Source organism: Rhamphochromis sp. 'chilingali' (assembly GCF_963969265.1).
Source record: "Rhamphochromis sp. 'chilingali' genome assembly, chromosome: 10".
Taxonomy (NCBI): Eukaryota; Metazoa; Chordata; class Actinopteri; order Cichliformes; family Cichlidae; genus Rhamphochromis; species Rhamphochromis sp. 'chilingali'.
The window spans coordinates 7,265,288-7,409,466 of NC_137937.1; the positions used below are offsets into that span (position 1 = coordinate 7,265,288).

At 40.7% G+C, this 144,179-nt stretch overlaps 4 protein-coding genes and 1 long non-coding RNA gene across 6 annotated transcripts in view; 1 reads left to right on the plus strand and 4 right to left on the minus strand.

Moving 5' to 3' along the window:
* Positions 1 to 247: 247 nt before the first annotated feature.
* Positions 248 to 23,566, plus strand: bicdl1 (BICD family like cargo adaptor 1). Of its 2 annotated transcripts, XR_013973000.1 has the most exons (11): positions 248 to 1,070; positions 1,924 to 2,139; positions 10,030 to 10,146; positions 13,336 to 13,482; positions 13,928 to 14,107; positions 14,225 to 14,443; positions 15,581 to 15,724; positions 16,198 to 16,328; positions 17,215 to 17,335; positions 18,560 to 18,677; positions 19,627 to 19,764. XR_013973000.1 is itself a non-coding variant. In XM_080893689.1 (10 exons), the coding sequence occupies exons 1-10, from the start codon at positions 678 to 680 to the stop codon at positions 19,801 to 19,803; spliced, it is 1,845 nt and encodes a 614-aa protein (XP_080749815.1). In that variant the 5' UTR covers positions 248 to 677; the 3' UTR covers positions 19,804 to 23,566. The 2 variants fall into 2 exon arrangements, 1 of the variants encoding a protein (XP_080749815.1); XM_080893689.1 differs by lacking the exon at positions 18,560 to 18,677 and having other exon boundaries at positions 19,627 to 23,566.
* Positions 23,567 to 24,891: 1,325 nt separating this feature from the next.
* On the minus strand, positions 24,892 to 35,559 carry rab35b (RAB35, member RAS oncogene family b). The gene is made up of 6 exons (XM_080893537.1): positions 35,317 to 35,559; positions 32,954 to 33,004; positions 32,724 to 32,847; positions 28,038 to 28,162; positions 27,748 to 27,872; positions 24,892 to 27,088 (listed from the first exon to the last, which is right to left on the minus strand). Exons 1-6 carry the CDS (start codon positions 35,366 to 35,368, stop codon positions 26,960 to 26,962), a joined length of 606 nt encoding a protein of 201 aa, XP_080749663.1. The 5' UTR covers positions 35,369 to 35,559; the 3' UTR covers positions 24,892 to 26,959.
* Positions 35,560 to 37,707: 2,148 nt separating this feature from the next.
* Positions 37,708 to 67,110, minus strand: gcn1 (GCN1 activator of EIF2AK4). Its single transcript, XM_080893617.1, has 57 exons — positions 67,054 to 67,110; positions 66,402 to 66,504; positions 66,250 to 66,313; positions 66,021 to 66,152; positions 64,960 to 65,068; positions 63,272 to 63,370; positions 62,305 to 62,439; positions 62,044 to 62,221; positions 61,869 to 61,943; positions 61,633 to 61,761; positions 61,503 to 61,553; positions 61,316 to 61,414; positions 61,042 to 61,215; positions 60,802 to 60,954; positions 60,620 to 60,712; positions 60,451 to 60,526; positions 59,425 to 59,584; positions 59,136 to 59,325; positions 58,908 to 59,032; positions 58,383 to 58,561; positions 58,194 to 58,287; positions 57,995 to 58,108; positions 57,702 to 57,900; positions 57,462 to 57,614; positions 56,450 to 56,631; positions 54,648 to 54,728; positions 54,337 to 54,480; positions 53,789 to 53,913; positions 53,342 to 53,531; positions 53,180 to 53,250; positions 52,837 to 53,002; positions 52,550 to 52,744; positions 52,209 to 52,455; positions 51,971 to 52,092; positions 51,761 to 51,875; positions 51,350 to 51,529; positions 48,595 to 48,815; positions 48,412 to 48,480; positions 48,108 to 48,246; positions 47,826 to 48,022; positions 47,514 to 47,656; positions 47,304 to 47,421; positions 46,988 to 47,203; positions 46,707 to 46,871; positions 46,348 to 46,509; positions 46,160 to 46,252; positions 45,925 to 46,068; positions 44,958 to 45,227; positions 44,697 to 44,810; positions 43,953 to 44,183; positions 43,663 to 43,856; positions 42,087 to 42,201; positions 41,683 to 41,779; positions 41,214 to 41,362; positions 39,212 to 39,322; positions 38,420 to 38,641; positions 37,708 to 38,330 (listed from the first exon to the last, which is right to left on the minus strand). Exons 1-57 carry the CDS (start codon positions 67,069 to 67,071, stop codon positions 38,205 to 38,207), a joined length of 8,016 nt encoding a protein of 2,671 aa, XP_080749743.1. The 5' UTR covers positions 67,072 to 67,110; the 3' UTR covers positions 37,708 to 38,204.
* A 2,836-nt stretch (positions 67,111 to 69,946) lies between these two features.
* Positions 69,947 to 74,733, minus strand: vamp5 (vesicle-associated membrane protein 5). The gene is made up of 3 exons (XM_080894736.1): positions 74,465 to 74,733; positions 72,024 to 72,167; positions 69,947 to 70,741 (listed from the first exon to the last, which is right to left on the minus strand). The coding sequence occupies exons 1-3, from the start codon at positions 74,471 to 74,473 to the stop codon at positions 70,580 to 70,582; spliced, it is 315 nt and encodes a 104-aa protein (XP_080750862.1). The 5' UTR covers positions 74,474 to 74,733; the 3' UTR covers positions 69,947 to 70,579.
* Positions 74,734 to 83,386: 8,653 nt separating this feature from the next.
* LOC308404817 overlaps positions 83,387 to 144,179 on the minus strand; it is a 61,083-nt gene continuing 290 nt past the window's right edge. The window contains exons 1-3 of the long non-coding RNA XR_013973211.1: positions 144,016 to 144,179; positions 131,139 to 131,364; positions 83,387 to 83,720 (exon numbers count right to left, since the gene is read on the minus strand). The exon at positions 144,016 to 144,179 is cut by the window's right edge and continues 290 nt beyond it. This is a non-coding gene — a long non-coding RNA (uncharacterized lncRNA). The remainder of the gene's footprint in view (positions 83,721 to 131,138; positions 131,365 to 144,015) is intronic.

Here is a 144,179-nt window from a genome sequence, read left to right on the forward strand (position 1 = left end):
AAGTGCCCGCTTATGTGTGTAGGTTTTAGGCTCCTGCACTACTAAAGGCAGCACAGTGTTTTCATTTTATCCCTTCACGTGTTCATTTACTGGATGTCACAGATGTGTGTGTGAAGCACCAAAATATGGCGCTATCATTTTCATCCAATCGGCTGCTCGTTTGTAACAGGTTTCAGCTGGCGTCACGGCCGTGGCGGGAACGCGCATTAGGAAAGGAAGGAGGTTGAGAGGCATCGTGATCGCGCTTATCATGTTTGGCTGCTAAGTTCCTCCGGTGTGGAGGCCGATCATTATGGGGGATCCAGGACCCCGAGACGGGATGGACCCTGACCGACCGACAGCTGCAAAGAATTCACTGAGGCGGTTCATACCGGGATAAAAATATTTTGTTGTGAGCAATCATAAACAAGCAGTCAGTGAGCTGCAGAGGAGGCGGTGTTTGCTGGGATTCAATCAGAGCCACCGTTGCGGCTGGTAGGTTAACGAGGAGAGGGGGACGTGAGGAAATTGGGAAGGCAGCACTTTTTAAACACCACGGGATCCGAAGAGCGACGATAATGGATGAATTGTTGATTAGAAGCCGGCCCGGTCAGCCCAACACAGTCGGAGCAGGGTGGGTTTATCCGGTGTGAAATCAGTCGGCTGTAATCTGTTGGCCTCTCCTCCGCCGGGCGGCGATGTCCGCGTTCTGCCTAGACCTGCAGACGTCTGCCGTGGTTTCAGCACCACTGGAGCTGGACAGCGACTGCATGGAGTCCCGGGGTAGCCCCACCGCTCAGGAGCCCGGCGGCTTTCAGGGTCATCCGCTGCGGCACGCCGGTTCCGGAGGCCTCGGGATGGCCTTGGAGGAGGAACTGGCCATGCTTACCGGGGAGCGGGGAGGTGAGGAGCAGCTGTCAGACCCAGACACGCCTGCGGTGGGGCATAACGCAGACTTGCTGTCGCTCTTTCGCCAAAAGGAAAAAGACTTGGTTTTAGCTGCTAAACTCGGCAAAGCGTTGCTGGAGAGAAACCAAGACTTGACCAAGCAATATGAGAAAATGCACAAAGATCTCAACGAGAAATTGGAGGTAATCTAAAGAAAGTACGCCTGACAAGTTTTAATTCAAGTATCGTTTTGGTTTGTGTCAAGTTTAGGCCTTGTTTGGAAACAAACTCAGCAACAAATGCTGCCTGCAGACTTGCAAGTTATGTGCTCCAAGCCTAGTTATAGTATACAGTGTAGATAGGCATGCTGCTCAGTCCAGTCTATGGCTAGAGTGACCAGCACAGCATTCACTATAAACTCATCATGTTTACAACGAAGGCTTCACAGCTGATCTTTAGTTCTTGTTGTTTTCCAAATGTTTCGAACAACCAGGCACATGGGCCGAGAAAAAACAAATCACATGAAAAAACACAGGGACTAATCCTGGCCTAGTGTATCTGCTGTACATCTGTTCATCCCTTTGATCCATATTTATCCTCAGAGAAGCTGAGCCCTAACATCTCCTTATTATTGATGTTGTTTCATTTTTTTTGGCAGTGCTTGATGTTGTTTTGTTTTGAGTCTATGTGATACCTCTTTTTTGTGATTGCTTGATCCTAGGACCATAACAGCTGGCAGCTGCTGGTGGTGCAATGCACATCTGTCCACTGCTAACTGCAGAAAAAAGAAGCATCTTATTATCTGAACTGTCACTCCAATAGCTAGGGTCATATCTGTTCAGTGGATTCAACTGGTGTTTCCAGTCTCAACTTTTTTTTGTTTGCTTTTTAACCACCAATACTCTAATGTGTTTGCCCAAGACAGATTTACTTTCTCAGTCCATAGAACCACCAGTATTTGTCATTGTCAAACCCCCAATAGTCTTTTTTGGTACTTGTGTTTAAAGTTAAGGGTTTTAAACATGATGACCTCTTCTTCTTGTCAACATAATGCAGCACCTGGAGCAAGAGAAGCATGAGCTGCGACGGCGTCTGGAAAGCCGGGAGGGGGAATGGGAAGGCCGGGTGGCCGAGCTGGAGACGGATGTCCAGCAGCTGCAGGGCGAGCTGGAGCGACAGCAAGTCCAGCTGAAAGAAGCTGACAGGGACAAGACCAAGGCCATCAGCGAGCTCTCAGAACAGAACCACAGACTGCTGGAGCAACTCAGTAGGGTGAGGAATGCTTCAGCCTGTGTGCTTGTGTGCATGTTTGTGCTTCAAATGTGTTGCTTCAGGCTCCCTGGGCCACCCTCAAGGAAGATTTAGTCTGGGCTTTGACTCATCAAATCACATGGTCTTAAAGCCGCTGTAAATGCCCTTCCACCCCACCTAGAAACACGACTCACAGAAATGCCAGTATGTGCATCTGTGTATCTGAATAAGTGTTTCTCTCTGGCCTGGCTTCAGGGCCAGTGAGGCCACAACTCAGTTTGCCTGGCTGGTATGACATAAGGTGCTCAGCCAAGTGAGGATTCATCACCCCTCAGGGTGGATCTATCTTTATTCAGCCCATCTCTCTCTGACTTCACCTGAATTATGCTAACTCATCAATATAAAAGTGTAGCTTCCAGGTCTTAAGCGGAATAATTTAGAACGATTGGACTGCACACTTATGCAATAGCACTCTGCATATTGACAGGTAATTTGAGTGCAGTTATTATGACTGGCACAGTAGAAAAGGTCTCATAGCAGATCTCCTGACAGACACATTACAGTAGATGAGCACGCAGATGTATAATATAGCAGCGATCGGGGTCACCATGAAAGCTTCAGGCTCTATCCTTGTTGGATATACTGGAAACACATTAGGGTAAACTGAGTCTGACAGCAGGTGGAGACTGACAGAAGTGAGAATGCTAATGTTTGTAGCCAGAGCTGATTAAGCCTTCCTAAGGAGCTCAGTACAACACCTCAATCTGTTCAATCAACATCAAAACAAGCAGCCTCTATTCAGACCGAGTGCACACTTAATTGCTCTATTAGAGTGTCCTTTTATTCACACTGTTCACCTCTGTGATAATTGCACCGTCACTTAATAAACAACGGTTTAATATTATTTATGTTCTGCTTGGTGGTTAAAGGTCATCGTATTTAATAACTGATGTCATAGGAATGCTGTGCTTTCACAGACCAGAATGCTGCTTGTGTTTGTGGCTAGATTTGGTGGCTTGTGGTGTGCCCTGTTCCTTTGCACATGAAATTTGATTGCCCCCTCCCAGAATTGAATTGTCATATCAGTGTAACCGTTGGTGGAGATCATGGGGGGACGGTGGAGGCCAGATCCCCCTTTCTTTGTGTCGTCTACCTTAATGCATTATCTTAAGTATGATATTTAGCAATGTAACAATATGCCCTGAAGTCCTTTTGTGCTAATTATAGCCGATGAACAACTATATATTCTACATGTTGAAAAAATCGACTCCCCCTCATATGCCTAACAGTGGTTTGGTCCACTTTCTGTCTCCTTTATAACTTCTTTGCTTTTTAAAAGTGACCTTTAAACAAAGGACCTGTGAAGCATCATTCGTTTCATAGATCCAGTACCTCGCTGTTGAATCAGTGTCGCTGCCATCACTTCTTACAGGCCAGCTGTGTGTTAGAGTTCATGTTTATGGAGGCTGGAAATCTGTCAAGTGGTAGGGTTTTATATTTATTTCAGACAGAATTTTATGATTTTTTTTTTTTTACTCTTGAAACGCCCCTGATCCTGCTCGTCTCGCACATGAGAGAAACATACAGCACCTGTCAGGCTAGTGTTACAAAATGAAGGCTGTAAACAGAGGCATCATTGTACTGACTGGTGTCATGTAGATTTACAGTGGGTGCTGAAGCTACAATTAAAGGTGCCCCAAGGCCCCTGTACAGAACAACTGACAGGCCTGTACAGGTGCTTCGATAATGCCGTCACTACTGCCTCTGATGACGCTCAGGATTGTGCTTGTTTCCCCTCCTGGGAGAAGATATGATCTGCTCCCAGGCACATGGGAAAGGCCCAGTGCAGTTGATTTTTAACCCACAGTTTTCCCCCTCATCTTCATCAGGTTAAATCGGCTTCCTGAGCTGTTTTGCTCCAACACCACGATCGCATTGCAATCAAAGGGCGATGCTGGACAAGTCAGTTACTGTGGATTGCAGCAAAAGTAGGCACTTAGAATAATTAAACTGGATTTAATTTCACTGAAATCCTGGCATGGGAAACTTTGAAGATATTCCCAGAAGTGGTCTGTGTTGTGTTTTGAGGAGGACAGCAGATCTTGTGGTCTCAGGGAAATTCACGAGAACAAATTGACTGCATCGATCCAGATCTCATGATTCAGGGTGCTGGGCAGACAGAGGAAGACCTACTGGTTAGTAAAAATAATGAGGTCAGCCACAGTGCTCCCACCATCTCACTTTCTTCTTTCTTCTTTGCGTCTTTCTTCTTTTTCTTTCTCTTTCTGTCTGGGCTCATTACTAAGCAATGGCCTGTGACTAAGTAATATTAGCTGTTTACATGTCTGGATGAATGGAGGGAATGTAAGGCTACCCCGAGGAAACTGTGCAGTAGTAAAGCCACAGAAGGCCTTTCATTTTCATCTGACCTGTTTCTTGTAATGGTTAAATTTGCTAGTGAAACAGATTCATAATAAAAGTAGATCTATATGTTGTCCTATTAACCCTGTTAAATAAGTTGGCTAAGTGATAACTAGCTTGTCACTGTTGCGTAAGCCATGCCTCCTAAAAATCACAATGAAGCACGTCTACTAATTGTTTTCAATCACGTTGCTGATTACTAAAAAAAAAAAAAAATTTGGGATGCTGTGCAATCATCATTCATTTTTAATTGAAGACATGCCAGATGTTGCAACTGAGAAATTAGATTATATTTCAAAATTTTTCACTTCATTCTGACATAACGTTTGAAAATAGTTGGGACAGTGACACATTTCACTGTGTTGCATCACTTGTTTTACTAAGGTACAGTTGGAAAACTGAAAAGTTGGATTTTGGAAACAAATGCAAAAGTCTAGCGTGCAGGTGGGCGGGCACAGCTCACAAACTATTATTTTTGTTTAGTTTTCATTGTGGAGCCATGTGATTGGATGATGTGCACAATGGTTAATGTGTGGATGGCAGATGTCTCTCTAAACCCTGTGTATAATAAACAGCACTTATGGTGTCTTTGCAAACATGCAAGCCACCTGTGACATCGAGCACAGTAACTAATGGACTCTTCTACTGGAATTGATGGTGGGATTTGATCACTGTGCTGGTGACAAGCAAGACAGTTCCTTAATAGGCCTAAATGGGCCTGCGTGTTTTTGGTTTTTTGTAGTGCTTTAAATTGCATTTGTGAGCTGTTACTTTACTTATTGCACTATTTGTTATGATGAGACAGAGTTTTTCCTCAGAAATATACTGTGCAGTATTGTGGTCACTTAATGTCAAAGAGAAAGTTACATGTTACAGCAGGGCTGGTCATCCAGTTCTAAAGGTCTAATAACACACACAGGTTCAGTACATACTTCTTATAAGGAAGCACAGTATGTCTCTTGACTATCAGTAAGCTGCAAACTGTCCTTGTGACTTATCATAGAGCTGAAATTTCCAGTACCATCAGTAGATAGTCAGGTCATAGTATTCCCAAAGCCTCCACCCAAACAGTGAGATCTCACCAAATACCCCCCCCCCTCCCGAACAAACAAACAAACAAACAAACAACAAACAAACAAATAAAAATCCAAGATATAATATTTTCCTAGTCGTCAATGCACTAAATGCGTTATATTATCAAAATGTCTGAGTTTCTATATTTGATAAGCTATATTTGAACTGGCCATTCTTGTTTACATTTTACATAGCCTTGCACCTTTTCTTGCAAAAGTGTTATACATCACTGCACAAACAAGTGGACCAGACACAACGCCACGGAAAATCCAGCCTTGTCTCTAATTTAATCACAGAGATCAAAATCAGACCTGTTTGCCAATAAAGCATATATATATGGATTTACAAAATGTAGAAGCAACAAAAAAAGTAATAGAGAAATCATTAGCATTAATTATATTTGCAGGTTTATTTTAGCTTTTATTTCTCTGGTGAATCACATTAAGGTCAATTTGTGAATTGATCTCAGCTTTTTTAGAGTTATTTTCTTTAAATGCTAAATATTTCATGATTTATGCTTTTATTTATACATTTGCCCATTAAAAAGTCTGTTTATGTAAAATGGCCAGCTTTTCAGAGGAAGTAAAACCTACAGGCAAATACAAGAAAACAGTGTTGTGCTCTTTTAACAACACAGGGATCAGCTCTTAACAGGCTCTTTTCATTTGGCTCCAGTGAGATGACCTTGACAACCCAGGGCACTTCATAGGAAGTGATGTAAGTCATGGGGTAAGATACGGTCCTGAAGGGATTAGCTATAATCCAAGCTAATAGCCTTGCTATATGCATTAAGTCAGGAACCAAAACAACTTCAATCCATACTCTACTTAATTAATAACAGCAGCAGGTAACGCTGGTATTTGAGCAAAGAAGATCATAAAAATAGTCCCCTCCTTCATGGTTTTCTTCTGTCTGGCCACTATATTTGTGTGTATGTGTTTTGAATGAGTCCAGATCTGACTATTAATGCTATATGTTATTTCAGTGCACTCAGAGAAAATAGGCTGTCATTGATTCAGGAGGTGTGTGCTTGTTTCCGTGGGTCTGGAGTGTCAGGGCAGCCAATCTCATCGGGCTTAATCTGATCAGAGCGAACAAGCAGGAAAAGGGACCTTTCTGTAATTACATTACCACACAGGCTGGGAGAAAGCAGAGGGTGCCCTGACTCTGTCAAAAAAAAGTGTCACGCTTTATGTTTGGGGTCACTTCTACTTCCCTCAACGTTCAGAGTTCACTTATGAAACATGGACTCACCCATGAATGTTGTGTTTGATTCATTTGAGGCTGTACAGGAGGAGTCAGTGCAATTTTTTTCCTCATCACTTGCTTAAATTTACCTGTCAGGTTAGTTCAAACCTTACATTTATAAACTCCAGCCAGTGCTGCTCATCTGTCCATTCGTTTGCTGACACCATATGGAGCAGTTGCTGGAGCACCTATAAGATCTGCTGTCGCACTCACGTATTGTCACGTGGGATTTGTTATGCAACTGTTTAAGACGGAGGGTTCCTCCTTCCATGCAAGGAACGGCGCTCTGAGAAAGAGAATGCGGAAAATACCACAAGTACTGAGACCCCAAGTCGCAGCTCCGCCAATCCCACTTCTCTGCGGTTGCTATGACAACCAGAGTGACATGCAAATTGAAACCCTCTGTGTTGTTACCATGGGAATGTGCTCTACAGAATGGTACAAGGATACAGATAGTTTGATGCCAGCTTGTGTCACCCAAGACCCTTGATGCACCTGAATCGGGTCCTGCACAGAAAGCCCCAAACAGAATCAGCAGCAGTGACTCTCCTCCTCTTCCTCCTGCCACCTTTGGAAAAGCGAATGTCACGTATTTACCGGAAGTGATGTCCAGAGTAAAGAGGCTTTACAGTAACACGTCTCTCTGTTCAGCCCTACTTTGGTGCCCTGGATTCAGTCGCAGCAGTCTGATTTCTTTTCCCCCCAGTTTGTCCTGTCATGTTGATAATACTTGATCTGGAATCTGAGGAGTTTATGCACAGATTAAGTGACTGTTTGGAACTTCACGGTCGATTCTGCGGTTTGCCCAAAACGATTTCAATCTGTCAGCTTGTTGGGCCAGTGGGTCAGATGTCACATTGGCCTGCTTGTCACACTGGCTCCTGCTACCTGCCCCTGTTTTCCACTCAAAGGCAACGGCACTATGTAGTGTTCATCCAGATAAGTACATCTGGGCTTTTTGACTGAACTAAACTGATCAGACTGTCAAGTATTTGTATGTTTTCCTTTTTCCCAGCAAGTTTTTTGGAATGACATATCCCATACCTGCATTTACATTGTTTGAAAAAGGTGTCCTTTTGTGTTATTTCAGAAAACATGACTGTAGTTTGTCAACAGGTTTACAAAGAGTCAACTACATTGACTACCCAACCAACAAACACTTGTTGAACAAAATGTTAAAAGGACAATTATTACAGTCTAATTAATGACAAACTATGACAAAAAATTCTCTAGTTGAAAGAACGTGTAGATTAGAGGTATCACACATAAAGAAACACACACACACCTGAGCAGCCCTGAAATATGAATGAAACCACTCAGTTCAGGAAAGAGAAACAAGTGTTACGAGGGGGAAAAACTCCATGGAAATCACATTTAGCCGACAAAACATCCATGAATCTTTGGTGTTTGGGATATAACTTGGAGTTTTTTATCCCTCTGCTTTCCCAAGTTATATACATCCACCGTTGGTTCTTGTAAAAAGTAAAAAGAAGGTTTCCCACACCATATTTTTTTGATTCATAAAAGCTCATTCGGCTCCTTTATTACAGCATGGCACACAAAGCATGCTTGTTTTCAATTCTGTGTTCAAGTACCAGGTGCAAAGCTGACACATGAATAATTAGACCTATAAAAACTAAAGTTATTGCTCAGCCATCACTTAGTCATCACTGCTCTGCCAAGTAGTTCATGCGATTGGTTCAGTTTATCTACTTGTTGGTAGGATTACTCAAAAAGTTAAGAGATGGTGCTTGTTCAGCTTAGAAGTGATTAAACCTTTAGAGTTAGTCGGGACCTGAATCATGTTTGCAAATATATCACAAACTTATCTGGATCCAGAGATTATTCTAGACCATCAGTACCACAATGTTTTCTGAAGGAAAGCTTAACTTTCACTTTTCAACTTATTTTTACTTTTTGCCCTTCTGATGTAAACATTATTGACTTGTTCTAAAAGAATAACATATAGCAACCCCCATTTTCATTATTTAATCCAGGTCATATGCATGCAGGGAAGGATTTGATTGTCCATGAGGCGCTAAGTTCTGTAAATCAGGATTTTTCTGTGTGCTTTTGGAATTCATGATGGATTGAAGTGGATGATAAACTGATTTATTTAAAGGTAAATAGGCCTTTGCAGGTAAGCAGTAGAAACATGAGTAGTCATGGTGCTTACACTGTGTTGTTAGGTGTTGTTCAGAGTGGAGCCTCAGAAATGGTCATAATGGCAGCCTGTCCTTAGAGACTTTCCCAAAGAACACTGACACCACAAACAGTGCTGCTTTACAAACAGAAGTGAACTAAAATGGCCTGATGCATGTACAGCCCAGCTGTTGAGCCCTTTCATCTCTCTGTGAGCGCCTCAAAAAGCTGCAGCAGCGTGTAGTGCCATCTAGAGGCTTTTATTGATATCGATGCAATAAGTCATCCTCACTTTCATTCAACACTCGGTGATTAAAAGACAACAAAAATAAGGAAATATAAACTGACTTCCTGCTTCTAGTTTTTCTTTTGTTAGTCCATTTACTCAATTTTCAGTATCTCCTGAGAGAGATAAAGTATGCTTTTTAGGATTTTGCTGTTGCCATGGCAGTGATGATAATGCAAAATGTAGCTTCCTGAGTGCAGCTTTATGCTAATGATGCACAGCCTGGCTCTGTGTGGTCTGATCCCACCTGTCCAATAAGCTCTAGTGATGCACTAAGGCTGCTGCTGCTGCTTCACTGGATTGCACAAATAGCGAGCAGATCATTTCTGTTGTTTGAGGCTTTTAGCAAGGGCCATGACTTGTGGGTGAATTTGTGCTTTTAGAGAACCAGCTATTAAATGCACCATTTACCAAAACAGACTGGGGAGGGCTGATTTACAGCACGTCAGTGTCACTAACACAGTGTGAGTGCAATCTGAACAGCAATGTGTTTGAGTGTCTGCATGTGTTAGCCTCCAATGAGTCACCATGGGGGAGAAAAGACAAAAGAGTTGCAGTGCCAGTATTCTAATTTAAGTTATCAAGTTCTGCAACACGTTAACATTGATTTTTAATGCCAGTATTACCACGAACAACGCTTACATGAGCAACATTTTACAGTGCTAAATTGTATTCTTTCAAACTAAAAGCAGGCCTCTTTTAAGCTCAGTTTCTGTCCTTCCCTTTCTGTCTTTGTCCAGGCTGCAGAGGTGGAGAGGCAGCTGTCCACTCAGGTCCATTCATTACGGGATGACTTCAGGGAGAAGAGTGTGTCCACACGCCAGCACATGACACGACTAGAGACTCTACAGGCTGAGGTCAGCCTTGTGTGCATCCCGTCTACTGTATACATAACTTCATAACAAGTACAGTTGATTGAACATGCACAAAGTGAGAAAACTCCCCCTAAAGCTGACTAGAACTTCTAACAGGAACATTTATCTTAGGTACTTAAGAGTTAAAAAATCATGGTGCCTATAGTAGAAGCAATTTAAGTCATTTCTAAGAACTGTAGGGTGTCGTCAGAACTCAAGGGAAGTTAAAGCAAGACTGTACAATTTTTTGAATAAGCTGGTCTGTTCAGATACTTCATTTTGTCCACAACCATGTAGTACACTGTTTTTGACAGGCCCAAGTCAAGTAAGGCAAGTTATACACTTACCAGAAATGTTGGATTTTGCATTTACATTTAAAACGTGTTATGCCAGTCACCACTTATCTAAAAAAAAATTTATACTGAAGATGGCGCTTTAATACGCACCAGCGCCAAACTGTGCCACATGCATGTCACATTAACATCAGTGGTTGATTTAAAAAGGAAAGAAAATCCGCATGGCTAGGCTAAGATTGCTAATCTAGACAGCTAAACTAAAATAGCTAATCTAGCTAAAATAGCTAAATAGCTAGTGTGGACATTGCCCTTGGATGCTGACGATATTCTGCTGGCTGGAAACTATCGCAAACATACACGCAGCTATTTAAATATTTCATATTTTCACTATTTCTTTACTTACAGTGCACTGCATGAAGTCATTCTTGTCAGAGATACACTCACAGGGCACTTCATTAGGTACAACTTGCTAGTTCCCTTTTGATTCAGAGCTGCTTCAATTCTTTGTGGCACAGATTCAAAATGATGCTGGGACCATTCCTCAGAGAATTTGGTCCATATTGACATCATAGCGTCACACAGTTGCAGCAGGTTTCTCAACTGCACATTCATAATGAAAATCCTGTTCCACTGCAATCCCAATTTACTCTATTGGATTGTGATTTGGTGACAGCAAAGGTCATTTAAGTACAGCCAACCAATTTGAGATCATTTGAGTTTTGTGACATACTCTGACCTTTAATGGATGGACGTGGTCAGGAACAATACTCAAGCTTTGGCATATAATTAATACTCCATGTGTAATAGGAGTAATTCATAAAAGGGGCTAAAATGTGCCAAGAAAATATCCCCACACCATTAAACCACCAATACCAGCCTGACCTGCTGATTCATGACAGGATGGATCCATACCTTCATGTTATTTACTCTAAATTCCAACCCTACCATCCGAACGTTGCAGCAGAAATCAGGACTCATCAGACAACACTTTTCCAGTCTTGTCCAATTTTGGTGAGCCAGTGTGAATTGTAGCCTCACTTTCCTATTTTTAGTTAACAAAAGAGATACCTGGTGTGGTCTTCTGTTGCTGTAACTCATCTGCTTCAAGGTTTGACAAGCTGTAAGTCAGCGATGCCCTCATCCTTCCCTTAGCCTCAGCCTAAAGCAGCTTTCCACTGACATGGGATATCAGCAAGAAATTGCTCATTTATTGGGATTTTCCCAGTAGGGTTTTTGAAATATTTAGACCATGTAGACCAGGGAGTGTATATAAGAAAACAGCCTCTAAAGTGAAACCACTGCATGTCTCACCTGAGGCTTTACCTAGGGCTTTGTTATGAGTTACAGCACAGTCTATGGTCCATCTTTTATTTAGTTAGTATAGCGAGTTCAAACATTTAAGTGGGAGACTCGAGATGCATCATTAGTTTTAATTGTAATCGATCGCGAGGTAGGTAAGTATAAATGTTGCTGTTTATCTGACATCCGGTCCCCTCACTTTGCTTGCCTAATGATGATGACTTTAAAGAGTCAGTATGCCATTATCTTGCAATTACCACCTGTAGCCACAGTGTCCACTTGTTCAATAAAAGTCACAGTCATGCTTTAAAGTCTCCACTAATGATAAAAAGAAAAAGAAAAGTCTTTCTTCCCTTAATAAATTATTTTTTTCTCAGGGGATGATCATCACTTTGAACTCGAGGCACTTGTGTGATTTCTTTCCTTTCTTCTTTATCTTTTTCGCCTTTCTCACCATTTCCCATTCCCCTCACCCTCCTTCCTTCTTGGTTGGAGCAGCAAGGGCTAGAAGTGAGTGGTTCCCCTGCACCGTCTCTCAGCCTGACTGCATGCTGCATGTGACACACTGTAAAACAGCAGGAACAGCGAAGGCGCTGATATTTGTTTTGATTTTTGCAATTGCCTGTCATGTGTCTTGATGATGGGGCAAAGTGCTGACTCTTTTCACCTTTATAGTATGTAATATGTTATGTGTGCAGCATTTTTGCCGATCCCTGTTTCCGAGGCCAAGCTTGGATACTTTTTTTTTTGTTTTTATCAGAGCATGAGCTGTGTTGTGATGTCAGTTGTGCCATATCTGAATGGATATGTCCTCTACGTCAGTGCTGTAAGAGTTCAGGTTGTTCCGCAGCTTCTCTTCAAAGCCAGGGAGAAAACACCCAGACTGCAGAGCTTGTGCTATAATTGGGAGAAAAGGCTCCTGCTCTATATTTAGAGATACTGCAATGTCTGGGTGCTCCCCCTATTCCAATGCTTTGCCTTTATATGACATGTTCTTGATGACTAATGGCTTTTTGGCCTGTTAGGGTGAAAGCAGAGACTACCCAAAATATCCAGAACCTGATCACGTAGATGCACATGTGCCAGTAAAAACAACTGTTCTGCATGAAAGCTCCCTGTGCTGCGAAGTAGGTTATCAGATGTAGGTCAGAAGCAGGAGGGATAAAAAATGAGCAGAGCTGATGTTTGTTTAATGGGCAAAGCTGCTCAGGCAGCTGCAAGGGAAGACAATTCATGAAGTCTATCTTGTGTCTTCAATATAAGGCCATTACACAGGCACGGTAAGCAGTACACTGCTAGGAAACTTTGTGTAGATGCTAAAGCATCACCAAAACATTCCTGAAGACGAGGGTGGCGACCAATGCAGACACCCATGCTAGGCAACGAACATTCTTTAGGCCAGTGGGAGTGCTTTTAATCTTGTGTAAGAGCCCAGCTTCCCTCACAGGCAGGGAAAAAACAATATGCAGCCTTTAATCAGGTCCATAGCTGCCCATTTGTTTGCGATCGACCAGGAAATCTGAGCAATCCTTGGATTCTAAATGTAACGCCTGCTTCCCACAGCGCAGGGTCTAACTGTCACTGTTTGAAATGCTAGATTAAGATGCTGTCAGAACGGAAGATGGAGTCGGAGCACCGAGTGCACGCCATGCTCGAGGAGAACGAGTTGCTGCAGAATACTGTGGATGAGCTCCGGGAGAGGACGCTGGTGCTGGAGAAGCAGTGTCACGAGAAGGACCTCCAGGTACGGACACATAAATGAAGCTTCGGGGAATAATTGCTACCTTAGTAGATAGTGTACATTATTCCTATTATCATTATTACAAATGATTAGAGTGGTTTTAGATTATTTTACTTTCCCTTATTTTCATTCATATCTAGCTATTACAGTAGTGGTATTGTATATACACTATTACATCAGTGTATAAACAAGTAATCCCTGTGAGTTTTTATGTGCATAGCCAACCCGAAAAAAGTTACTTAAAAGAAGGAGAAAGGGAGGTAAAACTTGTTTCAGACAGTGGAGGCGCTGATGAACTCCACTAAGGTTCAGTATTGCATAAATAACAATGATTTTGAACTATCTATCATCCAGAGCTACTCTAATATAGCCCAAGTATAAACATATAGAGTTGGAAATGAGATGAATGCCACTGTTAAGTCTTAGTTAACTCCTTTCTCGTGTCCAGTTGCGGCAGAGCCAGCTGGAGCTGCTGGAGGTTCAGGTGTCCCACAGGCAGCTGGCCGCTAGGTTGGAGGAGCTGACGGAGGAGCACAGCCTCCAAACTCTTACCCCCCATCCTTCCAGCCTGCTGTGTGAGATAGAGCAAAGTATGGAGCAGGAGGAGCAGGAGCAGGAGAGGGAGCAGGTAGCGATGTTTATGACTGCCTGATCGTATCCACAGTCAGTTTGTTTAAACTCGCTGTGAGCATCAGGAGTGTTGGTGACTAATAATCTAAACTATCTTGTCTTGTTGATCAATCAGCTACGTCTTCAGCTATGGGAGGCCTACTGTGAAGTTCGCTCACTTTGCTCTCATCTGCGGGGAAACGATGTCACGGATTCAGCGCTGTCCACTGACTCCTCCATGGACGAGTCCTCTGAGACTTCCTCAGCCAAGGATGTGCCTACTGGGAGCCTCCACACCAGCTTGCTAGAGCTACGGAGGCTCACTCAGAATCTGCTGGATGGCAATGAGTCTACGGTAATGAGCAACACGCTGGCAGTCAGCATTGTTGCTGTTAGACTAATATTAGGTGTTACCTGAAAAAGTGAGATAATGACTAATTTTGGACTACTAGTAATTTTTGGCGATTGAATTATTTCAAAAGAAGAACTATTTATGTAGTACTGTACACAGCAATACAGCAGCTTATTTTCTGTGTGACAAAAGTCTTGAGCCACTGCTTGTTCTCATCAATAGTTCTCCAGGCTTTTCAGAGGAATACTTCTTTTGTTTGCTAAGCCACCTAACACTGACCTGTGAATCATTCAAGCATAAGAAAGGTACACAAGGAAGGAACAACAGACAAAGAAATCCATTTTAAATTTTATCTTTAGGCCCTTTGGTGCTAGCAGTCTGTCACAGAAACATTTGTTATAACTATTAGATGAAACTTGGCACTTGGTGTGCAGTGTGTCCTAAAAAAATCTGAGGAAACTGGATAAGTGGAAGTGGTGGGCCTAAGCCAGCTGTGTCCAACTCCAGGCCTCAAGGGCCGGTGTCCTGCAGGTTTTAGATAGCACCCTGGGTCAACACACCTGAATCAAATGATTAGTTCATTACCAGGAGAACTTCAAAACATGTTGAGGAGGTAATTTAGCCATTTAAATCAGCTGTGTTGGATCAAGGACACATCTAAAACCTGCAGGACACCGGGCCTTGAGGCCTGGAGTTGGACACCCCTGGCCTAAGCTATCTGCAGAAGTTGGGCAGTATCCCAGAGTCACATCCTTCAGAAACAGGAAAGACCTGACACAGGACCTGAGAAGCCCCATCAGAAATGGTCTCAGTTGAAGGGTAGCTGTCAGGAAGCCATACTTAGGGACGGGAAACAGTCTTATGGAGTCATGAATCTAAATTTGAAGTATTTGGTTCAAATTATCATCAGTATGTATGGAGGAGGCCAGGAGACAGGTACACTGAATGTCTACAGACTTTCCCACTACTCTGTTTTTATTTTAAACAGGCAATGCTCACCTCACTTTGTCTTTACAATATGTAATGCATATTTTTAGCATTAAAGAAATCATCGTCACTTTACACATGAGTTCCTTTCTCATAAAGCCGATACTGTCCACGGTAAGTCTTTGTTGTAACGTGTGTGCTTTGTGTGCAAAGGGCTCACGGCGTAGTGATGAGGAGGCTCTGGAGGAGCAGGTGAGGAAACTGGGAGAAGAGTTGCGGGAAGTCAGAGAGCTGTATGAGACGGAGCAGGACAAAACACGCGGCAATGAAGAGGAGCTGCTGCAGCTGCACAACCAGGTAAAACAACCATGTGTGTGCATCATGTATGTGCATGTCAGTCAGAGATTTAGATAATAAATGTAGCTGAAGTCAAGATCCTTTCCTGTCTTTCTGGGGTAATAACGCTGCATTAAGGAGTTTCTCATGTCTAACACTGTGATGACGTATTGCAGCAGATGTAGTCCTCACCCTGTCGCGCATCAGTTTGAATTTGATGCATGCTTTTTCTAATGTGGGACATTGCTTCAACCTTGTTCAACCTTCTCTCTGCCAGGACAGCTCACGCTCTCCTGTGGGTTTAAAATGCCGTCTTGCATGATTTAAATGACACAAGCTGCTCACGCACTCCATCCTCTGCCGAACTAGGTCAAACAAATATCTCGCCCATGAGCACCATGTTGTCTAACTTTGCCATTAAACCGTGCACCCTGAATACATGGCCTCAATCTCACAGGGATGTTTCATTCGCATTCACTCTGCATGATCCACAGGTGGCGCTGCTCTCTGTAGAGATGCGCTCTCTCCGAGAAGAGAACGAGCGAATGAGGACAATGGCTGATGTTCGAGAACCCAGCGAGCAGCTCCAGAGTGCGATCAGAGACCGAGACGATGCCATAGCTAAGTAAGACTGCGCGATTTCACAACTAGCTTAGTCCTTTATCACTACTTCAACAGGTGTATGCACGGGTTTAGTAAGTTCATTTTGCTGTTGAAAAGATTACAAGTTTTATCTTTTTACTGTATTTACATTAAATTTATGCCTCAGTTCATCAAACAGTGCGACAGCGCTTGAATTTTTTTCAAGTTATAATATAATGAAATATTTTCAGCCATCATTTCAGATCTTAATCATATGTTTGATAACTGAATTATCAAGTCTGTTAATCCCTAACCCTAAACCTTATTATTCTAGAGTCTAGATAGATGGAAAAAACAGTTCTAGAGCAGCTGTCCCCAATCCCCGGGCCACAGATCGGTACCGGTCCGTGAGTCGTTTGGTACCGGGCCGCGAGAGTTGAGGCTCAGGTGTGAAATTTATGGTTTTCAGGGTTTTTAATCTTCTTTTTTTTTAATCGTTAACTCAGTTTTCCTGGGTCTTTTCCATGTATTATAAATAAATCTTCTTTTTTTTTTTTATACCTACTGGTGCCGTGTTTTTGTTTTTTTTCCCACAACACCTTAAAGGCAGGTCTGTGAAAATATTGTTGGACATAAACCGGCCCGTGGCGCAAAAAATGTTGGGGACCGCTGTTCTAGACCATAATGTCATGATCTAGAACTGTGACATACATGCTGACAAAGTGCTCTTATCCATCTAAAATCTGCTGCTTGTGCAAGTACAAATTGATACAGCATATATTCAACATAACTGTGAGGTTTGCTGCAAGAAGTCAACTTATTCTGTCACTGAGTAATGACTGATTTGTGTGGCAAAGTGCCAGAGCTGACTTTGTGCATGGCCTTCATTCATATTGTTGTGTGTGTGTGTCTGTGTGTGTGTCTTGCAGGAAGAAAGCAGTAGAAATGGAGCTGGCCAAATGTAAAATAGACATCATGTCTCTGAACAGCCAGCTGTTGGACGCCATCCAGCAGAAGCTCAATTTGTCGCAGCAGCTGGAGGCTTGGCAGGTGGGTCAAAGGCTATATTCAGCATTTATTTATTTTTTTTGGAACAGCTCATTTTAAAAACATAAGTTACGTAAATGCCAACGCAATAAAAGATGAAGTGCGACTAAATTAGGTTTGGACAACTTTAAATACACTTATACATGAATAAAATGCATCTAGCTGCTAGAACAGTTTGTCCTTCCCCCCTGTTTTCGCTGTAGCTTGTGTCAGTCTGTTACCTTAAAGCCACTCACAGCATCTGTGTATTCAAACTGAGCTACTCACTTTACTGCGGAGGGAGAGTGTCAGTTTCTCGTCTGTGATGGACAAAAGTAAAGGAACATTACAGTGCTGTGTAAAAGTCTTGAGCCAATATTTATTTATTTTTTGCTTCTAAGGAGCCAGAATTTCTGGTAATTTTTTAAAGTGGTCTCAAGGAAAAGTTCTCCAGGATTTCTGAGTCTTTTAAAGGTTTTAACACTCAGCCATGAAACAGTCAAGCATAAAAAAAAGCACCTTACTCAAGGGAGGAACCAGTGATATCTTCAAATAACAGACAACCTGGTGAAGACTGAATTTTAAATGTTATCTTTAGGAACTTTGCAACTTGCAGTCTGTTGCAACCCTCCTTTAAACTTCAGGCTATCAGAAAGTCATGTCCTTAAGATATCAGAAAAACATCCAGCAAAGACCTGACACAGAACCTGAGGGATCCGGCATCTGGCCCTTCAGTTGAGTCATCTACTGTTTGATGAAGTGTTGTATGGGTGGAGGGTGGCTGTCAAGAAACCATTCTTACAGAAGGGAAACAGGGAGAAAAGACTCTGGTAAATTACACAAGAACTGGACTGAAAATAAGTGGCAACAGGTCTTATTGAGTGATGAATCCAAATTTGAAATTTTTGGTCCAATTCATTATCAATAGACAACTTAAAGAAATTGGAAGATTTAGATTTTGTGTGACATTTTGAACAGTTCAAGTTGTGTTGAAGAAAAAAGTCAGTGATAACAAATATTGACTTTCAAGATTGTGTTTCAATAAATTTCTACCCCCACCCACAAGGGGTGACTCAACACTTTTACACAGTACTGTATTAGACTTTTTGCTTGAACATATTGTGTGTGTGTGTGTGTGTGTGTGTGTGTGTGTGTGTGTGTGTGTGTGTGTGTGTGTGTGTGTGTTCCCTCCCCATCCCCTTTATCTGTAACAAGCTGCTCTTTCCTCTCTCTCCTCCCTACCCACAGTTTGCCTCCTCAGGGCTCTTTACTGTTTGGCTCTTGTGGTTTCTGATCTAGTGGCCTTTCTCAGCTTCTGTACCACCCCTTCTCCCCTGTGGTACCCACCCCCCCTCCTGCCTTAGAGGTGAGCCCGGGCAGTGCCATCTCGCCGTTTTACCTCGCACCAACTAAACCAGCCACCGCTGAGCCATTCCATGCCAAGAGAAATGCCCATTTCAGCTCTTTTTTTCCCTCCCCATCTGAAACCATTAGCCAGCACAGAGAACCATCTAAACCCACCACCTCCTCTCTTACCACCTGTTTGTGTCCTCTCTGCTTTCACTTGCATATGCCGGTCCACTGGTCAGCTTACCTGTTGAGAGAACACCCCTTTCAGAAGTGCAGATCACTTCATCAATTCACATATTTGAATTGTGTATGGTTATATTTATGCTACTGTATGTCGGTGACATTAGCAGATAAATTATATTATGGTTGTTGTTTTTTCCAGGTACCGAGTGTAAGTCTCAGTCTGACATCACAATTGGTTCCCACTTTATTAAACAGCTTGTTACTGCCCTCTGGTGGCTTTATACCTCAACAACAACAACAACAACCAAGAATGAATCTGGCATCAGATTCAAAGTGTTTGGTGCAGTTCAGAACAGTGGACTCTTACACAATGTGCCAAAATTATGCTTGTTTTATTCTTTTTTTTTTTCAATCCTTTACTTTGTTTAGTGAATTACTGAATAATTTTAAACTCCCATGCCTCTCAAAAATGATTTAAATAATGTATTCTGAGGGGAAACTATAATAATGCAATAGAATAATCCTTTAATTGTCCCACAAGGGGAACTTTGGTTGTATCAGCAGCAAAACAAAAAACACACATATACAAAAAAGAACAGGACACAGAACAGAAACATCTACCACAGGTGAAAGGTAATGGTGGTGTTTCTATAATTACTATCCAACAGGTAACTTGTTCAGTGGGTCCAATGTTTCCAGAAGTGCTTGTAACATCTCACCGCACGCCCTCTCCGCATGACCTTTCCTTCTTGTCATTCACTCATTTACCTTTCTGCTTTTAGGATGATATGCACAGAGTGATTGACCAGCAGCTGATGGACAAGCACCAGGACGAGTGGCGCGCAGCCCCTACATCTCTGTCGGGGTCGTCCGTAACCCACAGGGGTCAGTCCTCAAGAAGAGCTCAGCGTATCTCCGACCGGGACAAGAGACTTTTCTCTTTTTTCAAAAAGAACTGAACCCTATCATGCTGGCCCTGAGCACAGCCGACAGACGCAGACGGACGAGGTGCAGGACAAGGAGGGTAGTGACATCACAATACAGGGGGTAAAAACACAGCCAAAGACAGGCAGTGGCACATGCACACTGAGGTTTTTTTATTTTATTTGGGGGGTGGGGGTGGGGGGTGTCATTTTGCACTTTATCTGTCCCATTATTATTCCCCTAGTGATTAATTGGTGACTGCTGACAGTGAGTGAAATGTTGAGAACTTCCCCAGAGGCTTTGGCTTAAGGCCCCTCAAATAGAAAGCTATTGATCTTACAGAGCATGAACAGGGTCATCAAATGTACCTCCAGAAGGGGAGGTTTCCTTGTAGTGCCTAAAACTATCTCTACTACCCCACTGCCAACTCTGTAGAGAAAGAAGACTATTTATTAACTCTTACTGTATGCATCCCAGTTAGCAGGCCAAGGAGTCTGGGGAAAGACGGGCAGATACGTGGGACCAAGCAGGATCACGAAGAAAAGATGAGGATAGTTGGAGAAAGCTATAAGTCTATAATACTATAAGACATGACAGAATATGATTGCTATCCTCTAGGTACAGAGCAACAATGCTCCAGTCAGCCCATGTGATCTCTCAGGTTTATTCATTTGTTCAGGGGAACATGAGGCTTGATGTATCAGGAATATAGAGTGTTGTTTACTTGGCTTAAGTGAGTGGGGGGGGGGGGGAGCCCCATCATTTATAGCCCCACATCCAAACACTCAGAGTAAGAAAAGATATCTCTACAGGGGTATCACAAATATATACATACACTATTAAAGCTGCACTAAGCAATATTTTTATAGAAACAAATAGCTTAACGTTTGTTTGCTTTTTCTCATTAAATCCACCAAGACATCACTATCTTTGTTCCATTATTTTGATTCCAACTTTTTTGGCCCTGAAATTTATTTGGCACAAAGAAACGTATTTTTAAAACGACTGCTAATGCTACAGCCCATTGCCCAATGGATCAGTGAACAATAGACTTTATAGAAAATTCTGGACTCTATAGTTTTGAAACTTCAATTTAAGCATTTTGGCCACTGCATGTTGTGTTTTTGGAGCCAGAGCTTGGACCAGAGGCTGGAGTGCTAAGTCATGCTAGCATGATTAGCAAACTGCATCGATAAGCTAATTAGTGCTAAGGAGCATTAAGAACATACCAGAAATTCATTAACCAAAACTCCAGCAGATGTTCTGTATGGCACAGCTGCCGTATATATTTTCAGAAGATTCTACTTAAAAAAGTTCAAAAAGAAAAGAAACCACATATATGGTGTTTAGCTCAATTTAGCAGAGGTGAAGCCTAGTAGCTATACAGCTTCTAGCTAGCTGTTAGCACACCTGCTAGTCAAAAAGTCTACACCCAAGTTTTGCCTTGGGTTTATACCCTAATGGAAGAGTTAATTATAAGGCTGTAAACATGGATTTTAACATCCATGTTAACATGAGACTTTAGAGGAATCACTCACTTTTGGAGCCATCGTTAAGTGACTGCTGCAGGTAGTTTTTGGAACTGCTTTTTCAGCTCTGGGGATGTGGTCATGTTGCCAAACAATTTTAATAAAATGTGACATTATGTGTTTTTGAAGTATTTGCAGATAGTTCCATTTGCAACAGTTGGTTTAGTTTTAAAGAAATTATTTTTCCATTGAAATCAGGAGAAGAAACTCAAGTTGGTTTTTTTTTGTATAATTTTTTGTATAACACAACCAACACTCTCCGACAGTGTAATTTTCTAGCTTCCTAACCCAAAAAGAAAAGGATCATAATATTTGTATTATATTAAGAGAATATCTGAATTGCGTGAATGTGTAATGATCTGTGTTATGAACACAGTCAGGCCTCCATGTTCACCTCTGACACCTGAATAAACCTTTGGGTAGCTCAAGTAATTTACAAAGTCTGTCCAGCTGTTATTTTTCTACATTTAATGTTATATTTAAGATTTAAAAATGTATAATTTTTTTTAAATGATAATCTACTGTTGAATGTTGTCCCCATGATGTCAATCATCTTCCTAGTTGACCAAAATTTCCAATATGTTTACATCAGCTTGAGAAGAAGGCAGAACTGCTGTATGTAGAGTGCCCATCAGCTCTCCGTGTCAACGTGTTGAATTTCGCATTGTTAAAAGGCATGTCAGTGTACAGTAACTCCACAAAACGTCCTCCACAGTGGTCAGCATTTGCTGCTATGCTTTGCGTTTACCACTATCAGAGAAGTTCTACCTCCATTCTCATTGCTTCAGTACTTCACGGGCACTTTGATTTCTCGGCCGCGGGCTTCCGTTCTTTCCGTAGGTGACGTCTGTCGTCGAAAAGCAGGCGTTGACCTGAAAATGCATGGACGACTCCCAGTGTGGTGCAGCGATGTCTCTCATGTATGTCTGTGTTTGAACTCACGTCTAACGCAGCTGCGCAAACCTATGCAGATGTCTTTGTGTTGTCTCAGCTGGTTGTAGGGGGAGGATCAACCCAAAGAGTGATTTTTATATATATAAAAAAAGGAATAGGTTTGGATGAAATTGATATATTTATATGACAAAAAATGTGTACCTTTTGAATGAAAGTCTTTTTGTAGACAGAAGAACACCTGTATAATGTTGTTTGTAGACTGTATTTTATTTTCTTCTGTTTTTGTTGTTCTGGTGTGGCATGCAGTTGAGATTATAGTCCCAGTCAAGTCAATCCCAGGAGATCAAACAACCTAAACTTTGCATCATATCTACAGTAAACCCTTAAAAACATCACCTCACTTCAGTTTATCTGACACGTTCTCATACAACTTTTTGACAAGGCATCCCATATAAATAGTCCATAAAATATCAGGAGTAGTTTAACTACCACTAAATTGCTTACTAATGCTTTAGGGATTAGTTATGAGCATTGGTTGAGATTTTAAGTTTGATTGAGAAATATTAAACTGCTAATACCAACTTCCTGTTGGTAGCTCTTTGTTTAGATGTGACTATGTGTCTGAGTGCAAATATGACATTTATGACATATTCCTTTAGAAGTCCTGTGTAAATGAATCAACAGGCCACTTGCTCATAACACAGAAATAGGTGACTTATTTTAAAGATCCCAATAAGAGTCTGCATAAGGTATTACCAATAATCAGTGATAGTTTTTTGACCTTTAATGCAGCCTTTGAAAAATCCCTCCATTTAGGGGTGTCTTATCACAAAGTTCTTTCCTGCTTTGTTTGATGTGTTGTGATCAGAAACGTGTTCCCCCTTCTAGCAGAAATAAGCAGGAAGAGTGATGGCATATGGATTTAAAAACTGGACCTTCAGATTTTTGACTGGATGACCGGTGTGAGAAAGCTGTGACTCAACACCAGTGGCTCCTGCCCATCACCAGACTTCAGTTTGTTTGTTTTTTCATGTAGAGAAATCATACTGTGTACCATATTCAGATCTGTCAGCATCGTGTTCTTTTCCTCGGTCGACTGTATCCTCTCCTTCATTTTCTGACTGAAAGCATTTTTAAAACTCTGTGTGCTGTGTCTCTGTGGTAAACATCACGCTGCTGCCACCGTGGATCGAGTGTGTGTCCAGGGGCAGACAGACATGCCATTGAATGTTTGCTTGTGTCTCCTTGGGCGGATGTTGTTTAGAAATTTAGAGCTTTTGTTGGGCCCATTGTGCTCCATGTGAGTGCTTCCATTCACCCATGACTAACGGCACTGTTTCAGTTAGAAAATGCTTCAAACTATTCAAAATATTAATCATGCAATTTTCTTAAGACTTTTTTTTGGTTTGTTTTTGTACGAATAAATACTTTACAATCAACTTGTCTCTTCTGACTTGGATTTGAAAACTGGGACACTTTCTGCCTGTGGTTCTCAGAGCCACATATATTTTAAGCAGGAAAAAGCAGTTTTACAAAAGTTGTATTTTATATATGGCCCAGGAATCCAGGAAGTGACACATCCATGTCATGTTTGGGATCTGATGTGATTCGCAAACAGATGAATTTCATTCGAGCTTAGATAATGCATTAACTTCATCAAGTCTTCATTTGTCATATTCTTTAGTTTATGACCACAAACCTACAAAAGTAATAACACTGCCATTGCTCAGACAACTTTAGCACTGGACTCCCAGCCAACCAACCAACAAAGCAAACTGGTACTTATTTAGCACTACGGGTTCAGCCCAGGAATCGTTAACATGCAAATGTGATAAGCAGGGATCAAACCACTGACATTCCAATTGGTAGAAAACCCTGCTTATCTTCTGAGATCAGACATAATTGGGCATGGTATGCATGTATAACTTACACGATAAACTGTAACATATAACTTGGAATACATTATGTTAAATTTAAGTTAAAATAAGTTATAGATGAAAATTTTTTTTACTTCTCAAAACACTGTAGATGCACAATTTCATCTTAAAATCACAAAAAGTGTTGCTTTTATCACGAGCACGTTCCACATGAAGCTTCTTTTAATTACGGTATTTTTAGTTTTTATGATTTCCATCAGTAAAACTGTTTATAAATATGAAAATCATAAATCATATTTTTCCTCTGTGCAGAAATTTTAGGTTCAACCCAAAAGATACAAAAGCCATAATAATAATAATAATTTTGAAAAAGTTAAATGATTCAATTATTCAAGCATTCAGAAATTGAAAAAAACAAAAACACTCAATGACTGACTGACCAGTTGGCTTATTTTCTCACAGTATTACAAACTAGTCATATAAAACATTTTAGTAAACAATTCGAAGGATATGAGTAATTTATCAAATCCTTCTCATTACTTCACAGTTGCACTGACCATGTAAAATCAGGCAGGTATGAGAGTACTAATGATGTTTAGTATAAGATGAGGGTATCTACTCCACTTGGTGCTCCTTAAGTGGTCATAAACCTCCTTTAAATGAATATGAACAACCCACATAAGAGTTAAGTAGCCACAGGTTTTCCAAAGACCATAAAACACTCTCAGAAAACGGCAAAAATAAAACGGACACAGGTTTAAACTCAAGTTGGGACTGAGCCTCCGACCACTGACAAATGAGATCAGTCATTATGTGTCAAATATTTATTCTTTTAAAACGTTTATTACTGATTAAATTCATGTAGGGAAAAATGAATAGTACATCTTTGTCTCCAGTGTACAGCAAACCACAGCTGACAAGTGTCTTTCAACCACAGCACACGGCCCATGTTTAACACATGTGCAGTTGGTGTGCTAATCATGTGTGTATGTTCTATATTGAATATAAACACACAAATATATTTATATATACATACACATAATGAAGAGAAATCATAAAGTGTGAGATCTGATATCATTTCGACGCCCTTGAGGTCGCGGTGACCTCTTGACACGTATCGGGATCCCAAACCAGCTGCCGGAGCCTGCCCAGAGGAGGAAAACAAAGTGTTTTCGACAGAAGCTTGTGCAACATCAAGCTCGCTCCCAATTCCAGAGACAGAAAAAAAATTAATAATAATGTCAGTAAGACATTGTACAACGCTTCGGCCTCTGTGGCAAATCCGGGCGGGGAGGGAGCGGATCCAGTGCTGCAGTTCATCCCCATTTGTTCTTATATTAACAGTCCCACTGTGCGCCACACTCTCAATGTGGAGGGTCGCCAAAAAACACTGTCCTGTAACACTTCAATTTGGGCAGGTAGTGCAGATCATGACCATGAAAAGCAAAGCGATAAACCTTAATGCTTTAGTCGACTGTTTAGAATATTCTGCAGGAGAAAACGCAGGAAATCCACAAGAGGTTGAATGCTAAAATGCATGGTATCTTTTTTTTTTTTCCTAAACACACCCAATCAAACAGTGTTACATGCTCAAAAACACAAGATTGAAAACCACAGTCTGCAATGTATTTGGGAGGTTTGGGTGGTTGCACAGGTGTCTTGGCGAAGAGCTTCCATGCACCGTCGCTGGACCAAATGCAGGAGTCCATCACTGAGAGGGGTGCTGATATGTGGGCATCAGGGGAGAGAAGGCTGGTTGCTGCAGGAAAAAAGAAGTAAAAGAGGGAGAGGGATGGAGGGAGCGCCTGAGGACTCAATTCACCAAACGTCTTGGCCAGCCACTGGCCACTATGGCAACAGTCCAATGAGAGGCGCTGCAGCTCCTAATATTTCTTTTTTAATATATATAATATTGGCAGTATCACGGTTTAAAAAAAAATAAAAATAAAAAAAAAGGGAAAAAAATATTTTGGGGAAAGGTTTTAAAGCAAACTCTGAAGCATAGTAAGACTGCAGTGAAAGGTGCACGAGGAGCTTGACGTCCCAGAGCTCCGAGAGTGGTTCAACTGCTCCGCTGCACTCAAAAAAAAAAAAAAAAAAAAAAAAAAATCTATTATGGATGGCTCAGCACTACTGGAAGTTAGAAAGGAAACAAGGGAAAACTTGGCAAAATACAGACAAAAAAGAAGAAAAAAAGTCACCAGTTCTGTCCATCAGATTAGTTGCTAAAGATTGACTACCAATGATCCTTCTCCTCCTCCAAGTGATTTTTCCCCCCAACAAGTCAAATAAAAGAAAACCTAGAAGTTCATGATCTGTTGGCGTGAAGCCATCGTAACACAGAAACGTTCAATGGAGATGTTCAGTGGAGAGACACCTGTTCCAAAAACTGCCCCCCTCCCTCCCCCCGCCCCAGAAAACAAACCCAAATAAATCCAGGAAAGGTGAGCCCTCCTCCTCCTCAGACGCAGAGTCCAACCCGACTCTGAATGTCCCGTGTGCAGTGGAATGAGAAGGAGAGATGAGATACTGATGTGAGAGAAACAGGGTTGTGGAAGTGGATACAAATCGGAGCATTATAGCTGTCAGTTGCAGATCCTTGAACAAAAAATTAGGACCTCAGGTCAATAGTGCCCATCTGCTGAATTCCAAATAAAACTTGATCTGATGTCTAATAAAATCTGTACAATTTTTTTTTATTAAAGTCTTCATGATTAGTTTGTCCAAAGGGGACATTTTTGCCGTCATTTTTTTTTTTTTTTTAAATCTTTCACCATATATTTATTAAATCTTTATCTGCTCTTTAATTTAGATGCTCTGAGTCCCATTGTGTATGTGTGTATATGCATGTGAAGACGCCGCCCGCTTTTCTGTGGATGGCTTCGAGTTTGTTAGCAGCACTTTTTCTTTCGTTTACTGTTCCGGGTGAGTTTGACCACGTCGTTTTGTTGCTGCTGCTGCTGCTTGGCTAGCACTTCCTTCTTGGCTTTTAGCACTAGCTCCGTGATGCAGTTGAACATCTGCCGAGAGAGGCACAAACCAAAAAGCATGAACAGATTAGAGCGGTCAGATTTGTGTGTCATAATGGTGACAAAGGAACAGTTCAAAGCCTCACTTGAGTCTTATTTCTAAATATGAAGATGCAGCCTGGATAACTGAAATTAAGAATCAGGCAACAAAAATCCACCCACAGCTGTTCACAATGGTGGAAAACCTCTGATGATGAGTTTCCACATAGATGTTGTTATTTTGTTTTGATTAGCGAGTCTTGGGGTGGATTTGTTTACCTATGTACACAAGCAGGCTAGCAAACTCGACACCATTCTCATTGCTATTCCTATAAATCTGAAGCCAATCTAACACTGCAATAAAGCAGAAGAGCACATTAACAGCCTTTGGTTAAAAAGTAATAAAATCCACTCTTAGCTTTTCAAAAATAAGGACACTATTCTTTGTGCTGTGTGATTGTGAACCGTTTTAAACAATAGCACTCACTTGAATTAACTGAGTAAACGATTAGTAGATTGTTTTGTCGGGGCAAAAACAGTAACTTTCAGCGATGCTTTGTGCAGTGACAAGCTGATCAGCAGTTATCACAGAGCTTCTGTGCATGCCTGGCGAACAGCTCCAGACCAGCTTATCAGTCTGAGGCTACAAGTAACACAAAACAACTAATTACCTCTTCAACATTTATGTTCTCTTTTGCACTCGTCTCGAAAAGGCTGATTCCCATCTGCTCTGCAAACTTCTGCGCGTCAGTTGTCTCGACCACCTTAGAGTTTGGGTCGTCGTTCTTGTTTCCCACTAAAAATAGAAAACAGCTCAGTGTAAAATAATGGAGCAAGAAATTATTCCCATACTGCCAGCAAATACAAGAGGTGTGCACTGGAGTGAAGGGCAGAGTCTATTTTTAAGCTAAAGAAGACGAGGCGAGAACAGTGCCAAGGTGTTTCTTTGGAGCGCACTCACCTAATATTCGGCACACGTCGTCACAGTTCTGGTTGATTTCATGTAACCATCGTTTTACATTGACAAAGGACTCCGCACTCGTGACGTCATATACCACTATGACCCCATGTGTTCCCCTGTAATATCTAAAGACAGAAGAAAGGGGAAACAGTCAGCTTACAGTTTGCGAAAAAGATCAATTGAATTCATTTTAATTTTATTCATATAATGCTAAATCACAACAACAGTCGCCTCAAGGCGCTTTAAATTGTGGGGTTAAGACCCTACAATAATACAGAAAAAATCCCTAACAGTCATATAACACCCTTTGAGCAAGAACTTGGTGACATTGGAAGAAACCGCCAACAGAACCAGGCTCAGTGAGGGGCCTCCGTCTGCTGTGACTAGTTAGATAAAATATTTCTAATTAGCTGAACAGTTATAACGACTTCTACTTTTACTACAGAGAAATGGTAGTATAGCAGCAAGACTAGAGAACGCTAAAACTGTTGGCCGAAGAGTATGAACAACAGTATAACTGATTACCTAAAGATAAAGGATAACAGACAGGGTAAAACATGGACGTAGCTTCGGTGGCGGAAAAAAACCCTTTGACCTGCATTTTTTCTGAACACCACATTATGGTGATGGAAAGTAACCGACAAATTTAAAAATAAATCTAAAAGTAATGCCTCAATAGAAACTGTTAGACAGGATTAATGAATAAACAGCAGAGATAGTTTGGTAAAGGTAATAACAAATAAAAGGAATTATTAAAGCTAAAGTTGGCAAATAAATATGTAAAAAATAATTTGTTAAAGTTAATAGATGAAAATAAAACACACAGCAGAAATGGCTAACACACAAAACAGACTGGAAAATTTAAAAAAAAGAAAAAGAAAAAAAAAGGCCAACAGGATTGATGTGTGAAGAGTTTTTGATACCACTACACCGTGTAACAGTTTAAGTATGCTATGGCCTGACCTTCGGTATAATTTTAATTTCAAGTCATCCCTAACTTTCTGAGCGAATAACTAATGTTATCCAGCAAAGGGAAAGACACTTGAAGGGGCACAACTTAATAAATACATTCATCAGGACAGAGTGTATGACTGTGTGAAGGAAAAAGCAACAGCACCACATTTATACCGCACAGACAAATGAACTGGCTTCAAAAACAGAGGCCAGATCTGAGAGAGTGCATCCCCAGTACCAATGCACTACGCCAAACAAACACAAAGAAACTTTTGTCAGGGATTCTCTGTGTGTGTGTGTGTGTGTGTGTGTGTGTGTGTGTGGTGACAGTTTGGGGATACAGCTTGTTTTGATAGGGTTTGGTGGCATCAAGGATTTACATCACACTATGTTATTAATGTAAATTAACATTATTGGGCATGATTTTCAATACCATAAAAAACTATTCTTACTACTGAAACTGATACAAGGGTGATCTGATGAGATGTTTTGTACTGCAAAGACTGCCAATACAAGAGTAAAGTGTAAAGCCAACACAGACCAAGCTTGGTTCTCCTCATTTATGGAAGGAGAGCGCTTCTTATTATACATACATGCTAGGGCTGGGCCATATTATACCGTTCACGGTAATACCGGTATAATGTTAGGCAACGATAGGAAAATGAAATATCGCGATAGAATATGAGTAAAACGCGCATGCGCAGTGCCTTTGTTTTCATACGCACATGGCCGATTGTTGTGTGAAACAGATGAACCAGAATTGGTTTGTAAAAATGGTGAAACTTCAGTGATGTGGAACTGGTTTGGTGTTTGTCCGTCAGATACACGACAAAGCACATTTTTTTGCAGAACAATGCAAGCGGCCGTCGTTATTGTCGTATTTGTCGGACTAAGGTGCTCTTAAATCTGGGAGTAATCTGGGTCCTAAACTCTGTATTCACCTGGTCAAACGAACACTGCAGCATCACTGAGAGTTAAAAACTGTCTAAATTCTTTCATCTTTAATAAAACGATCAGCATTGCTGCTTTACCAGGTGTAACTATGAAGTTTAACTTCCAGACATCCATGAAAACAAAATGTATTACATTTAACGGAGTTAGAAGTTAGCAGGAAGCTAGCGGAAGTTAGCTCGCTAATTTCGCTAGTTACCTAAGCATGATATTGCATGTTCTGACTGAGATTTCTGAAAAAAAAAATCAAACGTACAGCTCTGCTATCACTTCCAACATAAATGAAGACAGGAAACTAAACAGCAGTGACGTTTGTAGGGTTACTGAACACTGCAGTTTAATGTTGCAAAGCACCTCTTTTTAACTTCAGTGGATATTATACATGGTTATGCTCAGGATATGTCAGCCCATTTCTACTGGAAATGCCTTTTGGTTAAACTTTCAGCAAGGAATTTGCAATTGCACTGTTACATTTTTATAAATATTTTTGGCCATATCGCCCTGCTCTAATACATGCTACAATTAGTGAAGTTTGTAGAGTCTAATTTTCTGGCTAAACAAATCAGACTGCCTTACTTTACTGACCATTGTTCTGCACTGCTCCTGCTAGCAGACTGGTATTAATAGTGCTGACTAGTATGGGTGGAAACATCTAATTGTTTAATTAAAACTACAATGACAAAACCAAACAAACACCACAACACACACAATACTACTGTATCCTCAGTAAAAAGATACCACCCAAGCCTATTGTCTGGGTTTGTCCCCAAAGTCCTTCAATGATGGACAGACACACAGCAGCGGTGTGTGGCTGTGCGTTTATGTCTGCTCAGTGCACATGAATAAAGAACCTTAAACTGCCAAACACACAAACAGCCTCACAGCCCAACCTGATGTACCCTTTTCTGTAAAGGGTTAGCATACTGAACTCACTGAAAGAATCATCATTCAGGTGGACCGCTGCTGGCGCTTGAACATGGGACCTAGATGCCCTCGGTAGGAGTCCACCTGCGGACTTTTTACTATTGTTAATCTCATTATGTGCTCTTTTATTTACAATGCAAAACAGTAAATAATTATGAGAAAAACAACAGCATAAAAGTCTCTAAAAGAGAAAAAGATAAAGTTAAAGTGATATTATGCTGTGACTGAAGCCTGAGGCTGAAAACACAGCTGCTCACTGACATATGGCTACCACCTCAGGTTAGTCTGCCTGAGTAGACTCAGCAGGTCACTGCCCATGATCCATCTCCACAGAAACATTCATTTAGGATCTAATGAGGCACCATGCCACTCTAGTTCGGCACAGGGAACAATCACCCTTAATAGGCAGCCTGCTCGCTGGAGGGATTCCTGCAGAACAAGTCGCAACAATCCTTCCAAACTAGGACAGCTATGCTCCACAGGGGCTAAAGCGTTAAGGATTTCACGCTTTCTGGGTGATTTTAGCATTCTGATTGGCCTCCCTGCAACAGTGCTAGTACATAAGAGTAAAACATGCCCTCCTGGTCCCATTCAAGACGAAACTCGGGAGGCAAATGACGCTCCAATATCTCCCAAGCGCAGTCTGTGTCTGCTTCAGTCAAAGTCAAAAAGGGGTGAGCATGTGAGATGACTGCAGTTTAAGCTGTAGGTCACATCAATGATGTTCCTATCGGTGCTGCTCAGAGCACTGAGTGACTGACTATTTGTCATGAATATAGAAACCTATGAATGCAGACTATTTCTCTTGATACAATGGCAAAGATTACTGAAATTTATTTTTAGGAGTCTAAAAACGTGTTATCCATAATAAAAGCAATCGTTATAGTTTGATAGTTTGAAGCAACATTAGTGGGCGTGGTAATAGTCATGAGCACTAAATGCTGAAATTGCTTTACTTTTTCATTAGTTTGGGATCATATTCATTTGCATCAAGGGTTTTTTTGCCCACTAACCCACCATCTGTCACCTGGAGGTCTACTACTGCTGCATCATCCAACCTTAAAACAAAATGTAATAGACTCCAGACTTCCACTCGTGGTATTGCGAGCTATGTGGGTTGACGTAAATGATGGGACGTCTTCTGAAAGCTTAGAGAGCATCTTTCTGTAGGCTGCCATCAAACCACAAGACCAAACTGAAGTGATAATATTTCTATTTAAAAAAAAAAAAAAAAAAAAGCCTGCACAGACCAAAACCAAATTTATGCTGTTAACAACTGTTATCTCTATATCCTGACAGACTTCATGTTTATTTGTCGTAAAAGTCGACCAACGCTTAAAAGCTCTCAAAAACAGAAATTTAAATTTGCAAGAGTAGCAGCAGCACTTTTTGTGTTTTTACAGGCTTTCTGAACAGCAGTGAACTTCTGGGACAGACAGCAGTCTGTGTTCTTGGTCTATTCAGGTAAACTGTGGAGAAAAGAAAAATTTAGGCCAACGTTCCTTCTTAAAGCGTGGGAGTGCCGATCATTGTGAACCCTCAGGGCACATGGACAGCAGTGTGAAACACGCTGCAAGTGTAAGAGGGTAATGACGTACACTCGGCACCGTCATGGAGCACTACAGCACACAACAAGGAGCCTCCCTCTCACATCTGTAATTAGGATGTGTGGGGAATTCCACCCAGTTTCATAGAACAGCAATGACTTATTCTACTGCTTCCTCATATAAAACCTAATGTCAGGACCGCAAAGAGCCTTTCATGGTTTCAGACTTAATTGTTAAAACATAAACAAAAAGTTTCACCTGAAAACTCCAAGCAAAGGAGGGGGACGTGTGTGTGAATGGATCCACTTACGTTGAGGTGATGGTGCGAAAACGTTCCTGCCCTGCTGTGTCCCAGATCTGTAGCTTCACCTTCTCCCCATTGATCTCCACTGTCCGGATCTTGAAGTCCACACCGATCGTGGTGATATAGCTACCTGCGAGTGGGCACGCGAACACAAAATCGAATTTATTATGAAAACATGGAAACTGAAACGGAGATGAGTCCTGATTATACATCGCTGCTTTGGTCGACCCCCGCACCTGAAAATGTGTTGTCTGCAAATCGCAGGAGGAGACTGCTCTTCCCCACTCCTGAGGAGGAAACACAAGCACAGGAAGAGGTTTAATGTACAGCGGCACAACAACAAAAAACATATACACTATAACAGCTCTGCATTTTTGATACTGGCAAGTCTGAAAACACTTTTTTTTGCACCACAACAGAGCAAGAGTTTTGGTTTCGCATATTATATCCTAGCTAACCAAGAGCAGCAGCACGTGATGACGGCACGCACACGCACACAAAAAAAAAGAAAAGTGGGGGATGTCAAGCTGAATCGTTCCTCTAATCTTTGTGTAAATACAGATTTAGTTCTTCAAGACATAAACACGGATCTAACCTGCTGCACAGTGTACAAGCTGAAGGCTTCGGGTAAGCAAGACTACACCCTACATACTCATTCTGATGACGAAGGTAGCTCTAGAATCTTAATCGATTTAACCTCAGTGAGGCAGACACAGGGAGGCTTCTTAAAAAATTCAGATATGAAACAGTGGAATTCAGAAAGAAAGAAAGAGTAATAAAAGATGACAGGAGAGGACAAAGAAAAAAAGAGAAAGGGACTGAAAATGAGGTTAGTTTATAAGTGTGAGGAAGAGTGATTGTGAGGTTACAACTGAAAGTTAGGAAGTCACTCTTTTGGCCTGAGGTGGGACTGAACCTGCAGCCCAGTTACACAGGTTATCTATTGTGTTATTGTCATTTCATGTTTGATTTGTCCTCACATAAAAAGCTATCAGGTTCCTGTGATCTCAGCACTACAGAGTTTTGTTCAAACATACAATGACCAAAGCTTCAAAGCAGAAGAGCATTCATCAGCTTTAACATGTAGTGTGGGCCTTTAGCTTGGCAACCCCCCCCCCCCAAAAAAACAAAAAACTGTCAGGTGTAAAAATATCCAGGACACCTCTGTTGTCAGCCTGTAATTATATCTCTACATCAATGGAGCATAAATTAACCACAGACCATGGAAAAAAAGGTAATACATATCTGATACAGAAATGTTGCTCAAATTTCCATTTAGAGAATGATGTTCATGTGTACTGTGAAATTTTGTATGTCCTCTAACTTGTCATAGGTTAGAGGGTGTTCACGTTCAACTAGGGATTCAGTGAGTGGAGAATCTGATTCCCAGCAGCAGGTCTGACAACAGAACAAGGGCACAAGGTCAGAGCCCCCCAAATAAATAAATAAAAATCTCTGTGCAGCACTGCAAACAGTAGTGCTTCCATGCTGCAGCTGAGGGCACACTGGCCCCTGTGTGTGACATGCAGTGAAGGGCTTGCTGTACTGCCTTGTCTCTCCACTGTGAGAAGCCAGCTGATGGGGCAGTGCCAGGACCGGAGCTGTCAATGAATCCAAAGACCATTGCTCACAAAAGAAGTTCAGCGGGATGAGGCTCTAGCTGCTGAGGGTGGAATACTTTTTTATTTTCCCGCTTTTCTTAAAGCATGTTTTCCACTTAAAAACAAGAGGGGCAAACATTTTTTTTTCATATATACACAGATCTTAGTTATGCATCTACCTGTGGCTGTTTGTTCTAATTATTAACATGATAAAAAGGTGCTAAACATAAAGAAGCTGTCAGAGTCTTTGTGCTGTTATACCTTATACACCAAAGGGCACTTTGGTTGACACTAACCGCGGTGTCAGTCTCACTTCACTGTAGTCTGACTAACTAGATGCAAACATGTCTTTGCAGTGCAGCATTCCTCCACTCTCAACCTCCTAGGTCTCACAAGCTAACTAGCTAAATAAATAAATAACAAAACCCATTGCAACATCTTAACCGGACTTAGTTGAATTTACATCTGTGCCGGCAACTTCTTAGCATTTAACCTTCCCGGTGCAGCAAATGATAACTAACAGTTATCAACATATAACCAGGCAAGGACTTGTCATGTTAGCCTAGCTCATAGCTAGCCAACACAACCTAGCTAACTGTAGATACAAACAAAAGGCCATAACTACATCCTACTACCACAGGAACGGTATAGGTCACAGTACGTGTTGTGTTACGGCGGTAAAACAATTGTCTAAACCGATATAAGAACAATTTAGGACATTTTCAAGAGATAAATCCTTAGTGTCTGGAGGCGGTATCCGGCCTCATCGGCTGACATGCCCAGCCCGGACACACAACCTCCGCCCTGTAGCTGACACGAAAATATGGCGGATGTGTACGTTTAACACGTAATTTCAGTGCCTAAAAGACAAAATAATACACTGCAAAAGCGCCCGGATGGTACATAGCCGGGTTAAAATAGTACTTCTGCTTCCCCCATTGTAAAAAAAAAACAAGACAAGGCCCACTTCCCGTCCTGCATCCCCGGCGTCGGCTTACCGCTGTCACCGATGATGAGCAGCTTGAAGAGGTAATCGTAGTCCCTGGCCATGCCGGTAGCTGGTGGCTCACCCCCGCCGTGTACCGCTTCTTTGCTCGGTTAGCTGTCGGACTCCCTCGGTGCGTAAAGAAAATCACCAGACCCCAGATCCCCCCGGTATAAAACACCACCACCACTAAGGATATCACAAACTGTTAGCCCCCCGAGCCGGCGGCGTTTTTTCTCGGGGTTTCGCGGCGTCAGCAATCCTCACTCTCCGCTGCAAACAGCCGGAAACTCCGCTTCCTCCTCTGGTGGAGCTGCACCCAACTGTGACCCAGTCTCACTGCGCAGACTCGAGCTACAGCACAGCGGTCCCATCCCATTGATGAACACAAGAATCATGCCAGGAGAAACGCTGGAGAGTCCCGAGGATTCATGCTTCTTTTTAATGCACTGAAAACAACTTAAACCACACAATACTGAGAAGCATGTGTTGTTAAACTCGTAGTTTAACTCCACATTGCAGTAGTTTACAGGAAGTTCAACTAAATTCGTATTTGCATAGAGAGGAAATTCAGTTTGTCGGTTTTGTGTAATCAACTAGAAATAATTTGGAGCCTTAAAAGGGGGAAGACTTATTTTATTTCGCTGTTGTCTCATGGTTTTTATATATTATTTGTATTACAGTAGCTGAATTACCTTTCTCCAGTCTGCTCCACCTTTTATTTCATCCGGATTGTTGCGCAGACACACCAGGCTTCAGAGACTGGGGTACCTGTTACTTCATTTAAATATGTCCAAAACTAGAAATTATCCGATATCACTTATAATTTGATGCATTTCCAGCTCTATAGTAGCAGATATGGGCAATTTAATCTTTTACATAATTCATCTTACACTTATCCTTGGCGTTTCCCCTCAGTGCATCCTGTCTGAAATGGACTGTTTTAGCTGCCAACTTAAAGCTGTGTGCCTGAGATAAAGGGTATCTGCTCTCAGTGAGATCACACAGAGCCAAACATAGAAAAAAAAAGCCTTAAACGGAATTTAGAGTAGTTTAAGGACAAACACCAACCTCATTAACTGAAACTAGCCTCATTTAATAAGTCTCCACTGCTGTAAGAGCATACATATGGCAGAAAAAATGAAAGGCATAATAGTTCCCCTTCCTCCTCTTAATATACAAGTGGAAAACCAATCCTGAAACCTTTTTCTTCAGACATTTAAGGCCACTCGATAATATTTCAGATGTGAATGTACTCCTGCATCTCCTCTAGGCTCTGTGTTCCTGGTTTGGAAAACCTAGACCATGAAGGAAGACTTCAGACCTTGTACTCTGGGGCCTCTGGATATCTGGGGCCTGGATCTCCTCCATACCTGCTTCATACCCTGGTGGACGGGGCTATGGCTCCCCACACTCCCTAGCAGATCGTTACATGGAGAAACCTTTGGAATACAAGCATGCTGATCCACACAGGTATGCTCACAGGTGTACACACGGGTGTTCACAGACACGGACTACACCTTTCTTGGCTGCTGCCTCAAAGCACATTGTGCGCTGTCTATCTTGCGTGCTGCACAATAGCGTTTATTATTTAGTATCTACTGTTATCTACTGCTAACTAGTTTATTGTGATGGTGCGGTTTTGTTTTGTTTTTTTTATTATGTTGCTCTTTGTTGTTTGCCTTCTCTTCTGTTTTTTTTCTCCATACAGGTGATCCAGGTGGGGGTTTTTTTTTTTTCTTTCTTCCCCCCTTCTCACCGTCTCTTCTCCCCTTTGGTTTTCTTTCTCTCCCTCTCTTTCTTTCATTCTTTCTCCCTGTCCTATCCCACAGTCATGTCTGTCCCGTTTGTAGCAACCGAAAATAAAATAAATTCATAATTATAATAAAGGTCAATCAAATGGACCAATATGGCAAGGCCATGATGATCCACTTGGTAAAATAAATCCGCTTGGCATCTTTCTTGGCCTTAAGACAACAATTCTGATGGCTAAAGATCCAAACGGGACACAAAAAAATAAAAATAAATAAATAAAAATATACAAGTGGAAAACCAATCCTGAAACCTTTTTCTTCAGACATTTAAGGCCACTTGATAATATTTCAGATGTGAATGTACTCCTGCATCTCCTCTAGGCTCTGTGTTCCTGGTTTGGAAAACCTAAACCATGAAGGGAGACTTCAGACCAAATCACCAGAGTAGAAAAGCGAGATGAGGCCACATAGAAAGCAAGAGAGTGGCGAGGTTTTAACTGGAAGCCAAAAGTTTTTGTCTGCTGAAGCTTCAAGAGTAAAATCCAGCAATTGGTGAATCAGAGAACTTGGTGGAATTCAAGTGAGGTGTGACAAAGTCTGAGAGACGCCAACCTGAGAAAAACCAAGCATCCAATATTTAACACACTACATTATGAAATCCAGAACCTTTTATTATGTATTGCCTTTTTACAACTGCATCGCTGACATAAGAATGATTTGTGTTTTTATAAGAAGTTGCTTTCCCCAAACAACCGTCACACTCAAAGTTCAAATAAAAGGTAAAGAAAGGGGGGCTCTGTTTCATTAACAGTGGCAATAATTGAAATCATTTTGGTAAAATAAGTAGCAAAACACTGAAATATCAAAACAGATTTGGCATCGTGTCTTCTATTGTTGCTCGGTACAAGAGAACAACCTGTGCATCATATGATAAAATAAATTGGGCTTAAAGGCCGCTAAAACAAGGATTTAAAGTGGGGGGGGGGAAGAAAAACGCCAAAAACAAAATTTTCTGGGGAATACAGCCAAAACACTACTCATCTCAGGCTCCCCAGTGTGTCTGAGGTTCTCATACACGGATTTGTTTAATATGTCAGTAAATCTTCTGCTGCTTTCTGCAGATCAGAGCACTTCGTTGTTTAGTCCATCATGTTAGGATTGTGTCATCGATCTCTTCATTGGAGTCTGGCTGGCTGGCGATTTTTTTCAAAGACCGGCGGTGACACTCTGACAGTAGGTCATTGCTTGCAGAGTCCAGAATGGCAGTAATAGTCTGAAATGCAAAGAGAGGAGCGTGTAAAAATGTTTTGCTCTACAGATTACATCTGTGTGCAGATTACAGTAGGGAGTTGATAGTCGCACCTGCATGGTTTCCTCCCCCTGACGAAGCCGTAGCAGGTTGACGATTGTGTGTTCGCTCTGGGCCCGGACGCTCGTGTTCTTGTCCTTGGTGTTGTCCAGCAGAGTTTTCAGCAGAGGTTTGATGAGATTCACGTCCACGGAGGGCAGTGATGGTTCTTTGAATACCCACCACAGCACCCGCTCTGACACCAGTCTGACATCACTAGACTGGTTCTGAAGACACTGCAGGGTCACGCAGACAACAGATATAATGGCACAATACACACTGTTCAAAGAGGTACTCAAAGGAATCATCTTCTTATAAATACACAGGCTTCACAGCAAACACCTGATCAGACTGATATCAGCTTTCATGCTGTGCTTTTAGTGTGGAAATGTACACACTAATCACTCACACACAAAAATAAATGTTTTCTACACTCCTCATTTACAGATGCTGAATATCCTGTTGAGCACACTGCTTAGTTTCTTCCTGGCCCTCACTACTGTGCTGGTACTTTCTCTTAGTGTTCAGTTTTCTACCTAAAGACTAAGAAGAGCTGTGAGCCTAAATAAAACAATGAGCGTGAGCTATAAAACCAAAAAAGATAATACTAAAGCATAACTCTACTACAAGCAACTATATTTGTATTACACATAATTTTACTGTGAGAAGTATTAATTTAAACAGCTACACCTTTTTCCAACATTACAGTGGGCACGAGCCCATTTTTGGCAACTTGACTGCTCCCACTTCCTCACCTGTACAAATATAGAAATGGGAAGTGGACAGGGTTTGATTCTCTGCTTTACCTTAACAAATTGTGTAATCATCTGCTGGGAAACACCACTGCTCCCCTCTGTTCTCAAATGATGCTTCATCAGGTATCCCATACCTCTGATCCCACTGGTAGCAATGGGAATCTGGAAGAGGAACAAAATGCCACGCATGAGGACAAAAAGACTCTAAGATAAGGCTAGAAGATCGATCAGTGCAGCTGAAATTGCTACAAGGATGACTGACAAGCTGATAAGACAGAGTAACATATTATATGAACAAAGAAACTTAACAAGTAAATTCAATTAAAAAGATATGAAAGATAAAATGAAAATGCAAATAATTACATTAGGAATACATCAATGAGATTAAGAACACACAAAAAAAGATAATCGCACGGTGCATTAAAAGGACAAAACATCAAAATATACAATATTGAAAATAGACCAATCAATAATGGATTGGATTTATATAGCGCTTTTCAAGGCACCCAAAGCGCTTTACAATGCCACTATTCATTCACTCTCGCATTCACACACTGGTGGAGGCAGCTACAGTTGTAGCCACAGCTGCCCTGGGGCAGACTGACAGAATCGAGGCTGCCATATCGCGCCATCGGCCCCTCTGGCCAACACCAGTAGGCGGAAGAGTAAAGTGTCTTGCCCAAGGACACAACGACCAGGACAGAGAGGAGGGGATCGAAATGGCGACCTTCCGGTTACAGATGCGCTTCCCAACCCCCTGAGCCACGGTCGCCCCCTCAACAGTAATGAGACAATCTAGAGCAATAGATTGTAAGGTTGTTAGAGCGAGACAATGCTGTGTTTGCAGCCAGTCCTCAGTACTCTGTATCCATTTGCATATCAGTCATGATGAAAATGACTGTGTGGCTCATTGCTATGCAGTAGCACTGATTGTTACATAACTGTACAGTTTATGAGGTTGGGGAACCTACAGTCAGCTGAAACTGGATGTGATGAAATATTTTTCCCGCTGAAAATGCTGTATCCAGATGAAGTGACTAACTTTCACTTACTTTTGGTGCTTCGCTATTTGATAGCCTGCAACCAAATATTGATATTTTTTATTAAAACAACAGGTGCTCTCCACTAATCTGACTAACCACAGACACCATCTCATTAATGGAAATAAAACTATGGTGATGAAGAAGAAACACATAGGTTTAAAATAGTGTCATGCACAGGAAAATAAATCAGTGAGCTCATTAATTCAAGTGGAACATTATTAAAATGTAATAACAGCAGGTCCATAGTGCTTCACACACTGGGGTTGCACTGGGAAGCACACCCGGTGTCAAAATCTGCCAAATCAAATGACCCCTTGCTACTAAGGGAGCCAAAAGTAGCTTCTATAAAAAGTTAGTAGTCAAACACACACTGACACCACCACAGTGCAGCAAACAGATACCCGATTCCTCCTTTTAGAGTGTGCGGGGATATTTTTTTCCTTCTTATGTTACTTAATATCTGGACGTACAGAGTATCACAGAATCACTGTATTATGATGTATGGTAATAGTGAATGAACCGGTTCATATACAGCGCTTTTCTACTCTACTCCAGCACTCAGAGTGTTTTATACAAAAGTATTTCTATACTGAAGGCATGCATGACAATGGTTATATGGGGCCGCTGAACAGTGACAATGACATGAATGTGAAAACACCTATGGAGGATTCCTGTGGAGGAAAGGGGTCCAACTTTTCAGAGTTCAAACCTGGAGAATCAGAGTGGAAGCTGTACTGGTGACACCTTACTGCGAGGCATTACGGTGATTTTTCCATTACCGCCTGTCACATCTCAGTTGTTTAATCCTTATAGTAAAAGAGTACATTGGTTTATTAACAGTGGTTTGAAATATATTTTTTGATCTGGTGTTTTTCAGAAGTGACTGTGTTACCTTGATGTTTCCAAGAGACATTACCACAACAAAATCACAACACACTTCCCAAAATGGCAACTATTTCTACTGTTTTCCAATCTCCCTGTGGGTATCTATGAGTAAACTCTCTGCTCACCCTATCAGCGGTGGCATTGGCCAAGATGGTCTCTGTCACAGTGTCACAGTACTCGTTCCCACACAGCTTCCCGGGAGCAGATTTGACGGCGATGGCCAGGGCCAAGCTGCGACCGTGACGCACCATCCAGTCCACACCAGACACGTCGGCTAAAGAGAGGCAGACCGTTCATGAGCTCGTGGCATCACTGCTCGGCTAACGCACAAAATAATGCAGCACACAGCAGCAGACAATAACAAGCTGAAGCTTTTTTTTGATGCAGATACACTGGACAAACATACATTAAATGTTTTTATAAAAGGATTTTTTAAATTTCAAATTTCTTAGCGCTATAATTATTTCACTCTATAACTCACAATGAGCAGGAAAAAGGACATCTGATGATGGTCACAATGACAAAGCAACCCTACACACACTTACAATGAGATCCTGAGAGAGGTGTAAAATAACTTTGCACACAAATACCAACCTAAGACATGCTGAAGTAACACACTCTTCAGCTCCTCCTCTGACAGGAAGGCACACAGCTCACCAACACAGCCGGCTGAGGCCATACGAGTTGCATCCTGCAAGTGCACACACAGACACACACACCAATAAGACAGCCAGACAGAGACAGGTTGTGTGTCATTTATTCTCAAACTGACACGAAGACTAAAACCACCTTTTTAGAAAACCACATCCTCTTTGTCTGACTTCCGTTTTTCTACTGAGATCACAGAGGAAACTCTACTTGTGAATAACTCTGAAATCTGCTTATACACGTACTTCACTGCTAATTACTTTATGCATCCAGTAGCTACTGCAGGTTCTGGGTTGGAAAAAAGGGTTGCAACACATTCAAAAGAAGTCTTTGAGGGCTGCTCGTCATACCTCGTCATGTCCCAACATGCCTAGCAATGTGGTGGTGATGTTTTTGCGGATGGCTGGGTCCACCTTTGATCCGGCCCCCTGGATGACAAACCTTAAGGCCTGGAGCATAGTCTCCCTGTGAACACAAACAGGAGAATTAAACTAAAAGACAAAAGCAAATATTTTTTATTTCATGTAAAAACATGTAAGCAGATATTGTATTTTGGATATAAACACACAGCACAAACTACAGTTTTTGCTAATTATATGCTAAAACTCAACTTCCCAGAAATATGATAGAAGATTTGTAGTAAATTTGTCAGTGCTTTCTGGTGGACAAAGGATGTAATGAGGAACTATTTTTTTAAAGATAAATCCAAACACATTTGCATTTCTGTACTCTGGCTCTCCTTCCATCGTACACTTTTTAGAGTTAAGCTGGTGTCAGGCTGCACTATCAGCTTCTAGTTAATAATATTTTGGGAGAAATGTTTCAGACTTTAAAACTGACTCCAAACCAAGCAGCAACTAGAAAACTGAAGCCAGCAGAGGCCAGCCGATAAAGGATTTGTTTTTGGACCGACACCAATATTTGATGATTTAAGAAAAAAAGAAAAAGATCCCAAATTCTAAATCATTGGCTGATATTATTACTGCTTATGCTTCTTAAGCAGATTTTCCTAACATCTGATATGTGTACTTATTAATTGCGCTCTGCTCGACACTGTTCAGATCAGATTGTTGTCGCATTTCTTGCAAAAAGTGACGCTACAGAGTGCCCTCTGATGGACAAACTGTGCAATGTCAGCACCCACAACACAACTGAAGAGTGTTTCTCCAGCCTCTTCTTTACTATTTAATTTTTATCAGTGAGGAGATCGGTAGAGTGGCAAATAGCTAATACTGGTCACTAATTTAAGCCTACCGATAAATTAAATAAATGCTCTTTATGTTCCTTATTAGAGCAAAAAAGTTACAAAACACAAACACTGTTGTGTCTACTTTAAAGAAGTTAATGTTGAGGATACAACAAGGCTCCACCAGGTTTAAAAAAAAATAAAAATAAAAAAATCATTCTTTCAATGACACGTGTGCCAATATAAAGAGCTGTACTGGCAGCTGGTGTGCCCAATTTATGACTTCTCCATATTTTTTGTGCTCATGGTGCCTTTGGGAGTCTTCATGCTGAAATTAAGTGACAAATAAAATGACTTTCTGGGTGATTCAGTCCATCCTGAAGTTTGTGCTCTGTGCCCTGAAGGTTTGGTTCTGGTGTTTGGCAGTAATTAGCATGTAAATGCTTTCTCAGCATATTCTATTGTCTAAATGATTATTCCAAAATAGAGGAGTGAACTGCCCTCTTTAATATACAGGCTAAGCTTCATACACACATTTTCAGACTAATGGCTCCCAGTCTGTGCTTGTAACATTAAGACAAAGCAGCATCTTTAATCAGATGATACATTTCAACTTCTCTATTTGTGGAGATAAAATGATTTAAAATATTAACATCACAGGCTCACACATTTTGAAAATTCTGTTGGGGATGTTTATTGTTGCTGATTCTGTACTGAACAATACCAGACTGCACACAAACCTGACTCCAGAGTCCTCGGCATTGCGAATTGCAGAGAGTTGCTCAGTGAAGAGTGGATCGACCTTGGCGTGGATGGAAACCAGCTGACCCAGAGCCTCTGCTGCCCTCAGTCTTACAGCACGGCTTGAATCCTGCAGGGCTTTCAGGAAGGTGGTCTGGAGCTGAGGCAGGAAGGGCTTCAGGGCTATGCCCACCTGGAGGAGGAACGCAGTGCAAAGGTTAGAGCCTTCTGACAGAAACTTTGACCAGCTTTGGAGAGGTACGGTTGGCCATTTTGTCTTCCACCAGACCTTTGCCAGCAGCAGGGTGAGAGTCTCTAATAGAGCAGTCTTCACAGTCCAGGCAAAGCGGTCTCCTAAGATACGAATAAGAGGTCCAGTGATGTTGACTACAGACGGCCGCAGAGCCTCGGGAGACGTCAGTTTGATGACCCCTCCTAATGCTTTAGCCGCCTCTTCTTTCTGTTCAGGGGTGCCAGTGAGGACACCTTCTCTCAGGACTGGCAGGATACAGGTCACACCCTATGTAAGCATCGAGATAAAAATAAAAATATTAACTGAACAGAGCTGAAAGAAACCAACATTTCCCAATTAATGTTTAATTGGTGGCATATTGAAATTGCTTTTTTGTTCCCTGAACAGTCAAGAATCCACAGGTAATATACATACACAATGATATAAACACTTTTGAAAGCTGGATCCAGTGGACATGTGGTACTTTGCTTTTTTGAAGAACTAAACAACATTAAAATCAGATTGTTACTGAAAGTGTGTAAGCCAGGTTAAAACACACTTGGCCCATTGCAGTGCCCGCTCTTATTGAGCAAATCAATAGAAAGACCTCCACGTGAATGATCACTATTAATGAGTTTCTAATTATGTGGACACAGTTCATGTCACAAATGTGCCCACTCAAAGCTCTGCTCACTTGACAGAACAAGAACTCAATAGGATGAATGAGCTGCTGTAGAATGACATCACCATGCTGTAATAATGTAGCAATAGTGTTTATTGTGTCAGGCGCTGCCCTCTTACCTTCTTGGGCAGACAGAAACCAGGAAGGTGCTGACCCTTCACGTCTCCGGCTACTGATCTAATGTCTCGATGCAGATCGTCGATTAGAGCCAGCTGGCTGCTTGCATCCAGTTTCTAAAGAACACATCAAAGCCACAGTGAGTTTGCATTTCACCTTTGATTTAAAAACAATCAAAAGGTCCACTGTTTTATTTACTAACATATTTTGTACTAGACTATGAAAGCTCATGCAAATGGAAAGAAATTTTTATAGGAACACACCTTGGTGATGGAGTTGATGGTGTCCCAACTCTGAGACAAAACCTCTGGGTTGGAATCGTTAAGAAGGCGGATGACGCCTGACAGCAGCGTGCGTGTGTGGGCACTGTAGTCCAGTCGAGTGCGAGCAAAGTAGGCATTGAGGATGGTGACGGCAGCCTGTCTGAGGCCAGGATCGGTGCCCCGTGTGGCCTCCAGCAGGTCTTCTATGATGATCCGCTGGCCCACTTCATCCTCCACAGAAAGGATCACCGTCTGACAGCTGCACAATTCCTGGTGCAAAGGTAACAACATCCAGTCATATCATTCAGAAAGGCAGTTTAAAATATGCAGTGTTCACAGTAAAATAACCACTAAAAAGTCAGAGTTAATAGAAGCAACACCATGACATTTTAATGGAGCTCACTTCTCGCATAGATCTGAAAAGTATTTTAGGGTTTAAATGCGTTGTAAATATTTACACCACAAAACTGCAGCTCTTTCTAAATCACTGCCAATACCTTTGTGTACAAAATGTTTTGAAATAAATTAAGAAGGTTTTAAAAGACAGGGAGACCACAGACTGGATAGTAACTGATTTAACCTGGTGATGGTCAAAGCTGTGCTTTAAAAAGGGGAAAAAAATAATCTGAGCCTAGAGGGGAGACATGGTGTTCTGGTACGTCTGCAGCTGCATTTTGAATGACAATAAGAGGAAATCAAAGTAGGACATATGGCCTGTTTAGCAGATAAGAAGGATTTTAATTCTCCAGTTGATTTAAAATAGAAGAAGCTACTGAGCAGAACTGGGCAACAGCAGTAGTGCTGGAGTATTGTCTCAGAATACTACAAAGTTAACATATACAGGAGTGGTATGGTATTAAAAAACAAACAAGCAAATAAGAAAAATCTGACTAAAGGACGTTAACAAAATCCTCAAACACAACAGAATCAGTAGGGAAGCTTTATATTTGGAGATTGCTGGTTGTACCTGTGCTTCGTCCTCTGTTCCCAGTTTTCCTTTGAGGGAAGAGAGCAGGGCAGGGAGGATGACTCCTAGATGACGTGTCAGAGCATCTCCAGCCACAGCAGACAGGAAGGCCAGTACTCGGGTGTTTACAGGAGGAGCAGTCAGCTAGCAGAAGCACAGAGAACACTGGATTATAGTCACACAACATAAAAATGACATAAAGGCCTTAAAAAGGAAATCACGTGTGATGCTTTACCTTTGGAACCAAGTAAGGCAGCACAGAACGACTCTTTACTGCCATGACTTGCTTCAGGCCATCCAAAGCAAACTCAGCCGTTTCCTCATCATCCTGCAAAAACATGTTCGGTATGAGATATAGACTAGACTGCAAAGCTTCTTAAATCCTACAGATTTCATATTACATTTTCCCCCTCACTCCCTCACCAGCTGTTTGAGCAGGGTAGGCAGGATGTCATCCAGCGCCTGGTGACCGATGGTTGCATGGAGCTGCTCAAAGGTTTTGGCTGCAGCCTCTCGGACCTCCTCCAGAGGGTCACACAGAGCCTTCCTCACTGTAGGGACGAGTGACTCAGAGAAAACAAGCACCTGCAACACAAGTGTCAACAGATTTAAGGTTTTAAGTTTACTAGAATTTTCAGCTTAAGCTAAAACAGGCCCCACTGCTTGATTCAGAACCATTTTTAATAAATAAAATCATTGTAAAAGTTCTAATTCAATCCCACGAGCTATAATAATTACAAACGTGCGGAAAAAATGTGTGTTACAACAGCAGTGTGACTCACAGCGTCTTTACTGGTGGACTTCATGATTTCACTGAGGCCGATGCAGACACCTTGCCTCTCATCGCTCTTGTCAGAGCGCAGGCCCTCCTCCAGGATGGGAATGATCTCCGGGAGAATCTTCTCTCCAAGTTTCCTCACCAGATCACCCAGCGTCCGAGCAGCGATCTAAAACCGTGCAGACAAATGACGTTAACAAAAAGCTCTGTATGACTACTTTCACGTCAAGAGCCAAACAGAAACACCAGAGATCATGAAAAGAGTTAAAGAAAAACAAGCATTACTGTTCTTTTGTCAGGACACGTAGAAGCCAGGAAGCCCAGCAAGAGTGTGAAGAGGGTTGGGAGGATTTCTCTCAAAGTTCTGGGGGTGTTGGACACCACGATCTTCCACACGTGGAGAGAAGCTTGTCGAACCACGAGCTGGGTGTCTGAACGGCCCATGTAGAGGCCTGAGAGGACGCGGTTACGACGCTCAGCTCCCAGAGCACTAATGATAGCCTGAGAGGGGTAAAGGTCAAAGATCAGCAAACAAAATTCAACCAATATCAGTTAATAGAAAATGAACTGCTGAGAAAAAAAAATATATACATATTCATACTTTATTGGATGCAGCAGTTCCAAAGTTGTCGTCCTCTGACGCCGTCTCTGTGGTCATCTTTCCGGTTACTCCAGAGATATGGAACAGCAGGTCGCCAAGCAGCTGCACAGAGCTGAATCTATAAACCAACAAGGGCACGAGTCAGCAGGTCAGTAGCTCTATGAGTGACATTTATTGAACTGCCAACATGTTACCGTGCATTTATCTGACCTGATTCTCCACAGGTCATCAAACAGTCCTTGTTCCAGCTCGGGAAGCAGCAGTGCGATGGCGGTCTCAGCGTACATGCTGATGATTCTCTGGCCGGCTCGCAGTGCCGTGTCTCGCACGTACTCGTTCTCATCGGCCAGCGCCTGGTGGACGAGAGAGAGCATGAGGCTGCAGTGAAACATGTACGTGAACACGATACACAGTGAAAAACTGAAAATAGCTATACAAAAAAAGAAACATTTTTATATTATTATTCATTGTGATTTTAAAATGTTTTACTCTTAGCAGTAAGTAGCTCTTAGTAACCAGTACCTTGAGAATGCAAGGGATGATGGGACCAACATAGGGAGTAAATTTATCTCCAAAAGTGAGCGGCAGGTAGATGAACATCATGATGTAGCCATCTCTGACGTGGGAAGCAATGTCCACCTTGCTGGCAGTTTGCACTACGTCTGGCATTAGCTTGTCCAGCTTCTCTACTCCCAGTCCAGCCATGACCTCAGCCAGACCTGAAAAAGACCGTCACACAAACCACTGAGCTCTTGGCTTTGAGCACAAATCAGAAACACGAGGACAGAGTAGAGAAGAACCCACCTTGTGCAGCTCCTGAGCGGTCCACAGAGCTCTGCTCAGAGGCCAGCGTCTCCATGAGCCACGGCAGCAGGTCGTCAAAGCAGGACTCACCCATCCCCTTAACCATGGCACCCAGGGCTTTAGCTGATACTGTACGAACCTGAAGGGGGAAAGAGAAGGAAACATGATAAAAGATGAAAGGAAGAAATGAGAGGAGATAAAATGAAGTTAAAAAAAACAAACAAAAAAAAAAACAACACGGAGTGAACTGCTGCTTCATCGTCAGCTACATACATACAGGATTATTTAAGAATACTAAACACACCTCAGGCACCGGGTCCAACAAGGAGGCCTTCAGTCCAGGAATAACACTGGGTAGGTATGGTGACAGATCCTGTAAGGAGCAGAAGAAAACAAAAACAAAGCAAACAAATCATTAAGAAAAAGCTTTGGAAAACACTAGTTTTACTGAATGGACTACTCTGATATTTCGCTTATCCCCGTGTACCTTCTGGTCAGTGAGCGAGTACATGTTTCCAATGATCTGAGCAGCCATCTTGCGAGTGTCAGTGGAGCGATCCTGGAAGGCTCTCTGGACGATGGGCATGATGAGGGCGAGAGAGGGGGCGTCGATGAAGTGCACAAACTTGGTGTCCAGCAGCGTCTGCAGGCACGTCTGGGTTTTCCTGGACGGGTCGGTGAGAGCATCCAATAGGATGGGGGTGATAGCTGGAAGAGAAAAACAAACTTAGCTGTTAGCATTACTGTACCTACCACTGGTATAATACCAGTAGATTACAGATGGTCGCCCTCCCTAATCCTGGTTCTGCAGGGGGTTTCTTCCTGTTTACATGGATTTTTTCCTTCCCACTGTCGCCAAAGTGCTTGCTCATACGGGGTCGTATCATCATCATCGTTTATTTATATAGCACTTTAAAAACACACAAGGCTGACCAAAGTGCTGAACAATAGAAATATAATAGATTCCATAATAATAATAATAAATACGATAAAATAATAAACATAGCAAAAACAATAAAATATAAGTAAATTAAAGTCAGTCAACCACTGAGTCAAAAGCCAGTGAATAAAAATGCGTTTTCAATCTGGATTTAAAAACCAGCACTGATGTCGATCGCCTAATGTGAAGAGGAAGATTATTCCAAAGCTTAGGAGCCACGATAGAGAACGCTCGGTCTCCTCTCAGTTTCAGCCGTGATTTGGGGACTGAGAGCAACAGCTGCTCAGCTGACCGGAGCGAACGAGTGGGGACATAGGGCTTCAGCAAATCAGACAAATATGCAGGTGCCAGACCATTTAAAGATTTAAAAACCAATAAAAGAACCTTAAAATGAATCCTAAATTCAATTGGAAGCCAGTGCAGGGAGGCCAGAACCGGAGTAATGTGCTCAAATTTCCTTTTACCAGATAAAAACCGTGCCGCAGCATTCTGTACTAGTTGCAGGTATGTCAGAGTGCCCAGTCCAACCCCTATTAAAAGGGAGTTGCAATAATCCAAGCGTGAGGTTATAAAAGCGTGGATAACAGTCTCCAAGTCACGCCTTGAAAGAAAAGGTTTAACCTTCGACAGACGCCTGAGTTGATAGAATGACGATTTCACCACCCCATTCACGTGGCCATCAAAGGTAAGTGCAGAGTCGATTTTTACCCAAGATTGGTAATCGAGCTCTTCAGGTGAGGGGTCAGAGCAGCAAGGTCAACATCAGGGATATCAGAGGAACGATTCGGGCCAAACAGAATTGCTTCCGTTTTACGTTCATTAAAATTTAAAAAGTTTTGAGCCATCTATGACTTAACATCACTAAGGCAATCAAGCAGGAGTCTAATTGGGGAGCTATCAGAATGACTGAAAGGAAAATAAAGCTGGCAGTCATCAGCATATAGATGAAATGAAACTTTGTGTTTACGAAAGATTGCACCCAGCGGCAGGAGATACAATGTAAACAGTAATGGCCCAAGAATAGATCCCTGTGGTACACCCCATGGCAGAGGGGCCACAGAGGACAATGACGAGCCCAACTTAACACAGAAGCTCCTGTTTGACAGGTATGATTTTATCCACAGGAGTGCAAAGCCAGAAATGCCCACATAAAGCTGTAATCGAGAGATCAGCAGGTCGTGATCCACTGTGTCAAATGCAGCAGTAATATCTAGTAGTATAAGCACCACATGTTTACCACAGCCCGTCGCTACCAGAATATCGTTCATAACCTTTATGAGAGCTGTCTCTGTGCTATGAAACTGCTTAAAGCCGGACTGAAAAACATTTGAGAGTTGTTTAGATAATCCATCAGCTGAGTATGAACAACCTTTTCCAAGATCTTACTCAGAAAAGGAAGTTTAGAGATGGGTCTAAAGTTTGACATTACTGAAATATCTGAGCCGGGCATCTTAAGTAAGGGGTGAATAACTGCATGCTTAAGGTTGTATGATTGTTGGATTTTTCTCTGTATGTATTATTGTAGGGTCTACCTTACAAAATAAAGCACCTTGAGGCGACTGTTGTTGTGATGTGGCGCTGTATAAATAAAACTGAATTAAATTAATATGCAACTCGTCATATCATAAGGTGTTGTACTAGATGTACTAGACATTGTTGAGATGATTTGTTCCAGTCACTCAGAACAAAACAAACCTTTTTGGCTAAATATTTTAGAGTGAGCCAATTATGGTTATTTACATTCTGTTTTTATTGTTAGACTGTATTTGGTGCAGCCCCTCAGATGATTTTTTTCTACTTGCAAACTGCAGATTTTAACAGGTGGGTGGGCTTCAGTGCTCTGAGATTAAGGATATCTGTTCTCATTATTATCACGCAAAGAGTTCAAAAGGACTGCCTGAAGCTGAGCTTTTCATGCTTTGGGCTGAAGTTTTGGCTCACGGAGATTAGCTGTACACTGACCTCATTTGAAACTTTGAGCAGGTTAAAGCTTAGCATTCACTGTTGGAAAGTATACATGACAAAATAAGGGAAAGTGCAATATTTCCACTCTAAAAAGTGCATTCAAATTTAGGAATGCATTCCTGTGTTAAAAAAGGATTAAACTCATTGCAGCAGAGTATAGCTTTCATTTTATTTGCTCTTCATCGACACTACCTGAAACAGTAGCTTCTGAATGAAGACAAAGGAAATATTCAGATTTTCTGTTTCTTAATCCTCTTTGGGTCCATATTTTATGACTGCCTATGAGCAACAAGCCTTCTGCATTGGCAGCTGTGCCTCAAGACACTGAATCACTTACCCAGGATCTCTGGGTTGCGGATGACTGAGCCAATTTGTCGGAGGGCCTGCTGGCCGGCCTTCTGCACCTTCACATGGGAGTCAGTCAGCACCTCCGTCAGCTTGGGCACAATGCTGGGCAGGCAGGAGGACAGCTGCTTGGGTGCACAGTAAGCCATGGCACCCAATAACTCCACAGAACCTGCAGGAACAAGAGGGGTGAGCGACGGGATTGGAGTAGTCATCTGACTGAGACTGATTATTACCCATTTATGAACTCTTCAGTGCTGTTACAACAGCTGAAAACCACACGTGTAACTACTGTTCTCTAGTTACATGTGTGTGTGTGCTAAAAAAAAACTAGAGCCCATTCTAAATACATCACTATATTCAAGACCTGCTGTGACACCCTTTGACTGAAGATGCGCTTTACCTGCTTTCGTCCTCCAAGACTCCTCCTCCAGGGCCACCAGCAGGGAGGGCAGGACCAGCTTCACCCCATGGGCACTCAGGTTCCTCATCACAGCCTTGGCACAGTCATCTGCAGCCTGGGAGGACAAGCAGGAGGGGTGGTAAAATGTCCCACTTGAGGAAAAGTCTCCAACAACTAATATTTAGACAACAACACGACCTGCCTGCTCACCTCTCTAACATACTGGTTCCCGTCTCCAAAACAGAGCAGGAGGTGTGGCAGCACATGGACCACGTAGGGCTCAAACAGTTTTCCCAACATGTTACACAGCATCTCAAAGGCAAACAGCGCCCCTGCAACAAACCAAAAATAAACCGGATACTCTGAGCTGTGCTAATAATGGTGGCATCTGGTATAAAGAGGATGAATCAAAACCAGACAGTTCAATGACTCATGAATTCTTGCTGACCTTCCCTGCGTCTGAAGTTTTTCTTATCCTGGATGGCCTCAGTAAGTGTGGTCATGATGTCCTGCTGTTTAAGCGCCAGGATCCCGAGTCCTTTGACCAGTCCAGCTAGCCCGTACGCTGCACCCTTCCTCTCTGCGTATTTGTCGCTCTCAAGCAGCAGCTGAAGCAGGTTTTTAACAATCCCTGCAGCATCCTCTTTGATGGCGGGGACCAAAGGAGGCAAACAGCTGGCAACAGACTCCTGGACCTGGTGAAGGACGACATACCACACAAGATGACGTTGTGAAAATCGGAGTAGTACAGGTTGAGTGGGTAGAAAAGGAGCCAAAGTAGGCCTTTACCTGCTGTGATGGTGTAGAGAGTGCGGTAATAAGCTTGGCCACAATGGGTTTGACTTTGGGGTCGTTTTTGTCCAAATGTTTGGCCAAGGAGCCCATGAGAATAACCACGCTCTGACGCACAGAGTCGTAGCTGGCATCCTGCGGGGCGTTCTTCAAGAACTCCTCAAACACTGGCAGCAGGGAGCTCACGTTATCCTGACACATAAGGAAGGCGCATGAGATGCCGAGGAATACAGAAATCATAGCTGTCTGAAAACAACGTCTAGAAAAATAGAACTGAGCGTTACCTTGCCGTGTGTGTTGAGCGCTGAAAGGGCGGCGTCCAGCATGCAGCGCCGCACATCAGTGTGGCGATCGTTCAGAGCATCGGGAACGAAGAAAAGGAAGAGAGGGGTGACCTGAGATTCATCCAGGTACTGAGAGAGCTTGTTCAGAGCCAGAGCAATGCCACACCTGGGAATAAAAAATATAATCAGCGCACAAGAACAACACTGCATTCAACCACAGTCTTTAGGAACACTTCTTAAGTCCTGATGTTTTCCCATCATTTACATTTGGGTAATACAGAACTGTGTGGCACTCAGAGCTTTTTTTCTTTCCTTAAATTCCATCAGACCCAGATTTAATTACCTGGCCTCCCACTGGTCAGGTGGGGCTTCAGAGATGACTCTGCCCAGTGCATCCAGCACAGGTGGTGGTCTCTTTAGAAGGAAAAAAAGAGAAGAAAGAACCGATCAAAACAAACTTACATTGTTACAGCAATAAAAATCTATGGGTGGGACATGTTCTTACATAAAGTTTTTGATGGTAGAGCTCAGTGAGCTGGCAGAGCACCGTGGCAGACTGGTCTCTGTACTGGGACACGGCACTCGACAGAGCGTCAGCTGCTGCAGAGCGGATGGCTTCCTCGTGGTGAGTGACGTCCCCGATCAGCAGTGAGCAGATCTCAGGGACCAACTCCAGACCCAGAGACTCCCAGAGCCTGAGCAGGAGGAACAAACAGGGGAACTGGCCAATTTACAACATTGTTTCTCCACAGCACAAATCAAACATTTTCATCATGTTTTGACTCGAATATAAAAACCAGAATGGTTAAAATGTAAATTTTCAAACAATGTTATTGCAGACATGCAACATGGGACTGAATGAAACATGAACGAACAAACAGGCTGAAGAACAAAAGTCAAACATTTTCAGTCAGTGACTGTTTGCAGGAAGTTAGGAACAGGTGTTACATACTTTTCAGCCAAGGCTTGACCTTCCTCCTCAACATCGAATCTGGCAACCCAAAGCCTGCGCAGCAAACTCATCCCGCTGGCATCTGTGCTGTCTGTAGGCAAGGCAAACTCCATCTCCAACAGCCCCTGAAAACAAACAGGACGAACCGTTAATCAAACGTTGAAACTTAAAATGTTGATTTTCTTGAAAAACATATGTTTGTTTCACATTTTAATTTGCTAAAATGCTTCAAAAAAGTTAGGACGAGGCACTGAAAGACTGAAAAACATCTGGCGGAATCTCTTAAAACCAGGTTAATTACATGAGTGTGTAAAAAAGAGCAACCCAGAGAGGCCAAGGCTTTCAGGAATACAGCTGAACAATTAAATTAACTTCATTAATTTATTAAAAGACTAAGTTAATTCAGAGAAATCTGTGGCAGTCAGGGACAAAGGCTCTGAACTGTTCTGTAATGGAAACACTTCTAAAAACCACGGCCAGTGAAATGCAAGACAGAGAGACACAGAGACACTTCAGCAAATATCAAAATGAAGTGATCCCAGGCTCACCCTGAGGGCGGCGTCACGGACTGAGAAGCAGGGTGAAAGCAGGGCGTTGAGTAAGACATCGATCTCTGGCTGCTCTGCTACAGTGCAGCCCTCTTCTCCTCCAGCACTGGCACACAGAGCCGTCAGGCACTGAGACGCCAACACCTGAAACACAAAGTGTGCAAAGTGTCACATTGTGGAGCTACGCAATAATTCTGGAGCAGAGTAAAACAAGACCTAAAAGGTAACATTCAAAATGACTTGATGTCCCACTGAAGCATTAGAAAGGGTCCAAATGTTTGGATACACAAACTCTAAACTCTGGCATTTACCTGGAGCCTCGGTGCTGCGGTGGAAATGACTCTGGTCAGTAACAACAACATGCTGACACGTGGAAGCAGCTCTGGGCCGTTCTATGACAAGAAAACAACACAAAGAAATGATACTATGCAGTGTTTGGAAATGTACTCTATATCGTGCAAGTCTAGAGCCACTCTTCATTTTATTTACACTGCAAAGAGCCAGACTTTGTCATTTCTAAAGTGCTCTTGGGCAATAATTCTCCAGACTTTCTGAAGGCCTTTCTTTGGACACTGGCTGTTTTTTCACTTTCAGTCCAGCGCTTGTAGCTGAGCATTTTCAAAGGAAGGTCAAGGGTAGATATGTTGTTAAGTTACTTAACACTGATATATGAATCATGCAAACAACAAAGGCCCTAACTCAAAGAATAAACCTATGTCGCTTTTACACAGAATAAACAAATGATTTTAAATTGTATTGTAAAATAAAATAAACAGATCCAGGCCAAGAAAAAAGGGGGACGGTATGTAAAGCGTAATTTAAAAACAAAAAAACAAAACAAAAAACAAAGATTTACAAATCTCATAAACTTAGAAAACATCTTAAACTGAAACTTTATCATTTCTCAAAATACATTTCAGCTTACTCTGAAATTGATGGTGGCAACACATGACCAAATATGTTGGGACAGGAAAAAAACAAACTAAATTAAAAAGTGGTACTAAAAAAACTGGGCTAGAAGAACGTTTGACAGCTAATCAGGTTAACTTGAAACAGGAACAAGGCGGAAAAATCAATACTGGATACCACATGATCTCTGGGCCTTCGGGCTGCACTGAATTAAAAAGCAGACACGATTCTGTCGTGACTCAGGAGCACTTCAGAAACTGTTCTCTATGAACACAGTTCACTGTGCCATTCACAAAAGCAGGTTAAAGCTCAATCATGTAAAGAAGCTCTATGTGAACCTGATCTAGAAATGCTGCCATCTTTCTCTGGGCATAAACTCATTTAACATGGACTGAGGTAAAGTGGAAAACTGTTCTGTGGTCAGATGAATTAAATCGGAAATTCTCTTTGGAAAACAGTGGCGCTGCGTCCTCTGGATTAAAGAGGAGAGGGATCATCCGGCTAGCCATCAGCCTTGAAGCCAACATCCTGATTGTATAGGGGTGCATTGGTGTTTATAGAAATGTCAGACTGTACATCTGGAACCAGGCACAATGCTGAAAGGCATATCCAGATTTTGGAGCATCGTGTGCTCCCATGCAGACAGGATCTATTTCAGGAAAGGCCAACAAGATGCTGCTAAATCTCATCCTGCATCTATTACAACAGCATGACTTCATATTAGAAGAGTTCATCGACCTGCGTGCAGTTCAGACCTTTCACCAACTGAAAACATTTCAGTGCGTCATGTAACATGAAACACCACAAAGAAGTATGGCGACTGTTAAGTAGCTAGAATCCTTTGTCAGGCGAGAGTGAGACAACATTCATCTCCCAAACGTCCAGCACCTGGTTTCCTCAGTCCCCAGATGTTTACAGACTGTTGTTAAAAGAACAGGGAACTCTACCCTGTGCCAACTTTCACGACACGAGTTGCTGCCATTAAATACCAAAATGAGCCAATATCTTCCTTGAAGTTGAATATTTTCTCCTCTTAAATGTTTGATATGTTTTATGTGCACTATATGAATAAAATATGGGTTTCTGCATATGATTGCATTCTCTTTTTATTTACACTTCACACAGACTCCCAACTTGTTTAGAACTCGCTCTGTGCAGATAACAGCCACCACACAGAAAATGGAATAAAGCCATTCGTCTGTACCTCATCTATGGCAACGTCATCACTGTTGGTGTCAGCCCGAAGCTGAGAGTGTTCATTGATGACCTGCAGTGCTCTCATCATGGTGTTCTCAGTCTCCTCGGTGCTGTCTGAAGACTCCCTGAGTGTAGCGTTGAGGAGAGGGAAGCAGAAGGAAAAGGCAGGAGCAGATAGAGGCGCTGCATCTGAGGAAAAAATAAAAAATACATATTGAAAGGAAAGGAAGAGAAGGTCATCCCTCTCCTGAACGACGCTTGCTTGACACCGCCCAACACACACGCCAAGGTAACGCTTAATTCTGGGTTTTTTAACAGTTTGCTTTCTATCATTTTTATGTTCCTCGGAATCTCATGTGCCTGCTTTATGTGCCCGGATAATTATTTTTAGTACCTTATAATTTAAAATGATTTACACATGTATGCTATTAGGGTAATTTATACTTAATAGCCAGGTTCACTACAAGGCCTGAATATATTTTTTGGGTCATTGATGTCTGTTGATAATCAAGAGTACTGACCAAACCTAAATGAGCTTCACTGTTTTCACGAAGGATTAAAATTACCGTTAAACGGCACAAACTCATCAGTAAAGTATTTACAGAGATCAGCTCATCTTAGACCTTTAAAGACTGGGACTTTTTTGTTTTTAAACTAGAGCAGGCGCCCTCTGCTGGACGTTTGAAAGAATTCAGGTTTTCAGACCCATAAGGTATCTTTTACATACTTTAGGTTTGTATTTTCTGCACAGAAATGTCTATTATAAACCTGTCTCCTTTATTTGAGCTTTCATCTGAATTATTTTCATCTTTTGGGGGAAAAAATATGAAACTGAAACCAGTTTAATATTCATCACATTCAGCAGTTATACTGTGGTCACAGTGAGCAGCGCTTTAGTTTGTGTTCTTTAGATTTTATTCTCATCTTTTAATGTTTTTAATCATCAGTGTGGTGTTGGTTCAAGCCTTTCAGATTTATTGACTCACATTCATTTCATTTTGTGAACCACATGTACTCACCGGCAGTCTTGCCCTCTCTCTGTGGGACGGTGTGGTTGTGCAGCAGCATCACGGTGCGGTGAGCAGCTGTAGCCAGGTCCTCTTGTTCCCAGGCCTTATCCAGATCACACTCAGGCTTCAGTAACCGTAAAGTCACATGACCCACAAGGACAGCTGGATGGGGGAAAGAAAAACAAAAGTGATTTTAAACTGAGATGCCAGAAACAGTGTTTTAAAACTACACCAAGACAGACTTTGTACCCAGATGTTGAAGGCTCTTGGGCATGAGGCACACTCCAATATCCAAGAAGACCTGCTGGATGCTTGGAGCAGCCAGGGGGGAATGCAGCAGGGGCATTAGGACCTGGAGGACAGCAGGGAGCTCCCTGGTGATCTGAGCAGGTCTCTCTATCAGAGTGGCTTCCAGGAGACCCACCACACTCTGCAGCTCTCCATCCAGCTGCAAACAGCAAACAGGGAATTTTAAAATGTCACACTGGGGGGCAATCTGTTTTAATGACCTGATTTACTGGACAGACTTTAGAGCTCCTTACCTCTTGGAGTCTTTTGCGAGTAGCAGACTCTTTTTCCAGCTGGATTTGCATCATTTCCTTCTGTTTGGTAGTTAGCTGGATCTCCTCTTTGATACCTTTCTTCTTCTTGAGCTCCTGTCACATCAAAAAGGAAATTAACACATTCAAATAGTTTCAAACATTAAGGTCCTTAAAAAATAAAAAACAATAATTAATCTACCTCCTGTAACTCCAGTTCAATGATCTGTTCCTTGTATGAGTACGCCTTGTTCTCTCGCTTCATGTTTACTTTCTTAGTGTTTTCCTTCTGGGCACTGCAGCAGGTTAACAGAGGGGAGACAGGAGTGAATAAATGTCCCACAGACGGAGCTCTGAGTTCAGCTGCAGGTGAGTGAAACTGCGCATTTACCTCTGGATGATACTCTTGTCATACAGTTCTCCCTCGGGTGTCAACATGATGGCGTACTCCTCCCTGGTGACCTGAAGCAGTGCCGGTTTGGAAAGCCCTTTAGTGATGTGACTGATCACCCGTGGCAACAGCTTGTTTGGGGAGAGGCGTGAAAGGGAGCCCACTGCATTTCTGACCGCCTGAGGAGAAAGGAAGAAAATAAAAATAAATACATAAAATCACTAAATAATCCAAGACCTTATTCATCACTTAAGATACAAACAGAAAGTCTGCAAGTGTACGAGTTTAGTGAACAGTAAGAAAAACTGTTCTTCAATTTAAGATGAAATAAAAAAAGAAATGCTGCTTTTTAGCTGGAGAGCAAATGTAAAGAGGTGCATGTTTGTTATCATCATCTGAACACGTCTCCTTTCCTGGATCTAGATGCTACATGAAGCTGTTTCATTCTGTTTTTTCACCATTTTCTACATGAATCTGTATAAACAAATGTGGAATACAAGAAATGAAGCTGTACGATTGTCAAACCTGGTTGTCGGCATCGACTTTGAGCAGCTGTGGGAGAATAGCCTCCAGGTTGTTTTCTATGAACTCTTCAGCTTTCAAGTTCATGGAGGAGAGGAGAACAGGCCAGAGGCCACGGCGAGCTTCCACTGAAAAAGATAAACGTGGAGTGAGACATTTCAGATGCTGCTACCACCACCAAAGCACTATAGCAACAAACCTCGGGGTTATCAAACTGTGAAAACCATGTACCTATAGATGGATGATGAGAAACTATCAGGGTCTCCATAGCCAAACTCTCTGCTTCAGCAGGATCGCCCCACTGGCTGGCAGAGGAGCAAACAACACACAGTGCGTCCAACAGGATGCGAGGGGGCACATAGCTGCGACCCAGCTCAGTCAGCTCTCCGGACTCTGACACCACGCTGTCCTGGGGTAAAACCTGAAAGTTTACAGTATTGTCAGTAAGATAAAAATAAAGTGAGTAGAAAGAGTTAGCATCCAGCCCTGCAGCGGCTGGAAATGATAAGTGATTCTGTACTTTGTGTTTGTTGATGACCACCCGCAGTTCCCCAAGAAGGCCATGAGCAAGACTGGATCCTCCCAAAGAGGAGAGAAGCTTCCTGATTGTCTGCTGTGCTCTCTTCCTCACACGCCAGCTTCGAGACAACAGAGCCGCAACCGTGGCCTGATGATACATCCTACAGAGCGCACAAAAGGGCAAATGTCATTAAAGCAAAACGGGATAAAAGGCAGACTGCGTGCTTCCTGCATAAAAACAACACTAGGTGACTTTTAATTTCAGCAAGTCAGCAAGTTTGGGTTTTTTCCTGTTTACTTCAACAACTCTTTTGGAATTGGGGTTGTATCTGTATTCCAACCAAACACTGCCATGGGCCAATATTGCCTTCCAGACCTGTATCTAAATGACAGACTGATGTTTTTCTGTTGTTTCCACTTTTTTACTGCTTAAATGTTAAAACATGGTATGATGAAAAGATTTAAAACAGTTTTTTTTCTTATTAAGATTTGTTACTAGCCTAAGGGGAATAAATAACAGCAAGAAAAACAAACTACAGGGATCAAGCATCGCATGTGAAGACTTTTTCACACAACAATTTCTTGCATTTAGGCTCCTTCATACAGTAAAAGCACTGCCCCAACAGTATTAATACCATGGGAATATGTAAAATAGCATAAGCAAGTTGTGTAAGGTCCTTGTTGTGCACTACATTTTAAACCCTATTTCACTGCCCACTAAAAAAAAAAAGTACCATCTCAGGTTAAAATTAACATATGTTTCTGGCTATAACTGGGCTGATATCAGTCAGCTGATGTAGGCACTGACAGCAGATACTGGTATGCTGTCAATAAGTGCTATCATCAAAATCCTTTAAAGCTTTTATTCAATCTATCAATCTGTATCAGCCATAAAGAAGAGACATTAGAAAGGCTCTAAGTTCACCTTCACCTTGTTAGAAATATCAAAAAGGGCACACGATGTGTGAGGACAGTATTTTGATATCTAAGTGTTTCTGGTGTGAATGAACACTGAGGTTAGACTCACTGTGCTTTGCTGCTGTTCAGTCTGTGGGCATGATCTAAAAACAGCCGTTCACAGAGCTGTAGCACTGTGAGCAGAGCTAGAGACAGAGTGCAAAACAGAAATGAGACATTTTTTAAATCGCTCATAAGCAACGTAAAACTACATAACAGTATTTTTAAAATGCTCTTACTTTCTTCACTGCACTGGGAGAGGAACTTCTCTGTAGTGAATAACGGCTTCTTCTCATCCAAGATCAGATTCCAAAAGCTGGTGAATTTGGTCTCTGCAGGGACAAAAACAGCCTCTGTCACTTCATATTCTCTTAGAGGCTCTATAAGTGACAAAAAGCCACAGCTGGAACAAAAGCCTCACCTGTTTGTGTCTCCAGCAGAGCCAATCGACTCAAGAGAACAGACGCCGCCACGCCCTCTGCAAGCAGAGCATGCTGGGAGTTCTGCGCTGCAGCTTTCTCAATTGTCTGGAGCAGCAACGGTATGAGGTCTGAGGCTTGGGCCAGAGTGTCACCTGGACAACAGACAAATAAGGTTTGACTTCCTTTAAGCCAGCTGCACACGTGTGATGCAGCATAATGTCTCCTTGCGTCTCACTGACCTTTGAAGGCCCCCAGCATGGCTTGAAGGTAGGCATGCCGAACCAGAGAGGTGGAGGTCTTCAGGGTGAACGCCTTCTTGAACCAATCCAGCAGAGCGACGGGAACTTCCACCGTGAGGCGGTTGCTCCACTGGGAGAGCACAGACACTGCGTGCACCAACGTGCCCTCATGGACTAAACAAAAGAAGGAGAACAACAAGTTTAGAGTAACCCTGGATTTTGAGCTCACAGACACACAGGACCAAGAGAGGAAGGTGAGGAAGATGAGCGTTACCTTCCTGCTGTAAATAGGGGATGAACATCACAGTGACTGCAGAGCTCAGAGTCTGGTTGGAGGCTCCTGACACGGTATGATGGCTGCAGCTGGCAATGCCTGCAACATTTAGAGCAAATGCTTGCCTTTCTTTTCTCATGTTAAACAGCCAAGCTCATAAATACAAAGTGTTTGAAAGCCTGCATACCTGACAACACACTCATCTTTTGGGCAACAACTGTGAGCTTTCCTTCAGAACCTGCAACCACAACAATACTGCTTCAGCTCAACAAACCCAAACATAAAAATCTTCATTATTTGGGAAATAGTTAGTTCACCTCCGAGGATTTTGAAGAGATGTGTGACGACATCCTGCACAGCTGTGGGGTCGCTGCACTGCTGGGCCAAGTTCTGCACGGCCTGGACTGCTCCCTCCATCAGCTGGGCATTATTAGCTTTCAGCTGACCTGCAACACAAAGCACAATGATACCTAAAGCATAGCATCGCACAGGCTGAGTGTGTGGTTTAAAATCATGTTGCTCAAGAAATAAAGAGCACCAGCCGAAGCCTTACTTGCGAGTGCCTTTCCGATATCCATGGCATACTGACTGAGGTCGAGCGTTACAGCAGACAGCAGACAGGAAACGGCTGCAATGACATCAAAGAGTTTTTTTTTTTCCTCATTTGCTGCATGAGCTTCAGACAGGTGAGGATTAAACACTATGACCAAAAGCTAAAGGCAGCTCACTCTGCATGGCGTTCTCCGGGCTGCGGAGCATCGTCTTCTGCAGGGTAGGGAGCAGCGTCTCCTTAAACTCAGGGTGAGACACGTGACGCAGTAATGAAGTACTTTTGTCCAGAATGTGCTGCTGTGGTTTCGTCTTGCTCATGAGGACCGATTTCACGTACAGGTCCAGCAGCGCGCTCTGAAAGAAGCACACAAAGAACATCAGGGTACAAAGAGATATCAGAAAGAACTGCTAAAAATGGAAAATAAATTTAAACTCACCCTGTGTTTCTCTATAGTAGCGTTGTCCTTTTGAGCAGAGCAGAAGTCAAAACACACCCCCAGCAAAGCCAGAGTCGTGGGGCTCTGCTCCAGAGTCAACAGGGTGCTGATGTACTGATTGACCATCCCTGGGTTCTGGTAAAGAGAAGTGACTGTTAGAAAACCTGTGTGAATCATCAAATGGCTAGATGGCTAAAGCTAAAAGCAGTTGAAGTTTCTGCAGCCTGTTCTACACCATATTTATATCAATGTCATGTTCAGTGGTAACTAAATATTAAAACATGGAAGAAAAAAACCTAAAAGAAAAAGAAGTGACTTATTTTTATAAACACACTGTCTTTGTTTCAGTGGGAAAAAAAATGGGAAATAACAAAAAAAACAACCAAAAACTGAGTATCAGCTTTACTGTTAGCAAAACTGTTGTTTTAAACATCTGTATCAGCCCAGAATTTCACATTTGGTCCATCTCGATTATTGAACTACAGTTACTTTTTTGAAATTTGACATTAAATCAAATAGTGAGATAGTTTACATATCATTTATCATGGTAGTAAGAAATGACCAGCTTTCTATAACGTGCAGCTACATCATATGAAAACACTTCAGCAGTACACAATCATCTGGAATATGATATTCAAATTGGCCATTTTTATGTGTTAGTAAAGTCTGGGTTTTTAACTACAATTTATCACCTTCACTGTAGCCTCACTGTGTGTGCACACGCACGCTAAGTTATGTTGAAATGAACCCACGTAAGCAAAGGGCAATTTCTGTTTGTGCATGCTGAGCTAATGAAATCAGCTTTGCATGCATAATTAAAGCCATAACAAACTGTTTATTGAGTGCTCTCTGTGACAGCTGACATGATCTGGTGCTTGTGAATTTAATAAACTGCACCTTTAGGTGAAGTGAATGAAAGTGAGATGTGAAAAAAGCAGGTCAGATCCAAGAATGTGTTCTAACTCACTCCCTTCCACAAGTGACTGAGATTCTTGAGGCTTGACTTCTTAGCGGTGGCCTTGGCTCCACCCACAACCTCAGCCACAAGAAGACTCTGAACCTCCACCTGAAAGAGAAGCCAAAACACCCAGGGGTGAGACCAACATCCAAGTAAAACCTGTGCTCTATTACAGGAAGCAGGTTTAGTGAACAACTCTGAGTTTGTTAACCTTGAGATTTGGTTTTCTGTTCTAGAAAGCGAGCTAACAGACTCTGTGGACTCAGCCAGCTCGCATTCAGGTTTTCTTCCTCCCCTCCTGGTGCACCTGAACCAGCTGACTGACACTCAGATTCATTTCCTCATTCATAAAGTTTAAAAGCGCACATTGAAGTGGATTCACCTGCAGCCCTTCATGTTTTTACAAACACTGAAGTCCCAGGTAGATGTAAGTTTGCTTGATTTTTGTATTAAAACGAGTGCTTTCTAAAAGGATGGAGACAGCGACTGCAGCACAGATTTATCATCAGCTCAGAATAAAATTTCAGTTTCCATGTTTCTGACTCTGTGGACAATAACACAGCTATTCCTGTCAGCTGTCCCTGCACTGCAAACAATTATTGTATCTTATTGCAGCATTCACAGTTTAAATAAAACATCTCTGTATATGAAGCTTTAAACAGTCATTTGTTGTGTTGTCATCACTCTGGTGGAAAAATGTCCGTTACAGGTGGATCTCGGACATGTGATTATTTCAATGAAGATGAGGCTGAAATTAAATTAAATGATTTTAAGACTCTACAAACTGAACAAAATGTATTTTAAATGGACGTTTTAAATGCAGCTGCAGACAGTCTGAGGTTTAAAAATCTCAAAAAGTTGAAATTTGTTCACAGATTGAGATTCAGCCATTAAATGGCTTCAAAGAGCCTGAAATTTAGAGTCTCAACTTTAACATATTTTCAAGTGAAGAGCACCTAAATCACTCCCAGTGAGTCGACCCAGAACCAGGACAGGTAAAAGACTCTGTAACAGATCAGAAAACCGTATCCATGTCAGAGTCCACTTGGAGAGCAGGACGGATGCTAAATGGATTCAGTCCGGATCAGAACGTTTGCTTTTACTAATAAAACAGATTCTGTCATCTAAATTTGCTCCTGTCAGGTAAGAGCACAATAATTAGAATATAAATATTAAATGTCAAACTAGGACTCCATCTTGACCTCATAAAAAGTTCAAGTTGGGTAAATGACGACCACAGACATAAATTTTACATCAAACTTTTATACAGTCTGTGATGATGTCAGAGGCCATCATGGTGCAAGCTGATTAAAACTCTTTTCCTCCTCCAATTTTTGAAGATAGATATCGGTCCACACTGATGTGTTCCTCTGCTCTTTACCCTCAACTTTTATATTTATCCGTTACCATGGTGAATTGTGGCATTGGGGCTCCATTGATGATGGCTTTCTTTACGTAATTATGCGCTTAACTAAGGGGAACAATCTTAAAATTAAACTTGCTCTGATCAGCTGTTTCAGAAAGAGAAACTAAGAGCTGCTGATGTCAGACTTTATTTTTAAACTCAGTTTGTTGACCATGCTTCCTGGTATATGGCCCTGGTCTCATGCGAGCAAATCCTGTTGATAAAATGTTTAAATAATGCTATTTGTCACAAAGAGAAAAGAAAAAAAAAAAGAAAAAGCATTTTCACTGACCATTTTCTTCCAGGTTGGTCCTTCTCTTTTCTCTGAGGCAGAGAACACACTGGACACTAAAAGGCAGGTCCAAGACAGGCCAACGAAGGCGGCGGAGCCTGTGGCTTTACTGCAAATACAACAAAGAAATCAACCAGAACAATATGTAAACAGAAAAATGACATTTTTCCACAGTGCATCCAAAAAAAATGGAAGAACACTTCAAGTTTTCCAAATTTGAATGGAGATGTGAGAACTTTGGAAAACAAAAAAAATAACAGCACGTAAAACGTAAGTTTTTATGGTAATGTTGAAGGAGGCTATCCCAATTGTCGTAGGGCAAGAGGTGGAGAAGTTGTTATTTCAGGACCCCCAGTAAGCACACTGGAACCCATTACCTTCTTGCTGTGAGGTGGCAGTAATTCCCAGATGGATAAGACATTACAGAATACCTACAGTCAAACATGGTCATGGCAGCAACATGCTGCAGGACTGTTGTTCTGTGACAGGATCACACAGATGGAAGGACGGATGCAGAAAAATACAGTGAAAACTTTTCTTCCAGAGCGCCCCAGATCTCACATTTTAGAAACTCAAGAATGTGAAAAGAAAGCAGTGTCTTCATAAAGCTCTGGACTGCTGCCCTGCTGTGTGCTGATGCCTTCTCAAAGGTTTAGAAAAAAAAAATCCAAGCTTTTATGATCCAAGGCAACTTTAGGGCATCGATGCTGTCAATGGCTTCACCCAAGCAAAGAATCTAAATATTCAGTTTTTACTTTTCATACACTTAGAAAACACTCAAACCCTCTTGCCATGTCAAGAGGATTGTGGAGTAGTGTGTGCAACGAGAAAGCGAATAAACACTATTTACTATGCCATAAAGCAATGCACCCACATTATTTTAATTAAAGCCGCTACACTAAGTTATATAAATTATGTTTACTGTGCCAGGCAAACACAGAAAGATTAAAGATGTTTATGACTCTTCTCTTCTGTAAGTCTGTAAAAGCAGGAATTTATTACCAGTGAACATCTGCAATGTTTAAAGCCAACTAGATGCACCCTGAAGTTTGGGTCATTACCTGGGCTCTCCGGTTTTGCTGATGACTCCACTGTTGAGCAGGCAGTGGAGCAGGCTGGTTACCAGGATGTCAGGCTTACTTTCAGCCAGCTGGCCAATAACAGAGAGCAGCTCTCTGCGTGATGTAGCATCCCTGAAGAGCGCACACAGGATAGAAAGTGTTGAAACCCCTGACAACAACTGAGTGTAAAGATTCACCTTCACTGTTACAGATGATGTCAGAAACCCACCGATATCTGTGTGGGGTGAGGCAGAAGAGCTTGCATAGTCCTTTAATGGCGGGCTCTGGTAACTCTAAAACAAAAGCATTTTACAGCTTGTTATTGTTTACTGAAGACCGAAAAGTGGAGAGATTAAAAAAAAAGAAGACATAAGCTCTCACCTTTGCCCTTTATACACCGTTTCAGGTCTCCGAATATCTCCTTACGCTCCTTCACGCTGGCTGTATTCACTTTCACAGCAAATTTCTTCAGCGTGTCTGAAACCTGAAGCAACACTCACAATGAGAAAGGAAAACATGACAGCAGTCTTGTGTAAGAGCTAAAAATGTGCAGCTTGTGGTCATGTGAGGCAGAGGAGGGGGGTTCAGTAACACATCAGAGAATGGGCTTGATAAGAATACTTGGGTGTGTTTTTTATTGGATGGTGTCTTAAATGACTGCTGAACTTAATTGTCAGCTCGGCTCTGTTAAAATGTTTGTCCCTCATACTTGAACGTTCATGTCAGAAGGCTATGAACTTGGTCGGAGACGATGAAAACAAAAGTTTGAGGCGGTCCTCTGCTGAGTACCGACTCGCTCCTCTGCTCTCGTCAGCTGCAACAGCTCAGCCTCATCCAGTCACACTTGATGCGACGTAGCACAAAGCTAACGGCTTGCTAGTTAGCTGCTGTAGAGGGCCGCTCGAGTCTGGTGGCGAACACCGAAACCCGTCGAGATGTTCAAATAAATGGACCCCCAAGACACCACCATTTTTGTTTCTGCCTCACCTGAAAGCTATAGTAAAAGTAGTTAATAAAATCCTGCCACACAAACCTGCGTGTCCGCCGCCATCTTGCCGGTCTTGATGCAGGAAGGACTTGTTAGCGCCACTTCCGGGTCACGGCGGCTACGTATGCTTCTGCTGCATTCTTGAGAACTGGGAAAGTTCAAGTTCCAATCTAGTAACAAGAAAAATCATAAAGAAAACACAATAGTAATCTGTAACACCTAATTTTGTAATTGCAAACTTTTATGCACGAGGTACTATGAATGCAACCCCATAAACCCACACGCACCACAACTTAAACCGCACTCAGTCCTGTTTTCTTTATAATATCAAACACACAGTTCCATGTAAGATAAGATGCCACTTTCAGCTGTTCCCTTGTCGCCACAGCAGATAGCTCCTTGACTGATTTGGCGTAGTTCTCCTGACGCAATCGCGAAGGAAATTTGTGTCTGCTATTGAACAGTGTGTAAACCACATTTATTTTATTTTTAACCTGTGGTGTGAGTAAGTAAATGGTGTTGGGTTCAAATCTTTTTCCCAACATAAGAAAGAGCAGTAATAACAGCAACAAAGTCTTGAAAGAGCAGCAATAACAATGATGTGTGTTGCTGCAGCAGCTTTATCCATTGTAAATCATTGTCATCGTCATGTCCCCTCACAGTTTTGTTCTCTCCTGTGTCTTGGAGTGTTGCAGAAAAATTCTAGTTTAACCTCACATGTAGATTTAGGCGGTTAGAACTTCACTGTATGATTTTGTAAAACCTTTGTGACTTTGTGAAAACTGCTTAGCTTTGCTTAACGATGTTTCGCTATGTTATCTGCTAACTCTTTTGCTCAGAAGGAGAAGAACAGTTGTGTGTAGGCAAAGCTGGCATGACTGTGAACTGTAATGTTTGATGTGTGTGCTGGCTCTCCTGCGCGCAGTAATAAATAGCTTGAACACAGCCTTTTCAGTGTTTCAGACTTTATTTACAAAATCCCGCGACAGGGGGGATTAGAAAATTGTTTAACATTTGCATTTGGTAAATTTCACAAAGACTATGTCAGATTATAAAAGCTGTTCATTTTTTAGCTTTAACATTTTCTCACATGATTTTATGTGTCCTCTAATTAATTTATACAAGGCCGTTATTGCTATTCTTCCTGTTGTGTGTATCTAACTTGTGGTGTTTGACTTGTATAATTTATTTATTTATGTATTTTTTTTTACCATTTGTCATTTTAGTGTTATTTAATTATTTCTTTTGTTGTTGTTGTTGTTTTTATTTAATTATTTCTTTACACAATGGAGTCTCAAACTGAAGAAAAATTCAAGTCCACTTACTGAAAGTCTGTTCATAACGTTTCACAAAGCCTAAAGATAAAGGCTTATGCTATGAAGACAAAGTGTAAGGAAAGATGCATATGGGCACATATTTCACTGCCATATGTAAATGTGGGTATGCTGATACTGAAAACTGTAATGTGTTTTCTTTTTTTTAAGTGTAGTAAAATGAGAATCAGGTATAGGCATATATTGTGTTAATAAGTGTGCAAAATTAAATGATTAATACTGTTAATATATAAATAAAAGTGAATCTATTCTGCTCATTCAAAAATCCATATTTTTATTATTTTCATGATCCAAACTTAAAAACAGACCCTTATATTTATCTCTCAAGTAATGACCATGCTGTAGTATTGCTTGATCTGTGGTTTCAGTCTGTTGTTAGGTGGTTGCTAGGTAACATGCTAAGCATCATTGATAAATAAAATGACAGTTATCATGTTATCACTGTAGGATTATAAGATTATTGTTATAAATCAGATGTTGCCATGAACATGCATTTATAAAGAGCTGCAGATACAAAAGAAAAAGCTTCAGATGTTGTAAGTGGTTGCTAGGCAACATTACAAGATCATAATATCTGATATAGATTAGAATCTTCTGGTGAGCAAGAAGCTACGTGCCAATTCTGGTTGCTCAGTTCCTTATCATGTAGGAGGAGTTCAGAGGGAAATATACAGAGATTCCTGGCCCAGTTTGCTATAAAGCACATTGTGTTGATAACATATTTTATTCCCAGGGAAACTGTTGTCAGTCAGCTCTACGGTTATCCAGAAATGATTTTGGTCTAATGAGCTAACAAAAGAACACAGAATTGGTAACTTTGACATGCAGACTGTTACACAATCATTAACCATAATAATGCAGGTACCACAGATTCTAACAGCATAAACTCCAAGCACAGTAGTGCAGCCACAGTGAATCGTGTGAACATATTACAGCTCTAAAACAATCACCTTTCACCTCGCAATATCACTGTCTGGCCTCGCTGCACAGCATGTCTTTGTAATTTCCTGCTAGAGTGAAGGTGACACATGCCTACGCATCAGTGAACTGTAAGAGTAATCCACTCTTTTATTAAATGTCCAGTTACAATATGTGTGTGTGTAGGCTAATGTTAATATCTTCATGGGGTTTCTATTATTTGGTTACAGACTGACAGTTAGTAATAACAGTGAACATAGTTCTTATGTTAACAAACCAAGTCACCTGATTATTTGGAAAGCTCCACACACATATAAATATTATGGTTCCACAGAGGTTTTTGGCCTCTACCTAGCATGTTTATCTAAAATGAAAACATCAGTCACCAGGGGTCACTGCTTTCTCTAATACTCTTCGTTCTGACTACAGATAAACAGAAACTGTCTTTCCCGTTATTGAGGGCTCCAAACTCAGACTTTCAAATTATTAACAATACGACTCCAAACATGAGACGGTCAAGGAGTGAATCTGTTCTCCATCCACATGTGCTGGTCACATGACATACTGACATGGCACGTGGAGACCTTACATTCTGTTTGTAAGTGCAACATGAAGAAGAAATCTGGAGATTGTATCTGAGCAAAGAAAAGAAGAGCAACCTGACACTAAAATAAACCACTCAAAAATAACAAACACAAAAACATTTTAATGATTGTGAGGACAGTAAGTTTTACACCTAAACTTATCACATTTAGACATTTATTTCTCCTTTCCCACGTGGAGCTATCTGAGGCGGATACATATTTATAAAAGTTTGGCATCTGTTCTGTTTTCTTTCATCTCTTGATCATCTCTGAGAGATGAATGGGCACCGCAGCAGGAGCCTGGTGATATTTGATTAAAAATACTTGCAGTTTTCCTTAAAAAAAAGAAAGGGGGCAAAACACAAATGGTATCTACTTAGTATGTAGATACCATTTGAATAAATATTCATGGCAGTGAGATTTCACTGGGAGGACAGTGGACCAGTTTCATTCTGTTGATATTCATCCAGTGAACTTATAAGACTTTAAATCCACCTATAATCTCTTGGTGTGGGCTGTTCAGTGTTTTGAAAACATCACCTTTTAAAGAAGGGAGTCTTTTAAAAAGGAGAGAGAAAAAGCAGCTGAGCAACCCACGGTACCATATCAACTTAAGGCGTGCAGTAGAGTGAAGAACAGGAATTATCCTCCATAAATATGTCATAGAGAACAGTTCAGGCAAGATGCTGGAGTTCCACAGTTACAGTTCCTCTCCTCTTCCCAGGTGCTTTACCTTTAGTCACTTCCTTTGGTGCTTTGAACAATAGCAACGATTATAAGACTCAGAATGATGAGTCCTGCTACCACCGCAACTGCAATAAGCACCACTTTCATCTTCTTGTTCGCCCATCTTTTCTGTGTCTTCACCTGGGTGGATGTCTTTTCAAACTTTTTACTCTGCGAAAAACAAAATTAAAAGGTTTAAGATTTTGTTCTTGTATAATTACATTTCTAAATGTCTAATAGCTGTGATCACAAAGATAAAACCCAGAACTGACACGCTCATGCCACTTCCAAGTAAACTTATCACGTAAACAAATCCAGAGGAAGTCCTTGTATCTTTAGGTCAAACGAGTCACAGACTGAAGGTCAGCGTGTTTTTCATTAAACAGGAAAGTACAAGAAAAATGGAGATTTCGATATAACTGCAGCAATCAGTGCTTTCTTATTCAAACCTGTTAATGTTAAATCCACAGAGATTTGCTTTATGTCTCAGCTTTTGATTTTTTAGCTTCTTTCATCTTGTTTTCTCTTTAGGGCCCACATATTTCTGGTTCAGTTTGATCATATTTTTTCATCAGACAGGCATACATGAAGTGGGATAAATGATTTTTCGGGGTGTTTTTATTCTAATAGTTCTATTGAACTGGATAGATTACATTAACTACATTATAACCCACGATTTAAAGTTGCCTCCAGGTGTCACCTTTTGGCAGATTCTTTTTCCTGTGTTGTGGTCTGAGTGCAATGCAAATGATCTGGTGCTGAGTAGGGTGGTAGTAATGTCAGTGAGCAAAGCTGTGTAAATGAAAGCTCTGGACTGAAGAGTTTTAATGTTTTTGATTTAGCTGATCCCAGTTTTGTCAAACTTGCTTACTTCTGTCTGGGGTAAGCCTGTTCCTTTTTTGTATCGGTGAGATCCTCTGTAAGAATCTATGCATTTTCTTTGAAACACATAGGAACCGAACCTTGTTTTTTTCACAGTCTACGATATTCAAAAGTAGCTCAGTTTGCTTCTTGAACTTCAATTTGCCTGTCTGCTTTTTTAGTTCTCCCCCTGGCTCCTCACCAGTGTCATGTAACGCAGCCAATGGGGCAATGTGGGAATGATGCAACCTCGCTGTTGACCCCTGGAAGGATATTCATACCCAGGGAGACCAGCTTGTTTCATTCATCTTAAGAAACAATAGGAAATACCTTTCTAAATATAGCACCATAAAACAGAATCAGGATGTAAATCGCACATTTGCTTTCCTCTCCAGCTCCACCTAAAGCATATTTATAGACATCAATGTGACATGTCTTAGTATTAATCCAAAGGTGCTTGTGGAGAGGGGATCTGTGTGCCATTTGCCCCAGTTATTCACCTTCAAAATAAAAGCCAAAGACTTTTACAAGGAACATGTAGGCAAAATAGAGCTGTGCTAAGAGATGATGCTTTTCCACTTGGACAGTGTACCTCTTCCAGCAGCAGATTAGCCCTGTCTTCAAGCTCATTGAGTTTGCCAGATCTTTCTTCAGCTTTGTTCATGTTTTGCAGCATGATGACTTTCACCTCCTCCACTTCCTCCTGGGTCTTCTGCAGGTGGCTCTTCCCGTTCTCCTGTCCAATCAAAACACACAGTTTGATTAAAACTAAACCAACCCAACCTCCTAGGACCCTCACAGGAATTATGTGCTCACATTATTTAAACTTTCTCACGGTGACATAATGACAGATGTCAGTTGACACACAAACTGTGAGGCGCTCTTTGTGTTTTTGGATAAACAGAGGATCTCAGTGAGCATGCCCACAGTGACTGTGGAAGTCATCTGTGTAGCCAAAAAATGCAGGTCAGCGCACATCATTATGTCACAACTAAAATCAAATTTAAAAAAAAGAAGAAAGTCACAAGATTGGATTTCTAATTTGGATGACTCCAGTTTTTGTTCCTGTTGTGCGTCACTTTCAAATATGTGCTATCAAATTTAAGGAGACCTGTTATGCCCATTACCAAGGGTATATTTTCATTCTTTGACTCTATTAGAGTAGAGCTTCATATCATTCATGGTCAAAAATAATCCTAATTTAGTGTCTTTGTGCAGCCCCTCATCTGCCACCAATACACAATTTTAATCTCAAGCATCTGGTTCAATTAAGGTTAAATAAATTAGATCGAGAGTTTAAGAGTTTAAAACTATACTTCTACCTTGCTGTTGCAGAAGTCACTTATCTTATAATGTCTCTGCTTAAGTTAATTAAGAGCCTCTACCATTGTAACTGTATATATGAGAGAAAGTAAGAAAAATAATAACAGGTCTCCTTTAATGGAGCTGAGACGTTTCAGTGGGCTTTTGTGGAAATTCTTTTTTAAACAGAACAAGTAGCAACACTGGATGTTTAGTTACTTCTAATTCTATTACTATATTACTTTTATTGGTGTCGTTTTTTTGTAAACAACTTTTGAAAAGAAATCGAATCAAACATTAAGCTGCCAAATAAAAAAAATGGCAACCAGCACCAACAAGATCTAGGCTGCCTGATACAGGTCAGACTGGCATCTTGTTTTATAAACACAGCAGCACTCTTCTCCACCCGTCACCTGCTTTTCAAGCGTGCTTAAGCAGGGATATGTTAATTGTTAAACTGTATAGCTACAAATATATTTCTGGAAGCAACTCACAGAACAAACTAACTTACACAGTAAAGCAAACACATTCTGACATGTTAAAACTATTAAAAAGAAAACGTGTTGCCACTCAGACTGGTACCAGCTGTTTATTAGACAGCAAATGAGCAGAACAACAACAAGAGGGATGATTTTCAAGGATATTTGTCAAGTCAAATTATCCTTGAACTACTTTCAAGGATAGTTTGACCAAAGGGCCATTGGTATCCTGACAGCTCTCTCCTTCACCTTCGTCCTCTGGGGCGTGAGAGGAAACCGACATCTCAGATACTGACAGGAACAGGAAACTGACAGACAGAGCAAAACAAATATGCCTCAGCACCTTGATTCACTTCACGCTCAGCTGTCTGTTTCTCTAAAGGCTTTCGTAGCCCTCCCATACTGCGGTCTGCTTTTCATTGGACCTGGCTAAGAAACTTGCATCTCACCCAGCAATGGTGACAACTGATTTATGCTGGGCTTATCTCATCCTGGGCATAGCAAATAGCAGCTGAACAATGGTGTATGTTTAAAATTCAGATGGCGGTGTCTTGACACAGGAAATGCTGCCCATTCCAGTTCCCCTCCTTGCTTCCTTCCTTCCTTCCCTCACTCCCTCCCTCCTGCCTGCCCGCATTCAGGTACCTGATATTATCCCAGTAAGCCACATCATGTTATAACATGCTCAGTATGTTGTATCATGGCACTGTTTTAAGTGTTCTGCTGGTCCATAAATTGTTATAATCTTAGATGTTTACTCTTAAAGCAGGATGTGTTAAATGAGCAGGTTTAAAAATGAAAAGAGAAGAAATATAATAAATAAATTCATTCCATTTAGTTTACATCTATCTCATTTCACACATGACCTGGTGCTTCTCTTGACTGAAAATGGGTTAGCCTCTCTTCACCTTCACATTGTTAATGTATGAATTAACGTCATGTTATCTCTAACTGAGAACCTTCACAGACGTCATGTTATCTCGCTGTACCGAGTCTCTGGATGAGTACGTTAGTTTGGGTTGTAAAAAGCTAAGCTAAGCTAAGAGAACTGAAGGTTGACCTGCCTGTTCATTAGTACCATAACAGACTATAAATGGTCACAGCGTGCTTTAGGCGTTCTTAAAAGTAAAGAAAATACAAAAGACAGAAAGAAAACGGCAGCTCTAACAAACTTTATCTCTCATTCATCTCGTGTTTTTTGTGAAAGCCATTTAAATGTCCTTTAGCTCAGAGGAGGCAGGTATGCACTTACCGAGTCCATGTTGTCTCGTGCTGTTTGCGTCGAAACTGTCACAGAGTCCGCATTTAAAAGGGGAGAGTCGACTCGACTTTGCAGTAAGAGGAACACCCAGGCTCCGCTGCTCTATCCGGACTAATGTCACAAATTAAGACAGAGAGATATTTCTCTGTTTTCTTTTATCCGTATCCTCTTTTCTGCGCTCGAGCTCACCTTACTCACTTTCACTTCTCTCTCCTGTGGCTTCACAACTTGTTTGCGCTTTGGCTGTGAGGCGTTCGAGGTATTCCCGGAAACCTCGTGTTTATGAAAAATCATGTTACGTACAACGTCAAATGCAAAACGGTGGTGAAAAACTCCCGGATTTCCCCCGCGCTGTACCACAGTCTATGCAACTGTGTAAAGTATGCACCTAGTAGTTTATAGTTTAGACAAGAGATTTTACTTATTTTGTTTTTGTTTATTCATTTTTACACTTAATATCCGTTATACTCATCTATATAAGTATAAATGTTTTAAATACATATATTACTAAACCTATGAATGCATTGCAAATAACGATTTATATTCAAACCATGACAGCTGCATTAAATTAATTTTACGTGCTTAAGTATCAGTAAAATCTGGGGAATATTCGGCATTTCTGTGCTGCATTTGTACCAATTCACACCCACGCAGCTCGTGGGATTTACTGTTAGTGGTGAAACAGTGGTTAGCGCTGCTTGCCTCATAGTAAGAGGCAAGAACCGCTGTCCGGCTCGGGCTTCCTTGCGTGGAGTTGTAAGTTTACTCCGGCTTTTCCCTACAGTTCAAAGACATGTATGTTTGGTTAATTAGGGATTCTAAACTGGCTGATAACTCATCATCTGTCTGATATCTCTCCATCTGTCTGATAGATGGGTGTACCCCACCCAGTGGCATCTGCGTTAGAGCCCGCGACCCTGAAGTGGACCCTGAAGCGGTTAAGACTATAGATGGATAGATGACCAAAAACCTTTCCCGTGTTTATTGTGTCTTATTGTGCTTTATATCTATATCCAGAGCTTATGTTACCTTTACCTTGACAGGGGCTCTGTATATCCAGATTTGGTTTGCATGTGCACATTCATAACTTCATTAGCACAGATAACGATGGCTTTGTCGTTTGGATGAAACTATTCAGACACAGGAAATGGGTGTATGTGACTGTGGAGATGCAGGAAGTGGGTTCTCTTGTTTGTTATAGATGATCTACGAATGTCAGTTTTACATGAAATGGCTAAGCACACACTGAAATGTTTCAGTGTTTAGATATATGTCTCTAAGCTTTGTTTAAGCTTTGTTTCATTTCTAAAGCATTTCATTCATTCATTTATTTGTTCATTTCCAGGCACAACAAATACCTATATTGAACATAAAATGCACAAAACAAAAAACAAAAATTGCCTGAAAAAGGAGTGGGACGAAGAAAACTTATTAAATCCCACCCCTGTACTCACTCATCAACAAAAAAACAAAAAACAAAACAAAACAATAAATTATATGTTTGTGTAAGCCAGATATGAAATTTGATGTAGAGCTGTGGAGGAGCCTGTTTTGCGTATTTTTTATGAATTTGTAGTATTGTGAACCCCCATGTGACCTGAGAAATATGCATATGACATGTTTGGCACAACATAACTTTTACTTCATGTCAACCTATCTTATAAAAAGTATAAAAACGGCATTCTTTTTAATGTGGATTTCCAACATAGCATTTCTAAACATAGTAGTTTTCTTCAGAGAGCATAAGTTATTTCTATCTGCACGCAATAACAGAATTATTTAAAAAAATAAAAAATGACAAAAGTGTTTTATACCACAACACAAACCATGATGATGTGCTTTAGCTTTGTAATAGTTAAAGCTTGTAAAATCGAGTTAAAACTGAGGGTTATCTTCAAATTAACATACAGCATAAAAACTTCAGTGATGATTTCTTGAATCAGAATCACTTTTATTGCCGGATTTGTATACGACCAAGGAATTTGTCGCAGTGTTATGGTGCAGAAAAGAGAAAGCATCATGCCAAAAATAAAATAAATAGAGTTGAGAAAAAAGAGAAAGATTTCAAAGACTCTGGGAAAAAGCCGAAAAAAACAAACAAACAAAAAGACACTAGAACAACTGCCAAGATACTTATAAATGATGTAGCCAAGTCAGGACTTGTAGTCTCAAAGAAACAATCAGCCCTGCACAGTAATGGACTTTGAGGGTGCAGACCAAGAAAAACTCCACTTCTGCCAAAGAAACACCTTCAAGTCAGACTAAAACATGTTAAGGACAACCAGGAGACAGATTATGTATACTGGAAGTGCGTGATTTGGTCAGATAAGATGGAACTAGAGCTCCTTGGCCACAAAGTCGCTGCTTATGTTTGGAGAAAGAAGGGAGAGGTGTTCAAAGAACAGTGTTACCCACAAAGAAACACGGTAGATGTTTATGTTGTCAGTCTTCAGTGTGTCTGGAACTGAGAGTCTAATCAAGCTGGAAGAAATCACGAAGAAGGACTATATATGAATGAGAATAAGTGAAGATTTCTGTAATACCCAGGTCCAGAGGTAGGGAAATGGAACAGCTGCAGCCAGGTCCAGCTGCCAGTCACAATTAAAGGTGTGGTTTGTTACTACTCAATCAATCAATCTATCAATCAATCAAGGCTTTATTCGCCATGTGCAGGTTGCCCTGCAGTGAAATAGGACCCCCCCCCCGACCTTACACACACATCATAGACATCACATAGGGATACAGGTCGGAGATCGGTAGTGTTACAGAAAAAAAAAACACTGAAATATACACTACAATGGGAAAGTACAAGAGGAAAAAAGAGACCTCTACTCATGCTGGGCTCCTGGGAGGACAGCAGGAAACAAAAAAACTCCTCTGCACAAAAAAGCACATAAATGTCCACAGCACAACATTATGGAACACATGACAAGCCACAGGGTCGGGTGGGGGGTGAGGAGTAATCCGAAGCAAACACAGCAGCCATCCTGCCCAGCGCTACCATTCCAGCGCGGGCTCAGACCCGCCGTGTTCCCAGGAGGGAACAAGCATCGAAGGCGTTTGGAAAGGGAGGGGGGATAAGTGTGTGCATATCAGTATATATGTATGTGTGTGCGTGTCCAGAGTTCAGCTGAGACAGTGTCCTTCGCCCTGCCAGGCTAAGTAAACAGTCTTCCAGCCAACCCAGGTGGTCTTGCATGGAATGGGAAGGAACAGACTAAACACAGTCGTTATCAGGGTGTTTTTGTTCGGCTCCAGCCTTGCGACCGCAGCTGGCGCCGAAAGGGTATCCGCATGAAGTGATGGTGCTTTTTACTTTAGTGCGAACAGCTCATATGAATTTCAAAGCTGTTCTAACAGTCCAACACTGGTCTCTCAATCTCCCGTTGGAGAGCCGTGAGCTTCTCCATGATGTTATCAAACTTGCACTCTGTGATGTTGTCATTCTTGTGCTCAAAGAGCCGATTCTGAGAACTCACGACCACAGTGAGCCTCCCCAAGATGTAATCCAATTTGCGCTCAGAGATGTTATTCCGAGCGAGCCCCTCCGAGATGTAATCCAGTCTGCACTCAGAGATCTTATTCTGAGTATTCACGGCAGCCGTGCGTTCTCCAAGATCTTATCCGTGCTGCACTCAATGAGCCCATTTTGAGAAACTCACGCCTTGTCTCATCATTTCAATCCCAGCGGGCAGCCTTGTGGGGGTTTGAACAGCCGGTTCTGCTTTCTTAAATCTTTGATAAGTCAGGGCCAAGCCAGCTCCGATCAGAAAGAACCCTGTTACCATGGTTCCGAATAGGTAGATATCTTCAGCACTCAGGCTCACCCAAGCCCAAACTTCTCGTTGAGAAAGGGGTGTCAATTGCATTTAGGGACCAGTTGATCAAATCCATAATTCCTCTTTTAGGTTTTAGAGAACAGACTGTGAGAGAGTGTTCCAGGGAAAAGTAATACAAAAAACATGAGACTAGACAAGGACATAAGAGGCTAAGCAGGGAAACTAAGGGAGGGGAGGAGAGGAGAAAAGTGCGACCGCCTTCGTCAAGAGCAAGAGCAGTGACTCTTGGTCAAAAGGTCAGTACCCAAAACTGAAGGCATAGGCAAAGCTAAAAACAAAACCAACCAGTAAGAGGAAGTGTTACCTAACCCTATGTGAAACAAAATGTAAAAAGAAGAAAAAAAGACGTGGTTTCCCTAACTCACCAAAGCACAAGAGGAAAAACTGTACAAAAATAAATAGGCAGTTCACTCCTTCTGGTTCAGTGATAGTTCCAATAGTTACATGGTGGGTAGATGGCGTTATTGACAGGAACACTGTATGCAAAACTAAGTTTCGCTCAGGAAAACACAGAGAACAAGCAAAGGTTTGGAAAATCACCAGAGGCACCTGAACGCAGCAGTACTGTTTATCTCCTTTATATCTTTTGTGCTGTGTTAAACTGTGAAGGACTGCTTGATAAACAAACTAATATGCTGCTGTATTCAGTGAGAGCCTGGCAGTGTGTGGCTCTTCCTGTCTGAACTTGTCAAACGTGTTGTGATGTGATAAGACGCACAGCCCTTTTGTTGCAGAACTCTGTGACATTGGGTCGCTTAAGGGTGTTGCCTTCTTGTGGGCCCTGAAAGCGTTTAAAACGTCCTCCTCATGTGAAATATGTGTAATATCCATGTCATATCCCCACAGGGATAAGTCTGTGCCATATTAAGAAGGCCATTCTTTGTGGTACTTTTTGCTGCTTCCTGCAGTGGAATTGTTTCTTGTAATTTATGTTTTTTTTTTTTTAAACTAAACAATGGCACATGTCTTTCAGCATAAATGTGATGTAGATACACACTAGGTTTTTGTTATGATATGTGTTGGATCACTCAGAGACTAAAGCCTCTCTTTTTTCTGAAGAAGTCGGTCATCAAACAGGTTTTTAACCAAGACTGCTTCCGTGTATGTCTGTGTGACACGCATATGATAGGGAGCTGATGAGCAGACAACACTGCTCTATTGTTGCTTAGCTGTGTCACTCGGTGAGCAATTAGAATTCTTTCCCACAGCGTTTGATTCAACAAGCATGAGACCCCTGCCTGAGACCAGCAGACCATATTAATTTGCAGTGTTCCATTAGCTTTGATGGAAAAAAAATACACATTATAATTTACATATTTGCAATCATATCTGCATAGTATATGTGTGTATGTGCGTGTGTGTGTGTTTAACTTAATCTTATTAAAATCTGTGGAGATACAAACCAAATTTTTCTGCACCGCATAATAACAATAAAGATACATGCTACATACATTCTATTCGTGTCCCGTGAGGGTGTGAAAATTAGAGGAAAGTAAAGAAATATCAGAAATGGGAAGTAAGGCCTTCCATGCGTGCAAAACATGAAAGGGGTAAATTTTCTTCATCATGTGATTTTGGCATAAGCGCAATTTTATTTGCATCATCAAACTTCCACACATGTATGCGGTCAAATGGCTTAACAGTGAAAAAGGAACTAAGAAAGCGAATAAATTTCTTTTAATCCTTGGAAGATTTTGGAAACACGTATTAGTTCCATGATTCATAAATGATCAAGTGATGTTTGACTGAACCTTAGCTTGCTTAGCTTTTAGCTTAGCTTGCTTAGCTTAGCTCGCCTAGCTTGAGTGTGTGAGTAGAACCACAGGCCTGTTCACACCTGCGCTTTCTTCTGTTTCACTTGCAGGTTATGTTCGTTCTCACTTCTTGTTCTCTGTTATTTTTGGCAGCTGTTAGGTTTAGGTTTGGCTCCAAAAGTATTTAATTATGTTTAGGAAAACATGTGGTTTTGGTTCAAATGAGATAATTTGGTTGTAAGATGAGAACTGCTCCGCGTACCTCCCAGGGCTACTTCCTTGTTTCCCTGAGCGGAGGTAGCTGGGTTTAAACAGCAGTATTTGATGGTCTGTAATGACAAAAATACAATAACATTAGGTAATCATTAACAACTGGAATGGGCATGAATGGAATATATGAGCACCTGGGGCCTTGTTTTCCGTCAACAAAGGTTTAATGAGTGACAAATGTAAATACAGTTAATCGGGAAAAAATACAGCAAACAATCTGGTCCTGTCACAGTTTCTGTTTACACTGTGAGTGAAGATAAATGTGTGAAAAAAGAATCTCCTGTGTTAAAATCAGTGGTTTGGAGTTGACAAACTTAAAACTCTATTACTTTATTAGCAATAAATACTACTATTATTATCTCTATAATAATAATAATAATAATAATAATAATAATAATAATAATAATAATAACTATTACTAATATTACAGTACTATTTAAGAGTTAGTACCACGAAATTTGCCTCTCCACTCCTCCATCACTGTGTTATACTTTCGCTTTCAGTTTCAGCTGTCTGTATGATGATATTGTTGTGTTTAATTTTCATGTAATTGTTTCAGGCAGTGTTTTATGTGAGAGTAGTCTTACAGCACAATGATAGATTTTTAAAATTTACAGTAGTATATTGTGCAGTTTCACAATATACTATATTTTACCAAACCATACAGTATGTTCTTGTGTGGTGTTGTGTACTGTAGTGCAGTAAAAGTATCATCTACTTCAGCACTATGAAGTACTATGACACTACGATAGAGTGTATTACATAAAAATAGTACTATAAAGATATTTAAATATTAAACATAAACAACATGAGGCTGCACTCATCATAAATTCTTTTTACTAGCACATCATCTGTATGACAGTATAATTATCACTGTGTATCTCATCAGCACCGTCTACGTATTAAACATTATGGTGGGTCACAGTTTTTGGTGACACAGACCAGGCCAACAAAAGGCTTGCTGTGGGGAAAAAGCTTCACAAATACAAAGGTTGCATTCAGGATACTGACCACCCTCCCTTCACATTACTGCCTGAGGTTCATGCATAGATGGCAGAGTCACATTCACATGACAGTCGGGGCTGATTTCCCATTAGTAACAAATGAGCTTTGTGTTCCAGAGCTGTTGTCGCAAAGCTTAATTAGGTCTTTTGCCATGGGGATAACTATATTGCTTTACTAACCACATGTGGGCAAAACAGCACTTTCACAGTGAACGGAAAGACAGGCTCAGTTGAGAAACTATTAAGTCAACATCAGAGTCCAGCCTGTTACAACCTGCTGTCTATCTCGTTTGAATACACTTTGGAATGTTTGAAATGATTGATTTATTCTTTTTACTTTGGGAAGAGAATCCAAAAAAATCATTTAAAGACACAGAGGATTTACAATTTTTATTGTTGTGACCAGTGTGTTTCCTTTGCCTGTTTTTGCATTTTATTTTTGCAGTTTCTTTGACAAAATGCACACAGAATACACCTTAAAGCCTGTAAAACAACACAACGATATGTGGTTTTATAGACCTTGTTGCTGTAGAAAAACATTGATCAGTGAAGGCTCTCTGGCAACCAGCCTTACCAGCTGGGTGTAGTTTGTAGCATACACCCTTTTTTAATCACTTAAACTCCATAACCCAATGTTGCATCATAGTTTAGCTTTTTTTGTTTTTTTTGCTTTGCTCTACACATTAGCAAAGCCTGCGATTAGACAAACAGAGAGCAAACGTGTGCCAAAATGTGGCACAACAACCTTCATAATGTTATCAAGACCTGATCTTCACTGAACAACAAGGAAAATTCTGCGGGAATCCCCTCTGATCAACTTAATCAAGACTCAGATCATTTGGACTCTCAGTCTCCATCTGCTGGCAAATCAGCAATTTCTCTATTACAGTCAGCCTGTATGAACACAGAAGGAGTCACAGAGAAGGGAGATTATAAATGGGCAGTTAACTTTTGGAACCTTTTGCAACATTTCTATACATATAGGTGACATTATGTTTAAATAGATATTTAGGTTGGGTTTTTTTTTACCACTTTCAAGATAAAGTGCTGCAGATTTTCAGTCTAAAATGACAGAACTGCAACTTTGAGAGCCAATTGGTTGACGTGGGCCTATGTAGAGGCCATAAATGATCCTGGAGCCAGGTGGATGGTTTGAAGAGCCTAGTAGCACTGGCAGTGTGAAAACAGACAAAAGCCTCGTTTCTGTTTGCTTGATTTAGAGATTTGAAACTTTTGGTCTCATCTGTTCAAGTCCAAAAATCTCAGATCACATCTCAGTATAAACAGCAGGTTTATTATGTTATTTTAAGTTGACCAGTGTGAAGAATCGGTATAATGCAGAAGGCACTATGCTAATGCTGGAGTAATCTCTCAGTCATCACCCAAAACATCTGTGTGCAATGCTTCTCTTGTAGTCCGTCATGTTGACCTATTCAGTGCAAATTTTCACAACATCTGCCCTCATAAGTGCAGATTGCTTCCCCCTTCCTGAGCCTTGTTGAGCCCAAGGTTTGTTCCTGTTAAAAGGGAGTTTTTCTTGCCATTGTCACCAGTTTTTTTTTGCTAGGGGGGTGTCTGATTGTTGTGGTTTTTACTGCGTCTTTACCTTACAATATGAAGCACCTTGAGGCAACTGTTGCTGAGATTTGGCACCGTATAAATAAAATTGAATTGAATCTTAAGTGAGGATTAAAAGGTGTGCAACATAGTACATCTTTAAAATGTTACAGATGCTTATTCTTCAGATCCTGCTGTTGATTGTGCTCTGTTTATCAAATGAAAGAACCAAAGTATTATGCTAACGTGTGTGGTGTTTTAGTGACCTCCACAGTGAAAGTTTTCTTTCAGAGCCACTGAGTGTATGGTGCAAACAACCGACTCTTGAGTGCCCTCTGCTGCTTAAATGGAAGCAGGACGTGCCTGCACAAAGCTGAGGATGGCACTGCACACACGTTTTATTACAGTATCACTTACACCATCTTCCTACTCAATGAGACATAATTTATTTATCTTAAACACAGATCGCTTTTATTTTTCCCCTTAAAGTTACATATTTGTCTTCAAGTCCATATGCAGTCTATGTTTTTGACACAAGCATCATTTTATTGCTAAAACCACGACAGTGTGATTAGGAGATGATACCATTTTTTTTTTTTTGCAAATTAACAGATGTAGGATCAGAGAGACTCATGCAGTGATGTTGGATTATGATCTAAATGTGTTTTCAGGGCTTGGAGGTGGGGCTGGCTATGGGAGTCACAGGAGCACTGATGGGGATGACCAGCAGCTAGCAGAATGATGATGATGAGGACAGCGATGAGGACGATCACTATGATGGCCACAATCAGCTGGATGTTCTTACACCTGTAAGAGCTTTCGACTTTTTTCAGAAAGAGAAACAAGACAGGCCGCTGAAGAAACACACTGTTCTACATGTCTGCTAATGACAACATACTCCAAACACACAAGACTATTATTAGCTTCATTCTTTAACAATACCTACATCAACTACTACTGAAAATAACTAAACTCCTAAAAACATGAGGAAACAAAACAACTTTATAACACAAGAAAAGCAAAATCCACTGTTTCCTAGCTTTAGAATGTTTGGGTCTTTTTAAACTTTACTTTTTAGACAAAAAGTTTACTTTTTACTTTGCCACCTTTTTTACGCGTGTTTCACACACACACACACACACACACACACACACACACACACACACACACACACACACACACACACACACACACACACACACACACACACACGTATGACTTTGCCGGTTTCAGCTGAAACAATTTCAGTGTTTCAAACCATGTTCCAGGATTTTTCCTTCACCATTTATGAGGTTTCAAGAAGAAGATAAACGACAGATATGAATGTTTGAAAAAGTTATAGATGAAAAGATGAAAAATACTCAAAGGATAAATTCAATTGGTTTATTGTTTTATGAATAAGTTGAAAAAGAAAAAGTTAAACAAGTAAATAATGAAACAAGGTAAAATGAAGTAAGAACAAAACGTCAACAAGTAAATAATGAAACAAGGTAAAATGAAGTAAGAACAAAACGTTAACAAGTAAATAATGAAACAAGGTAAAATGAAGTAAGAACAAAACGTTAACAAGTAAATAATGAAACAAGGTAAAATGAAGTAAGAACAAAACGTTAACAAGTAAATAATGAAACAAGGTAAAATGAAGTAAGCACAAAAAGTTAAGTAAATAATGAAACAAGGTAGAGGAGAGAAAACCCCAACAATCCCCTCTGAGCACGCACTAGGCGACAGTGGGGAGGAAAAATTGCCTTTAAACGGGCAGAAACCTCCGGCAGAACCAGGCTCAGGAGGGGACAGTCAACTGCCGGGACTGGTTGGGGAGGTGAACAGAGGTGGAGCAAGACGAGGCTACACCTGCTGAGGAAGCAGTAGAGTTCCTCCTCCAGGGCCAGCGGAAGCGTTTGTTCTTCTTTTTCATGCAGTTTTCTACAAGAGCTTTTTTTTCCAGGATGAGGGTTCTCAACTCATCGATGGTTTCTTTGTTTTGTTTCTCAAGCTTCTTGCACGTTTTCTCCACCTCTTCCAACGTTGCTTGTTTTTCTTCAAGCTTTTCCCTGAGCTCTTTGGATGTTTCCTCCTGCATTATCTTGTCCTTGTGCATGTCTGCGTTTCTTTGTTGTACTTCTTTGTACATGTCTTGTAGCTCCTCATTTCTTTTGTGGATATCTTGGAGCGTACGCTGCAGGTCGTCATGTATGTTGTCTTGTTCTTGCTTTTGCGCCTGCATTTCAGTGTGTTTGCGCTTCAAGTTGTTGTATTCCAACAATATCCCCTTAGTGAGCTCGGAGTTGTTTCTCGCCATTTGCTCCATCCTTTTCTGCATGTGCGAGCATTGTTTGTCCAGTTTTTCTTTTTCCCCTTCTAGTTGCTTTTTCTCGTGAAGAAGGTCTTTATTTTGGCGCAGAGTATCATCCACCTTCTCTTTCAGCATTCTGTATTTTTCCTCCGTGACTTTGAGTTTGTGCTCCATGTCTCTTTGCTTTTTCTCCTGTTCTTCCTTCTGTTGGAGGATTTCTTCATTTTTTTTCACAGCTTCATCGAAGTTTGTTTGGAGCAGCCGATTCATTTGGTCCATATATTGGAGATCCCATTCTGTCTTCTCAACAGTAGCTTTGCTGTCTTTAAGCTGGTTGGACATCTCCTTTAGTTCCACGCTCTTTTGCTTGTTTTCCTTAATTAGGAAGACAATCTGCTCTCGGGCTTGTCCAAACTTGATTCCCCAACCCTCATTAATAATATTTATGTCGGGCTGGCGTTTTTGTCTTTCTTCCAGGTTCTTATTTTGCGCTTCCATCTGTCTACACTTCTCCTCCAGTTGAAGTTTCTCTTCTTCAATCTGTTGAATTTTATTCTGGAGATGGTAGTTTTCCTTCTTACTGTCATGTAATGCCCTTTGGACGGCTAAGAGGTCATTTGGGGAAATTGGCCGGCCACGACAGGAAGGAGAAGCGGCGTAATCTTTTTGCCTTGGTTGGTGTCTTGTTGGATACATGTTGAAGGTTGTACACGACAACTCTGAAAAGGTTTCCAAAAGTTTCTGTGGTGAACGTGTGAAGGCTGCAAACACAAATGCTGCGAAGACACGAACTAAAAAACTGCTGTGTGTCACCCCTGTTTAAGGAAAAACTTCAAAGGATCGTGTAGTGACATCATAACTCCGTGAGCCAATGAGATTGTCATGTGACATTTTGGAATGGGGATATTTTTTTTTTAAACCGTTTTCAAATTTAACTTAATATTTGACTGTTTCTTAACTGACCTGTTTAGCTGATTAAGAAATGAATTGAAACGAGCATCACTAACGTTATATAACAGACAACAGAAAAAAAAACAGTTTTTTTTCTAAGTAATAGAGGTATAATACATTTTTTAAATTTTTTTTTAAAATTATCCTACTTTTTATAAGAGGGAACATTATTTAAAGAATATGTATTTAATTGCAAAACTCTCTATTCGTCTAAAGGCTATAACAAGAAAGGTGAGCTTCCTGCTCAAAAATGAAATGACCAAAATAAATGGAGCATTTCTCTGCAATTACAAACTCTGTGTAAACAATCTTGGTTTCAAAATAAGGCTAATGCTGGTGAGATGTCATCACAGGTGTAAATATTACTGCAGATGTTACTATGTCAAAGTTTCACAACTGTCTTATGTTTATTTATGTAGGCAAGACCTACTTTTCACTTTTTTGCTTTGCTATATGTTCTTGAGTGTATTAGTTTGCCAGCAGCACGAACATGTACTAGTGTCAATAATAATAGTACGGTGGATTAGAAAACCTGCTCACAAGTTGAATAAACACCCAGGATTGTTTCATCATTTTCATTCAAAACCAATATTTGAGTCAAAATGAGAAAGTTGTTTGTGCTGTCTGATGAAGAAGAAGCAAAATAAAGTGCAGTTTTGATGTAGATGATGTTGTATACAAACTAGAAGAGGAAGATAGTAGGATCTCTGTATCATGCTTTGTCACTTTGTACCATGTAATTCTTTCTATTTCCACCAGGGGGTGTTTTCAGAAGTGGTAGGTGGTAAAAGAAGAGGTCAGCAGGAAGATGGCGAAGAGCGACCAAAGACCAAGAAAAAGAGGCAGTCAGGTAAAGATGAAGAGTATTATATCCCTTACAGACCTAAAGACTTTGACTCTGAGAGAGGGTGAGGCATTAAACTGTTGCATCTGTTTCTTTAAAAAATGTGAATGGCTTTGTGTTTTATGCTGTTTTGTCCTGTGTTATGCGTCGACAGGTTGAGTCTCGGTGGAGAGGGCAGTGCTTTTGAACAGCAGGCCTCTTCAGCTGTCCTTGATCTCATGGGAGATGAAGGCGATCGCCTTAACCAGCAGAAGAAAATGATGAAATGGTACAAATTTCCCTATGTTTGACTCAGTATCCACCAAATGGTCATTTCAAACTATAATTTAAAGTCTTTTTTCCCCCTTCTTTTTTTAGGGACCGTAAGAGGAAGCGTTTTGTGAGAGAAACGGGAAAAGAAGACCAGAAGAAGAAGATCAAAACAGACAGCGGTCAGGTTATCAGTAACAAGAAGAACAGGAAGAACTTGTATCCTTCCAACAAAAAGCTTCTCTGTGTGCTGCTCTCAATGACCCTCTTCTCTACTCCTATGACAATATTAAGCTGTACTGTGAAGATGTTGTATCACTTGACAACATGTCAGTTATGAGGAGTGAAGGAAAAAATACAAGATTGATGATACAGGATCTGGATCAGATGGAGAAACAGGCGGAGGAGGCAGGAAGCCAGCAAGAGGTAGGAAGGCATCAAAATGAATAGCACAAACATGTTAAATATAGACCATCAGCCACCATGTTTTAACTCAACTCTAAAGGTAAATACTTCAAGTCCCTCTTCCAGCCTTGCGAGCTATAACCTCCAACCTCTTTGTTGTGTCGTGCCTCTCCCAGGTCGTGGCCGTGGCCGACGAGGTCCAAACGTACAGAGCTCCGGTGACCACAAAGCACGCTCGGAGCTGAAAACAAAGGATCAGATCATGAAGCAGCGCAAGAAAAAGCAGAAGCACCAGTTCCTGCAGGGCGGGGGGATGAGGAAGCTCCGCTCCAAGAACAAAAAGTGGCTCGGAGAAGTTAAAAAGTCAGGTTTTGGAAGGGGTGGCCATAAGAAAGGCAAGCTGAGGAAGAAACTGTGAGGAGGACAGAGGGTTGATGGTGTGGAGGACATCACGAGGAACTGGGTGATAAGCGTCAGAATCATCTGAGAACATCACCAAAGATTTTCCTGGCGCTTTGTGTGACTGTAGATTAAGGAGAAAATCATTTGTGAATCTTTACACTGCAGAAATGCACGTCACTTCTTCCTTGATGGCCTGCTGAACTCTGCGTTTGCCACAGAGTTATGTTTAATTATGATCCACTAACCTGGATTTACTACTTGTAAGCATGTTGGCAGTCTAATAAAAGTGTTTTGGAGTACTGAAATATGTCTTATCAAAATGGTAAAATACAGATATTAAATATTGTGTGCTTAATTTGCAGTTAGTTTCAAAAATCGTCTCGCCCATCTTTTCTTAAAATAAGAGGTGCTCTATAAAAATGACATTAAATTCTGTAAACGTGCTCTATTTGCAATTATTTATCATTACTGTTGTCCAAGTGGTCTCATTTCAAAGTTGAAAGCGAGCATCGGAACGGGCAAGAAAGGCGACTTTTAATTGACTTTGAATGTGTTGTGGTTACTGATATCAGATGGGCTGGGTTGAGAAACAGGCTTAGAATTCCTCTTGCCTTCAGCATGGCCACGCCCCTCTGACTTCTGCAATCAACAAGGCATTTTTACCCAGGGAAATGTTTATTTCGCTTTTCAGTTTGGACTGTTCTCTGTAAATTCCTGAGAAAATTTGAGAAGATCAGGAGTGTCTGAAAAACGTAAAACAGCCCATCTGTCACCAACAGCAATGCTGCCTTCAAAGTCACTTAAATCACCCTTTTTTTTTTCTGGCATGTGATTGGCTGATTAGATATTTGCATTCACAAGCAGCTGAATAGGTTAGTGCAGGGGTCAGCAACCTGCGGCTCTTTAGTCCTTTTAGTGCGGCTCTGCGTGGTGTGGGAAAATAAATTATTTTTTTAAGTAATTAGCTGAAGTGTATTTTATTTATGTTAGTTCTTTTTTAACTTGTAGTTCTAAATTGGAAGATTACTGTGATATTGAAATGAAATATAAATATAAAATTATATTCTATTAGTTTTTGAACGCTCAAAATAAGCGTCACACTTGCGGAAGCCGATATACCCGCCGAAACGCCGTGCATTTATCGAGACTTTCAACCCCAGGTAGGCTAATTATCAATCTTCGGATCCACATTATGTCAGCAGCTCCACCGTGAACCATGTTAAAAACAAACACCGCTCACGCCTCACAGATGACAGCTTACAGTCCTGCGTAAAGATGAAAGTGACTTCATACAGCTCCGATTTGCAGACGCTGTGCGCAGAGATTCAGGAGCAGAAGTCCCATTGTAAACATATCACGGCAGACCCAACGATGTTTCCATGAACACGCTTTACAGCTTCTCTTTATTGACCACTTTTCACACACGGTTGCTGTATGCATACAGCCGGTGTTAAAGCTCACAGCCCGACACATACCAACACAACAGCATAGAGAGCACAGACGTTAAGGCGCCGAGGCGTGATCGCGGGTGCCGCTCAGGTGCGTCCGCCTCCCCTGCAGCGGCGCTGCAGACCACGCCCCGCCACACACATTAACCAGGTAAAATACATATTGTCAGGGTTCCTGGGTCGGTGACCCAGTGTTTTCAGTTTTGTTCATGTTCATATATATATATATAGCATATAGTAAACAATGAATCTGTAAACGACAGCTGTTGACATTTTTTAAAAATGAATGAAAAAGCATATTTAAATAATCAACATACATGATTTAAATATAAACACACACGTGACAAGAGACAGAACGTGTAGAAGATATATGCAGAAAGAGCTTTCAGTGGTCAGCTGATAACATGATATCTAAAAAATACATAGCTCATTTTCCTGTCTGTTAGTTGGACATGCTAACCTGTTAACAAGCTCCTATATTCACCCATACAGTTTGTAGATCATTTTGCTAAAATAGGTAAAATCTCCACTCTTTCAGGGCACTAATAGGCTAAAGGCATATTACAAAAGGTCATTCATGTATTCACAGATTCTCTGTAGTTATTCTGCTGCTCATTCACCTGTAAAAACCACACCAATCATTATTTCAACAGCCTTTTTATTTTGGAACAAAAGCATTTGACGATATGACTTACAGGACGTTACCAAATTCATGAAGCTATATTTGTAAGTTTATTTATCAATATCAGTTTAATGTAAACAGACTGATGTAGTAATAGACAGTAAAATGTTGGTGCGTGTGTAATATATGAGCGTTTATGTTTCTCTACATGGGTAAAAGTACTCCATGTCGCCCTCTGGTGGTAGCAACCAACTATGAAAAGAATGGATGTTGGATCTTAACTAAATGATAAAAAGTTTTATTACTTTGTATTACTTTCTTTAGTTTGGTAAAATTTACAGTTTTAATCCCGTAAGAAAATAAATCACTATCATAGAGAGGGATATTAGTAATTCGTTTGTTAATAACACTTTGTTTGTGTTTGCTAATGTTTCGACAGGAAAATGGTTTTCTACAAAGTTGTTTCATGTACAGAGTAACACACACACACACACACACACACACACACACACACACACACACACACACACACACACACACACACACACACACACACGTATGACTTTGCCGGTTTCAGCTGAAACAATTTCAGTGTTTCAAACCATGTTCCAGGATTTTTCCTTCACCATTTATGAGGTTTCAAGAAGAAGATAAACGACAGATATGAATGTTTGAAAAAGTTATAGATGAAAAGATGAAAAATACTCAAAGGATAAATTCAATTGGTTTATTGTTTTATGAATAAGTTGAAAAAGAAAAAGTTAAACAAGTAAATAATGAAACAAGGTAAAATGAAGTAAGAACAAAACGTCAACAAGTAAATAATGAAACAAGGTAAAATGAAGTAAGAACAAAACGTCAACAAGTAAATAATGAAACAAGGTAAAATGAAGTAAGAACAAAACGTTAACAAGTAAATAATGAAACAAGGTAAAATGAAGTAAGAACAAAACGTTAAGTAAATAATGAAACAAGGTAAAATGAAGTAAGAACAAAAAGTTAAGTAAATAATGAAACAAGGTAGAGGAGAGAAAACCCCAACAATCCCCTCTGAGCACGCACTAGGCTACAGTGGGGAGGAAAAACTGCCTTTAAACGGGCAGAAACCTCCGGCAGAACCAGGCTCAGGAGGGGACAGTCAACTGCCGGGACTGGTTGGGGAGGTGAACAGAGGTGGAGCAAGACGAGGCTACACCTGCTGAGGAAGCAGTAGAGTTCCTCCTCCAGGGCCAGCGGAAGCGTTTGTTCTTCTTTTTCATGCAGTTTTCTACAAGAGCTTTTTTTTCCAGGATGAGGGTTCTCAACTCATCGATGGTTTCTTTGTTTTGTTTCTCAAGCTTCTTGCATGTTTTCTCCACCTCTTCCAACGTTGCTTGTTTTTCTTCAAGCTTTTCCCTGAGCTCTTTGGATGTTTCCTCCTGCATTATCTTGTCCTTGTGCATGTCTGCGTTTCTTTGTTGTACTTCTTTGTACATGTCTTGTAGCTCCTCATTTCTTTTGTGGATATCTTGGAGCGTATGCTGCAGGTCGTCATGTATGTTGTCTTGTTCTTGCTTTTGCGCCTGCATTTCAGTGTGTTTGCGCTTCAAGTTGTTGTATTCCAACAATATCCCCTTAGTGAGCTCGGAGTTGTTTCTCGCCATTTGCTCCATCCTTTTCTGCATGTGCGAGCATTGTTTGTCCAGTTTTTCTTTTTCCCCTTCTAGTTGCTTTTTCTCGTGAAGAAGGTCTTTATTTTGGCGCAGAGTATCATCCACCTTCTCTTTCAGCATTCTGTATTTTTCCTCCGTGACTTTGAGTTTGTGCTCCATGTCTCTTTGCTTTTTCTCCTGTTCTTCCTTCTGTTGGAGGATTTCTTCATTTTTTTTCACAGCTTCATCGAAGTTTGTTTGGAGCAGCCGATTCATTTGGTCCATATATTGGAGATCCCATTCTGTCTTCTCAACAGTAGCTTTGCTGTCTTTAAGCTGGTTGGACATCTCCTTTAGTTCCACGCTCTTTTGCTTGTTTTCCTTAATTAGGAAGACAATCTGCTCTCGGGCTTGTCCAAACTTGATTCCCCAACCCTCATTAATAATATTTATGTCGGGCTGGCGTTTTTGTCTTTCTTCCAGGTTCTTATTTTGCGCTTCCATCTGTCTACACTTCTCCTCCAGTTGAAGTTTCTCTTCTTCAATCTGTTGAATTTTATTCTGGAGATGGTAGTTTTCCTTCTTACTGTCATGTAATGCCCTTTGGACGGCTAAGAGGTCATTTGGGGAAATTGGCCGGCCACGACAGGAAGGAGAAGCGGCGTAATCTTTTTGCCTTGGTTGGTGTCTTGTTGGATACATGTTGAAGGTTGTACACGACAACTCTGAAAAGGTTTCCAAAAGTTTCTGTGGTGAACGTGTGAAGGCTGCAAACACAAATGCTGCGAAGACACGAACTAAAAAACTGCTGTGTGTCACCCCTGTTTAAGGAAAAACTTCAAAGGATCGTGTAGTGACATCATAACTCCGTGAGCCAATGAGATTGTCATGTGACATTTTGGAATGGGGATATTTTTTTTTAAACCGTTTTCAAATTTAACTTAATATTTGACTGTTTCTTAACTGACCTGTTTAGCTGATTAAGAAATGAATTGAAACGAGCATCACTAACGTTATATAACAGACAACAGAAAAAAAAACAGGTTTTTTTCTAAGTAATAGAGGTATAATACATTTTTTAAAATTTTTTTTTAAATTATCCTACTTTTTATAAGAGGGAACATTATTTAAAGAATATGTATTTAATTGCAAAACTCTCTATTCGTCTAAAGGCTATAACAAGAAAGGTGAGCTTCCTGCTCAAAAATGAAATGACCAAAATAAATGGAGCATTTCTCTGCAATTACAAACTCTGTGTAAACAATCTTGGTTTCAAAATAAGGCTAATGCTGGTGAGATGTCATCACAGGTGTAAATATTACTGCAGATGTTACTATGTCAAAGTTTCACAACTGTCTTATGTTTATTTATGTAGGCAAGACCTACTTTTCACTTTTTTGCTTTGCTATATGTTCTTGAGTGTATTAGTTTGCCAGCAGCACGAACATGTACTAGTGTCAATAATAATAGTACGGTGGATTAGAAAACCTGCTCACAAGTTGAATAAACACCCAGGATTGTTTCATCATTTTCATTCAAAACCAATATTTGAGTCAAAATGAGAAAGTTGTTTGTGCTGTCTGATGAAGAAGAAGCAAAATAAAGTGCAGTTTTGATGTAGATGATGTTGTATACAAACTAGAAGAGGAAGATAGTAGGATCTCTGTATCATGCTTTGTCACTTTGTACCATGTAATTCTTTCTATTTCCACCAGGGGGTGTTTTCAGAGGTGGTAGGTGGTAAAAGAAGAGGTCAGCAGGAAGATGGCGAAGAGCGACCAAAGACCAAGAAAAAGAGGCAGTCAGGCAAAGATGAAGAGTATTATATCCCTTACAGACCTAAAGACTTTGACTCTGAGAGAGGGTGAGGCATTAAACTGTTGCATCTGTTTCTTTAAAAAATGTGAATGGCTTTGTGTTTTATGCTGTTTTGTCCTGTGTTATGCGTCGACAGGTTGAGTCTCGGTGGAGAGGGCAGTGCTTTTGAACAGCAGGCCTCTTCAGCTGTCCTTGATCTCATGGGAGATGAAGGCGATCGCCTTAACCAGCAGAAGAAAATGATGAAATGGTACAAATTTCCCTATGTTTGACTCAGTATCCACCAAATGGTCATTTCAAACTATAATTTAAAGTCTTTTTTCCCCCTTCTTTTTTTAGGGACCGTAAGAGGAAGCGTTTTGTGAGAGAAACGGGAAAAGAAGACCAGAAGAAGAAGATCAAAACAGAGAGCGGTCAGGTTATCAGTAACAAGAAGAACAGGAAGAACTTGTATCCTTCCAACAAAAAGCTTCTCTGTGTGCTGCTCTCAATGACCCTCTTCTCTACTCCTATGACAATATTAAGCTGTACTGTGAAGATGTTGTATCACTTGACAACATGTCAGTTATGAGGAGTGAAGGAAAAAATACAAGATTGATGATACAGGATCTGGATCAGATGGAGAAACAGGCGGAGGAGGCAGGAAGCCAGCAAGAGGTAGGAAGGCATCAAAATGAATAGCACAAACATGTTAAATATAGACCATCAGCCACCATGTTTTAACTCAACTCTAAAGGTAAATACTTCAAGTCCCTCTTCCAGCCTTGCGAGCTATAACCTCCAACCTCTTTGTTGTGTCGTGCCTCTCCCAGGTCGTGGCCGTGGCCGACGAGGTCCAAACGTACAGAGCTCCGGTGACCACAAAGCACGCTCGGAGCTGAAAACAAAGGATCAGATCATGAAGCAGCGCAAGAAAAAGCAGAAGCACCAGTTCCTGCAGGGCGGGGGGATGAGGAAGCTCCGCTCCAAGAACAAAAAGTGGCTCGGAGAAGTTAAAAAGTCAGGTTTTGGAAGGGGTGGCCATAAGAAAGGCAAGCTGAGGAAGAAACTGTGAGGAGGACAGAGGGTTGATGGTGTGGAGGACATCACGAGGAACTGGGTGATAAGCGTCAGAATCATCTGAGAACATCACCAAAGATTTTCCTGGCGCTTTGTGTGACTGTAGATTAAGGAGAAAATCATTTGTGAATCTTTACACTGCAGAAATGCACGTCACTTCTTCCTCGATGGCCTGCTGAACTCTGCGTTTGCCACAGAGTTATGTTTAATTATGATCCACTAACCTGGATTTACTACTTGTAAGCATGTTGGCAGTCTAATAAAAGTGTTTTGGAGTACTGAAATATGTCTTATCAAAATGGTAAAATACAGATATTAAATATTGTGTGCTTAATTTGCAGTTAGTTTCAAAAATCGTCTCGCCCATCTTTTCTTAAAATAAGAGGTGCTCTATAAAAATGACATTAAATTCTGTAAACGTGCTCTATTTGCAATTATTTATCATTACTGTTGTCCAAGTGGTCTCATTTCAAAGTTGAAAGCGAGCATCGGAACGGGCAAGAAAGGCGACTTTTAATTGACTTTGAATGTGTTGTGGTTACTGATATCAGATGGGCTGGGTTGAGAAACTGGCTTAGAATTCCTCTTGCCTTCAGCATGGCCACGCCCCTCTGACTTCTGCAATCAACAAGGCATTTTTACCCAGGGAAATGTTTATTTCGCTTTTCAGTTTGGACTGTTCTCTGTAAATTCCTGAGAAAATTTGAGAAGATCAGGAGTGTCTGAAAAACGTAAAACAGCCCATCTGTCACCAACAGCAATGCTGCCTTCAAAGTCACTTAAATCACCCTTTTTTTTTTCTAGCATGTGATTGGCTGATTAGATATTTGCATTCACAAGCAGCTGAATAGGTTAGTGCAGGGGTCAGCAACCTGCGGCTCTTTAGTCCTTTTAGTGCGGCTCTGCGTGGTTTGGGAAAATAAATTATTTTTTTAAGTAATTAGCTGAAGTGTATTTTATTTATGTTAGTTCTTTTTTAACTTGTAGTTCTAAATTGGAAGATTACTGTGATATTGAAATATAAATATAAAATTATATTCTATTAGTTTTTGAACGCTCAAAATAAGCGTCACACTTGCGGAAGCCGATATACCCGCCGAAACGCCGTGCATTTATCGAGACTTTCAACCCCAGGTAGGCTAATTATCAATCTTCGGATCCACATTATGTCAGCAGCTCCACCGTGAACTATGTTAAAAACAAACACCGCTCACGCCTCACAGATGACAGCTTACAGTCCTGCGTAAAGATGAAAGTGACTTCATACAGCTCCGATTTGCAGACGCTGTGCGCAGAGATTCAGGAGCAGAAGTCCCATTGTAAACATATCACGGCAGACCCAACGATGTTTCCATGAACACGCTTTACAGCTTCTCTTTATTGACCACTTTTCACACACGGTTGCTGTATGCATACAGCCGGTGTTAAAGCTCACAGCCCGACACATACCAACACAACAGCATAGAGAGCACAGACGTTAAGGCGCCGAGGCGTGATCGCGGGTGCCGCTCAGGTGCGTCCGCCTCCCCTGCAGCGGCGCTGCAGACCACGCCCCGCCACACACATTAACCAGGTAAAATACATATTGTCAGGGTTCCTGGGTCGGTGACCCAGTGTTTTCAGTTTTGTTCATGTTCATATATATATATATAGCATATAGTAAACAATGAATCTGTAAACGACAGCTGTTGACATTTTTTAAAAATGAATGAAAAAGCATATTTAAATAATCAACATACATGATTTAAATATAAACACACACGTGACAAGAGACAGAACGTGTAGAAGATACATGCAGAAAGAGCTTTCAGTGGTCAGCTGATAACATGATATCTAAAAAATACATAGCTCATTTTCCTGTCTGTTAGTTGGACATGCTAACCTGTTAACAAGCTCCTATATTCACCCATACAGTTTGTAGATCATTTTGCTAAAATAGGTAAAATCTCCACTCTTTCAGGGCACTAATAGGCTAAAGGCATATTACAAAAGGTCATTCATGTATTCACAGATTCTCTGTAGTTATTCTGCTGCTCATTCACCTGTAAAAACCACACCAATCATTATTTCAACAGCCTTTTTATTTTGGAACAAAAGCATTTGACGATATGACTTACAGGACGTTACCAAATTCATGAAGCTATATTTGTGAGTTTATTTATCAATATCAGTTTAATGTAAACAGACTGATGTAGTAATAGACAGTAAAATGTTGGTGCGTGTGTAATATATGAGCGTTTATGTTTCTCTACATGGGTAAAAGTACTCCATGTCGCCCTCTGGTGGTAGCAACCAACTATGAAAAGAATGGATGTTGGATCTTAACTAAATGATAAAAAGTTGTATTACTTTGTATTACTTTCTTTAGTTTGGTAAAATTTACAGTTTTAATCCCGTAAGAAAATAAATCACTATCATAGAGAGGGATATTAGTAATTCGTTTGTTAATAACACTTTGTTTGTGTTTGCTAATGTTTCGACAGGAAAATGGTTTTCTACAAAGTTGTTTCATGTACAGAGTAACACACACACACACACACACACACACACACACACACACACACACACACACACACACACACACACACACACACACACACACACACACACACACGTATGACTTTGCCGGTTTCAGCTGAAACAATTTCAGTGTTTCAAACCATGTTCCAGGATTTTTCCTTCACCATTTATGAGGTTTCAAGAAGAAGATAAACGACAGATATGAATGTTTGAAAAAGTTATAGATGAAAAGATGAAAAATACTCAAAGGATAAATTCAATTGGTTTATTGTTTTATGAATAAGTTGAAAAAGAAAAAGTTAAACAAGTAAATAATGAAACAAGGTAAAATGAAGTAAGAACAAAACGTTAACAAGTAAATAATGAAACAAGGTAAAATGAAGTAAGAACAAAACGTTAAGTAAATAATGAAACAAGGTAGAGGAGAGAAAACCCCAACAATCCCCTCTGAGCACGCACTAGGCGACAGTGGGGAGGAAAAACTGCCTTTAAACGGGCAGAAACCTCCGGCAGAACCAGGCTCAGGAGGGGACAGTCAACTGCCGGGACTGGTTGGGGAGGTGAACAGAGGTGGAGCAAGACGAGGCTACACCTGCTGAGGAAGCAGTAGAGTTCCTCCTCCAGGGCCAGCGGAAGCGTTTGTTCTTCTTTTTCATGCAGTTTTCTACAAGAGCTTTTTTTTCCAGGATGAGGGTTCTCAACTCATCGATGGTTTCTTTGTTTTGTTTCTCAAGCTTCTTGCACGTTTTCTCCACCTCTTCCAACGTTGCTTGTTTTTCTTCAAGCTTTTCCCTGAGCTCTTTGGATGTTTCCTCCTGCATTATCTTGTCCTTGTGCATGTCTGCGTTTCTTTGTTGTACTTCTTTGTACATGTCTTGTAGCTCCTCATTTCTTTTGTGGATATCTTGGAGCGTACGCTGCAGGTCGTCATGTATGTTGTCTTGTTCTTGCTTTTGCGCCTGCATTTCAGTGTGTTTGCGCTTCAAGTTGTTGTATTCCAACAATATCCCCTTAGTGAGCTCGGAGTTGTTTCTCGCCATTTGCTCCATCCTTTTCTGCATGTGCGAGCATTGTTTGTCCAGTTTTTCTTTTTCCCCTTCTAGTTGCTTTTTCTCGTGAAGAAGGTCTTTATTTTGGCGCAGAGTATCATCCACCTTCTCTTTCAGCATTCTGTATTTTTCCTCCGTGACTTTGAGTTTGTGCTCCATGTCTCTTTGCTTTTTCTCCTGTTCTTCCTTCTGTTGGAGGATTTCTTCATTTTTTTTCACAGCTTCATCGAAGTTTGTTTGGAGCAGCCGATTCATTTGGTCCATATATTGGAGATCCCATTCTGTCTTCTCAACAGTAGCTTTGCTGTCTTTAAGCTGGTTGGACATCTCCTTTAGTTCCACGCTCTTTTGCTTGTTTTCCTTAATTAGGAAGACAATCTGCTCTCGGGCTTGTCCAAACTTGATTCCCCAACCCTCATTAATAATATTTATGTCGGGCTGGCGTTTTTGTCTTTCTTCCAGGTTCTTATTTTGCGCTTCCATCTGTCTACACTTCTCCTCCAGTTGAAGTTTCTCTTCTTCAATCTGTTGAATTTTATTCTGGAGATGGTAGTTTTCCTTCTTACTGTCATGTAATGCCCTTTGGACGGCTAAGAGGTCATTTGGGGAAATTGGCCGGCCACGACAGGAAGGAGAAGCGGCGTAATCTTTTTGCCTTGGTTGGTGTCTTGTTGGATACATGTTGAAGGTTGTACACGACAACTCTGAAAAGGTTTCCAAAAGTTTCTGTGGTGAACGTGTGAAGGCTGCAAACACAAATGCTGCGAAGACACGAACTAAAAAACTGCTGTGTGTCACCCCTGTTTAAGGAAAAACTTCAAAGGATCGTGTAGTGACATCATAACTCCGTGAGCCAATGAGATTGTCATGTGACATTTTGGAATGGGGATATTTTTTTTAAACCGTTTTCAAATTTAACTTAATATTTGACTGTTTCTTAACTGACCTGTTTAGCTGATTAAGAAATGAATTGAAACGAGCATCACTAACGTTATATAACAGACAACAGAAAAAAAAAACAGGTTTTTTTCTAAGTAATAGAGGTATAATACATTTTTTAAAATTTTTTTTTAAATTATCCTACTTTTTATAAGAGGGAACATTATTTAAAGAATATGTATTTAATTGGAAAACTCTCTATTCGTCTAAAGGCTATAACAAGAAAGGTGAGCTTCCTGCTCAAAAATGAAATGACCAAAATAAATGGAGCATTTCTCTGCAATTACAAACTCTGTGTAAACAATCTTGGTTTCAAAATAAGGCTAATGCTGGTGAGATGTCATCACAGGTGTAAATATTACTGCAGATGTTACTATGTCAAAGTTTCACAACTGTCTTATGTTTATTTATGTAGGCAAGACCTACTTTTCACTTTTTTGCTTTGCTATATGTTCTTGAGTGTATTAGTTTGCCAGCAGCACGAACATGTACTAGTGTCAATAATAATAGTACGGTGGATTAGAAAACCTGCTCACAAGTTGAATAAACACCCAGGATTGTTTCATCATTTTCATTCAAAACCAATATTTGAGTCAAAATGAGAAAGTTGTTTGTGCTGTCTGATGAAGAAGAAGCAAAATAAAGTGCAGTTTTGATGTAGATGATGTTGTATACAAACTAGAAGAGGAAGATAGTAGGATCTCTGTATCATGCTTTGTCACTTTGTACCATGTAATTCTTTCTATTTCCACCAGGGGGTGTTTTCAGAGGTGGTAGGTGGTAAAAGAAGAGGTCAGCAGGAAGATGGCGAAGAGCGACCAAAGACCAAGAAAAAGAGGCAGTCAGGCAAAGATGAAGAGTATTATATCCCTTACAGACCTAAAGACTTTGACTCTGAGAGAGGGTGAGGCATTAAACTGTTGCATCTGTTTCTTTAAAAAATGTGAATGGCTTTGTGTTTTATGCTGTTTTGTCCTGTGTTATGCGTCGACAGGTTGAGTCTCGGTGGAGAGGGCAGTGCTTTTGAACAGCAGGCCTCTTCAGCTGTCCTTGATCTCATGGGAGATGAAGGCGATCGCCTTAACCAGCAGAAGAAAATGATGAAATGGTACAAATTTCCCTATGTTTGACTCAGTATCCACCAAATGGTCATTTCAAACTATAATTTAAAGTCTTTTTTCCCCCTTCTTTTTTTAGGGACCGTAAGAGGAAGCGTTTTGTGAGAGAAACGGGAAAAGAAGACCAGAAGAAGAAGATCAAAACAGACAGCGGTCAGGTTATCAGTAACAAGAAGAACAGGAAGAACTTGTATCCTTCCAACAAAAAGCTTCTCTGTGTGCTGCTCTCAATGACCCTCTTCTCTACTCCTATGACAATATTAAGCTGTACTGTGAAGATGTTGTATCACTTGACAACATGTCAGTTATGAGGAGTGAAGGAAAAAATACAAGATTGATGATACAGGATCTGGATCAGATGGAGAAACAGGCGGAGGAGGCAGGAAGCCAGCAAGAGGTAGGAAGGCATCAAAATGAATAGCACAAACATGTTAAATATAGACCATCAGCCACCATGTTTTAACTCAACTCTAAAGGTAAATACTTCAAGTCCCTCTTCCAGCCTTGCGAGCTATAACCTCCAACCTCTTTGTTGTGTCGTGCCTCTCCCAGGTCGTGGCCGTGGCCGACGAGGTCCAAACGTACAGAGCTCCGGTGACCACAAAGCACGCTCGGAGCTGAAAACAAAGGATCAGATCATGAAGCAGCGCAAGAAAAAGCAGAAGCACCAGTTCCTGCAGGGCGGGGGGATGAGGAAGCTCCGCTCCAAGAACAAAAAGTGGCTCGGAGAAGTTAAAAAGTCAGGTTTTGGAAGGGGTGGCCATAAGAAAGGCAAGCTGAGGAAGAAACTGTGAGGAGGACAGAGGGTTGATGGTGTGGAGGACATCACGAGGAACTGGGTGATAAGCGTCAGAATCATCTGAGAACATCACCAAAGATTTTCCTGGCGCTTTGTGTGACTGTAGATTAAGGAGAAAATCATTTGTGAATCTTTACACTGCAGAAATGCACGTCACTTCTTCCTTGATGGCCTGCTGAACTCTGCGTTTGCCACAGAGTTATGTTTAATTATGATCCACTAACCTGGATTTACTGCTTGTAAGCATGTTGGCAGTCTAATAAAAGTGTTTTGGAGTACTGAAATATGTCTTATCAAAATGGTAAAATACAGATATTAAATATTGTGTGCTTAATTTGCAGTTAGTTTCAAAAATCGTCTCGCCCATCTTTTCTTAAAATAAGAGGTGCTCTATAAAAATGACATTAAATTCTGTAAACGTGCTCTATTTGCAATTATTTATCATTACTGTTGTCCAAGTGGTCTCATTTCAAAGTTGAAAGCGAGCATCGGAACGGGCAAGAAAGGCGACTTTTAATTGACTTTGAATGTGTTGTGGTTACTGATATCAGATGGGCTGGGTTGAGAAACAGGCTTAGAATTCCTCTTGCCTTCAGCATGGCCACGCCCCTCTGACTTCTGCAATCAACAAGGCATTTTTACCCAGGGAAATGTTTATTTCGCTTTTCAGTTTGGACTGTTCTCTGTAAATTCCTGAGAAAATTTGAGAAGATCAGGAGTGTCTGAAAAACGTAAAACAGCCCATCTGTCACCAACAGCAATGCTGCCTTCAAAGTCACTTAAATCACCCTTTTTTTTTTCTAGCATGTGATTGGCTGATTAGATATTTGCATTCACAAGCAGCTGAATAGGTTAGTGCAGGGGTCAGCAACCTGCGGCTCTTTAGTCCTTTTAGTGCGGCTCTGCGTGGTTTGGGAAAATAAATTATTTTTTTAAGTAATTAGCTGAAGTGTATTTTATTTATGTTAGTTCTTTTTTAACTTGTAGTTCTAAATTGGAAGATTACTGTGATATTGAAATGAAATATAAATATAAAATTATATTCTATTAGTTTTTGAACGCTCAAAATAAGCGTCACACTTGCGGAAGCCGATATACCCGCCGAAACGCCGTGCATTTATCGAGACTTTCAACCCCAGGTAGGCTAATTATCAATCTTCGGATCCACATTATGTCAGCAGCTCCACCGTGAACTATGTTAAAAACAAACACCGCTCACGCCTCACAGATGACAGCTTACAGTCCTGCGTAAAGATGAAAGTGACTTCATACAGCTCCGATTTGCAGACGCTGTGCGCAGAGATTCAGGAGCAGAAGTCCCATTGTAAACATATCACGGCAGACCCAACGATGTTTCCATGAACACGCTTTACAGCTTCTCTTTATTGACCACTTTTCACACACGGTTGCTGTATGCATACAGCCGGTGTTAAAGCTCACAGCCCGACACATACCAACACAACAGCATAGAGAGCACAGACGTTAAGGCGCCGAGGCGTGATCGCGGGTGCCGCTCAGGTGCGTCCGCCTCCCCTGCAGCGGCGCTGCAGACCACGCCCCGCCACACACATTAACCAGGTAAAATACATATTGTCAGGGTTCCTGGGTCGGTGACCCAGTGTTTTCAGTTTTGTTCATGTTCATATATATATATATAGCATATAGTAAACAATGAATCTGTAAACGACAGCTGTTGACATTTTTTAAAAATGAATGAAAAAGCATATTTAAATAATCAACATACATGATTTAAATATAAACACACACGTGACAAGAGACAGAACGTGTAGAAGATATATGCAGAAAGAGCTTTCAGTGGTCAGCTGATAACATGATATCTAAAAAATACATAGCTCATTTTCCTGTCTGTTAGTTGGACATGCTAACCTGTTAACAAGCTCCTATATTCACCCATACAGTTTGTAGATCATTTTGCTAAAATAGGTAAAATCTCCACTCTTTCAGGGCACTAATAGGCTAAAGGCATATTACAAAAGGTCATTCATGTATTCACAGATTCTCTGTAGTTATTCTGCTGCTCATTCACCTGTAAAAACCACACCAATCATTATTTCAACAGCCTTTTTATTTTGGAACAAAAGCATTTGACGATATGACTTACAGGACGTTACCAAATTCATGAAGCTATATTTGTGAGTTTATTTATCAATATCAGTTTAATGTAAACAGACTGATGTAGTAATAGACAGTAAAATGTTGGTGCGTGTGTAATATATGAGCGTTTATGTTTCTCTACATGGGTAAAAGTACTCCATGTCGCCCTCTGGTGGTAGCAACCAACTATGAAAAGAATGGATGTTGGATCTTAACTAAATGATAAAAAGTTTTATTACTTTGTATTACTTTCTTTAGTTTGGTAAAATTTACAGTTTTAATCCCGTAAGAAAATAAATCACTATCATAGAGAGGGATATTAGTAATTCGTTTGTTAATAACACTTTGTTTGTGTTTGCTAATGTTTCGACAGGAAAATGGTTTTCTACAAAGTTGTTTCATGTACAGAGTAACACACACACACACACACACACACACACACACACACACACACACACACACACACACACACACACACACACACACGTATGACTTTGCCGGTTTCAGCTGAAACAATTTCAGTGTTTCAAACCATGTTCCAGGATTTTTCCTTCACCATTTATGAGGTTTCAAGAAGAAGATAAACGACAGATATGAATGTTTGAAAAAGTTATAGATGAAAAGATGAAAAATACTCAAAGGATAAATTCAATTGGTTTATTGTTTTATGAATAAGTTGAAAAAGAAAAAGTTAAACAAGTAAATAATGAAACAAGGTAAAATGAAGTAAGAACAAAACGTCAACAAGTAAATAATGAAACAAGGTAAAATGAAGTAAGAACAAAACGTTAACAAGTAAATAATGAAACAAGGTAAAATGAAGTAAGAACAAAACGTTAACAAGTAAATAATGAAACAAGGTAAAATGAAGTAAGAACAAAACGTTAAGTAAATAATGAAACAAGGTAAAATGAAGTAAGAACAAAACGTTAAGTAAATAATGAAACAAGGTAAAATGAAGTAAGAACAAAACGTTAACAAGTAAATAATGAAACAAGGTAAAATGAAGTAAGAACAAAACGTCAACAAGTAAATAATGAAACAAGGTAAAATGAAGTAAGAACAAAACGTCAACAAGTAAATAATGAAACAAGGTAAAATGAAGTAAGAACAAAACGTTAACAAGTAAATAATGAAACAAGGTAAAATGAAGTAAGAACAAAACGTTAAGTAAATAATGAAACAAGGTAAAATGAAGTAAGCACAAAAAGTTAAGTAAATAATGAAACAAGGTAGAGGAGAGAAAACCCCAACAATCCCCTCTGAGCACGCACTAGGCGACAGTGGGGAGGAAAAACTGCCTTTAAACGGGCAGAAACCTCCGGCAGAACCAGGCTCAGGAGGGGACAGTCAACTGCCGGGACTGGTTGGGGAGGTGAACAGAGGTGGAGCAAGACGAGGCTACACCTGCTGAGGAAGCAGTAGAGTTCCTCCTCCAGGGCCAGCGGAAGCGTTTGTTCTTCTTTTTCATGCAGTTTTCTACAAGAGCTTTTTTTTCCAGGATGAGGGTTCTCAACTCATCGATGGTTTCTTTGTTTTGTTTCTCAAGCTTCTTGCACGTTTTCTCCACCTCTTCCAACGTTGCTTGTTTTTCTTCAAGCTTTTCCCTGAGCTCTTTGGATGTTTCCTCCTGCATTATCTTGTCCTTGTGCATGTCTGCGTTTCTTTGTTGTACTTCTTTGTACATGTCTTGTAGCTCCTCATTTCTTTTGTGGATATCTTGGAGCGTACGCTGCAGGTCGTCATGTATGTTGTCTTGTTCTTGCTTTTGCGCCTGCATTTCAGTGTGTTTGCGCTTCAAGTTGTTGTATTCCAACAATATCCCCTTAGTGAGCTCGGAGTTGTTTCTCGCCATTTGCTCCATCCTTTTCTGCATGTGCGAGCATTGTTTGTCCAGTTTTTCTTTTTCCCCTTCTAGTTGCTTTTTCTCGTGAAGAAGGTCTTTATTTTGGCGCAGAGTATCATCCACCTTCTCTTTCAGCATTCTGTATTTTTCCTCCGTGACTTTGAGTTTGTGCTCCATGTCTCTTTGCTTTTTCTCCTGTTCTTCCTTCTGTTGGAGGATTTCTTCATTTTTTTTCACAGCTTCATCGAAGTTTGTTTGGAGCAGCCGATTCATTTGGTCCATATATTGGAGATCCCATTCTGTCTTCTCAACAGTAGCTTTGCTGTCTTTAAGCTGGTTGGACATCTCCTTTAGTTCCACGCTCTTTTGCTTGTTTTCCTTAATTAGGAAGACAATCTGCTCTCGGGCTTGTCCAAACTTGATTCCCCAACCCTCATTAATAATATTTATGTCGGGCTGGCGTTTTTGTCTTTCTTCCAGGTTCTTATTTTGCGCTTCCATCTGTCTACACTTCTCCTCCAGTTGAAGTTTCTCTTCTTCAATCTGTTGAATTTTATTCTGGAGATGGTAGTTTTCCTTCTTACTGTCATGTAATGCCCTTTGGACGGCTAAGAGGTCATTTGGGGAAATTGGCCGGCCACGACAGGAAGGAGAAGCGGCGTAATCTTTTTGCCTTGGTTGGTGTCTTGTTGGATACATGTTGAAGGTTGTACACGACAACTCTGAAAAGGTTTCCAAAAGTTTCTGTGGTGAACGTGTGAAGGCTGCAAACACAAATGCTGCGAAGACACGAACTAAAAAACTGCTGTGTGTCACCCCTGTTTAAGGAAAAACTTCAAAGGATCGTGTAGTGACATCATAACTCCGTGAGCCAATGAGATTGTCATGTGACATTTTGGAATGGGGATATTTTTTTTTAAACCGTTTTCAAATTTAACTTAATATTTGACTGTTTCTTAACTGACCTGTTTAGCTGATTAAGAAATGAATTGAAACGAGCATCACTAACGTTATATAACAGACAACAGAAAAAAAACAGTTTTTTTTCTAAGTAATAGAGGTATAATACATTTTTTAAAATTTTTTTTTAAATTATCCTACTTTTTATAAGAGGGAACATTATTTAAAGAATATGTATTTAATTGCAAAACTCTCTATTCGTCTAAAGGCTATAACAAGAAAGGTGAGCTTCCTGCTCAAAAATGAAATGACCAAAATAAATGGAGCATTTCTCTGCAATTACAAACTCTGTGTAAACAATCTTGGTTTCAAAATAAGGCTAATGCTGGTGAGATGTCATCACAGGTGTAAATATTACTGCAGATGTTACTATGTCAAAGTTTCACAACTGTCTTATGTTTATTTATGTAGGCAAGACCTACTTTTCACTTTTTTGCTTTGCTATATGTTCTTGAGTGTATTAGTTTGCCAGCAGCACGAACATGTACTAGTGTCAATAATAATAGTACGGTGGATTAGAAAACCTGCTCACAAGTTGAATAAACACCCAGGATTGTTTCATCATTTTCATTCAAAACCAATATTTGAGTCAAAATGAGAAAGTTGTTTGTGCTGTCTGATGAAGAAGAAGCAAAATAAAGTGCAGTTTTGATGTAGATGATGTTGTATACAAACTAGAAGAGGAAGATAGTAGGATCTCTGTATCATGCTTTGTCACTTTGTACCATGTAATTCTTTCTATTTCCACCAGGGGGTGTTTTCAGAGGTGGTAGGTGGTAAAAGAAGAGGTCAGCAGGAAGATGGCGAAGAGCGACCAAAGACCAAGAAAAAGAGGCAGTCAGGCAAAGATGAAGAGTATTATATCCCTTACAGACCTAAAGACTTTGACTCTGAGAGAGGGTGAGGCATTAAACTGTTGCATCTGTTTCTTTAAAAAATGTGAATGGCTTTGTGTTTTATGCTGTTTTGTCCTGTGTTATGCGTCGACAGGTTGAGTCTCGGTGGAGAGGGCAGTGCTTTTGAACAGCAGGCCTCTTCAGCTGTCCTTGATCTCATGGGAGATGAAGGCGATCGCCTTAACCAGCAGAAGAAAATGATGAAATGGTACAAATTTCCCTATGTTTGACTCAGTATCCACCAAATGGTCATTTCAAACTATAATTTAAAGTCTTTTTTCCCCCTTCTTTTTTTAGGGACCGTAAGAGGAAGCGTTTTGTGAGAGAAACGGGAAAAGAAGACCAGAAGAAGAAGATCAAAACAGACAGCGGTCAGATTATCAGTAACAAGAAGAACAGGAAGAACTTGTATCCTTCCAACAAAAAGCTTCTCTGTGTGCTGCTCTCAATGACCCTCTTCTCTACTCCTATGACAATATTAAGCTGTACTGTGAAGATGTTGTATCACTTGACAACATGTCAGTTATGAGGAGTGAAGGAAAAAATACAAGATTGATGATACAGGATCTGGATCAGATGGAGAAACAGGCGGAGGAGGCAGGAAGCCAGCAAGAGGTAGGAAGGCATCAAAATGAATAGCACAAACATGTTAAATATAGACCATCAGCCACCATGTTTTAACTCAACTCTAAAGGTAAATACTTCAAGTCCCTCTTCCAGCCTTGCGAGCTATAACCTCCAACCTCTTTGTTGTGTCGTGCCTCTCCCAGGTCGTGGCCGTGGCCGACGAGGTCCAAACGTACAGAGCTCCGGTGACCACAAAGCACGCTCGGAGCTGAAAACAAAGGATCAGATCATGAAGCAGCGCAAGAAAAAGCAGAAGCACCAGTTCCTGCAGGGCGGGGGGATGAGGAAGCTCCGCTCCAAGAACAAAAAGTGGCTCGGAGAAGTTAAAAAGTCAGGTTTTGGAAGGGGTGGCCATAAGAAAGGCAAGCTGAGGAAGAAACTGTGAGGAGGACAGAGGGTTGATGGTGTGGAGGACATCACGAGGAACTGGGTGATAAGCGTCAGAATCATCTGAGAACATCACCAAAGATTTTCCTGGCGCTTTGTGTGACTGTAGATTAAGGAGAAAATCATTTGTGAATCTTTACACTGCAGAAATGCACGTCACTTCTTCCTTGATGGCCTGCTGAACTCTGCGTTTGCCACAGAGTTATGTTTAATTATGATCCACTAACCTGGATTTACTGCTTGTAAGCATGTTGGCAGTCTAATAAAAGTGTTTTGGAGTACTGAAATATGTCTTATCAAAATGGTAAAATACAGATATTAAATATTGTGTGCTTAATTTGCAGTTAGTTTCAAAAATCGTCTCGCCCATCTTTTCTTAAAATAAGAGGTGCTCTATAAAAATGACATTAAATTCTGTAAACGTGCTCTATTTGCAATTATTTATCATTACTGTTGTCCAAGTGGTCTCATTTCAAAGTTGAAAGCGAGCATCGGAACGGGCAAGAAAGGCGACTTTTAATTGACTTTGAATGTGTTGTGGTTACTGATATCAGATGGGCTGGGTTGAGAAACAGGCTTAGAATTCCTCTTGCCTTCAGCATGGCCACGCCCCTCTGACTTCTGCAATCAACAAGGCATTTTTACCCAGGGAAATGTTTATTTCGCTTTTCAGTTTGGACTGTTCTCTGTAAATTCCTGAGAAAATTTGAGAAGATCAGGAGTGTCTGAAAAACGTAAAACAGCCCATCTGTCACCAACAGCAATGCTGCCTTCAAAGTCACTTAAATCACCCTTTTTTTTTTCTAGCATGTGATTGGCTGATTAGATATTTGCATTCACAAGCAGCTGAATAGGTTAGTGCAGGGGTCAGCAACCTGCGGCTCTTTAGTCCTTTTAGTGCGGCTCTGCGTGGTTTGGGAAAATAAATTATTTTTTTAAGTAATTAGCTGAAGTGTATTTTATTTATGTTAGTTCTTTTTTAACTTGTAGTTCTAAATTGGAAGATTACTGTGATATTGAAATGAAATATAAATATAAAATTATATTCTATTAGTTTTTGAACGCTCAAAATAAGCGTCACACTTGCGGAAGCCGATATACCCGCCGAAACGCCGTGCATTTATCGAGACTTTCAACCCCAGGTAGGCTAATTATCAATCTTCGGATCCACATTATGTCAGCAGCTCCACCGTGAACTATGTTAAAAACAAACACCGCTCACGCCTCACAGATGACAGCTTACAGTCCTGCGTAAAGATGAAAGTGACTTCATACAGCTCCGATTTGCAGACGCTGTGCGCAGAGATTCAGGAGCAGAAGTCCCATTGTAAACATATCACGGCAGACCCAACGATGTTTCCATGAACACGCTTTACAGCTTCTCTTTATTGACCACTTTTCACACACGGTTGCTGTATGCATACAGCCGGTGTTAAAGCTCACAGCCCGACACATACCAACACAACAGCATAGAGAGCACAGACGTTAAGGCGCCGAGGCGTGATCGCGGGTGCCGCTCAGGTGCGTCCGCCTCCCCTGCAGCGGCGCTGCAGACCACGCCCCGCCACACACATTAACCAGGTAAAATACATATTGTCAGGGTTCCTGGGTCGGTGACCCAGTGTTTTCAGTTTTGTTCATGTTCATATATATATATATAGCATATAGTAAACAATGAATCTGTAAACGACAGCTGTTGACATTTTTTAAAAATGAATGAAAAAGCATATTTAAATAATCAACATACATGATTTAAATATAAACACACACGTGACAAGAGACAGAACGTGTAGAAGATATATGCAGAAAGAGCTTTCAGTGGTCAGCTGATAACATGATATCTAAAAAATACATAGCTCATTTTCCTGTCTGTTAGTTGGACATGCTAACCTGTTAACAAGCTCCTATATTCACCCATACAGTTTGTAGATCATTTTGCTAAAATAGGTAAAATCTCCACTCTTTCAGGGCACTAATAGGCTAAAGGCATATTACAAAAGGTCATTCATGTATTCACAGATTCTCTGTAGTTATTCTGCTGCTCATTCACCTGTAAAAACCACACCAATCATTATTTCAACAGCCTTTTTATTTTGGAACAAAAGCATTTGACGATATGACTTACAGGACGTTACCAAATTCATGAAGCTATATTTGTGAGTTTATTTATCAATATCAGTTTAATGTAAACAGACTGATGTAGTAATAGACAGTAAAATGTTGGTGCGTGTGTAATATATGAGCGTTTATGTTTCTCTACATGGGTAAAAGTACTCCATGTCGCCCTCTGGTGGTAGCAACCAACTATGAAAAGAATGGATGTTGGATCTTAACTAAATGATAAAAAGTTTTATTACTTTGTATTACTTTCTTTAGTTTGGTAAAATTTACAGTTTTAATCCCGTAAGAAAATAAATCACTATCATAGAGAGGGATATTAGTAATTCGTTTGTTAATAACACTTTGTTTGTGTTTGCTAATGTTTCGACAGGAAAATGGTTTTCTACAAAGTTGTTTCATGTACAGAGTAACACACACACACACACACACACACACACACACACACACACACACACACACACACACACACACACACACACACACACACACGTATGACTTTGCCGGTTTCAGCTGAAACAATTTCAGTGTTTCAAACCATGTTCCAGGATTTTTCCTTCACCATTTATGAGGTTTCAAGAAGAAGATAAACGACAGATATGAATGTTTGAAAAAGTTATAGATGAAAAGATGAAAAATACTCAAAGGATAAATTCAATTGGTTTATTGTTTTATGAATAAGTTGAAAAAGAAAAAGTTAAACAAGTAAATAATGAAACAAGGTAAAATGAAGTAAGAACAAAACGTCAACAAGTAAATAATGAAACAAGGTAAAATGAAGTAAGAACAAAACGTTAACAAGTAAATAATGAAACAAGGTAAAATGAAGTAAGAACAAAACGTTAACAAGTAAATAATGAAACAAGGTAAAATGAAGTAAGAACAAAACGTTAAGTAAATAATGAAACAAGGTAAAATGAAGTAAGAACAAAACGTTAAGTAAATAATGAAACAAGGTAAAATGAAGTAAGAACAAAACGTTAACAAGTAAATAATGAAACAAGGTAAAATGAAGTAAGAACAAAACGTCAACAAGTAAATAATGAAACAAGGTAAAATGAAGTAAGAACAAAACGTCAACAAGTAAATAATGAAACAAGGTAAAATGAAGTAAGAACAAAACGTTAACAAGTAAATAATGAAACAAGGTAAAATGAAGTAAGAACAAAACGTTAAGTAAATAATGAAACAAGGTAAAATGAAGTAAGCACAAAAAGTTAAGTAAATAATGAAACAAGGTAGAGGAGAGAAAACCCCAACAATCCCCTCTGAGCACGCACTAGGCGACAGTGGGGAGGAAAAACTGCCTTTAAACGGGCAGAAACCTCCGGCAGAACCAGGCTCAGGAGGGGACAGTCAACTGCCGGGACTGGTTGGGGAGGTGAACAGAGGTGGAGCAAGACGAGGCTACACCTGCTGAGGAAGCAGTAGAGTTCCTCCTCCAGGGCCAGCGGAAGCGTTTGTTCTTCTTTTTCATGCAGTTTTCTACAAGAGCTTTTTTTTCCAGGATGAGGGTTCTCAACTCATCGATGGTTTCTTTGTTTTGTTTCTCAAGCTTCTTGCACGTTTTCTCCACCTCTTCCAACGTTGCTTGTTTTTCTTCAAGCTTTTCCCTGAGCTCTTTGGATGTTTCCTCCTGCATTATCTTGTCCTTGTGCATGTCTGCGTTTCTTTGTTGTACTTCTTTGTACATGTCTTGTAGCTCCTCATTTCTTTTGTGGATATCTTGGAGCGTACGCTGCAGGTCGTCATGTATGTTGTCTTGTTCTTGCTTTTGCGCCTGCATTTCAGTGTGTTTGCGCTTCAAGTTGTTGTATTCCAACAATATCCCCTTAGTGAGCTCGGAGTTGTTTCTCGCCATTTGCTCCATCCTTTTCTGCATGTGCGAGCATTGTTTGTCCAGTTTTTCTTTTTCCCCTTCTAGTTGCTTTTTCTCGTGAAGAAGGTCTTTATTTTGGCGCAGAGTATCATCCACCTTCTCTTTCAGCATTCTGTATTTTTCCTCCGTGACTTTGAGTTTGTGCTCCATGTCTCTTTGCTTTTTCTCCTGTTCTTCCTTCTGTTGGAGGATTTCTTCATTTTTTTTCACAGCTTCATCGAAGTTTGTTTGGAGCAGCCGATTCATTTGGTCCATATATTGGAGATCCCATTCTGTCTTCTCAACAGTAGCTTTGCTGTCTTTAAGCTGGTTGGACATCTCCTTTAGTTCCACGCTCTTTTGCTTGTTTTCCTTAATTAGGAAGACAATCTGCTCTCGGGCTTGTCCAAACTTGATTCCCCAACCCTCATTAATAATATTTATGTCGGGCTGGCGTTTTTGTCTTTCTTCCAGGTTCTTATTTTGCGCTTCCATCTGTCTACACTTCTCCTCCAGTTGAAGTTTCTCTTCTTCAATCTGTTGAATTTTATTCTGGAGATGGTAGTTTTCCTTCTTACTGTCATGTAATGCCCTTTGGACGGCTAAGAGGTCATTTGGGGAAATTGGCCGGCCACGACAGGAAGGAGAAGCGGCGTAATCTTTTTGCCTTGGTTGGTGTCTTGTTGGATACATGTTGAAGGTTGTACACGACAACTCTGAAAAGGTTTCCAAAAGTTTCTGTGGTGAACGTGTGAAGGCTGCAAACACAAATGCTGCGAAGACACGAACTAAAAAACTGCTGTGTGTCACCCCTGTTTAAGGAAAAACTTCAAAGGATCGTGTAGTGACATCATAACTCCGTGAGCCAATGAGATTGTCATGTGACATTTTGGAATGGGGATATTTTTTTTTAAACCGTTTTCAAATTTAACTTAATATTTGACTGTTTCTTAACTGACCTGTTTAGCTGATTAAGAAATGAATTGAAACGAGCATCACTAACGTTATATAACAGACAACAGAAAAAAAACAGTTTTTTTTCTAAGTAATAGAGGTATAATACATTTTTTAAAATTTTTTTTTAAATTATCCTACTTTTTATAAGAGGGAACATTATTTAAAGAATATGTATTTAATTGCAAAACTCTCTATTCGTCTAAAGGCTATAACAAGAAAGGTGAGCTTCCTGCTCAAAAATGAAATGACCAAAATAAATGGAGCATTTCTCTGCAATTACAAACTCTGTGTAAACAATCTTGGTTTCAAAATAAGGCTAATGCTGGTGAGATGTCATCACAGGTGTAAATATTACTGCAGATGTTACTATGTCAAAGTTTCACAACTGTCTTATGTTTATTTATGTAGGCAAGACCTACTTTTCACTTTTTTGCTTTGCTATATGTTCTTGAGTGTATTAGTTTGCCAGCAGCACGAACATGTACTAGTGTCAATAATAATAGTACGGTGGATTAGAAAACCTGCTCACAAGTTGAATAAACACCCAGGATTGTTTCATCATTTTCATTCAAAACCAATATTTGAGTCAAAATGAGAAAGTTGTTTGTGCTGTCTGATGAAGAAGAAGCAAAATAAAGTGCAGTTTTGATGTAGATGATGTTGTATACAAACTAGAAGAGGAAGATAGTAGGATCTCTGTATCATGCTTTGTCACTTTGTACCATGTAATTCTTTCTATTTCCACCAGGGGGTGTTTTCAGAGGTGGTAGGTGGTAAAAGAAGAGGTCAGCAGGAAGATGGCGAAGAGCGACCAAAGACCAAGAAAAAGAGGCAGTCAGGCAAAGATGAAGAGTATTATATCCCTTACAGACCTAAAGACTTTGACTCTGAGAGAGGGTGAGGCATTAAACTGTTGCATCTGTTTCTTTAAAAAATGTGAATGGCTTTGTGTTTTATGCTGTTTTGTCCTGTGTTATGCGTCGACAGGTTGAGTCTCGGTGGAGAGGGCAGTGCTTTTGAACAGCAGGCCTCTTCAGCTGTCCTTGATCTCATGGGAGATGAAGGCGATCGCCTTAACCAGCAGAAGAAAATGATGAAATGGTACAAATTTCCCTATGTTTGACTCAGTATCCACCAAATGGTCATTTCAAACTATAATTTAAAGTCTTTTTTCCCCCTTCTTTTTTTAGGGACCGTAAGAGGAAGCGTTTTGTGAGAGAAACGGGAAAAGAAGACCAGAAGAAGAAGATCAAAACAGACAGCGGTCAGATTATCAGTAACAAGAAGAACAGGAAGAACTTGTATCCTTCCAACAAAAAGCTTCTCTGTGTGCTGCTCTCAATGACCCTCTTCTCTACTCCTATGACAATATTAAGCTGTACTGTGAAGATGTTGTATCACTTGACAACATGTCAGTTATGAGGAGTGAAGGAAAAAATACAAGATTGATGATACAGGATCTGGATCAGATGGAGAAACAGGCGGAGGAGGCAGGAAGCCAGCAAGAGGTAGGAAGGCATCAAAATGAATAGCACAAACATGTTAAATATAGACCATCAGCCACCATGTTTTAACTCAACTCTAAAGGTAAATACTTCAAGTCCCTCTTCCAGCCTTGCGAGCTATAACCTCCAACCTCTTTGTTGTGTCGTGCCTCTCCCAGGTCGTGGCCGTGGCCGACGAGGTCCAAACGTACAGAGCTCCGGTGACCACAAAGCACGCTCGGAGCTGAAAACAAAGGATCAGATCATGAAGCAGCGCAAGAAAAAGCAGAAGCACCAGTTCCTGCAGGGCGGGGGGATGAGGAAGCTCCGCTCCAAGAACAAAAAGTGGCTCGGAGAAGTTAAAAAGTCAGGTTTTGGAAGGGGTGGCCATAAGAAAGGCAAGCTGAGGAAGAAACTGTGAGGAGGACAGAGGGTTGATGGTGTGGAGGACATCACGAGGAACTGGGTGATAAGCGTCAGAATCATCTGAGAACATCACCAAAGATTTTCCTGGCGCTTTGTGTGACTGTAGATTAAGGAGAAAATCATTTGTGAATCTTTACACTGCAGAAATGCACGTCACTTCTTCCTTGATGGCCTGCTGAACTCTGCGTTTGCCACAGAGTTATGTTTAATTATGATCCACTAACCTGGATTTACTGCTTGTAAGCATGTTGGCAGTCTAATAAAAGTGTTTTGGAGTACTGAAATATGTCTTATCAAAATGGTAAAATACAGATATTAAATATTGTGTGCTTAATTTGCAGTTAGTTTCAAAAATCGTCTCGCCCATCTTTTCTTAAAATAAGAGGTGCTCTATAAAAATGACATTAAATTCTGTAAACGTGCTCTATTTGCAATTATTTATCATTACTGTTGTCCAAGTGGTCTCATTTCAAAGTTGAAAGCGAGCATCGGAACGGGCAAGAAAGGCGACTTTTAATTGACTTTGAATGTGTTGTGGTTACTGATATCAGATGGGCTGGGTTGAGAAACAGGCTTAGAATTCCTCTTGCCTTCAGCATGGCCACGCCCCTCTGACTTCTGCAATCAACAAGGCATTTTTACCCAGGGAAATGTTTATTTCGCTTTTCAGTTTGGACTGTTCTCTGTAAATTCCTGAGAAAATTTGAGAAGATCAGGAGTGTCTGAAAAACGTAAAACAGCCCATCTGTCACCAACAGCAATGCTGCCTTCAAAGTCACTTAAATCACCCTTTTTTTTTTCTAGCATGTGATTGGCTGATTAGATATTTGCATTCACAAGCAGCTGAATAGGTTAGTGCAGGGGTCAGCAACCTGCGGCTCTTTAGTCCTTTTAGTGCGGCTCTGCGTGGTTTGGGAAAATAAATTATTTTTTTAAGTAATTAGCTGAAGTGTATTTTATTTATGTTAGTTCTTTTTTAACTTGTAGTTCTAAATTGGAAGATTACTGTGATATTGAAATATAAATATAAAATTATATTCTATTAGTTTTTGAACGCTCAAAATAAGCGTCACACTTGCGGAAGCCGATATACCCGCCGAAACGCCGTGCATTTATCGAGACTTTCAACCCCAGGTAGGCTAATTATCAATCTTCGGATCCACATTATGTCAGCAGCTCCACCGTGAACTATGTTAAAAACAAACACCGCTCACGCCTCACAGATGACAGCTTACAGTCCTGCGTAAAGATGAAAGTGACTTCATACAGCTCCGATTTGCAGACGCTGTGCGCAGAGATTCAGGAGCAGAAGTCCCATTGTAAACATATCACGGCAGACCCAACGATGTTTCCATGAACACGCTTTACAGCTTCTCTTTATTGACCACTTTTCACACACGGTTGCTGTATGCATACAGCCGGTGTTAAAGCTCACAGCCCGACACATACCAACACAACAGCATAGAGAGCACAGACGTTAAGGCGCCGAGGCGTGATCGCGGGTGCCGCTCAGGTGCGTCCGCCTCCCCTGCAGCGGCGCTGCAGACCACGCCCCGCCACACACATTAACCAGGTAAAATACATATTGTCAGGGTTCCTGGGTCGGTGACCCAGTGTTTTCAGTTTTGTTCATGTTCATATATATATATATAGCATATAGTAAACAATGAATCTGTAAACGACAGCTGTTGACATTTTTTAAAAATGAATGAAAAAGCATATTTAAATAATCAACATACATGATTTAAATATAAACACACACGTGACAAGAGACAGAACGTGTAGAAGATATATGCAGAAAGAGCTTTCAGTGGTCAGCTGATAACATGATATCTAAAAAATACATAGCTCATTTTCCTGTCTGTTAGTTGGACATGCTAACCTGTTAACAAGCTCCTATATTCACCCATACAGTTTGTAGATCATTTTGCTAAAATAGGTAAAATCTCCACTCTTTCAGGGCACTAATAGGCTAAAGGCATATTACAAAAGGTCATTCATGTATTCACAGATTCTCTGTAGTTATTCTGCTGCTCATTCACCTGTAAAAACCACACCAATCATTATTTCAACAGCCTTTTTATTTTGGAACAAAAGCATTTGACGATATGACTTACAGGACGTTACCAAATTCATGAAGCTATATTTGTGAGTTTATTTATCAATATCAGTTTAATGTAAACAGACTGATGTAGTAATAGACAGTAAAATGTTGGTGCGTGTGTAATATATGAGCGTTTATGTTTCTCTACATGGGTAAAAGTACTCCATGTCGCCCTCTGGTGGTAGCAACCAACTATGAAAAGAATGGATGTTGGATCTTAACTAAATGATAAAAAGTTTTATTACTTTGTATTACTTTCTTTAGTTTGGTAAAATTTACAGTTTTAATCCCGTAAGAAAATAAATCACTATCATAGAGAGGGATATTAGTAATTCGTTTGTTAATAACACTTTGTTTGTGTTTGCTAATGTTTCGACAGGAAAATGGTTTTCTACAAAGTTGTTTCATGTACAGAGTAACACACACACACACACACACACACACACACACACACACACACACACACACACACACACACACACACACACACACGTATGACTTTGCCGGTTTCAGCTGAAACAATTTCAGTGTTTCAAACCATGTTCCAGGATTTTTCCTTCACCATTTATGAGGTTTCAAGAAGAAGATAAACGACAGATATGAATGTTTGAAAAAGTTATAGATGAAAAGATGAAAAATACTCAAAGGATAAATTCAATTGGTTTATTGTTTTATGAATAAGTTGAAAAAGAAAAAGTTAAACAAGTAAATAATGAAACAAGGTAAAATGAAGTAAGAACAAAACGTCAACAAGTAAATAATGAAACAAGGTAAAATGAAGTAAGAACAAAACGTTAACAAGTAAATAATGAAACAAGGTAAAATGAAGTAAGAACAAAACGTTAACAAGTAAATAATGAAACAAGGTAAAATGAAGCAAGCACAAAAAGTTAAGTAAATAATGAAACAAGGTAAAATGAAGTAAGCACAAAAAGTTAAGTAAATAATGAAACAAGGTAAAATGAAGTAAGAACAAAACGTTAACAAGTAAATAATGAAACAAGGTAAAATGAAGTAAGCACAAAAAGTTAAGTAAATAATGAAACAAGGTAGAGGAGAGAAAACCCCAACAATCCCCTCTGAGCACGCACTAGGCGACAGTGGGGAGGAAAAACTGCCTTTAAACGGGCAGAAACCTCCGGCAGAACCAGGCTCAGGAGGGGACAGTCAACTGCCGGGACTGGTTGGGGAGGTGAACAGAGGTGGAGCAAGACGAGGCTACACCTGCTGAGGAAGCAGTAGAGTTCCTCCTCCAGGGCCAGCGGAAGCGTTTGTTCTTCTTTTTCATGCAGTTTTCTACAAGAGCTTTTTTTTCCAGGATGAGGGTTCTCAACTCATCGATGGTTTCTTTGTTTTGTTTCTCAAGCTTCTTGCACGTTTTCTCCACCTCTTCCAACGTTGCTTGTTTTTCTTCAAGCTTTTCCCTGAGCTCTTTGGATGTTTCCTCCTGCATTATCTTGTCCTTGTGCATGTCTGCGTTTCTTTGTTGTACTTCTTTGTACATGTCTTGTAGCTCCTCATTTCTTTTGTGGATATCTTGGAGCGTACGCTGCAGGTCGTCATGTATGTTGTCTTGTTCTTGCTTTTGCGCCTGCATTTCAGTGTGTTTGCGCTTCAAGTTGTTGTATTCCAACAATATCCCCTTAGTGAGCTCGGAGTTGTTTCTCGCCATTTGCTCCATCCTTTTCTGCATGTGCGAGCATTGTTTGTCCAGTTTTTCTTTTTCCCCTTCTAGTTGCTTTTTCTCGTGAAGAAGGTCTTTATTTTGGCGCAGAGTATCATCCACCTTCTCTTTCAGCATTCTGTATTTTTCCTCCGTGACTTTGAGTTTGTGCTCCATGTCTCTTTGCTTTTTCTCCTGTTCTTCCTTCTGTTGGAGGATTTCTTCATTTTTTTTCACAGCTTCATCGAAGTTTGTTTGGAGCAGCCGATTCATTTGGTCCATATATTGGAGATCCCATTCTGTCTTCTCAACAGTAGCTTTGCTGTCTTTAAGCTGGTTGGACATCTCCTTTAGTTCCACGCTCTTTTGCTTGTTTTCCTTAATTAGGAAGACAATCTGCTCTCGGGCTTGTCCAAACTTGATTCCCCAACCCTCATTAATAATATTTATGTCGGGCTGGCGTTTTTGTCTTTCTTCCAGGTTCTTATTTTGCGCTTCCATCTGTCTACACTTCTCCTCCAGTTGAAGTTTCTCTTCTTCAATCTGTTGAATTTTATTCTGGAGATGGTAGTTTTCCTTCTTACTGTCATGTAATGCCCTTTGGACGGCTAAGAGGTCATTTGGGGAAATTGGCCGGCCACGACAGGAAGGAGAAGCGGCGTAATCTTTTTGCCTTGGTTGGTGTCTTGTTGGATACATGTTGAAGGTTGTACACGACAACTCTGAAAAGGTTTCCAAAAGTTTCTGTGGTGAACGTGTGAAGGCTGCAAACACAAATGCTGCGAAGACACGAACTAAAAAACTGCTGTGTGTCACCCCTGTTTAAGGAAAAACTTCAAAGGATCGTGTAGTGACATCATAACTCCGTGAGCCAATGAGATTGTCATGTGACATTTTGGAATGGGGATATTTTTTTTTAAACCGTTTTCAAATTTAACTTAATATTTGACTGTTTCTTAACTGACCTGTTTAGCTGATTAAGAAATGAATTGAAACGAGCATCACTAACGTTATATAACAGACAACAGAAAAAAAACAGGTTTTTTTCTAAGTAATAGAGGTATAATACATTTTTTAAAATTTTTTTTTAAATTATCCTACTTTTTATAAGAGGGAACATTATTTAAAGAATATGTATTTAATTGCAAAACTCTCTATTCGTCTAAAGGCTATAACAAGAAAGGTGAGCTTCCTGCTCAAAAATGAAATGACCAAAATAAATGGAGCATTTCTCTGCAATTACAAACTCTGTGTAAACAATCTTGGTTTCAAAATAAGGCTAATGCTGGTGAGATGTCATCACAGGTGTAAATATTACTGCAGATGTTACTATGTCAAAGTTTCACAACTGTCTTATGTTTATTTATGTAGGCAAGACCTACTTTTCACTTTTTTGCTTTGCTATATGTTCTTGAGTGTATTAGTTTGCCAGCAGCACGAACATGTACTAGTGTCAATAATAATAGTACGGTGGATTAGAAAACCTGCTCACAAGTTGAATAAACACCCAGGATTGTTTCATCATTTTCATTCAAAACCAATATTTGAGTCAAAATGAGAAAGTTGTTTGTGCTGTCTGATGAAGAAGAAGCAAAATAAAGTGCAGTTTTGATGTAGATGATGTTGTATACAAACTAGAAGAGGAAGATAGTAGGATCTCTGTATCATGCTTTGTCACTTTGTACCATGTAATTCTTTCTATTTCCACCAGGGGGTGTTTTCAGAGGTGGTAGGTGGTAAAAGAAGAGGTCAGCAGGAAGATGGCGAAGAGCGACCAAAGACCAAGAAAAAGAGGCAGTCAAGCAAAGATGAAGAGTATTATATCCCTTACAGACCTAAAGACTTTGACTCTGAGAGAGGGTGAGGCATTAAACTGTTGCATCTGTTTCTTTAAAAAATGTGAATGGCTTTGTGTTTTATGCTGTTTTGTCCTGTGTTATGCGTCGACAGGTTGAGTCTCGGTGGAGAGGGCAGTGCTTTTGAACAGCAGGCCTCTTCAGCTGTCCTTGATCTCATGGGAGATGAAGGCGATCGCCTTAACCAGCAGAAGAAAATGATGAAATGGTACAAATTTCCCTATGTTTGACTCAGTATCCACCAAATGGTCATTTCAAACTATAATTTAAAGTCTTTTTTCCCCCTTCTTTTTTTAGGGACCGTAAGAGGAAGCGTTTTGTGAGAGAAACGGGAAAAGAAGACCAGAAGAAGAAGATCAAAACAGACAGCGGTCAGGTTATCAGTAACAAGAAGAACAGGAAGAACTTGTATCCTTCCAACAAAAAGCTTCTCTGTGTGCTGCTTTCAATGACCCTCTTCTCTACTCCTATGACAATATTAAGCTGTACTGTGAAGATGTTGTATCACTTGACAACATGTCCAACCCGTTCTCACTCCCAAAGCGTAACATTTTACGCTAGGTGACAAATCGTCACCATATTACGTTTTCGGCTACCCACCACGTTCCTAAATGACGACCTCGGAAAAAAGAGGAAATATGAGAACCGTCTGGACTGAATCTACACATGTTCGCTCTTTTTATTCAAATCGCTTAGAAACACGCTATTTAACTTCATTAAAGTCCTAGTTAAGGTCAGGAATAAGGTTATGGTCAGGGCTAGGGATAAGGTTAGGTTTAGGGCTGGAATACAGGGCTGGAACATCTATTACCGCGGAAGCGTCATTGCACTGGATCCCAGCCATAACCCGCCGCGTACCATAAGAACGCCGAAGGTCTCCTTTCGCGTTCCTCAGGAACGCCGCGGGACGTGACAAAACGTCGACATGTTACGCCTCGGGAGTGAGAACGCTCTGACATGTCAGTTATGAGGAGTGAAGGAAAAAATACAAGATTGATGATACAGGATCTGGATCAGATGGAGAAACAGGCGGAGGAGGCAGGAAGCCAACAAGAGGTAGGAAGGCATCAAAATGAATAGCACAAACATGTCTGCCTGTTAAATATAGAACATCAGCCACCATGTTTTAACTCAACTCTAAAGGTAAATACTTCAAGTCCCTCTTCCAGCCTTGCGAGCTATAACCTCCAACCTCTTTGTTGTGTCATGCCTCTCCCAGGTCGTGGCCGTGGCCGACGAGGTCCAAACGTACAGAGCTCCGGTGACCACAAAGCACGCTCGGAGCTGAAAACAAAGGATCAGATCATGAAGCAGCGCAAGAAAAAGCAGAAGCACCAGTTCCTGCAGGGCGGGGGGATGAGGAAGCTCCGCTCCAAGAACAAAAAGTGGCTCGGATAAGTTAAAAAGTCAGGTTTTGGAAGGGGTGGCCATAAGAAAGGCAAGCTGAGGAAGAAACTGGGAGGAGGACAGAGGGTTGATGGTGTGGAGGACATCACGAGGAACTGGGTGATAAGCGTCAGAATCATCTGAGAACATCACCAAAGATTTTCCTGGCGCTTTGTGTGACTGTAGATTAAGGAGAAAATCATTTGTGAATCTTTACACTGCAGAAATGCACGTCACTTCTTCCTTGATGGCCTGCTGAACTCTGCGTTTGCCACAGAGTTATGTTTAATTATGATCCACTAACCTGGATTTACTACTTGTAAGCATGTTGGCAGTCTAATAAAAGTGTTTTGGAGTACTGAAATATGTCTTATCAAAATGGTAAAATACAGATATTAAATATTGTGTGCTTAATTTGCAGTTAGTTTCAAAAATCGTCTCGCCCATCTTTTCTTAAAATAAGAGGTGCTCTATAAAAATGACATTAAATTCTGTAAACGTGCTCTATTTGCAATTATTTATCATTACTGTTGTCCAAGTGGTCTCATTTCAAAGTTGAAAGCGAGCATCGGAACGGGCAAGAAAGGCGACTTTTAATTGACTTTGAATGTGTTGTGGTTACTGATATCAGATGAGCTGGGTTGAGAAACTGGCTTAGAATTCCTCTTGCCTTCAGCATGGCCACGCCCCTCTGACTTCTGCAATCAACAAGGCATTTTTACCCAGGGAAATGTTTATTTCGCTTTTCAGTTTGGACTGTTCTCTGTAAATTCCTGAGAAAATTTGAGAAGATCAGGAGTGTCTGAAAAACGTAAAACAGCCCATCTGTCACCAACAGCAATGCTGCCTTCAAAGTCACTTAAATCACCCTTTTTTTTTTCTGGCATGTGATTGGCTGATTAGATATTTGCATTCACAAGCAGCTGAATAGGTTAGTGCAGGGGTCAGCAACCTGCGGCTCTTTAGTCCTTTTAGTGCGGCTCTGCGTGGTTTGGGAAAATAAATTATTTTTTTAAGTAATTAGCTGAAGTGTATTTTATTTATGTTAGTTCTTTTTTAACTTGTAGTTCTAAATTGGAAGATTACTGTGATATTGAAATATAAATATAAAATTATATTCTATTAGTTTTTGAACGCTCAAAATAAGCGTCACACTTGCGGAAGCCGATATACCCGCCGAAACGCCGTGCATTTATCGAGACTTTCAACCCCAGGTAGGCTAATTATCAATCTTCGGATCCACATTATGTCAGCAGCTCCACCGTGAACTATGTTAAAAACAAACACCGCTCACGCCTCACAGATGACAGCTTACAGTCCTGCGTAAAGATGAAAGTGACTTCATACAGCTCCGATTTGCAGACGCTGTGCGCAGAGATTCAGGAGCAGAAGTCCCATTGTAAACATATCACGGCAGACCCAACGATGTTTCCATGAACACGCTTTACAGCTTCTCTTTATTGACCACTTTTCACACACGGTTGCTGTATGCATACAGCCGGTGTTAAAGCTCACAGCCCGACACATACCAACACAACAGCATAGAGAGCACAGACGTTAAGGCGCCGAGGCGTGATCGCGGGTGCCGCTCAGGTGCGTCCGCCTCCCCTGCAGCGGCGCTGCAGACCACGCCCCGCCACACACATTAACCAGGTAAAATACATATTGTCAGGGTTCCTGGGTCGGTGACCCAGTGTTTTCAGTTTTGTTCATGTTCATATATATATATATAGCATATAGTAAACAATGAATCTGTAAACGACAGCTGTTGACATTTTTTAAAAATGAATGAAAAAGCATATTTAAATAATCAACATACATGATTTAAATATAAACACACACGTGACAAGAGACAGAACGTGTAGAAGATATATGCAGAAAGAGCTTTCAGTGGTCAGCTGATAACATGATATCTAAAAAATACATAGCTCATTTTCCTGTCTGTTAGTTGGACATGCTAACCTGTTAACAAGCTCCTATATTCACCCATACAGTTTGTAGATCATTTTGCTAAAATAGGTAAAATCTCCACTCTTTCAGGGCACTAATAGGCTAAAGGCATATTACAAAAGGTCATTCATGTATTCACAGATTCTCTGTAGTTATTCTGCTGCTCATTCACCTGTAAAAACCACACCAATCATTATTTCAACAGCCTTTTTATTTTGGAACAAAAGCATTTGACGATATGACTTACAGGACGTTACCAAATTCATGAAGCTATATTTGTGAGTTTATTTATCAATATCAGTTTAATGTAAACAGACTGATGTAGTAATAGACAGTAAAATGTTGGTGCGTGTGTAATATATGAGCGTTTATGTTTCTCTACATGGGTAAAAGTACTCCATGTCGCCCTCTGGTGGTAGCAACCAACTATGAAAAGAATGGATGTTGGATCTTAACTAAATGATAAAAAGTTTTATTACTTTGTATTACTTTCTTTAGTTTGGTAAAATTTACAGTTTTAATCCCGTAAGAAAATAAATCACTATCATAGAGAGGGATATTAGTAATTCGTTTGTTAATAACACTTTGTTTGTGTTTGCTAATGTTTCGACAGGAAAATGGTTTTCTACAAAGTTGTTTCATGTACAGAGTAACACACACACACACACACACACACACACACACACACACACACACACACACACACACACACACACACACACACACACACACACACACACACACACACACACGTATGACTTTGCCGGTTTCAGCTGAAACAATTTCAGTGTTTCAAACCATGTTCCAGGATTTTTCCTTCACCATTTATGAGGTTTCAAGAAGAAGATAAACGACAGATATGAATGTTTGAAAAAGTTATAGATGAAAAGATGAAAAATACTCAAAGGATAAATTCAATTGGTTTATTGTTTTATGAATAAGTTGAAAAAGAAAAAGTTAAACAAGTAAATAATGAAACAAGGTAAAATGAAGTAAGAACAAAACGTTAAGTAAATAATGAAACAAGGTAAAATGAAGTAAGAACAAAACGTTAACAAGTAAATAATGAAACAAGGTAAAATGAAGTAAGAACAAAACGTTAAGTAAATAATGAAACAAGGTAAAATGAAGTAAGAACAAAACGTTAAGTAAATAATGAAACAAGGTAAAATGAAGTAAGAACAAAACGTTAACAAGTAAATAATGAAACAAGGTAAAATGAAGTAAGAACAAAACGTTAAGTAAATAATGAAACAAGGTAAAATGAAGTAAGAACAAAACGTTAAGTAAATAATGAAACAAGGTAGAGGAGAGAAAACCCCAACAATCCCCTCTGAGCACGCACTAGGCGACAGTGGGGAGGAAAAACTGCCTTTAAACAGGCAGAAACCTCCGGCAGAACCAGGCTCAGGAGGGGACAGTCAACTGCCGGGACTGGTTGGGGAGGTGAACAGAGGTGGAGCAAGACGAGGCTACACCTGCTGAGGAAGCAGTAGAGTTCCTCCTCCAGGGCCAGCGGAAGCGTTTGTTCTTCTTTTTCATGCAGTTTTCTACAAGAGCTTTTTTTTCCAGGATGAGGGTTCTCAACTCATCGATGGTTTCTTTGTTTTGTTTCTCAAGCTTCTTGCACGTTTTCTCCACCTCTTCCAACGTTGCTTGTTTTTCTTCAAGCTTTTCCCTGAGCTCTTTGGATGTTTCCTCCTGCATTATCTTGTCCTTGTGCATGTCTGCGTTTCTTTGTTGTACTTCTTTGTACATGTCTTGTAGCTCCTCATTTCTTTTGTGGATATCTTGGAGCGTACGCTGCAGGTCGTCATGTATGTTGTCTTGTTCTTGCTTTTGCGCCTGCATTTCAGTGTGTTTGCGCTTCAAGTTGTTGTATTCCAACAATATCCCCTTAGTGAGCTCGGAGTTGTTTCTCGCCATTTGCTCCATCCTTTTCTGCATGTGCGAGCATTGTTTGTCCAGTTTTTCTTTTTCCCCTTCTAGTTGCTTTTTCTCGTGAAGAAGGTCTTTATTTTGGCGCAGAGTATCATCCACCTTCTCTTTCAGCATTCTGTATTTTTCCTCCGTGACTTTGAGTTTGTGCTCCATGTCTCTTTGCTTTTTCTCCTGTTCTTCCTTCTGTTGGAGGATTTCTTCATTTTTTTTCACAGCTTCATCGAAGTTTGTTTGGAGCAGCCGATTCATTTGGTCCATATATTGGAGATCCCATTCTGTCTTCTCAACAGTAGCTTTGCTGTCTTTAAGCTGGTTGGACATCTCCTTTAGTTCCACGCTCTTTTGCTTGTTTTCCTTAATTAGGAAGACAATCTGCTCTCGGGCTTGTCCAAACTTGATTCCCCAACCCTCATTAATAATATTTATGTCGGGCTGGCGTTTTTGTCTTTCTTCCAGGTTCTTATTTTGCGCTTCCATCTGTCTACACTTCTCCTCCAGTTGAAGTTTCTCTTCTTCAATCTGTTGAATTTTATTCTGGAGATGGTAGTTTTCCTTCTTACTGTCATGTAATGCCCTTTGGACGGCTAAGAGGTCATTTGGGGAAATTGGCCGGCCACGACAGGAAGGAGAAGCGGCGTAATCTTTTTGCCTTGGTTGGTGTCTTGTTGGATACATGTTGAAGGTTGTACACGACAACTCTGAAAAGGTTTCCAAAAGTTTCTGTGGTGAACGTGTGAAGGCTGCAAACACAAATGCTGCGAAGACACGAACTAAAAAACTGCTGTGTGTCACCCCTGTTTAAGGAAAAACTTCAAAGGATCGTGTAGTGACATCATAACTCCGTGAGCCAATGAGATTGTCATGTGACATTTTGGAATGGGGATATTTTTTTTTAAACCGTTTTCAAATTTAACTTAATATTTGACTGTTTCTTAACTGACCTGTTTAGCTGATTAAGAAATGAATTGAAACGAGCATCACTAACGTTATATAAAAAACAGTTTTTTTTCTAAGTAATAGAGGTATAATACATTTTTTAAAAATTTTTTTTAAATTATCCTACTTTTTATAAGAGGGAACATTATTTAAAGAATATGTATTTAATTGGAAAACTTTCCGCAGTGCCAGTCACTTTTTAAAAAAAATACATTTTGACCTGATGTGAAGAATGCAAAAAATGTCATTAGTTTGGAAGCATGTTTGGTATATGATATACTTGCCTGACTAATAATAATTTATTATTACTATTACTAATGTTGTTGTTGTTGTACAATGGAGCCTTTCCCCTGTGAATGACCAGCTCCCAGCTAAAATGTGTATTTTGTGCCATTTATAAGGTCAGTGCTTTATCATACCTTAAACTGTGAAGGGTAAAAGCCTCAGTTGCTGGGAAAAGCACAGGTGTATTAGAGTTTTTCTGAATTGCTAAAACACTAAACCCCATTGTAAAAACTAAACTGTCAACTATGAAAACTCTTTCATCAAATCAGTCCCACTGTTGCCAAAATCTTAAACACTATTCAAAGCTCAGTCTCCCATTTAGCAAAACTCTAAACACAAAACACACTTAGCAGTGTGGTGCACCTGTTGTCGTGTGAAGGCTGTGTGCAGTAGTGATGTCTCCTGTGTGTCGAAGCTTTGAAGCGTGTGTCGGGTAATCTCGTGGTAGTTTTGTAAAGCGCGTATCGAGGCTTGCTTTGATTACGTATGCAGTGATGTTCGAGGCCTCGCGGGCAGTCCGTACCACGTGACTGATTCAGGAACTGGCTCGCCGGTTTGCACCAGATTCTAAATAAATTGGGCAGCAAAACACAGCTGATTCCCCGTCACATTGTGTTGTGGAATTGGATTACGTCCCAGTTACATACTTACTTGAACATTTCTCCTTCGATGGAACCAGCAAGGAAGAGAATATTTGTCTGACAACATTTAATCTCATCTCTCCTAATAAAGTATGCACACAGTAATAAATATCACAAATGATAAGTACCATAATATAAATCAACAACACCACAGATCTTATAATCTGATTTCTGTCTTTTAGTTTATTACAGTTTTTTTCTGAATGCCTAAGCACATTTTTTGTAACTATTGGCTAATTTTGCAAAACTCTTCACACAAATAAGAAAACCTGTCACCCAATAATCAAAACATTGTAGTTCTCTTGCAAAAGCAAACACAGCTAGATTAATTCTTCACACCTTCGTAAAAATGGTGTTTCCGTATCAAACAGTACACACAAGCCATCATCTACTAAGCACACAATGCGCCAACTGCACACTGATGGTATGAATACAAAACACATCTGGCTTTTGCTTTCTCTGTGCACAAGGTAGGCTATGTCAGTTTGAGCTCATACTTCTGTCATAGATCCATAAGCATAGAGGGATCCAAACTTCAAGTACTGGTGTACTTGAAACACATCAAAACAAACACAAGTGTTCATTTCCAAGTATAGGATTATTTGCAATCGCCATAATGACTATATGGGTTACTTGGTCTGCAGTGAACATGCTTCCTCTGCCCCCAGCATCTGGTCATCTAGCAATTCTGTAAAGTAACAATTTCAGTATTTTTACATCAATGGTATTGGTGTGTTTCTCATTGGCATATGGCAGTGCTACAAATCTTTGTGCGAAGTGACTGTACTAACCGATTCTCATTTCAAGATGTCCTTATGGTACTTGCTACAGTGTAGCGGCTCGAGTTAGGCTGGACCCGTTGGCCAGCTACCCTCAGGGTCATTCCACGGTTGATTACATGGTTGATTACATGGTCCACTATTGTCATCAGCAATTCTATTTCTTACTCTTCCTACCCTTCCTCTCCCCCCTCCTCATCTTCCTCTCCCCCCTCCTCGTCTTCCTCTTGCTCCTCCTTGTCCTTGTCGTCCTCTTCATCCTACTTCTTCACCTCCACGTCCTCTTCCTCGGCCTCCTCTACTTCTCACTCTTTCTGCTCCCTCCATTGTACTCCGCACACACAGCTTACCTGTATTATAGTGCTTAGGCTGATTGCAAAGTGAACTAATTATCTAAAAAAGTTTTCACATGTGAAAGTGTGCCAGACAGTTGGCAAATTAGTGTTAATGATAGCCATACATGTGTATACTTTTGCTAGGAGTGTGTTGGAAATTTGGTAATTGAGTGTTGTGCAGTGAATTGTGCCTACCGTTTTGCAAAGTGTGTGTTACAAAATTGCAAACTGAGTGCAAAGCAGTTTATGTGCTTTTAGTTTTGCAAACTCAGTGAGTGGTTTTGCTATAAGTCTGAATAGTTTTAGAGATTGTGCTACAGGAATCACAGTTAGGGTTTAAGCATTCAGAAAAAACTGTAAGTTTAGAGGTTTACACATCACATCATTATAATCATTGAGCCTGTCTGACTTTAATCGTCCACTTGATGGCGCAGTAGAGCCAATGAATCGTCACAATGCTTCGAACCATGAGTCGACCAGTTGGATGGAAAGCTTCAGTTCATCACAAGGCTTCATCTCACCATCACTAATGAAAGCTCTTATAATTTGGCTGCTATTAGAGACCATTGATTTAGTCTCTCTTTGGTTACTACGTGGATCTTTTTTCAGACAAATTAATGAAAAAAAATATAATAAATGGAAAAACAGAGTACAAATGTGGACAGTTAACTGGATATTACAGCGCGATTTCAGTGCATAAATACATAAATACAGGTCTGAGACGTAAGTGGTGCAATATTGATAGAGCTCACATGACTCCGTCCTGTTCGTATTCCAGAAATCCACCAGGATTTTAGTGCCTCATATACTGCACAGGTCATTGGCACACCTGAGATTCAGGACGACATGCTAAGCAGTGCTGTGTCACCATCAATAATACACCATATTAATGCAAGGTACAATTACAGCTGGGCTCCGCCACATTTTATTTTAACAGAGGAAATAAAATATGCAGAGCTAGCTGAGTTGGTTGAAATTCAGTTGCTACTTTAAGAGAATTTCATACAAGAATAATTGAAGATAAAATAGGTTATTAAAGCTGTCATCATTGCTTCAGTGCCATATTCTCTCTGCTGTAACTCCGATTTGAAGAGGGCTTGTTTAGGCAACAACTCAGAGCACTATACGATCACTGCCGGTCACTTAGGTGATTTGTTATAAATGTGAAAACAGCTATGCAGGTTTAATGCAAGGAAGTCTTTACTCAGTGTTTGGCATGGGTCCTAAATGAAGGAGGGGTAGTCTGTCAGTCACTGCATTCCTCACCTGCATGGGAAACTTCCCAAACTGGAAGTTATCAGAAACATTGGAGACAATACTGAATCCACCAGAGACAGCTGGGACAGGTCCTAGTCATTACCATACAGAAAAGAACGGATTTATTTCAGTTCAGTTCAAATTAATAAGGTGAAGAAAAAACAGAGACTGCATCTTATGTGTTTTCTATTCTATTCTAGTAGTTTTAGAATCCAATAACTACACAAACAATCATGGCAGTGAGGTGTGGAGGGCCAGGAGTGACAAAATGAATGAATTAAATATGCCATTAATTATTGAATTAAATGTTTCATTATTTAATTAAATGCCCATTCACTTCACTAGTGTTTGTAGTTGTTGTTGAGAAATGCCCACTGAAAGAATGGCCACCAGGGCAAGTGCCTGTAATCGGATTACAGTAACACGTTACTTGTAACGCATTACTGCCCATCTCTGTTGAGAACAAATAATGTAAATGAATAATAGTGTTCAAATTGTTCGTTAAAACTCTGCATATCTCAGAAAAACTAAAAAAAAATCAGCTTTCTTCACTCACTTCTTTACAATGCAGCCATTACAGTCTTCTTTGATTGGTCGCTGCAGGATTGCCATTCTTCTCATGTTTAGTTTTTTTTCCTATCAGTGCTTTAATTCTATGAAATAAATTTTTCAAAGTCACTTTTTGCTTTCACTAGCTTGTTTTTAGTGTCCCACTTTTGGATCTTCTGAACTCACTCTGATTAAAGTTGTCATTGTACTAATGTTATTCATGTGCAGCTGACTTCACAGCTGTGTGTGGGTTTTTTTTTGCTTTTTTGCAACTTTTTGTGATATCTAAATGTTTAACCTGTTCAATAACATTATTACTATTCAGTGATTATTATATATGATTATCACTTGGCTACGTGAACATACATAAATCTGTTCAATCTCAGCGACACAAGCATGTCTTCATGCGCACACACAGTTTCTACTCCCATTCATTCAGGTTTATATTTACAACTTTTACAGGACGAATGGACAGCCATCACTTTAAGGAAAAACAAAGAGAGAGAGAGAGAGAGATTTTAAGTTCAGGGCAGGTCAGTTTTTATAGAAATGCATAGATGTGTGTTGTACTTCCATCTGGCTTATTACTTTCTAATGCAGGGGAAAGACATTGGCAAAGAAACACCTACTACATAAATAGTTTGATTTGAAGTTGCTCTTTTGAGTCCTCTCTATTGACTCTGACATCCTGCTGTTAACAGTTTCATGGTATTGCTTTGTTTGCTTTAAACAAACCTCACAGGGTGGTAGAATATGTCTGCGGTGCAGAGGTCCTTGGATCGCCTCTCTGTTGTCTTTGTTGACAGCAATGAAGGTGGTGAAAGAACTGCTCACTCCTGATTGGACACTGAGCTGCACCACCTTCTCCTTCACTCCTCCATCTTGCTGTCCTCTGAGCTCTCTCTCCTTCATCTCCAGGGAACGAATCAGAGTGCGAGCACCCAACCTGTGGACTGTTAATCTGCAGACAAGGAAGAAAACATTTACAGTTTTAATGTTTCCTATTTTTGCTACATTAGTACATCACTGACTTTTCTGTTTTTCTGTACTGAGGGTGCATTCTTTTTATATTAGAATTAGTAGAGTTACAGAGGGTATATAGAGTGTGAACATAAAATAAGAGCTTGATTAGGCTGTAGAAACGGATGAAAATCCAGTAAAGTGAAGAGTGTGTGTGTGTGTGTGTGTGTGTGTCTGGCAGGAAGTGAAGCAGGAAGTCTGAATATAGCTTGTGAGCTTGTGAGAGACGTTTCAAAAGGAAAACAGAGGAATTAGAGAGTGAAAGTGCTAAGAAATAGTAATGAAAATGATATTAAATAAATGTCTTAGTGTGTTAATACAGGTGCCCATGGACTTGGCTCAACCTCAGATGAGTACAGCGGCAAAATGATAGATTAACATAATTGGAACGACAAACAGGCCAGGCTTTGGCTGAAATTTTAAAGCTTCACCTCTCATCCTGCCCTTATCCTGAGAAGAAGCTTAAAGGACAGTCAATCTCCTGATGAAGACAGAAAACAGACAGAACAACACCGTAGATTTGAAGAATTAACAGCAGGCAGAAGACAGTACAACTGACCTAAAACACTGAAGGGTCCAGCAGCATGTATGTTAATGGAACATGTGCTCTGAATTACAAGCTGGAAAGTGTACCAGTGACATGACTGTGTGAAAGCACTGCATTGGACTGTCTGAGTTCATATTTGCCATGCTGGGAGTTAACCGCCAAGAAAAGACTGAAAAGATGAAGAGAGAATGAACAGAGAAGAAGAAACGGCTGATTTGGGCCTGTGTTTGATTTGGGAGGCCACACAGGAAGCTGTGAGAAGAGGGGACGAGGACCGGTGAGAGGTGAAGGCTGGACGTGTTCAAGTGAAAGTATAGGAAAATTGGGTTGAAAATTGAGGCTGAACTTGTGGGGTTTAGAAATGTCCAGAGCATCGCAACAGAAAGGTGAATTAAAAAAAAGAGAGAGAGCGGGATGAAGAAATAAATAAACTAATAATACATAAATGAATAGAAAAATCTTTTGTATATGGCGAGGTGCTGTGGGCACCTAAGTCTTTGATAGTGTAGAATTTTCAAGTCAATACCATGGTTGCATCTACTGAAAATCTCTGTGAAGCTTAAATCTCAATGACCTTGACTTCAAGGTCAGAGGTCAACTTTTCTGAAAATCAGAGGAGTTTCACATTCATAACACAGGTATGTCTACTAGGAGGCTGAAGGGTAGCTCTATATATTTATAAACAATCAAAAACAACAATTATTACGCAATTTATTTCCAATTTGTATGGAATTTATTTCTGTAAAGGTGGTGTTTTAGGTCTGATTGAAGGACTGATGTGATGGTAAGGTGTCCACTGCTGCGCTTTGAAGATTGGTAGGCTTTTTTTTTTTAAATTTTCACAAGAATTGCTACTTCCCCTAGAGTTTTGGCCACTCCAACAATCAGAAGATTTCCCTATGAGCAAGCATTTAGCGACAGTGGGAAGGAAAAACTCCCTTTAAAAAGGAAGAAACCTTCAACAGAGCCAGGCTCAGGAAGGGACAGCCCTCTGCCACGACTGGTTGGGGTGGGGGGAGTGAAAATTTAAAAAAAAGAAGCCAAAGTGATCATTTTTGGAGCAGCTTAATTAATTTTTGCATTGTAATTTGCTGTTAATGTCATTTTCCAACCCCAGTTTGTATTTTTATCACTTTTGTCCAGGGTGGAAGATGCCATGCTGGAGACTGATTCAGTATGGTCTTTCAATGTTGATACATGGGAACCTTTTAGAGAGGCCAGGGCTGAAAAAGGGATGCCGGAGAACCTGAGAGGGTGTTATCCGCTGGTGTGCATCCAAGGCCAACATCTGTTTAATTAGGCTGACAAATAAGCGTTGGCCAGCTTCTGGTCCTCGTCTAAACATCATTAGCTGTTCGAGGTCATCCAGACGTGTAAGTATTATGTATCTTGTCTCCAGGGATTCATGTCCTGTCCCTGGAACAGAGCCTTTATATTGTTCTTCCGTCTTAAATGTCCAGCGCTGTTGCTTGTATTTGTCTCCAATGAAATAGTTTTCAGTGTACACGCCAGAGTCTAGCACATGATCTGGTGGCTGACCCTGAGTCTCTATGATGAATTTCAGATAATCATAGTCATTCTCCGAAGGGTAGAGTGGCACCCCTGTAGCAAGCTCCACAGCCACCAGCCCCAGAGACCACATGTCACTTGCTTCATTGTAAGGAAGGCCAAGCATAACCTCAGGTGCACAGTAACCAACCGTCCCCACAAAGTCACCAGGTATCACTGCAGACGCAGGACATGCGAGGCCAAAGTCTATAAGTTTGACTTTGATGGGAGACTCATGGCGGTTTACAACCATGATGTTTCCAGGTTTGAGGTCAGCGTGCACTATTCCCACAGAACTCAGGTGGGACAGAGCATTTGTGATTTGACCTAAAATTGGCCTGACTTCGCTTATGGGGAGACCCTGTTTATTCCGGTCCCCTATGTAGTCCCACAGGCATTGATCAAGGAGTTCAAATTTCAGGCAAACCCGCTGTCCGTCGTGGAAAAAGCCGTTCCATTGAACAATGTTGGCGGCATCTGGATCCAACCTTCGCAGCTGCTCCAGGATGAAAATTTCCACATGTGCCTGTTGCAGAATATCAGGGTCGCTCTTGTTGACTTTAATGGCAACAGCTTGGTTGGTTGTTGTGTCGCGGCATTTGGCTACAATACCAAAGCCCCCTTCTCCGAGGAAAGCCTCTACCTTGTAGTGCTTTCCCAAAATGCTCCCTTTAACTAATTCAAGCTCATCTGAGCTGAATGATGGACTGGCTGATGTGTGGACGAATACTTGCTGAGAAAATTCAACCGAGTTTTGAAAACTGCAGTTGATTTTCTGTGATCTCTTGCTTTCCAAGTTTGAAGGGTGCTGAAAGACCACAGGGTTTTGTGATATTTCAGCACTCATGTCAATGCACAGGGAACTCTTAGGGCTGAAAAAGGGATGCCGGAGAACCTCCGAGGGTGTTATCCGCTGGTGTGCATCCAAGGCCAACATCTGTTTAATTAAGCTGACAAATAAGCGTTGGCCAGCTTCTGGTCCTCGTCTAAACATTATTATTTGTTCAAGGTCATCCAGACGCGTCAGTTTTATGCATCTTGTCTCCAGGGACTCATATCCTGTCTCATACTGAAATTGTTGGTCAGTCTTAAATGTCCAGCGCTGTTGCTTGTCTTTGTCTTCAATGAAATAGTCTTCAGTGTAGACGCCAGAGTCTAGAACATGATCTGGTGGCTGACCCTGAGTCTCTATGATGAATTTCAAAACATCATAGTCTTCATTTCCAGGGTAGAGTGGCAGCCCTGTAGCAAGCTCCACAGCTACCAGCCCCAGAGACCACATGTCAATTGCTTCATTGTAAGGAAGGCCAAGCATAACCTCAGGTGCACAATAACCAACCGTCCCCACACGGTCACCAGGCATCACTGCAGACGCAGGACATGCGAGGCCAAAGTCTATAAGTTTGACTTTGATGGGAGACTCATGGCGGTTTACAACCATGATGTTTCCAGGTTTGAGGTCAGCGTGCACCATTCCCACAGAACCCAGGTGGGACAGAGCATTTGTCAGTTGACCTAAAATTGGCCTGACTTCGCTTATGGGGAGACAGTGGTTTTTCCGGTCCCATATGTAGTCCCTCAGGCATTGATCAAGGAGTTCAAATTTCAGGCAAACCCGCTCTCCGTCGTGAAAAAAGCCGTTCCATTGAACAATGTTGGCGGCATCTGAATCCAACCTTCGCAGCTGCTCCAGGATGAAAATTTCCAATTTCGCCTGTTGCAGAATATCAGGGCGGCTCTTGTTCACTTTAATAGCCACAGCTCGGTTAGTCATGGTATCACGACATTTGGCTACAATACCAAAGCCCCCTTCTCCGAGGAAAGCCTCTACCTTGTAGTGCTTTCCCAAAATGCTCCCTTTAACTAATCCAAGCTCATTTGAGCTGAAGGATGGGTGAGCTGACATGGTGAAATGTGTCGGCTTGGTCGGTGAATTGCTAAGTAAAATTCTCTCAAAACTCTCCAAAAAGGGTTTGCTTGCTGTCAGGTCAAGGTCCGTTCAGCATTAAAGTTTAACAGAGCAAAGCTCCTACTTAAGGGTTTTTTCTCTCAGCAAGATGATGACATAACAAAGGATCTATGTCATCATCTTGTGATGTCACAAGATGTCACCTTTTTTCACAAGATGCATTCCATTTGGATCAAAGGCATTCTATTTTTTCAGTTGAAACACTAAAAAAAAACAATGTTTCAACAGGCCAGGCTGCATTTTCTGCTGCAACATCTCAACAGGAGATAATAAGATAAAGACAAGGAAGACTGGTGATCTATCCATATCAGCAACATCGGCAGGTTTCTAGTGCAGGAAGTAATAAATTCAGCCCTCGTGTTTGCACTACAGGTTGCTTTCATGAGTATTTCTGTTTTTGTGGTGGGGGAATTTTTCCTCGTTCCAACGATGTAAACAAAAACATTAATTGTGCTTTCCGCAATGACTAGTAATCATTTTGTCCTACTGTTCATTTACAGAACAGGAAAGGTTTTGTTTGGTTATGATTGTTTTGCAAGAAATGCTTCAATCACAGTGGGGTAGTCTTGATTAAAATGTTATATGAGAACTGTGGCACCATGTGTGACCAGATATTGGCATGTAGTCGTCGCCAGACTGTCATCAAAAGTGTGAAGTTTGGGACAGACTGGACAAAATACATTTTTAGAGATGAAAATCTTATGTCCAGTGATAAATGATCAAAATTCCACCACAAACATGGCTTTGACAAAGATGTCCCTTTCTGAAGTAACCCCAAAAAGTTCCTGAAGTAACCAAATGGAATTTAACCAGTGACCTCTCACTTTGCAGGCGAATGTGTAAACCAGCGATGCCTGGAAAACACTAAAACTGTGCCAAAATGTCATTTTACATTCAAAATGGCGGACTTCCAGACTTCCTCTTTGGATTGGGTTCACTGAATCTGTGTGTAATAAATGTCATACACGTATTTCAAGCTGTAAATAAGTTGTTAGAAGTTCTTTAAAATTTCTTAAGTGGTGCTGTAGATCCATTTCCGCAGTGCCAGTCACTTTTTAAAAAAAAGTACATTTTGACCTGATGTGAAGAATGCAAAAAATGTCATTAGTTTGGAAGCATGTTTGGTATATGATATACTTGCCTGACTAATAATAATTTATTATTACTATTACTACTGTTGTTGTTGTTGTACAATGGAGCCTTTCCCCTGTGAATGACCAGCTCCCAGCTAAAATGTGTATTTTGTGCCATTTATAAGGTCAGTGCTTTATCATACCTTAAACTGTGCAGGGTAAAAGCCTCAGTTGCTGGGAAAAGCACAGGTGTATTAGAGTTTTTCTGAATTGCTAAAACACTAAACCCCATTGTAAAAACTAAACTGTCAACTATGAAAACTCTTTCATCAAATCAGTCCCACTGTTGCCAAAATCTTAAACACTATTCAAAGCTCAGTCTCCCATTTAGCAAAACTCTAAACACAAAACACACTTAGCAGTGTGGTGCACCTGTTGTCGTGTGAAGGCTGTGTGCAGTAGTGATGTCTCCTGTGTGTCGAAGCTTTGAAGCGTGTGTCGGGTAATCTCGTGGTAGTTTTGTAAAGCGCGTATCGAGGCTTGCTTTGATTACATATGCAGTGATGTTCGAGGCCTCGCGGGCAGTCCGTACCACGTGACTGATTCAGGAACTGGCTCGCCGGTTTGCACCAGATTCTAAATAAATTGGGCAGCAAAACACAGCTGATTCCCCGTCACATTGTGTTGTGGAATTGGATTACGTCCCAGTTACATACTTACTTGAACATTTCTCCTTCGATGGAACCAGCAAGGAAGAGAATATTTGTCTGACAACATTTAATCTCATCTCTCCTAATAAAGTATGCACACAGTAATAAATATCACAAATGATAAGTACCATAATATAAATCAACAACACCACAGATCTTATAATCTGATTTCTGTCTTTTAGTTTATTACAGTTTTTTCTGAATGCCTAAGCACATTTTTTGTAACTATTGGCTAATTTTGCAAAACTCTTCACACAAATAAGAAAACCTGTCACCCAATAATCAAAACATTGTAGTTCTCTTGCAAAAGCAAACACAGCTAGATTAACTCTTCACACCTTCGTAAAAATGGTGTTTCCGTATCAAACAGTACACACAAGCCATCATCTACTAAGCACACAATGCGCCAACTGCACACTGATGGTATGAATACAAAACACATCTGGCTTTTGCTTTCTCTGTGCACAAGGTAGGCTATGTCAGTTTGAGCTCATACTTCTGTCATAGATCCATAAGCATAGAGGGATCCAAACTTCAAGTACTGGTGTACTTGAAACACATCAAAACAAACACAAGTGTTCATTTCCAAGTATAGGATTATTTGCAATCGCCATAATGACTATATGGGTTACTTGGTCTGCAGTGAACATGCTTCCTCTGCCCCCAGCATCTGGTCATCTAGCAATTCTGTAAAGTAACAATTTCAGTATTTTTACATCAATGGTATTGGTGTGTTTCTCATTGGCATATGGCAGTGCTACAAATCTTTGTGCGAAGTGACTGTACTAACCGATTCTCATTTCAAGATGTCCTTATGGTACTTGCTACAGTGTAGCGGCTCGAGTTAGGCTGGACCCGTTGGCCAGCTACCCTCAGGGTCATTCCACGGTTGATTACATGGTTGATTACATGGTCCACTATTGTCATCAGCAATTCTATTTCTTACTCTTCCTACCCTTCCTCTCCCCCCTCCTCATCTTCCTCTCCCCCCTCCTCGTCTTCCTCTTGCTCCTCCTTGTCCTTGTCGTCCTCTTCATCCTACTTCTTCACCTCCACGTCCTCTTCCTCGGCCTCCTCTACTTCTCACTCTTTCTGCTCCCTCCATTGTACTCCGCACACACAGCTTACCTGTATTATAGTGCTTAGGCTGATTGCAAAGTGAACTAATTATCTAAAAAAGTTTTCACATGTGAAAGTGTGCCAGACAGTTGGCAAATTAGTGTTAATGATAGCCATACATGTGTATACTTTTGCTAGGAGTGTGTTGGAAATTTGGTAATTGAGTGTTGTGCAGTGAATTGTGCCTACCGTTTTGCAAAGTGTGTGTTACAAAATTGCAAACTGAGTGCAAAGCAGTTTATGTGCTTTTAGTTTTGCAAACTCAGTGAGTGGTTTTGCTATAAGTCTGAATAGTTTTAGAGATTGTGCTACAGGAATCACAGTTAGGGTTTAAGCATTCAGAAAAAACTGTAGTTTTTGAACGCTCAAAATAAGCGTCACACTTGCGGAAGCCGATATACCCGCCGAAACGCCGTGCATTTATCGAGACTTTCAACCCCAGGTAGGCTAATTATCAATCTTCGGATCCACATTATGTCAGCAGCTCCACCGTGAACTATGTTAAAAATAAACACCGCTCACGCCTCACAGATGACAGCTTACAGTCCTGCGTAAAGATGAAAGTGACTTCATACAGCTCCGATTTGCAGACGCTGTGCGCAGAGATTCAGGAGCAGAAGTCCCATTGTAAACATATCACGGCAGACCCAACGATGTTTCCATGAACACGCTTTACAGCTTCTCTTTCCCCACGGGGCTCAATAAAGTACAATAATGTACACACTTTCTTTCTTTATTGACCACTTTTCACACACGGTTGCTGTATGCATACAGCCGGTGTTAAAGCTCACAGCCCGACACATACCAACACAACAGCATAGAGAGCGCAGACGTTAAGGCGCCGAGGCGTGATCGCGGGTGCCGCTCAGGTGCGTCCGCCTCCCCTGCAGCGGCGCTGCAGACCACGCCCCGCCACACACATTAACCAGGTAAAATACATATTGTCAGGGTTCCTGGGTCGGTGACCCAGTGTTTTCAGTTTTGTTCATGTTCATATATATATATATAGCATATAGTAAACAATGAATCTGTAAACGACAGCTGTTGACATTTTTTAAAAATGAATGAAAAAGCATATTTAAATAATCAACATACATGATTTAAATATAAACACACACGTGACAAGAGACAGAACGTGTAGAAGATATATGCAGAAAGAGCTTTCAGTGGTCAGCTGATAACATGATATCTAAAAAATACATAGCTCATTTTCCTGTCTGTTAGTTGGACATGCTAACCTGTTAACAAGCTCCTATATTCACCCATACAGTTTGTAGATCATTTTGCTAAAATAGGTAAAATCTCCACTCTTTCAGGGCACTAATAGGCTAAAGGCATATTACAAAAGGTCATTCATGTATTCACAGATTCTCTGTAGTTATTCTGCTGCTCATTCACCTGTAAAAACCACACCAATCATTATTTCAACAGCCTTTTTATTTTGGAACAAAAGCATTTGACGATAGGACTTACAGGACGTTACCAAATTCATGAAGCTATATTTGTGAGTTTATTTATCAATATCAGTTTAATGTAAACAGACTGATGTAGTAATAGACAGTAAAATGTTGGTGCGTGTGTAATATATGAGCGTTTATGTTTCTCTACATGGGTAAAAGTACTCCATGTCGCCCTCTGGTGGTAGCAACCAACTATGAAAAGAATGGATGTTGGATCTTAACTAAATGATAAAAAGTTGTATTACTTTGTATTACTTTCTTTAGTTTGGTAAAATTTACAGTTTTAATCCCGTAAGAAAATAAATCACTATCATAGAGAGGGATATTAGTAATTCGTTTGTTAATAACACTTTGTTTGTGTTTGCTAATGTTTCGACAGGAAAATGGTTTTCTACAAAGTTGTTTCATGTACAGAGTAACACACACACACACACACACACACACACACACACACACACACACACACACACACACACACACACACACACACACACACACGTATGACTTTGCCGGTTTCAGCTGAAACAATTTCAGTGTTTCAAACCATGTTCCAGGATTTTTCCTTCACCATTTATGAGGTTTCAAGAAGAAGATAAACGACAGATATGAATGTTTGAAAAAGTTATAGATGAAAAGATGAAAAATACTCAAAGGATAAATTCAATTGGTTTATTGTTTTATGAATAAGTTGAAAAAGAAAAAGTTAAACAAGTAAATAATGAAACAAGGTAAAATGAAGTAAGAACAAAACGTCAACAAGTAAATAATGAAACAAGGTAAAATGAAGTAAGAACAAAACGTTAACAAGTAAATAATGAAACAAGGTAAAATGAAGTAAGAACAAAACGTTAACAAGTAAATAATGAAACAAGGTAAAATGAAGTAAGAACAAAACGTTAAGTAAATAATGAAACAAGGTAAAATGAAGTAAGAACAAAACGTTAAGTAAATAATGAAACAAGGTAAAATGAAGTAAGAACAAAAAGTTAAGTAAATAATGAAACAAGGTAGAGGAGAGAAAACCCCAACAATCCCCTCTGAGCACGCACTAGGCTACAGTGGGGAGGAAAAACTGCCTTTAAACGGGCAGAAACCTCCGGCAGAACCAGGCTCAGGAGGGGACAGTCAACTGCCGGGACTGGTTGGGGAGGTGAACAGAGGTGGAGCAAGACGAGGCTACACCTGCTGAGGAAGCAGTAGAGTTCCTCCTCCAGGGCCAGCGGAAGCGTTTGTTCTTCTTTTTCATGCAGTTTTCTACAAGAGCTTTTTTTTCCAGGATGAGGGTTCTCAACTCATCGATGGTTTCTTTGTTTTGTTTCTCAAGCTTCTTGCATGTTTTCTCCACCTCTTCCAACGTTGCTTGTTTTTCTTCAAGCTTTTCCCTGAGCTCTTTGGATGTTTCCTCCTGCATTATCTTGTCCTTGTGCATGTCTGCGTTTCTTTGTTGTACTTCTTTGTACATGTCTTGTAGCTCCTCATTTCTTTTGTGGATATCTTGGAGCGTACGCTGCAGGTCGTCATGTATGTTGTCTTGTTCTTGCTTTTGCGCCTGCATTTCAGTGTGTTTGCGCTTCAAGTTGTTGTATTCCAACAATATCCCCTTAGTGAGCTCGGAGTTGTTTCTCGCCATTTGCTCCATCCTTTTCTGCATGTGCGAGCATTGTTTGTCCAGTTTTTCTTTTTCCCCTTCTAGTTGCTTTTTCTCGTGAAGAAGGTCTTTATTTTGGCGCAGAGTATCATCCACCTTCTCTTTCAGCATTCTGTATTTTTCCTCCGTGACTTTGAGTTTGTGCTCCATGTCTCTTTGCTTTTTCTCCTGTTCTTCCTTCTGTTGGAGGATTTCTTCATTTTTTTTCACAGCTTCATCGAAGTTTGTTTGGAGCAGCCGATTCATTTGGTCCATATATTGGAGATCCCATTCTGTCTTCTCAACAGTAGCTTTGCTGTCTTTAAGCTGGTTGGACATCTCCTTTAGTTCCACGCTCTTTTGCTTGTTTTCCTTAATTAGGAAGACAATCTGCTCTCGGGCTTGTCCAAACTTGATTCCCCAACCCTCATTAATAATATTTATGTCGGGCTGGCGTTTTTGTCTTTCTTCCAGGTTCTTATTTTGCGCTTCCATCTGTCTACACTTCTCCTCCAGTTGAAGTTTCTCTTCTTCAATCTGTTGAATTTTATTCTGGAGATGGTAGTTTTCCTTCTTACTGTCATGTAATGCCCTTTGGACGGCTAAGAGGTCATTTGGGGAAATTGGCCGGCCACGACAGGAAGGAGAAGCGGCGTAATCTTTTTGCCTTGGTTGGTGTCTTGTTGGATACATGTTGAAGGTTGTACACGACAACTCTGAAAAGGTTTCCAAAAGTTTCTGTGGTGAACGTGTGAAGGCTGCAAACACAAATGCTGCGAAGACACGAACTAAAAAACTGCTGTGTGTCACCCCTGTTTAAGGAAAAACTTCAAAGGATCGTGTAGTGACATCATAACTCCGTGAGCCAATGAGATTGTCATGTGACATTTTGGAATGGGGATATTTTTTTTTTAAACCGTTTTCAAATTTAACTTAATATTTGACTGTTTCTTAACTGACCTGTTTAGCTGATTAAGAAATGAATTGAAACGAGCATCACTAACGTTATATAACAGACAACAGAAAAAAAAACAGGTTTTTTTCTAAGTAATAGAGGTATAATACATTTTTTAAAATTTTTTTTTAAATTATCCTACTTTTTATAAGAGGGAACATTATTTAAAGAATATGTATTTAATTGCAAAACTCTCTATTCGTCTAAAGGCTATAACAAGAAAGGTGAGCTTCCTGCTCAAAAATGAAATGACCAAAATAAATGGAGCATTTCTCTGCAATTACAAACTCTGTGTAAACAATCTTGGTTTCAAAATAAGGCTAATGCTGGTGAGATGTCATCACAGGTGTAAATATTACTGCAGATGTTACTATGTCAAAGTTTCACAACTGTCTTATGTTTATTTATGTAGGCAAGACCTACTTTTCACTTTTTTGCTTTGCTATATGTTCTTGAGTGTATTAGTTTGCCAGCAGCACGAACATGTACTAGTGTCAATAATAATAGTACGGTGGATTAGAAAACCTGCTCACAAGTTGAATAAACACCCAGGATTGTTTCATCATTTTCATTCAAAACCAATATTTGAGTCAAAATGAGAAAGTTGTTTGTGCTGTCTGATGAAGAAGAAGCAAAATAAAGTGCAGTTTTGATGTAGATGATGTTGTATACAAACTAGAAGAGGAAGATAGTAGGATCTCTGTATCATGCTTTGTCACTTTGTACCATGTAATTCTTTCTATTTCCACCAGGGGGTGTTTTCAGAGGTGGTAGGTGGTAAAAGAAGAGGTCAGCAGGAAGATGGCGAAGAGCGACCAAAGACCAAGAAAAAGAGGCAGTCAGGCAAAGATGAAGAGTATTATATCCCTTACAGACCTAAAGACTTTGACTCTGAGAGAGGGTGAGGCATTAAACTGTTGCATCTGTTTCTTTAAAAAATGTGAATGGCTTTGTGTTTTATGCTGTTTTGTCCTGTGTTATGCGTCGACAGGTTGAGTCTCGGTGGAGAGGGCAGTGCTTTTGAACAGCAGGCCTCTTCAGCTGTCCTTGATCTCATGGGAGATGAAGGCGATCGCCTTAACCAGCAGAAGAAAATGATGAAATGGTACAAATTTCCCTATGTTTGACTCAGTATCCACCAAATGGTCATTTCAAACTATAATTTAAAGTCTTTTTTCCCCCTTCTTTTTTTAGGGACCGTAAGAGGAAGCGTTTTGTGAGAGAAACGGGAAAAGAAGACCAGAAGAAGAAGATCAAAACAGACAGCGGTCAGGTTATCAGTAACAAGAAGAACAGGAAGAACTTGTATCCTTCCAACAAAAAGCTTCTCTGTGTGCTGCTCTCAATGACCCTCTTCTCTACTCCTATGACAATATTAAGCTGTACTGTGAAGATGTTGTATCACTTGACAACATGTCAGTTATGAGGAGTGAAGGAAAAAATACAAGATTGATGATACAGGATCTGGATCAGATGGAGAAACAGGCGGAGGAGGCAGGAAGCCAGCAAGAGGTAGGAAGGCATCAAAATGAATAGCACAAACATGTTAAATATAGACCATCAGCCACCATGTTTTAACTCAACTCTAAAGGTAAATACTTCAAGTCCCTCTTCCAGCCTTGCGAGCTATAACCTCCAACCTCTTTGTTGTGTCGTGCCTCTCCCAGGTCGTGGCCGTGGCCGACGAGGTCCAAACGTACAGAGCTCCGGTGACCACAAAGCACGCTCGGAGCTGAAAACAAAGGATC

What these genes read in the sequence shown, in the direction of transcription:
- bicdl1 (XM_080893689.1), top strand. Translation starts at nt 678, where the DNA reads ATGTCCGCGTTCTGCCTAGACCTGCAGACGTCTGCCGTGGTTTCAGCA. An exon ending in TAGAGACTCTACAGGCTGAG is followed by an intron (nt 10,147 to 13,335) that starts GTCAGCCTTGTG and finishes TTGAAATGCTAG; the next exon opens with ATTAAGATGCTGTCAGAACG. An exon ending in AGGAGCAGGAGAGGGAGCAG is followed by an intron (nt 14,108 to 14,224) that starts GTAGCGATGTTT and finishes TTGATCAATCAG; the next exon opens with CTACGTCTTCAGCTATGGGA.
- rab35b (XM_080893537.1), bottom strand. Translation starts at nt 35,368, where the DNA reads ATGGCCAGGGACTACGATTACCTCTTCAAGCTGCTCATCATCGGTGAC. An exon ending in GCTCATCATCGGTGACAGCG is followed by an intron (nt 33,005 to 35,316) that starts GTAAGCCGACGC and finishes TTTCCTCCTCAG; the next exon opens with GAGTGGGGAAGAGCAGTCTC. An exon ending in TTTCGCACCATCACCTCAAC is followed by an intron (nt 28,163 to 32,723) that starts GTAAGTGGATCC and finishes TTCTGTCTTTAG; the next exon opens with ATATTACAGGGGAACACATG.
- gcn1 (XM_080893617.1), bottom strand. An exon ending in ACGGTGTATAAAGGGCAAAG is followed by an intron (nt 66,314 to 66,401) that starts GTGAGAGCTTAT and finishes CTTTTGTTTTAG; the next exon opens with AGTTACCAGAGCCCGCCATT. An exon ending in AGCAAAACCGGAGAGCCCAG is followed by an intron (nt 65,069 to 66,020) that starts GTAATGACCCAA and finishes TTGTATTTGCAG; the next exon opens with TAAAGCCACAGGCTCCGCCG.
- vamp5 (XM_080894736.1), bottom strand. An exon ending in CTAATCTGCTGCTGGAAGAG is followed by an intron (nt 70,742 to 72,023) that starts GTACACTGTCCA and finishes TGTTTTTCGCAG; the next exon opens with AGTAAAAAGTTTGAAAAGAC.